General features: G+C 45.6%; 2 protein-coding genes across 3 annotated transcripts; one reads left to right on the plus strand and one right to left on the minus strand.

Annotated features, from left to right (window-relative positions):
* Positions 1-3,544: 3,544 nt before the first annotated feature.
* Positions 3,545-81,028, minus strand: ABCA12 (ATP binding cassette subfamily A member 12). The gene is made up of 54 exons (XM_062506659.1): positions 80,960-81,028; positions 77,116-77,209; positions 64,901-65,048; positions 62,566-62,654; positions 61,418-61,527; positions 60,485-60,670; positions 59,466-59,644; positions 56,472-56,584; positions 55,288-55,384; positions 51,020-55,159; positions 50,286-50,401; positions 49,538-49,644; positions 47,833-48,086; positions 47,610-47,722; positions 47,073-47,197; positions 46,083-46,256; positions 45,048-45,212; positions 43,816-44,017; positions 43,086-43,225; positions 42,395-42,514; positions 41,173-41,263; positions 39,652-39,831; positions 38,468-38,774; positions 36,354-36,468; positions 34,850-35,179; positions 33,923-33,992; positions 33,688-33,822; positions 32,856-33,011; positions 31,949-32,126; positions 30,288-30,506; positions 29,333-29,529; positions 28,573-28,733; positions 27,547-27,771; positions 26,619-26,757; positions 25,064-25,316; positions 23,821-23,907; positions 22,928-23,021; positions 21,301-21,428; positions 20,374-20,461; positions 19,808-19,913; positions 16,358-16,412; positions 15,471-15,648; positions 13,207-13,322; positions 12,297-12,456; positions 10,796-11,064; positions 9,970-10,180; positions 8,362-8,471; positions 7,661-7,805; positions 7,408-7,542; positions 6,524-6,627; positions 6,176-6,268; positions 5,623-5,728; positions 4,868-5,005; positions 3,545-3,664 (listed from the first exon to the last, which is right to left on the minus strand). The coding sequence occupies exons 1-54, from the start codon at positions 81,026-81,028 to the stop codon at positions 3,545-3,547; spliced, it is 11,940 nt and encodes a 3,979-aa protein (XP_062362643.1).
* Positions 81,029-105,108: 24,080 nt separating this feature from the next.
* On the plus strand, positions 105,109-124,723 carry ATIC (5-aminoimidazole-4-carboxamide ribonucleotide formyltransferase/IMP cyclohydrolase). Of its 2 annotated transcripts, XM_062506685.1 has the most exons (16): positions 105,109-105,197; positions 105,632-105,758; positions 106,951-107,027; positions 108,030-108,096; positions 110,403-110,491; positions 111,772-111,923; positions 112,056-112,212; positions 113,380-113,505; positions 113,600-113,707; positions 114,912-114,997; positions 116,092-116,181; positions 117,110-117,238; positions 118,142-118,234; positions 122,946-123,128; positions 123,959-124,114; positions 124,539-124,723. In XM_062506685.1, the coding sequence occupies exons 1-16, from the start codon at positions 105,176-105,178 to the stop codon at positions 124,656-124,658; spliced, it is 1,782 nt and encodes a 593-aa protein (XP_062362669.1). In that variant the 5' UTR covers positions 105,109-105,175; the 3' UTR covers positions 124,659-124,723. The 2 variants fall into 2 exon arrangements, with proteins under 2 accessions (XP_062362669.1, XP_062362670.1); XM_062506686.1 differs by lacking the exon at positions 118,142-118,234.
* Positions 124,724-128,290: the final 3,567 nt, after the last annotated feature.

The raw sequence follows: 128,290 nt of genomic DNA on the forward strand, positions 1-128,290 counted from the left end.
TGTGACCATGCTGGGAGGGCTGCCCTGACACTGCTGTCTCCATGAGGGCTATTGGGGTGTCTTGGCTTGCAAAGCAGGATATGACCAAAAGTATGTATTCTATCAGTATCTGTTAAACCAGGTCCAGCAGTATTCTTTATCTTTTCCACAACCCATCCTTCCTCCAGGAGATATCTCCTGTTAATGGGCCATTGAGTCCCACTGCATGGCTGAGAAAATTCCATCATCCCATTGGGAGATGCTCCACCCAGGGGGAGGAGCCAAGCATTTCCTACCTAGATAAAAACTGGGAATTGGAACATCAGAGCAGCCTTTTTGCACTGGATTCCAGAGGAAAACCAAACCTTTCCACATCATCACTGAACCTTCACAGGAAAACTGCACCCTTCTACAGGAGCACTGCTCCAACAGAACCACATCTGTCATTGCAGGAGGAGTGCAGCCACCATTTAATGGGACTGCTACCAACACTCTGACTGACTGACAGGGTCTCAGGTTGTATTCTGACTCTGTCAGCGTTTTGTCTTTGTTTTTTTTCTGTAATACTGTATTTCTATTTTAATTTTCCTAGTAAAGAACTGTTATTCCTATGCCCATATCTTTGCCTGAGAGCCCCTTAATTTAAAAATTCTAATAATTTGGAGGGAGGGGTTTTACATTGTCCATTTCAAGAGAGGTTTCTGCCTTTCTAGTGAGGGGCACCCTCCCCATAGGTGAGGATGGGGAGTGACCCCATCCTTCCCCTGCCCTGTAGACCCTGCTCAAAACCTTTCAGATGCTCATCAGTGGTTTCTCAGTCGGTGCTCTGTATTCCTGGCTACCCCTGGAATCTTCTCAGGGAGACAAAGAGGTGATGGGAAGAGCAGAGCTAGTGTTCAGAGGCAGGAGAATGCTGGCTTCCAAGGTTTTTGCCTCAGAATTGAGCCTGGAGTGTGTCCTACCTCCAAAACGGACAGGATGAATTTGAGGCTCTGCAGGGAATGGGGGTGTTTGTCATGTGGCACGAATGGTAATTCAGCCCCTGGTGATGTTATATACAGCCTCCATGCCAGATGCTTCCAGCCCCCAAATGGTTGTAATTGCTTCTCCACGGGCCTCAGTTAAATTCCCCCCAGTATATAAACTCTGGCTTCCTTGGACCAATACCCACAGACTTGATTGCAATAGCAGATGGTTTATTTTTACCTGCGAGTGAGAACGGGGAGCGTAGATCATGGCTGTGACACATTTCACATGGAGCAGATGTTTCTATTAATGCCAGAACTGGGTGGAAATTCAAAGGATGCTTTTTGCTTTTTTCCCCCCTCAAAACTATTTTACACAATTAAATTGCAACTTGCTGAAGTATTCCAATGAATCACTTCCTTTTTGTTTTTTTTTCCCCTGTTTGATTAGTAGGCTCTAAAGGGACAAAAGAATAGTTTTGTATCAGTCTCCCTCAATTACATGTAAAGTACATCTGGACAGAGTCTGAAGATCCATCTTTCACTGGCAGTTGCAAAGCCATCAACATAATAAAATAATACTCTGATTGGTATTACAAGGCTGCATTTAAATCATTGGCATTCATGCTCCAAGTCCTTTGCAGGGAGCACAAGCCCTCCATTAGAGAAAAGCTTAATTTTATACTGTGATCTGTTTAAGATGTGCAATGAGAATGAGAAAAAAGAGCTTTTGCAGAGCTGGAGATATAATAATAGAAACTACAATGGATGTCTGGGCAGCATTTTCAGTCACTTATAAACTGCAGGTGTCAAATGCATTCTGGAAAGAAGCTGCATCCCGGTTTTAATTACAGTCAGCAGGTTGAGACATCATTCAAAGCTTGATAATACTTTGAATCCATAATAAAACTCCTTCTGCTAGCAGTAAGAAGTTTACACCAAGACCAAGGAGAGGATGTGACCTCCTTGCAGCAGCTAAACCTTGAACTTCAGTATCCCACTGAATATCAAGGGTGTTTGGGATTTTACAAAGTACCTACTCCTTACACGATTATCACAGCAAACCCTGGCACCACGAAGGAGCTGAACTAGTCAAACTTATGGTCAGGGTAACAAAGATGTGTCTTTGCAGCTTTCATCAAAGGTTCCTTTGACTCAAATTAGTTTGGGGTAAGGGAATAAAGGAAAAAAAAACAGAAAACACCTGGCTGGAATTGTATGGGTGAACCCAGGTAAGTAGTATGGGCCACTCCAGGTCTCACAAGGTAAGGCTTTATCTGCAATCTGTTTTACCAGCAACAGCAAGTTTATTGAGCTCAGAGTTCAAGTTCATTTTGTGCTTGAAGGTACATCAATGCCCTGACCCAAACCTGAGTCTTTGGGGCCTTATGCTGATACATATAATAAAGAATCATATTAAACTATTCTATTAATCATTCTGGGGAAAGAGAGCAGGATGTGTGTGGTGGTGCGCTGAACTCAGCTGCTGGGGGCTGCTCTCAGAAGTGGGCAGAGCACTCCCTTAAAGCCAGCAGGCAGAGTCTTTGAAGCAGGAGCTAATGATACCTTATTATGTGGGAAAACACAGCTCCGGAGTCATGGGGGCAGCCAGCACGTGGGGTTGAGGAGGAAGGTCACTGGAGAGGACACAGAGAGGCAAAGCTGCTAGAGATGGAGGTGTTATGAGCAAGGGGGATGCTCCTGCTTCTACTGTGCTCAGGAAAATACAATCTTATGAAGCAAAGAGCTTCTTCCTGTCAGAGCATTCAGCCAACAGACCTGCCCTATACCACCCTCAGCTATACCAGAGCAGCCCTGAACTCCAGCCAGGAGAAAGGGGCTCATGGGGGAATCATCTCCCACTGGGTACCAAAGCCAGGAACTGCCTGGGACCAAAGGGCTCACTTGAGGAGTTACACAGAGCTGGAATAAGCTACAGGAACAAACCAAAACCACTGGAAGCACTAACTTATAAAATAGTTATATTTGTGCTGACATAACCAGATAAGCTCTATGTCATTACCAAAGATGGCCCCCACCAGTGGCCTTTGTGACTGTCAGTACATAACATTTGCATCCTCACAACCCCTCTGTGAGGAGGGGCAAGGCCATGAGCCCCATTTCCCCAGGGCAGAGCCTGTCAAAACCTAGCCACTTTCCCTCAGTCACCCGGGAGGTCTGCTGCTGAGCAGGCAGTGGAGTGTGGGCTTTCCTCTGTGCCCTTGGGGCTGCTCTGTGGTCACACACCCTGCACTGCCCACAGCTCCTCTGCTCCATCATGGCCACATCTGCTGTAAGCAAATGGCCACGAGCAGCAGGTGACGTTGTCTAAATCCTCACAGCCACTACAGTGATCATAAAACAAGAATTGGGGGGGTGGGAAAGAACCTGTGGAAAGACCAATCTGATTTGTAACCAAGTGCCAGTCTCAAACACCTACCATGTTCCTAGTGACATTAATTAAGTGCATATCAAAAAAACAAAGTACTTTAAGAAAATGTGACTGCTTATCTCCATCACCCTAAAATCACTGAAAGCAGGGTTGGAGGGGCTGTCAGGTCTTTTCCCCAGCTTCTATGATCCTGTGTGGGTGGATCCCTTCAATAGATGGAGCTTATGGTGCTAGCTTGGCTACTTGTGTCAGAGCTGTCCAGCGTCACATCAGGACCTGCGTCCGTGCCATCAGGATCTGCTTGATCTTTAGCAAAGTTGATGAAAACCTGGAAGTTTAAAGGCAAACACTCAGTATGTGACAGCGTAAATAATTTATGATATGAATGAATATAAAAAAGGCATGGCTGTTCATCTGAGTGTGAGTGCTTAGGGATGGATTCACGCTGAATTTGAGAATTGCAAATCGCTGGGCTTCCATGGGCTCATGTAAATAAATGGATATGCACTCCTGTACTGCAGAATCAACAGCCAGGATCCAAAGGCAGAGATTCCTGCACAGAATCTAATTGTCCTGCAGCTCAGGTTCCCGAAGCACCAGCGAGGCAATGCCCATGCAGTGGCTCATTTCGATCACACTGTAATACAGCCCCATTATTACTTCATAAACCCATCTGTCTCTGTGTAATTGACATCTGTGCATGCACAACTGCAGAGTATAGAGAGAGGTGTATAAAATCACACAGAAGAGCCTTCCTTTCAACAGCAGCTAATGAATACAGAAAGGACTCTTACCAGAACACTCCCTGCAATCACATTTGCATATTCACAAATCCAAGCTGTCCTCCCACAGTATTTGAGCTGGGGCTTCCTGTGCTTTGTCTGCCTGTTTCTCTCACAGCCACTGCCCCTTACTGGAACAGCACTGAGGAACTCCCCCCCCCAGACTGCTGTGTCACAATCCATAGCACTGCAGGGCTGCAGCTCTGTTCCTCTCTCTGGGACAAACCAATATAGTCCAAGTGCTGATGCTCAACAGGGTGATTTCTTGTGGATAGGCCTTGTGACAATCCCTTCAGTTCATGTGCTCCACGAGGATTTTGCTGACATTGGGAATGTTCTTCCAAGGGAAAATGGAATGAACCCCAAAGCTAAGTTCGGAGTAATGCTAAATGAACTCCCAACCTGAAGAGTGAAATGAAGCATATTTTCAGTACTGGTGGAAAGCCTAGCCCTGAACTTGGGGGTGATTCATAGCCCTGTCCTTCACCCACACCCACAGGGCTCCTGAAATCAGCAGTGACAGAGGTAAGAACAGATCCTTTAGCTCCAGGCAGCTTTCTGTGTGTTTCCCTAGCACCAGCAGAGGTACCTGGAGGCAGCAGTGCTGATAAAGTACCCCCAGGAGGAATATAGATGGAAATCCCTTTCAAACTGTAGTCTATTGTGTGCAGCAGTCCATTATGTGTTACCATCAGTCTGCTCCCCTGTTAGCAGTTTTAAATGGATGGCCTCACATTTTAATTCCTTACCTCCTCCAACGTTGTCTGACTCACAGAGAAGTGCCTGATGTTGAAGGCTGCTTTGCTGCCTTCCAGGAGATCAAATATATTTGCTACCCCTCCTGCAGAGACCGGGACGTGGTACTCCACCATCCTGAAATGCTGATCCTGTGGGGACAGGAGTGGTGGGGGAGAGCCAAGAGCCAACAGATCCAACAGCTGGACCATGGGAGGATGAGGGGGCAACGGCTGTGGTGTCTTTTGAATGTTATTGTCTGGCAGTGACCAGTGTTTCCCCACTGGGAGTTCTTTTGGGGAAGCATAACTAAACTGCAAGGGTGGCCACAGCATTTTCCAGCTCCAGGTATGCAGTTTTGATTCATGCAGAGATTGGGTTACAGACAATTCTAATTGATTTGTGACCCCGTTACTCTGGTTTTACAATTACTCAGTTACCAAAAGTACTGGAACCATCTCTTTACCTACTGAACCTAAAAGGGGTTTCCATCCATTCCAGGCTTCAGTGGGAAGGGTATTCCCAGGGCTGAGGATCACCTAACAGGTTCCTTACAGAGTCACTGCAGCTGTTTGGCTGATGTTACTTCAACCACCAGGAACTGGAGTGCTCCAGCCCCGGGACAATGTAGCTGAGAGCACTAACAAGTGTGACTCAGAGCTCAGATCTATGTGCACAGTATGTCACAAGATGTCCAGCTTGCAAGGATCTTCTTGGTCAATTTGAAGGGATTTTGAAAGCCTCTCCTGAAAGCATTTGCCCTGCTTACCTTCAGGCAAGTATTTGGGAAGTGCGACTTCATGAACTCTGTCAGTGTCTCAGTACAAACTGTGCTGCTGTTTAAGTGCATCTTCACAGTGAATCCTCTTCCAAATCTAGGGGAAAAAGAAAATCACAATTACCACTGTAGAAAAGAGAAAAAGAGATGAAGAAATTCCTTTGAGAGTGCTGAACAGTGTCTTTGGGGAAATCTAATCCAGGCACAGTGCAGCTTGAATGGGGTCAGCGCTGTTAACCTGGAGTGAAACTTAGTAAGAAGCCAAGCTATTGTTATAACTAATAAAACCAAAGCTCAACCCTAAGATGCATTTCTCATTTGTAACAGTGAACAGATTACTTTGGGGGACACATTCTGGGAAGACAGGCTGTGAGGGAGTAGAAAGTGCATTAGTTAACAGAGAATTTCAGTGGTGTATAAGGGACACGAGCCAGGAAAAGTCATTGTTTTGATAATACAGGTCTCATGTTCTGAGTACTCAGAGCTGTAGGTCAGTAACTCCAGAGGCTGTTCAGTAAAAGTGAAATAGTTTCATTTTACTGACCTGCTCTTGATGTGCTGCAAAGAGCCAATGCACTGGAAACTCCCATTCACCATGATGGCCAGCCTGGTACAGAGGGCTTCACACTCCTCCATGCTGCAAAACCAACCAAGAAACTCTAGTAAGCCATTGAGAAGGTATAAAAATATGGTTAAGTAACTGGAGAACATCACTGATCTTCCTTAAAGCGTTGTGGGTCTCTGTGGACACCACATTCAGCCACAACAAACCCCCAAACCTGTCACAGCTCAGTGCCCTGAAATTGTGCAAGAACCAGTGGGGAATGTGAGGGATGGGTCTTTCCACACTTCTGCTGACCCCAAAAAGGGAGACAGAGCAGCCCAGCCCTACCTGTGGGACGTGAGTATCACTGAGCATTTGTTCTGCACTTCCTCACTGATGATTTTCCAAAGATGGCGTTTGGCGTTCGGGTCCATTCCAGAGCTCGGCTCATCCTATTGGGAAAGAAAAGGAATGAATGGAAATTTGCACTCAAAAGTAAACAAGCCTGGGGTCAGGCAGCAGTTAGTACTGAGGGAATTCCTCCCTCTTCCTAATTGTATTGGGATATTTTATCTCACAAAGTAGCAGAAGCACTAGCAGGTAGTCAGAAGTAAAGGCAGCAGTGCTGGTTTTGACAGAAGTCGGGACAAGGGATACTTATGCCCACTAGGTATCCAACTTAATATTGGGAAGCCTGCTCACAGAGCTCTGCACACATACAGTACACAGCAAGTGGGAAAACTGCACAAAAAGGTAAGTTTTAGCAATGGGATAACTTCATGGAAGAACTAGAAATTCAGAGTGAAAGGCAAGACAGGAAGCCAAACCTAGAAAAGCAGTTATGTTCCAATCCCAAGGGAAGTGGCCCCTTTGCTCTTCTACAGTTTTGGAGCTTTGGATGCTGCTTTTCTTGCAAGGCTGTGCAAGTAAGCTGATAGAAATGAAAACCAAGATAGAGCTGGGAACTAGGAGAGTATAATTGGCAAATATATGGTCGGTTTTTGACCTCTAGAAGATGCTGCCAGAGAAACTGAAAGACTTGCCACTCTCTTATGCCCTCAAAGAAAATATGAGTGTTTGCTGGAACCTGAACTTTCCTGTGATGGTTTCTGTTGTCAGGCCAAGCACAGGCATGTGGGGAGTGTCCCTTAAGTTGTGCCTGGAGAGGTTTTGTGAGACTGTCCAAGGTCTACTGCCAGCCCAAGGACCACAACAAGACCCCCATTTCTTACCAGCAGCAGAATGGATGGATTGCCAATGAGAGCCAGAGCAGTTGACAATTTCCTGTTGGTGCCATAGCTGCACATAGAGGTGATTCTGTCCTTGTAGGCCATCAGGTTCAGCCGATGGAGGAGCTGGAGTACAACCTAGGGAGCAAGAGTTCTGCTTCCACAACATGTCCATCCCATGGATTACCACACTGAAAGACTAATTTAAAGGCTCCAAAGGACAAAAATGCTGCAAGTCAAGCCCCTTGTTACTCACTCCCTTGATGTCCCCCTCCGGGATGCCGTGCAGCCGAGCATAGTAATACATGTGTTCTTCTACAGTCAGCAGGTCATCCAAGGCATCCTCCTGAGGACAGTAGCCAAAGAGTGACCAGTGGGCCTCACTGATGTCATTCAAGGACCTGGGTAAGGAGGTTGGCACATCACTGTAAACACACTGAATTGCCAGCGCACGCTGGAATCAAACAGGAGGGAGAAAAGCCCTTTCTCTACTCCCTGCCCCCTTCTCCAACCCTCGAAGGAAAATGCAGTGGATCTGCAGAGCTCCAGCTTTCAGGCCCCAGTTCTGCAGAGGCTGCATGTCCAGTATGTAGCTCTCCAGTTACTGCCAGCACCTCAGGGGGCACAGCTGCCACCAAGCCTACACCTGTTAAAGAAAGCTTTGAGGTGAACCCTACTGGTGTCCAGGTCTGGCTTAGAAGTGGCATCACACCGCTGAGGATCTGAGCCTGATCCCATTTACAATGGACTGAAGTGGAACAAACACCACTGAACCTCAAAATGCAACTCCCTAGGAAGCAACCATGCCACCTTGAAAGGATGAATTCCCTGCCTTATTTATTTTTGCTCTGGTTTGAGTGTTTTATTTCAGACTTTTATATTTCTTTTCCTTTGCCACCCAGCCTTAAAAACTGCTCTCAGGTTGATTTGCTTCCCCAGAGATCATATCCTCCATACCCAGAATGATCCTGGACCCGCAGCCTTCCACTGGATGCTCCGATATCCCCTGTCAGCATCTTAAAGATTGTTGTCTTTCCAGCTCCATTCACACCAAGCAAGCCAAAGCACTGGGAAAAAAAAGTCAAAATGTAAACATGCTATATTTGTAATGCAGAAATACTGCTCTGAGATGGATGCTCAGTGCACCTTGGCCCTTCTTTCTCTGGCCCCTTGAGCAAGATGAATTGCCAGAGGAACTCAGATCATCCCAGTGTTGTAACGGAGGTTGTTTATGGTGCAATATACTCCAGCTTATATTAGGACCATTTGTTTAATATGGCAAAGAATCAAGGATGTGTCTCCAGTAGAGTAATTCCTTTTACTGCGAGGTGCATTTCTGCAGGAGCTCAGGCCAAATCCCCATTGGCTCATCTGTGCAAAGCCTCCCTTTGACAGGGACAGAGCTGCTCATGGGAATGGGGTGAGTGAGGTTTGGGCTGGTACTGGTTAAAACCTTGATCAACACAAGGGTTTTGTCACACAGAATCACCATAGCACTACCTTAATAGGATGAAGAACTGTCTCCCTGTAGCGTAGTTCCAGTATCTCATGGTAAAATCCACATTTATTGCTAAGGTTGGAGATACGCAGCTGTGTGTTGCATCAGCCATCACCATTGTGCTGATAATTACTGTTATTCTGCCATCATTAGTACTGACCAGCTGATGTGAAAGTCCTCCTGTGCTGGGGATGCACAGCAATCCATGGCTCTTCCCTACCTTGGTTCATACAGGAACAGGATCTGTGCAAAGTCTGCAATGCCTCTGCTGACAGGTGGGGAATGGTGCCCTAAATCCCACCAGTATCAGGGTGAATTTTGCTACAAGTCAGAGACCTCAATGCCAGAACTGGCCTAGAAAAAACCCTCAGCCATAAAGACTAGCACAGTGTACATGTGAGGATGCTGCCCTTTCATCTCAGTAGGACCCAGGCAATTAAAATAAATCAGGTGCCAAGGAATAACTCCAAGCTTCCCCACAAGTCATGTGCACAGCCTGAGGTAGAATCTGGTCTCCAGTTTCCTCTGGATCTCAGAGGTGCTCTGTGTACTCCTGTCTTTTCACTTCTCAGGGAGGCAACTGCACTGACATGACCAAAGGATGTTTTTTCTTTGGAGTTTATTTTATGTCCTAATTCATGAAAATGTGTGTTCAGCTGAAGTGATTTCTCTTCCCTGGATGGGAAAACACAAGCAGATAAGCCTGACTCACCATCTCCCATGCAGTTCAGGTGAGTAATTTCAGCTGGGCACGTTCTGCTGTCTTCATTTACCACCTGGTGATCCCCAGTGACCCCCCCTCCCCTGCCCAAGACTGCACTGTACAAACAGAGCATGCAGACATTTTGCTCTGAATAGAGCTCCATCAATTGCCATCCACTTTCCCTCTTTCTCAGGTCTTCAAATTCTTACTTGATGTCCCAAATCTACCAGGAACCTTTTGTCACTGCTGTAACCCTAAGAATCAATAAATGAGGCAAAGAAAGGAGGAGGCCAGAGCAGAACAAACCATTACAGAAGATGCCAGTGACACAGGAAGGTGCCCACAGCCTTCTCCCCTCGCTCACCTCCCCAGCAGGGATCCCAAGGCTGATGTTTTTCACTGCTGTGATGCGTTTGTGAGGGAGGTGGTAGATCTTGGTGAGGTTCTGGAGCTGCACCACATCGAAGTCAGCTTTGCCAGACTCCACCCGGCTCCTCTCTGCCTGGACATCTCCATCCTCTACGGCCATAGGTGGCAGAAGGGAGGCTTTACCATGGACTCTGTCAAACAGGAACCTGGGGGAGGGCACAGAGGGACATCCTCCAGCAACAGCCAACAGCTGGGAGCCTCCCTGGGAGAGGAGATCCCAGGGCATGCACACAATACTCAGATGTACAGTTTCTATTCCCTCCTGGTATTTGCTCCACCTGTTTTTTGCCCCTGTTTTTCAGCAAATATTCTGCAAATATTCTGGGCTGGAGCAGGTCCTCCCTTGTGGGCACACTCCTAATGCAGGTGACAGGCATGTTCTCACTCTCTGTGTGCACCCAGGGCAGAGGAGATGGGGAGAGCCAAACTGAGGAGGTTGTGAGTGGAATGACTGCCCTGACCTACAGCTGAGCATCCACCTACCAAATCCCGAGCCCAGGGCTGCTGTGCCAGCCAGCACCAACTTCCAGGGGACTCTGTAAACTACACCTCTGTTGGTTAATACTCTAATTACCAGCACTACTGCCAGAGAAAACTCACTCCACATTCACAAATTGCCCTGGAAATTTATGGGGTTCATAACTGACAGTGATGGTGTGGGAGGCTAGAATGAAACCACGGAGCTCTGGCCGGGGCAGTTCCCAGTGCAAGGCTCCAGGTGTTACTTGCTCCAGGTGTTACTTGCTCCAGGTGTTACTTACTCCAGGATGTTGTTCCAGACTCTCTGAATCATCCTGTCATGAACTGTGAGACGAATGGCAAAGAACACAGTGCCCTGGATGAACATGGCCAGCAGCTTGGACGTGGTCTTGTCCAGCTCAAAGGTTTTGTCAGGGTAGTCCACTCCGTAGGCTTTTAAGAAACCCAGCAGTGCCTGATCCTGAGACAGTTCAATCAATCCATAGCCAAAGCAGAATTGTGGGAACAGAAGGAACACATGCCTTAAATTTTCAGCAAGATCATGCAGGCCCTGGAAAAAAAACAAAGAGCAGCACAGTCAGTCACTGCTTTTATTCATGGAATAAATTCATAGGTTTTACTGTGGGACTGAAGTGTAACAATTACACTGGGATTTGCCTGTGTCTCAGAGCAGAGATAAATTGAGAGCAAGGAGCTCTGCAGACAGCTGGTTTCACAGGCACAAGGTCATAAAAGTCAACAGGCAGCTCTGAGGTTGTGATCACCCATAGTAAACAGCAGCCAGTTCCCAGGATGGTCCCTGCTGCTGCTCCAGCACCCAGAACCCACCCATGAGCCAGAGCTGAGTCCTTCCACTGTGGCCCCCGATCTGTCCAGCACAGCCTGCTCCCCTGGAGCACTGGCCTGTTTTCCTTGGACAAACATCTCCATAAAACAAAAGATTTGGCTTTTATAGACATAGAAAAGCTTTTCCAGCTAATTCACAGCAGAACAGCCCAGTGCAGTCTCACAGTAAAGAACTCTGGTACATATCTAGCAGAAGAAAGGATTAGTGCACAAAGCAAACTGGAGAGGCACTGAATGAGCATGGAAGGGTACTGACTCCCTGCCACTGGTCACAGAGGGATGAAAGGTAATAATAATTACTTATCCCTAAAATCCAAGGGGCTGCTGAACAAACTCGGTCCAGACAGAGAAAAAATCCAACCCAACTATTGTAGTTGCATTCCACAAAAAAAAGAAATCTATGTGGAAGGTGTGAATTTTTACCCCAGCCATTCCCAGGGAGATCTCTATTTAAGAGAGGGCTTTACTTAGGGAATCATCACTGTCTCTGGGTTGTTTTTAATCCTTGCAGGGAGAAGATGACTGCATGACAGAAGATGACTGAAATGACAGCTGGTGCTTGGTTAACTGCAGCACATGTCAGACTCAGAGCAGTGACATTCAGCTGTCACTCCCAGCAATGGTTTGAAGTGTCCATCAAAAACTTTTTATCAAGCATCTCCACCTATCTCCTGTCCTTCATCTTCTGTCACCAGGGTGGCTATAAAGAGAGTCCTCAGTCTTCTCCCTCTCTTTTCATGCTCTCCCCTCTGTCACCATCATTTCCTTCCTTGCTGGGGGTACAGATTTACAGACAAGCAAGATCCATACATGACTCATGTCCTGTCTGTAGAGAACCCCGTGAAATCCTGTGTCTGTGTCCAGGATCAAAGCCACCAAGCCCACAAGAAGCCTCCTGCTGTGTCACCACATGGTCAGCACTAGTGGGGCTCCTACCTGGTCCGTGGCCTTTTCCTGGGAGAGCAGGAACACAACTGAGTGAGTGATAATGGTGTTGATGCCGAAGAACAAGTTGACACAGACATAAACAATGAAGGCCATCCCTGTTTCCTTGAAAAACCCAGCCAGCAGGTACATCCAGGAAAACGATGCATATCTATAAATACCAACAGTGCAGAGAAAACCATGGTAACTCAAAGGCTACTTTGAAAACCAGCCACTGAAGACATCAGACAACATAGAATCATTGGATGGGTTGAGTTGGAAGAGAGCTTAAAGCCCATCCAGTTCCACCCCCTGCCATGGGCAGGGGCACCTGCCACTAGATCAGGCTGCTCCACGCCCTGTCCAACCTGGATTTGAACACTTCCAGAGCTGGAAAATAACAGTTCTGTTTTGGCATGTAACTACATTTCCACATTACAGAGCTTAAAGAAAGGAAAAATGCCTCTGTGTCTGTTAGAATTTGGAGGAAAGATTTATGATACATACTTTGAACGTGGAACCCCACCTGAAAACAAAGAGACTGGGCCTGGAGGATTCAAAGCCAGGGAAAGCTTGCCTAAGTTTTCCAGAATTGTGCTACTGCTGTTTATTTTGCTCTCTCATATTAAAATGCTCTTGAATTTTGCAAGAGGTCAGCAAGCATTTGCTTACAGCTTGGGCTGTTGCTGGGACCATAAATATTTTTGTATCCTCACCTAGGGTTTGCTTTGAATAAAGCAGGCATGACAGCAGTGTTTCACCTCCCTGCTCCTGCAAGGAGCAACTTAGTCACTGTTTGTGAAGGGCATGTTGAAGAGAAAAGCCCACATATTCCTCCCCTGGATCTCAGACTGCAGCAGCCTGCAAGATACAGTTCCTTACCCTGTGCAGTGGTATTTAAATAACTAAACTCCACACTTACCCAAACAGTAACAGCAGAAGAAATACTGCCACTAAGTTACTGTTGTTGCAGAAAGCTGGGATCTGGAAGGCTGAAATAACTCCTACTGAGAGTCCAATAGGGACCATAAAAAGTACCTGCAAAATGATATTAAAAAGATGTTACTAGGACAACAGTTCTGAAACACCATCCTACAACAATACAGAAGAAACACTGCCAGAACTGAACCTGGTCCCACAAATGCAGCTTGGTTTTTCTAAGGGAAACCAAACACAGGTGGGCTCTCAGTCCTCCCCAGATGAATTCCCACGAAGCCTCTTTGAAGAGGCAAAGCCTCAGCACTGAGGATTGTGGGCAGATAGTACCTTAAAAAAAAGGTTGTGAATGAAAAATACCCCTTAGGGTTTTCTGTTAGCCTTGCAGTCAGACCACTTCATTGTGCCCTGTAAATCTAGTCTTTATAGTGTTGAGTCAAGCCAAAGGCCAACCAAACATCTGCCTGGAGAGCTTCCTCTCTTCCCCAGCTTTGGGATTTAGCAGAATTTACTGGCAGGGATTCACTGAGAAATATCAAGTTGCCGAGAGCGCTGGATTAGTTTCAGCCCACTGAATCCTGACTCTGCAAGGACTCCGGGGATTTTTCCACAGGCTGATTTACAAATATGCAGTGCTGGAGCGAGGGCCTGGATCAGGCAGGCAGGCACAGCCTTGCTCCACCCTCCCCGCTGTGCTGCAGCTCGGGGCTGCCCTGCCCGGCCAGGCTGGGGACACGCTGCCCTGGGACCCCTTCCAGCCCTCCTGCAGGACAGGGGATCCTTGTGCTGCTGCCCTGGGACCCCTTCCAGCCCTCCTGCAGGACAGGGGATCCTTGTGCTGCTGCCCTGGGACCCCTTCCAGCCCTCCTGCAGGACAGGGGATCCTTGTGCTGCTGCCCTGGGACCCCTTCCAGCCCTCCTGCAGGACAGGGGATCCTTGTGCTGCTGCCCTGGGACCCCTTCCAGCCCTCCTGCAGGACAGGGGATCCTTGTGCTGCTGCCCTGGGACCCCTTCCAGCCCTCCTGCAGGACAGGGGATCCTTGTGCTGCTGCCCTGGGACCCCTTCCAGCCCTCCTGCAGGACAGGGGATCCTTGTGCTGCTGCCCTGGGACCCCTTCCAGCCCTCCTGCAGGACAGGGGATCCTTGTGCTGATGCCCTGGGACCCCTTCCAGCCCTCCTGCAGGACAGGGGATCCTTGTGCTGCTGCCTGCACTCATCAGCCCCTCCAGGCAGGCACTTCTGGCTCATATTTCCATAGGATTTCAGCCCTTAGCCCTCCCTTCACCAAACAGGGCTGGTCACCCAAACGTATTTGAAGATTTCCTGTTTCAGGAACTGATGGAATCACTGGGATTTTAGGTACCTGCAGATCTGCATCAACAGAAATTTGTGGGATAGGTGGAGCTGGTCACCACTGCATTCCAGCTGGCAATGCCCATGCTCAGGAGCTGAGCTTGGCTGCACTGCCCATTCCCTGTGTGAGGGTCTGATACCCTGCACCACAGGAAATGCAGAAGACACAAAGCACTTCAGCCTACAGACATTACATTTTTCCTCTTGGCCCAGCAATGCTTTCCAACAGTGTCATTAAACCTCTGCACCAGAAGGAAACTTAACTTCAGGAGGAAACTTCAGGAGGAACAAGGGCACACCTATGCCAGGGAATGCAGCATGGTGCTGGGAGCTCAACAAGGTACATCTATGCAGCACTGTGAAAAAGAACTGCTCAGGTCCTGCAAGGCTGCATTTCCTTGGCTTAAAAACTTTCTAACATAGACTCTTAGAGACAGCATTCAAGCCAGAGATGGGTTTTTGCCCAGCAGGGCTGTGTCAGCTGTGGGATGCCTGCTGCTGCCCCAGCCAGGGTTCCCACACTGGCTGTAGCCTCGAGCCCCAAAGCCTCACCCCAGATTTGTGGAGCCTGGGTGACAGCAGATCCAGGCCTGCAAGCTGTCAGAGGAGCAGCTGGCTGCTGGGATGGAAATGAAGCTGCAGCCTGTTCTGTGCTGCTCCTGTATAAATGTGCTGGGTGTTTTACACACACTCCAGAGAGCAAGAATGCCTTTACTTAGCAGAATCCAGTGCTGCAGTTCACATTTAATCGTCCCCAATGCCTTGGAGAACAATTACTACACAACACTCTTGGTAGAAATAAGAAGTCTAGGCAACCAATTTTAAATAAAGAACTTTTTTTCCCCTGTGCTGTGTGATGCTCCTCCTGGTGCATTTAGGAATGTGAATTATTTACCAGATCATAAACGAAGTTGGTCACCCAGTAGGTTGTCATCCCAATGCCTGAAATGTGCTGCAGCTGCTTGGCTTTGGTTTGGTGCTCCTTGACCATGTAGAGCACAAAGCTTGCTGTGGTGATGGAGTAGCCCACCAAAACAGACATGGACACTATGATGTCCAATAAGCTGTTGAGCCTGAGAGAAAAGGGGAGAAAAATGAATTTGGTGAGTGAAAGTGGCAGATTTCCCTCACAGTGAGGCTTGGTCAAAGCTCAGAAGCAATAAGGTCCTGATTCTGAGACAGCATCTTTTATAATCCTGGAATGGTTTGGGGCTGAAGGGACCTCAAAGCCCATCTGATTTCACCCCCTGCCATGGGCAGGATCACCTTCCACTATCCCAGGTTGCTCCAAGCCCCATCCAACCTGGCCTGGGACACTTCCAAGGATGGCCTCAGCACCCTCACAGAGGAGAATTTCTTCCTGTCTTTGCTCCCTTTGCTGATGGCAATGATGCCCAGCAAAAGGGACTCACAGCACTGAGCTGTGGTGCTGGACCACAACATGGAGTGGAAAGGCCAACAGGAAAATGATGTCATTATTAGTAGCAGTATTATTACTGTTATTATTATTATGCCCAAGCAGACAAATGTGTGAGGCTGTAACTGTGACCTCCAGAACTCCATGAGATCCTGCAAAAAAGCCCTCACAGGGTTTGGTGATCCCAAAGCTCTGGTGGCAAGTAGGACACTATTCATGCATAGAGGGAATGAACACAAGTGAGAACAGTTTCATCACTTAGTGAAAGATATCCAGTAATTTAGGCTGGTTTATGGTTTCCAATAAGCTGGTTTGCTCCTTTTAAAGCTGAAAAATTCAGGCATCAGCCAAATTAATCTTCTTACATTACTTGTTCTTGACTCTGTCCTCCAGGATATGGGTGAGCTGATAAGAAAATACCTACAGGAAAAAAAAAAAAGTAATTGAAAATGTGTCCAAATTAAGGCTTCCTTCACCAGCTCCTGATATTGACAATAATACAGAAAACTGAGAGAGAAGAAAAGCAGATCAAAAGCGTATTTGATCACACATCTCTGTGTGATCTTGGGCAGACATTTTGAGCATTCTCATTTTTCCTAGGACTTCACTTGGCTGCACAGCAGATCTGAAATCCAAACCCTGGGCCTTGTTCCTACACCTGTCTGGCTGCCAGCACCATTTCCTTCCCACACCTCAAATCAGGCATGTGTCTGTGGGCTGGATTCCAGCTTAGATTCCTCACCACTGACACCTTCAAAACTCATGAATACGTTCTATTTCAAAGCTGCTCTCTGGTGATCCCACCTCATTCCATTTGTTCTTTTATCACCAGGAACAAGTCTTTCCCTGCTGCCCTTCTCCATAACTGCTACCTGCCTGTGACAGATGTCCCTGTCCATATGGGGTCTGTGGAGGTAAGAGCAGAAACTCATGTAAGCTACAGACACTTCAGCCCCCAGTATAGCAGTGAGTTAATTCTGAACTATTCTGTCTTAAAAAGCTAGAAAACAAACAAACAAACAAACAAAAATATTTTGCTCAAAGTTACTAGCAAAAATGTAATTACCACGCTGGTAAGTCTCCTGTGATGTCTTCCCAAAAAATCCATTAACAATGGGTTTGTATCAGGCCCAAACTGCAACTGAGAAATTCTCTGCTGATGTGCGGATATCTTCAGATGTGGTTTAAGTACTCCTTCTCCAAGAAGAACTAGCTAGCCCAAAATATCCTAGTATTGTTCACCACAGGGTTTTTTCATGACTGGAGGCAATCTGTGCCCACAAAAGCAAAAGGAAGAACACAGAGGGGCTCTGGTGGGCCAGCAGTGCAGGTCTCTGCCTTGGCCCCACCAGCATGACAGCCCAGTCTAAGACTCCAGAACCTGACAAAGGGCTCCCATGTTTATGTGCCTAAAAGTGAGGTTCTCAATTGATATTTTGATATCTAAGTAAATGCTTCAGGGGGTGCTGGGGAACCTCCAGCTGCTCTTAAATCCTGAGATTTTCTAGAGCATGCCACCTGTGGAATTTAAACTCCTCACAGCCAGACCTTAGGAATGATGTGATGAGCTATTCCGGGTAATTTTCTTTAAGAATGGGCACTCTGACGGGGGGACCAGAAGGGAGGAACCTGAGGGTTTAGCTGACCAAATGCCATACTGACCAAATGAATTTGAAAGAGAGGATTTAATCAGAAATTAATTTTGGAGAGAAAAAAAACTCCAACCAAACCTCAGTCTTGTCATCAGTGAGAGAAATGGGATTAAAATCTTGGACTGCTGATAAAACCATACAAACAGCCAGGAAATATTTCCCCTCTCCAAAAGGGAGAGAGAGAAGGAAAGGTACTGCCTGTCTAATCTGTTACTACTTCACTATAAAGCCATTTTTCTTTACTGGAGCTTAGGCTAGAAGTCAAAATTTCCATTTCAATGCTTCCTCCTTTTTTGCTAGCTGGGATTGAGAGAAGAAAAAGCACAATATACATAAGTCAAAAGCTATTATGACTTGCTTAGTGACAGGGCAAAAAGCTTTTTATGTAATTTTTTTTTTAAATACACCCAGTCTAACTCAAACCTCTAAAGCAGGACTGGCACCTCTTTCTGACTGCTGAAGTGACAACACACTTTTATCTGGCCATTTCAGTGGTTCTTAAACCATCATTTCTTTGTCACAACAACAACTGGGTTGAGCTGCCAGGAGTGTACCCCACAGAACGTGCCTTCAGTTGTATTGCAGACTGGATTTACTCTACCTCAGGGGAACCAGCCTCATCCATTCAGTTTATTTCTGCCCTTCTCTGGCTTGGATGATTAGTGGGAAGAGAATTGTCTGTCTGGTCATTTACTGCTAAGCATTTCTTTCCAAAAACATGTAAGCAGTGGGACAGATGGAACAAAACCTGCTGCTATTCTTTCCCCCTGAAAAATGCTATTTTGATGGTATAAAACTTTCCCTGAGACAACTTTCTGGCTGTTCACAAGAACTTCTTGCCTTTGCTCTTGCTACAGCATGTGTTGGGAATACAGAGACAGGCCAAGGAGCTTCACTGCTTAATAATTCAGCTGCTCTGGGATGTTCCTGCCTGGCTGGGGTCTCCTCTCTCAGCAGCTGGGCTGCTGCTCTGTGATGTGTGAGCTAAGGGCACACTGCAAACCCCAGAGGGGAGAGACAGGGCCTGTTTGAAGGGATGGCCAGGTCAAGGCTCTGGTGTCACTGTCTGTGAGCTGAGCTGGCTGGGAGGGGAGTCTTGGTGCAGTGGTGTGAGCTGGGAAGCAACACATGCTGGGGCCCACTTGTGATCAGCATCTGCTCCTGCTGGAATTCAGGGTGTCACTCTCAAAGCTGCAGGCCAGATGCCTGCTTCCATCATGGCTCAATTCAGACATGTCCTGTGAGCCAAGAGACACTGTCACCTGTCCCTGCGTCACCAGGGACAGCAGCCCTCTGAGGTGAGCAGGGCTAGGCCTGGCCAGGACATGGCTGGAAGGGCACTGCTTGTCCAAGAAAGTCAATCAGGAGGATGTTGCACACAATTGCTGCTCTTGGCAGAGGAGAGCCCAAAAATCTTTGTGTAAGAGTTCTCAATATAAACCTCTCTCTTGTCTCTGCACCCTGGCCCTTTCTGGAGGCAGACACACCTACAGACAGGTTTGTGCTCACACTGCACTTTGAAAGGAGCTAAGCTGCAAAGGGAAAGGCAGGTGCCCTGGTTTACCAGCAGGAATTTGGGTCACTGCAGTGTGTTATGGAGGAGAAGCTATGAGGACCCCAAATAGCCCCTCAGCACTCCTTGGATCTGTGTATGTCAGGTGTCAGAGGAAAACACAGCTAAAAATTACATATCTCATTTAATCTCACTCTCCCCACTCTCACTCAAACCCAGAGACACAGATGCCCACACACCTGGGCTGCTCTCAGCAGAAGGGTGACATATTAAAATTTCCTAATCTAACCCACCCCTGGAGACGACCTAGAGCTTTTCTCTGCATAACTAATGGGCACCTATCAAGAGACAGCCCTTCCAGTGCCACATGAGAGACAATAAATCAAACAGCAACTGCTGGCATTTCTCAGATGAAACATTTTACATAGGAGCTGGGGTCCTCCCTGTCCAGCTCCCCTGAGCATCTGACTAAGACAAATGAACTTTGTGATTTATTCATGCTTTTCAATTCTGTTTTGAAAGGAATTGCAGAACAGTGAATAAAGAAATGGCCTCATTGAAGTCAAGGTAAGTGTTGTCATTGGTTTCATCAGAAGCAGGATATCCCTCAAAAGGGGAGAAGCTATCTGCTTATGTAAAGGGACACTTACCATATCTGGAAGTCTCATTTTTTGGCAAGTTGGCTCGAAGAATGAAGTTGTTCAAGCTGTTAAGATAGGCTGGGAGGCTGTGATAACCCTCAGGATTGTACCACACCTGCACACAATTGAAAATTTGAAATAATTTCGGAGTTATTACCGACAACATGTTGGTTTGTCCTGCTTCACTTGTGCAAACTACCTCAGATTTCAGCCCTGGTGCTTTACAACATTTTCACTGAGCTGAACCAGAGAAATGGGCATATCAGAATGCACCAGCCAGCCCTTGTTATGGTACATACATCCCTTCATGAGATAAAGGTGCTACTAATTGATCTTTTCACCTCTGTATAATAAAACTATGACAGCAGAAAAATTGCCTCCTGCTAGCAAGAGAAGTGAGACCAATAAAGAAGAATGGGGAGAGAAAAGAAAATGAACTGCAAGTCATCTTTGTCGTGCCAAGCTGCAGATTTCAGGGGGTTTTGCTTTCTTTTTTGGAGCACCCATGAACTTGACATCTGTATTCCTGAGTCCCACACTTCCCATGCCAGGATGAGCAGGTGGAGGTTGGTTACCTTAGTCAGTGTTCTGTTGGGAGGCACTGGCCTGATGTCAAACTTCAGATCTGCTGTCAAAGGCAGCCCGAAGCTCCAGCCACCATACCTGAGTGAAAACCAGAGGGAAGTGCATTGCTGCCCTCATCCCAAAAGCTCTGATTTCCTTGGATGGGCCATGCCAAGGTATCACTGTCTCTCCAGGCATTCCCAGCCTGATTTCAGAGATCTTGTCCCAGTGTGGGGCCAAGCCACCTCTCCTGTGGGAGCCTTTCTTTGGGGGGAAAAGCCCCCAGAAGCTTGGCAATGTTGTCACAAAACTGCTGAAAACCTCCATTTGAGGAAGACCCTGGAGCTCTGTGGACTCCTGAGCTGCGTGCCTGCCACTCTGGGGTGAGATGCTGCTTCTGACCCAGGAGATGAGCAGCTCAGGGGCAGATGCACACATTTCCTGCCAGCCCTAGTGGCAGGTGACCTCTGCCCCAAGCCCTGCTGTGCAGCTGCCTGGCAAAGCCCAGACCCACCAACAGCTCCCAGAGCCCAAGGAAATGCTCAGACTGATCTCACTGGAATGGATGTGCTCCTTCAAGTGAGACTCTTCAGAGAATTAAACCTGAGGAAAATCTCCCCATGGTTTACCTCAGGACAGGCTGTGTGTCAGATTTTCCTCTTTCTAAAGATTTCTGAGTCAGACAAAGGCTTGTCTGCAGATCCAGCCCTAACGTGCCAAGTGATTGACACATTATCCCCAGGCTACGATCTGCTATGTTCAAGCAGAGGCTTGCAAGAGCCTTTATCTTTTATCCATGATTGCAGGACACTTTAGCTCTTTTCACCAGATTCTAAAGCCCTCCTGCACTGCCACCTCTTCAGGCATGTGAGGGGTGTGGGGTGTCCTGCCTTGCTCCCAGCGTTGTTCAGCAGAGAGGAGGGGAGTTTGTGCTGTACCTTTTCTGCAGGAAGTCCTTGGTGGTTGCCAGGATGTAGGTCTCCACATTGTGCCCCGTCAGGTTGTAAAGTGTCCTTGTGGAGAAAGTCCTTCTGTGAGGGGGAGTGTAGTTTGTCTGTGGACATGTCTGAGGGGAGACAAATGAAGAAAGACTTCAGTGTTTGTGTTTTAACTAAAATCTACCACATTAGGACAAGATTGAGAGCCTGTCATGCCAGTAGTCTGGTCCTGAGTCTCATTCCTGCAGAGGCTGCTCCTTCCAAAGCCAGGGTGCAGGGACACACAGCACACATCCCTGCATGCTGTCCCCAGCACATGCAGGGACATGCTTAAAAAAACCCTCTCCTTAAATCCACCCTTCAGTTCTACTGGCGTCAGTGGGACCTTGAAATGTGCTTCATGCTATGTAGGAAGATTTTGGCTGAATTAAGGCTGATCCTACTTAGCAGAGTGACTGCACAGACAACTGCAGAGGGCAAAACAAGTCACAGAGCACAAAACTCTGTGGTGGCCTCAAACTCTCATCTTCCATTTCATAGCAGCTACGCTCTACATTTCTGCTTTACTGTCACTCACTGGAAATGTTTTCCTGGGCTTCAGAGAAACCTTGAATTTGTCCTGAATATATAATTTAGCATGCTGAGGGCCAAAGTCACATCAGTGTTTCATGAGGTTGAAGTGTCCTCCCAGACAGCATGTTGGCTGTTTCCTTCAGCTCATCCATAACAAAAGCCCTGGACTCCCCCATTGTGCATCTGTTCATCTGAATACACAAAATAGCTTCCTCCATGCTGAGGAACACCTGCCTGTGCCTGCTGGAGGTGGGAATCAGCTTTGAACATTATCCCAACTTGCTGGAGAAATTATGCCAATACTTTTAATGATGTGAAGTTAAGTGTATGTCCAGAGTACTGCACAAAATAGCTGCGTTTTAAATAATGACTAGAAACGTTCAGCTAAGTACATCCTTTCTGTTAAAAGGCATCACATTGTGCCATGAGTTTATTTGCTGTGGAAAAAAGATGACAGGTGAACAGCGTTGGAGGGAGGAGAGCTCAACCCCAAGCTGAACAGTAAAACTGTCACACACTTGGGACAGAATCTGCCTTTTCTCCATGTGTGTGCAAATCTCAGCAGCATCCATATCTGACTCTGTAGGTACCACTGCAATGCTAAAAATTAATATTATTAATCTTTAATATTTAGAACAAGGAGCAGATCTAGACTTTGCACAAAGTTAAATTCTGAAGAGCAAGCAGCAAAAGTAGCTGTGATTTCATACAGTGCTTTTATAAGATGAAATCTTCCTCCTGAAGACATGCTCACCTCTATCAAAAGGGACAATCATACAACACTCAAAACACCATTAAACCTTTTCCCACCATGGTGAGCAAGGCAGGGATATTAGGGTGTGAATTTTCTGAGGATGCTGTTTCCTTTCCTGTCCCCAAATTGGTGCAGACAGTGGTTGCCCAGTGTACAGATTCAACAAGGCCAAAGAGAGACAAGAGGACCCGGAACACTGAGTCCCCCTTAGCATCATGCCAGCCCATAAAACCACTCCCAACAAACAAGGCTCCCAATTATCCCCCCAAGCCCGCTCCCTTCTGGGTTTTTCCAAGTTACCTGGATGCCATCTGTGCAGTTACAGGCAGAGTACTTAGTTTTCTGGTTTCCACTGGTAATCCACTGGCCAAGCATGTCCTCTGTTAAACACTGCCTGAAAAGGAACACATTTTCCTCTGAGGCTCTCTGTGCTCAGGTGTGCAAATGAAGCTAATTGCTGTCATGTTTAATGACAGCAAGGCTGGCAGTTGAGCAGCTCCAGCAGAAAAGAAAAGCTTCTTGTCAGCTCTGGGTGGTTCAGGGAATCCCCAGCCTCCTGCTGCCTCCCATGCCCCTTGGCAGAGAGCCCTTCCTGATGCTTCCTGTGCCTGGATTCGCTCAGCTATCAGATGGAATCCAGGCACCACTTCATTCCTACAGTAGACAGTGCAAGGAATTGGCACTCAGAGGCCAAAAGCATCTGAAACCAGCCCAGAAGTAAGGGCTATTGTCGTGGCAATCCCTGGGCACTGCTGTGATGGGCTGTATTGCCTGGGCAGTCACTGCAAACACCAAGGGTAAATATTTGCCTGCATGAGCATTCAAGTCTGCCCAGGATTTTACCACCCTGAGAACTTATCTGTAAAGCCCAAAACAAACCAGCCCTTATGGCACAGCTTCTAGATAGAGGTAACAAACACTGTGCTGAGAGCTTGCTGTGTGGGCTCACATTATAATTGGAATTACTGGGATGGCAGGGACCACTTCCCAGTGTGGAGAATTGCTCGTTTTCATCCTGGCATCCTGCCACCACCAAAGCTGCTTCCTTATCACTCCTAATAACACAGGAATGCAATGCATGAGAATTCTGCCGATGATCAAAGATGGTTATTAAGGTCTAATGGCTAATAGTGTCACGCCAATTCTCTTGCAGGTTTGGAGTTCAAGTGGAAAAAACCCCAAGAGCTACTTACGAATTGCTTTCATTCATGCACGTGTTATCCGTCCCAGGGAAAGCCAGCATCGAAGAAACTAAAGCAGCTGTGGTTTCATTAAAATTCCTAAGATTCAACAAAGAAAAAAAAGAAAACAGGAAAAGGTTCAAAGAACTTCCACTATCACTGTGCAGAGGAAAACTGTGTTTGAATGAAACAGGATTTAAAATGTTGAATAATTGAGTATTTGTGGAAGCAGCACTGAAGGACATGCAGCACGTGAGGACAGTCACACAGGTTTACAAGGAGCCCTCATAACCTCAGCTATGCCAGGGTTTTGCTGCCTCTAGATCCAAGCAAGATGCTTTTGGACAATCAAGATTCTCTTCAAGGGGGAAAAAGAATCTACTTGCAATTTGCTTCCAGCCCTGTCTCGATCAGGTCTCTCATCCATGACATCCATTTGGTTTTGACCATTCAAGAAGATTGTCCTTGGTTCTGCCCCAGCTCTCTAGCAATCATCCAAAAGGAGAAGCAGGGAACATTAGGAACAGAGGATTTGGACATGCAGCTCTGGCTCATTCCCCCCATCTAGCACGGCTGAAGTGGAAAGGTATGAGGAATCCTGGAAAGAACACCTAGAACAGATAGCTTTAGAGCTACATTTTATATTTCTGACTCAGAGCTGAAAATTACTGGAGGAAGAAAGGAGTTCACAACATGAAAACAGAATAATACCAATTATAGTTGTTTTGGTAACAGGATTTTTAAGGAGAATGAAATAACTCACTGGTGACATCCTAATGACCCTGGAAAAGCACATGCTCTTCCAGTTGCCTGTGTGCCTTGGACCAGCAGGGCCTGGCCAGGAAAGCACATCCTGGCTAACAGAGAGGAGGGCAGTGCTCACAAGATGGACAGAACTTGATCCCAGAATTGTAATGTTGGAGGCAGCTGACATGGGTACCTCATTCCACACTGGGGGAGGAGCATATATGTATACATTAAGAGAATGCCTGTGGCTGTTACAGGGATGAAGGAAACACCAAGAACATTCCTCAGAGATTTCACAGTTAAATCCACATGAGAGGTTGCTTTTCAGAATCTTTCTGGTCTGAGCCAAGCCATCTCCTCAGAGATGCCTTGGGAACAGGGTTTCTCTGTGTTGCCTGCACACCATAACCACATGTCCTATGTGCAGGACACTGGTTGTGCTCAGAAATAACCTTGAAGGGCTCGTTCTGAACCAAGGGCAGTTGGGGTCCTGAGGAGCAGCACTCACCCAAAGAAGTCTGCCTGGTCAGCCGTGCCATACAGGGAGGGGGACAGCAGCAGCTCGGGGTACTCGGTCTCCTTGGTCCTCAGTGTTCCCAGGCCCATGGCAGCCATCACAAAGAGCACGGGGAGGATGACCTGGGCGATGAAGCCGCGGACGTCGCGCCGGGTGTGGTGGAACCTCTTGATGAACAGGGCTGAGGTTCTCTTGAGCAGCAGGGGCAAACCTCGCAGGCTCTTGGACCTGATCAGGAGCTGGTCTGGGCACAAAGGAAGGCACTTGGTCATGGCTCAGCATTTGTACAATTAGAGCACTCTGGGAGGGTATTTCACTTCCTGCACACATTTACAGATGGCAAATCCAAACTACTAAGGTGGAATAACCACAGGATCAGGTGTGGGACAGCACTCCAGTCACAAGCTCAGGTAACACAAGCATTCTGTTAAATTTCAGATGTGCACAAATGACTTTCAATGTGAGACCCTGCAGGAGGAACACATGCTTCCAGATGAAATAGGCTATCTACATCCTACCTACCCAGCTGCAGCTTACAGAGGAAACATGTTTTTCTTTTAGATTTGCGAGCTGAAATTTTTCGTAATTTAAAAAACAGGTCCTCAGAAAAATAAATAACAAAATTAATCCTGAAATAAGGAAACAATCACAAGCCACTGGGCCTCTTGTATGGACAGGTTTTGTGTAATACTAAAAGTAGAGCCAAATCCTACGCCAGTTAGTTTTCTTTATGAAACATTAAATTATATAATACACCATGAAGCAAATCCTTTTCTGCCTTTTTTTCAGGGTGAAACAAAACACTTTTCTACATGAGTGACTGTTTACAGTAACATTTACAGTGTGGGTCAGCTTTGAAAAGTACAAAAATACCTCTGTGTTGTCCCTTGGATGCCTCCCTGACTATAAATGGTATAAGTACAAAACAATGTTTCTAACCCAAGAAGGCATTGCTGTCAGGTATGTCTCATTTTTGGTTTGGGTCACTTTTAGGAGGTCTCAAGCCCCCAGGGATAGTGGTGTAGCTTGGTTCTCTTCTAAATTTACCCCACTGTCTGGTCCCTTGGGCTCCTTTATCAAACTGCAATGTCTGGGGCACAGCAAAAAGCAGCAAGGAGGACCCCAGCTCAGAGCTGTGCTGCTTTTCCAACAGACTAAAGGATATCCACAAAGTTTCTTTCCAATTCTGCTAGTTATGGGGAAATAATCCTCTACATCTATTACAGCAATTACTTTCAGAGGTACACATTTACTCTTTCAGCCACATGCTGTATTTGATTAGATTAAAACCTGGATCAATTTAAAGGAAGGCAGATGCAAACAAAACCCCTTTTGAAAATTTATCCTGTCTCTCCGATTATTCCAAAGCAGGGGACCTAAAGGACTGATGAGTACTGTATTTCTAGTGATTTATAGGATTTGTGATTCCTGGATGGGTGAAATGTGGTTTTCAACAAAGAGAGAAGACAAGGAGCTCAAATCAGTCCATCTGTCAGAGTTTACATCTGCAATAAATCTGGAATAAACTCTGTAGGTGATTGAGTACCATCTCTTTCTGTGAAGGTGTCTGTGCTCAGAGACATTTCATCAGCACCAGTGTGACCACTGACTCCAGGCAGCTGATGGGGCAGCACAGCATCTTCTTGCTGGTCCTTCACTAGATCCTTTGTCAGATTGAGGAACACCTATGGAGTAAGAAAATATGAAGGAAAATTTGTCCAAATTACTCTGTTTACCAAAACAATTACCAGAATCCACTCTCCTGCTTTGTAGCTGTAGGTGGTGCAGCAGTTATGTACTATAATCCTCTTTCTATTCCCTTTGTGTCCCGTGAAAGAAATTAACTATTTTTTTTCCATATAAAATTCTTGTCCAACTCCTTGTCACCTCCTGCCTCTGTTCTGTTGCAGTAGTGGAAACTCAAACCTTTTTCCCTTGGATATTCACCATCTACCTCCTGACAATCCCACTGCCTCCCTGCTGGGAGTGTGGAGTCATGGCACCCGAGCTGCATGTGGGACATGATGTACAACTTATTCTTGCTGCCTTAGGAAAACACCTTAAAAGAAAGAAATTCTGAGGAAGGTAACAATCTCCCTCCCTCCCTTCTCTAAGACAAGGGTCATCACTGCTCATCATTTACTTTTTATTTCTGATGCAATTAAATGTGTTTATTTGACTAGAGATTTCCCATGGGTAAAAAGGTGCCTGTGTTAGTTTGTCCTCAGTCCAACTCCAATGCCTCATTTTCTGGGTAAAACATCAAAAGGCTGTCAGCAAAGTGAGACAGTGCATTAGTATATGTATACATTTACAGATGCATCTACACACTCATGTGTACCTAAGTGTAACCCCTTCCTCCCTGCCTGAAACCCCCACGTAATTCCTAAAATGCCCAGAGAGCAGAGCCACACAGTGCTGTGAAATCAATCTTCATGGCATTTCAGTAAACCCAGCAGCTCCTGAGCTCATACCTCTTCCACAGTTGTGTTGGAAATCCCATAACAACCCAGATGGAGATCGTTCAGGCTGGTGTCCAGGGCTCTGAGAAGGGCCTGGTAGGCCCCTGAAACAGTGGACTTGAAGGGAGGAAGCACATACACGAGCTCTCCACCAATATCCTCCTTGAGATAAGCCTCTGGGAGATAGGACTGGATCAAGGATGTCACTACTGTGGTGTCGCATTCCTCTATCATGTTCTGAAAAAGGAGGAAAACACTCTGTGGTCACTGAAAAGGTTGCAAGGTCATTCCTCTATCATGTTCTGAAAAAGGAGGAAAACACTCTGTGGTCACTGAAAAGGTTGCAAGGTCAACCTTCCTCCTGAAATCCTGCCCCAGAGCATAACTAGTAAGCAACCTCAGTCCAGCTATCCAACATGTTAGGGTAAATATCAAAAGCAGATGAAAGTGGTTTTCTGGATCTTCCCCCATCTTGGTCCATCCAAAACCTCACCAAGCTGGGCTGAATCAACTAATTTGCACTGCTACAGGTTTGCAGTACATCAGAGAAAAAGTCTGGCCACCAGGGAGCTTCGTGTGGTTGCCAGCACAAACTCACTCTTTTTTTCCATGAAAAACAGGGCTTTTTGGGTCTTTTTTCATTTTCTCTGTCTGCAATGCCAGCATTCTGGAAGAGAGGCCAGTCTCTCATGGTATCTGCGTGCTGGGGCTACCCTACAGCACTGTAATAAATGCTAGCAAGAGCAGAGTTCTCCACTCCTTGCAAGCAGAACACTTTGCCCCAGGCCAGACACTATGGATGGGCTCTTTCCATCTGCTTTATTCCTCTGACCTCCAGAGTTCACATTCTGCACCCAGCCTTGCTTTTAACCTTCAAGGAGACCCAGTTCTTTTTTCAACAAAGCAGAGCACTGACATTCCTGTTTTCACAAGGCTGTAGAGATCACTCAGCTCCTGCCAATAAATCCCTCAACCAGCCATGATGCCTCCCTTGGAGACAGAGCTCCCAGGAGCTCTAGGACAAGCTCAGACACGAACCTTCTTTTTGGTGAGTGTCAGGTGGTAGCCATCCCCAAAGGTTTCCTTGAGGTAGAAGGGTGAGCCACAACATTTGAGCCCTCCATGCTCTAGGAAAGCGATGCGGTCGCTCAGAACTTCTGCTTCGTCCAGGTGATGTGTGGAGAGAATGATGGTTCTGCCTGGAAAACACAGCCACCACAGAATGAACACCTGGCTTTATGGCAAAACTGGATTTTAAAAAGATTTGGGTTCTTTTCTTTCCTTTCTCAAAAACTTCTCTATTCCCCTACACAATGATATCATCAATATAATTGCAGGGGTTCCAGAGCTTCCCCCTGTTCTAGATCAGTCCACGGCAAAGAAGTCCACATTGTTAAACCAATACAATGAATGTTTATAACAATTTTCTTTTATCACATTCTGGTCAGATCTGTCCTTATCACAAGAGTGAGACAGGTGAAAGCCTTGCTGAAGGAGGGGACACAGAGTATCAGGTGAAAATCAATTGCATTTTTTGGTAATTATTAGTGAAATTGGATGAAGGACAACAAGAGAGATGAATTTTACAGTATTGTAAGCTGTGTTCTATATTTTTAAATGACACTGTGAATTTACAGAAACCAACCAGGATGCACCCTCCAGAATTGCAAAATTCCAGTCTCCCAAAATTTTTTTTCTCTGGCTTCCAAAACCCACAATTCAAAGCCACTGGGACCATCTTTGTAAAGTGACACACATCACCTTTGGCTCTGGGCATCACCTCCTCTCATCACAGTACCTTTCTTATTCTTGGAGATGATTTCCCAAATACTCCTCCGGGAGCAGGGATCCACCCCCGTGGTTGGTTCATCCAGAATCACCACCCTGGATCCCCCCAGGAGAGCAATAGCTATGGATAACTTCCTCTTCATCCCTCCAGACAGGGTGCCAGCCAGCTTGTGACGATGGCTGTACAGCCCAGTTTCCTTCAAAGTCCTGCAAAACAGAGGGAAAACAACTCCCAAAAGTTGTCCTTCAAGCAGCTTTTCCAAGTTTGAAAAAAATCAGTTTTAAAAATCCCCATTAATATCTGTATTCCTGTGGTCCTTGGTTAAGCTGAATTACATCATGAGCCCTTGGGATGAGTCCCATGGAGAAGAATTTTCATGGAATCTGAAAATACCTGAAAAAAACCGTAACTGCAAATGAAAGCCTGCTCAAGTATGGACTGCTCTGCTGAGTGGCCACAGTGTAGAGCCACCCTGCAGCTCAGTCATCAGGATTTTAATTTAAAACATTTTTGGAGGATGTTTTCAAAGTTTTCATCTGACAAGTCAAGGTTAAAGGCTCAACCCCATCAACGGAGACACCAAGATCCAAACTCCCTGGGATGTTCTGGCTGCTTCATTTCTCTGCAGAACCAATAAAGCCAACATCATCTTTCTGACTGGTTGATTAAATCTCTTTCTGGGGAAAACTGTAAAGCAGCAAGGAGTAGACCCTTAGGCCTTATAAATTCATCTCCAAATAATTGCCACAGCAACCTGTAAACCCCCTGGAGGAGAGATATTGTTTTCTTACAGCCTAGGTATCAATATATTTCTCTAGTCAGACCAAGGCACCATTTGAACTGTAAGCTGGAGCTGCAACAAAACCTCCCATCCATGATTTTGAGCTTTGCAGGGGCACTGGTGTCACCACACAACAATTTTGACAGCCCTCTCTCCCCTCCTCCCACCCTGCTACTTTTCTACCTCTTCACTTCTTGGTAGAGCTCGTGTTTGCTGCAGTGAGGCACTTTGATGTAGCCATAGAGCAGCAGGTGCTCCTTGGTGGTGAGGTAGTTGAAGAGCACATTGTGCTGCATGCACACCCCCATGTTCTTCCTGATCACCTCCTGGTCAGTCCTGATGTCTTTGCCATACACAATGATCGTGCCTGATGACGTAGGGAACAACCCGGTCAAAATAGATCTGAAGGAAAAATAAATAGAAAGGGGAACTTAGAAAAAGGAGGAAGCCATGGGTGATTTTCTCTCTCCAGCCAAGCACCACTGCCCCCTGTGTGTCCTGCTGTCCAGACATGTCTGGCAGAGCAGAGGCCAATTAAATATCCATGGACATCCTTGCTCCCCTCTGTGGGATTGCAAGGACAAGCTCCAAGCTCACCCTGCCTACTCCTCACCTCTACTTTTACCTGCTTCAGCCTCCCTCTCCCTAGGTCAGACCACTGCATATCCCACACACTCAGGAATGCCCTTGAATGAATTCCAGTTTAATTACTGGGAATTCATATAATGCAGTTACTCTTTATTCTCTGAGGCTTGCCTGAAGCCTCATATTGTAACCACAGCTAAGACTGAAAACCACCTCTTCATCTGAGTAATCACAGCAGAGTGTGGATACCTGATTTCACTGCCATTATTCATGAGAAATGGGAGAGGACTTCTGGATGAGACACCTCACAGTGGGCAGCACTTTCATCTAGTTCAAGCAAATAATCACCCGCCAAGCAAGAGCTGAGTCAAACTCCCTCTGCTCAGAATAACTACTTGCACATTACAGCTCATTTTTGGTGCTGTCCTGCAGGGACTAAAGGGAGAGGATGCATCTCAGACCGCCCTTCACCTCTGCAGAGTTTTTCTCTCTCCTGGGACATTTAACCATCATTAAAAAGCAGTAACTTGTGACTTTACTCAGGAATTGAAGCATGTGCTAAGTTTCAGGAAGGTTTCTACTTTTCTGCATATCACCTTTGCTACACTTTGCAAATAGAATATGAGGTGAATTGATAATAAGCTGAGGTGAAGCGCACATCTGTCTTACTGGTTTTGGCTCTTCTGAGGCTTCTATTTATCAGCTTAATGTTGCTTTCAGAGATATGCACATATATATCAGTGGAGAAATCAAGTTCTACAGGTCTGTTTTAGTGCTGTTATCTAACAAGTAAAATAATAATTTATAAACAGCAAGGCTGAAAGGCCAATGCATTAATCCCCTGTCATTCCAGCCCAGCCAACACGTGACTCTGTACAGCTGAAGTGTATCTTTATTAAGTTTTCTTGCTAGTATCACTTCAGCTTTAGTGTGGGCACGAGCTCCCCACAGCTTCCAGAATGACCTAACCCCAGGCAATGGAACAAAACACCTGAAGAGCTGCTGAGCTGTGTATCCCAGGCATCTCACCAGATTAAAAAGCAGGTTCCTAAGCAGAAAAGGACCTTTTAGAACCTAAAGAATTCTAAGGGATGAAGGAACTCCTGAGGTCATCCATGAACAAGATGAAACTACCTGAGGGATTTGGCCTAGTGAAGCACCTTTCTCATTCTCCCACTGCTGCACAGCCCCACCTGCCCTCTTGCTCACCCAACCACACCCCACAGGATAAAAAAAGAGCTGCTTTAAAGGATACACACATGGTTGTAGTTTTCCCAGCTCCATTGTGTCCCAGCAGGGAAGTGATATTTCCTTCATAAAAGTTGAGGCTGAGGTTGTCCACTGCAGCTTTGGATCCATAAACCTTTGTTATGCCATGGAGGGAGACTCCCAAGGGGAGGTCAGTGGGCTCTGGTTCCACGTGAGGGTGGGGGGCACCTTTGACAACAAAGAGAAGGGTCAGGGACAGTTACTGCAGTGCAGCAGGTGTTCTGCTACTTTTCTCAGAGAAAAAGCCAAAATACAGCAGGTGCCCTTCAGCCAGGAATATTGAGAACGTGTCACCAGATCTGCATCATTTTGAGCTCTCTGGGATTTTTCCTTTTTACTTCTGAAGCTTCTAATAACTCCTGACAACAGGCATTAATCACTTCTGAAAAGGTCTCATATTTAGGTGTTTCAGAGCACCTAATTTTATTTATACTAAGCAAGCACAGAAAATTAGACTGCATAAAGCAAAACTACAGAGTTTTTTCCAGTTAGGTGGAACCAGCAAGCTTTTATGTGTGATCTCAACATTTTGCAGGCTAAATATTTAAAGAGATAAGCAAAGAAGCACCTGTGCCCTTTGCCAAGTAGAAACCTGTATTTGCTTGCCCAAACAAGAGTATATTTCTACACAGAGAGACAGGCATGAAAGGTAATTGCCCAACTATAATACACATGAATATGCTTGTGAAAATCAGTACTGACTCCCCACAGCAAATAGGAAGAACAAATATAATTTAAGGGCCAAATCTCCATTCATGTGAGTACCAGCTTTCAATTTTTCCTGTGCTTCAAAATAACTCTTGATGTTGTTTTCTGAGTATGGTGCCCCTTTACAAATTCGGCTTTGTTTATCCAAAATATGAGTTATTATTGCTACCCCATCTAGTATCCACATACATATCTTATTGGGGAGGGTGACTTCTTTCCTCAACATCAGCTTGGAGAAGAGCAGGCCTCTTTGTTTCTCATTCCAGAAGGGCAGGTAGCTGTTGTATTCAATCCAGTAAGATGGAAGCAGGGGGAAGTACCAGGGAGCAGCCATGCCATATCTACCTGCAGGAACAGGAATCTCATTCAGGTATCTGCTCCTCAGGAAGTGCCACTGTTGGGGTGCACTCAAAATAGCAAAAATTAACTTCACGGAGATTTCTTGATATGCTCATGCACTGCCAGGACTTGGTAGAGACTTTTTGTGATTGGCACAATAGGAAGCACTCACTAATTTGTTATTCTGAGTAACTCCATAGCTGGAGGCAGGAGAACTTTACATTTTCCACCGGGTAGATTTCTGTATGCCAGTGGACTGCTTCATTAGGTGGGGAAGAAAAGCAAAACACAAATGTACTGGCTCTTGCCAAAGGCAGGAATTACTTTTTGAAACCAAATGATGTAAGTAACACAGCTCGAAATCACTCAGCTGACAAATGCAGTCTAACATGCTCCCCTCTCACCCACCAGACTGCAATCACACCCTTCTGTGTCCTTGGCTTCAGCTTCTTCAGGAGACCCACCTACACCTATGATAGGCTGAGAAACCCTAATTCTTCCTGGCTCTGCCCTTTCTCAGTGCCATTAGTAGGCTCAGACATCCACAAAGTCATGCTCCCTCTGGGACATGGTCTGGTCTGGGACAGGGTGTGTGCACTGTCTCACTGCCTCAGCCAGCTCTGTGTTCATTGCTCTCCAAAAGAAATGCTACAGCACCACCCTCAATGCTTTGCATCCTTACCTGGGAAAACATTCCTTATGTACCACCCCAGGATGAAGTAAATGAAGGAGTCTATCAGAATGAGCCAGCACATCCAGCCAAAGGAAGTGTTGTCTCCAATCATTGGGGACTTGTACATGTTGTCCCACTGCAGTCCTGTAGAGAGGAATTGAGAAATAGAATCAGAACCCACCTCAGCCAGTGAATATCACCCCCAAGAGAGCTCAAAGCCTGGCTGTGTCTGCCATAAACTCACCTATGCCCTGTGCCTCATAGCGAGCAATGTACTGACTTGCATAACTGAAGGCAGTTGGAGACAACAGACTCTGGGGAATAAACAACATTGGAAACAAACATTTGAATCAGTCTCAAAGAGAAGTGAGGTCAGTCAACTGACCAGGTACCTCACTGGGTTATTCCAATAGCCAGAAAAATGAGTGTTGGGTTTGTTTTGTTTTTTTTTCTCAGCAGTCGCAAGGACAACTGGACCAGGCCTGTGATGGGAAGTGTGACCTGGTGACAGGCTGAAATGTCTCCTTAGAGCTTGACTTTCTTTTGCTTCCACACCCAGGACACAACTTCTTCCCTCATACAGGGTTTTATTTTAGGCTTTTGAAATACAGCAGTGCTGGAGAATTACCTCATGGAGCAATGTGGTTAATTCTTTTACTACTTGCATTAATAGATGTAATTTCCTGAATTTGGTGACTCAAAGAAAACGACTGTGGCTTCTGGAATCTAACACCTACCTACTCTGTCCCTTGGTAAGAAACAAGGCTTTACATCTATTCCCATGTGTAGGAATTGAGACACAGGAAGCCAAAGGATGAGGCAGCAATGAGCAGAGCCCTGCTACCAGCCCTGCTACCCAAACTCTTTACTGAGACAGCCTGGTTTTTCAGAGCAGGTAAAAGCAGACTGTTTTCCTTTGCAGTTCCAAAGAGGAGAGTACATAGCTCAAACTACTGTGATTCAGCTGGCAGGTGGGAACTCACAAAAAATTCCACACATAGTGCTTCAGTTACAAGACACAGCTAATTCCAGGTGTCCCTCAAATGGGTCATGGCCAACCCTCCTGCCGTGCCTGTCAACACACACTGATGGAATCAGCTCCCATGTGTTTGGGACATGAGGTACAATAAGAGCTGGAGTGTACTGAGAAGTATGGAGCAGCAGAACTCACCAGGAGGCTCTTGACAGAGAAGCTCAAGTGGTTCTCAATGACGAGCAGCACGATGAAGGGGAAGAAGGTGAGGATGTACACGAGGCTGCCCACCAAGGCCGCGATGTTGGTGTTGTTGAAGAAAACACTGATGAAGTAGCTCATGGCTATGATGGACAGGCTGTAGTCCATCAGGTACAGGAACAGGAGAGCTGTGTCCGTTTTGGGAAGGATCTCACCCACTTTCAGAACAACAATGAGGAAGGTGACAGTAATCAGCAGGAAGATGGCACACTCGATGAACCAGGCGATGAAATGGCTGCTGGCATTGACACCCATCATCTTCATGTACTGCAGAGAGGAAGGTAAAAATAATAATCACAAGTGGCATTTGAGAGAAATGAAGAGATCTTTCTGCTGATATTGAATGATTTCACATGCTCCAAAGCAGCTTCTGGCCTTAGATCTATAAGTTTTCTAAAGCCTTTTGGTTATTTTTTAAAATAATGATAATTGATCCAGTGGCTTAAGCTTAAAAACTCTCAAAAGTCTTTGAAACCAGACCTTTCTCACACAACCCCAAGACAACAAATAACAGCTAAATCACTATGGTTAGAAGGAAGAAATATTAATTTTTATTAGCTGATGACTAATTCCACATACTTGCACAAAACTTTAAATTTGTATTGGTAAATCCAGAAGAAACTACAGGTGCTGGTGTCTTCTTGTGGATTATTACACAGCTAAAATGATTAGTGATGCCCTGGTCCTTGGAGACAGTGAAAATGGTTGCCTAAATTAGAGTAGGGGGCTGTCAGGGAGCACAGACTGGGGTTCATTCATTTTCCATCTCATCACAGGTCACGGTGTCCTTTCTTGGAAGGGTTTTTGGTGAATCAGTATTTGTTTCCATGGTGTTGGATAAAAAACAAATCTGCTCAAAGCTTTTGTTGCTTGCTGAAGCTTAGTTTGACAAAAGTCCTTTGCTGTTCATCTCTGTTGGCAGTGATCATACAGAAAACCTGAGTTAATTTAATAAATTCCCAATGTCTCAATGTCATTTCTTTTCCAGCAGGCAACCTGAATGAAGAACTTCATTTCAGAGGAGCTGATGTAATATGTAGCACCTTCTGAAATATTAAGTATAATAACTTCAAGGATAGGAAATAAGTCACTTTTCATGTCTTTGTCCCCAGTAGATATGACTCAAAGTCAATTTTTAGAGAGCTTTAAATCTTCAGAAACCCTGTAATTTTGCGAGGTGCCCATGTTTCCTGTGTTCAGCACTGCAAAGCAATATTCCCTCCACTTGAAGGGCAAACACCCTGCACTTCCATGGCTTTGAGCTTGGTTATAATGTCAGAATTCACACCCTACAGATCACCTAACATACCTAACAATAGGTATCTGGAATATTTTCCTTAATGCTTGTTTTGCTCCATTTAATATTGAACATTAGACACACTAACCACAAATAAGGAAAATCTGTTTATAATTCTGCATGCCCCAGAAAGTTTTCCCGTACCTCATAAAGCCTCAGATCTTTCTCCTGAACGAGTGTTTTAACAAAATCAGCTATAAACAGCACCCAGGCAGCCATCAGAGCAAATGGAAGAGAGTAGGTCACGCTGGTTAAGAACCTGTAAAAGGCAAAAGCAGGCTTTAGCTGAATCCTAAATGTTCTGGGGATTAAGGCTTTATACAAGAATATATTTTTCAGAACAATACTCTGGCACAGGAAAAGACATGCTTCTATTTCAAAATGTGGAGTAAAATTAATAATTACAAAAAGAGACTCCTTTGCCATTGCATTGGATTTTCTATTCATCAAACTCCTGACTGCTCAGAATCTTTTTATTTCTAAGTTGCAGAGGGATTTCCTTGCTCAGCAGCACCACTGGCAGGAGCAGGAACTGCCATGGGCAGTGGCATCTCCTGGCTCTCTGATGGGCTGCATTCCATTTGGAAACATCCCAGCAACCAGCCATAATTCCCAGCTCTGTTCACAGATACAATGGCCAAATTTCACGATCAGGCCATATTTCCTGGTGTTGGAGTCTAGATATGGGTGCTTTCCTACAGATTGTCTGTTCTACCACCCCAAAGGACAGGCACTGTAGATTCAGGTTACATTTCTTGACTCCTCACTTTAATTAAAACCTTCTTCCAGTGCCAAATATGTAAACAAAAAAAAAAGAAAAAAAAAAACAGTGGCCAACAATTAATTTCTCCTTTTGCCATGGAAAGCAAGTTTTTATAGCAGGAGATTCCCTTCATTGCATATGCAGGGCTTACACTTTCCTCCTTGATTTCTAAACCTGGCTTAAAACCCATAATCAGTGTTATTCCTGGAATAACGTATAATAACAGTGACAAACTAATATTACATTTGTTTTAATTTTTTTTTATCTGTAAGGCTGAAAATTTCCTATAAACCAATGTTTTAGGAAATGCTTCCATGCAAATGAAGAGTTACTTACAAAGAACCAGGAAAGGCTCCTAAAAATTCAGCAGAGCCCAACATCTTTTGTGTACTGGTTTATATATATATATATATTATTTCCCCCTCTTCTCAACAGGATGATAACTGTGCAATAACAATTGATAAGCAGGCATTTTGTGATGACTTGTGCTGGATGCAAATCCAAAGCCTTGAGGTATTTTAATAATTGAGCAAACACGTCCCTCTGAACCCAGGCTAGGGGAGGGAAACCCAAAGGCAAGTGGTTTTCCCAGCAGCCCAAGAACAAAAAGGAGCAGACAGGAGTGGAGTCAGTGCTTCCAGCAGCCAGTTAATCACTGCACAAAACTCTCTCTCAGCAATAAGCCAGGAATTTGCTGCAGAACTGGGTTTGGATGCTTCCTGCCTGTGTCCTGGTGGGTGCCTCACATGCTGCTGCCCTGAGGAGAGGTTATAGGTCTCCAGCTCTCTTCACTGACAGCTGACACAGCAGATTAACAGGTCTGCTGTGGCACCTAAATGATACCTTATAGCTCCTAAAAAGTCTTTTGGCTCATGAAGTTGGCATGGATGTTACTCAACAGGAAAAGCTACTAGATCCAGCCCATCCTTTTGCTCCAAGGGAGACCCTCAGTCAGGGCACAGTGGCCCTCACACCTATCAATACTTCCTGCTGAACATCCTCCAGGCCTCCCTGATGGACATTGAAATCCCTTCCCTGTGTGTTTTCCACAGTAAAGCTCATAAACCTAGGCACCCCTTTTTTTTCCCCCAACAAATCAATTTTCTAAGTTCTGCTATGTTGTCTGAATGTGAACACCTGCAGAACAAGCCAAGACTTGTATATAACCCAAGTTCTGCCAGCTCTCAATCCCACTGTAAACTACACTGTCCCCTGTAATAAAACAGGGACAGGGAATTTTACCTGCTGTAAAACCTACAGTTACCACCACAATCCAGGTACAAAGAGATCAGAGAAAGCAAAATATTAGGAAAAACTAAACAGACCATCTTAGAGTCAAAAATTCCCTTTTTTGTTAAACCCCTTGAGAAAAAAAAACCCAACTGAACAGAATTAAATTATTTTTATCCTATGTGAGCATGTTATTAAGGAAACCAGCACAGGTGGTCAACTCCACCAGACAAGATGAGTTGACACAAAAGCCACCCAAACTTACATATCCTTGTTGTAGCAGGGGTAAGGCATGGCCTGGACCTGAACAGCAATTTCCTCTGGTTTCTTGCCAGTGTGCAGTTCAATAATGGCCCTTTCAATGCTGTCCTGGATGTAAATGAAGGCCCGGCTGTAAATCTGGCTCTGGGAGGTAGAATTGTGTGGGCCCACGGTCCAGATGCGCTCCCGGATCCTGTTGGTGGTTTGAGTGATCCTGCTGCTCATCCTGATGGTGTAGTTGAGCACAGGAGGGAGGGACAGGCCCCCATGGACTGAGTGTGCAGGGCTTGAAGGCAGCTTGAAAATGATACCTGGGAAAAGAAATGGAAAAGGGTTTTCTTTGGAGCTGACAGCACAAGAGCAGCACAAACAGATACATAGAAACTCCTCATTTGTACAAGGCTTCCACACAGTTTTTCTATCCAGAACATTTTTCCTGATTATTCCATACAAAAAACATATCATAGAATGGAGGACAAAGAGAGAAGAAAACTACTACTACAAGAAAGGACAAATATTACCAGGGTTTGAAGTTCCAAGAGAAGCAGAAGTTTCTATCTATCCCTCAATTATGAAGTATAAAACCAAAGAGATCACAGGACTTTTGAGAAAATCCCAACTGAGGGCCTTCTTTAAATACTAAGATATATTAATGATACAAATGTAAGTTCCTATTTCCTGCTCCCTCTGCCCCTCTCTGCAGTCTGATCCCACAAATGTGAAAGGTGTGACTGAAAAGAGCCACTACACCATTATGGTGCTTGGCTAGAATATCTCAAGTGATTTATGACCTTCTAATAAATTGAATTGTCTCATATTTGGACTTGAGGATCTTAAAGGTCTTTTCCAACCTGAATGATTCTCTGATTATCTTTCTTGATGAAAGCACCTTTTCCCATGGAAGCCTGAAAAAAGTGGCTGCACAAAAGTCACCTTGGGGCAATGGGATTTTATTCAAACTGAGAATTAACCAAGAGAAATCACCAGCTGACCACAGTAAGGGGACAGGAGGTATGAAAAGGATGTCTCAATGAGCAAGTCCCACAGACATTTGCTCCAAATCAACTGCAGTGTGGTGGGAGGTGTGACCATAACAGTTGCTGCTGAAAAGCCAAACATTTTATGCTGCATTCCCACACTCTATCAGGTGAAATTTAATTGACAGGGGGATCTGGGACTGTCACATACTTGCAAAGAGCTCATTCTTCAGGAAGAGCTCCTTAGCCACCGCTTCCATCTCATCCAAGTCCTGCACTGCCCGGATGCGGTTGAAGGAGACGCAGGAGGACACGTTCACAGCCAGGGCAGCCAAAGTGTTCAGCTGATCCACGATGTCAGCATTGTTCTGCAATTCCAGCCGGATATCATCTAGGAAAAAACCCACAAACACACCCTCCAGCATCACTACACCCAGCAAAAAACCCACTCCATCACTCCACTCCTTCACACTGATGATGACACCAGAAAAGAGGAAAGAAAACAACCCCAAACCAATCATACTAAATATGAAGTGTGAAATACATTTCTGCACTCAGCAATGCAATGAAGGCATGCTGTTGACCCAGTTTTTATGTTAATCATTTGTAATATGCTTGTGAGTTTGCCTTTGGGAGGATGCCAGCAATGGGATGTGACAGCCATCCCAAATCAGAAGTCCCCACTAAGCTGCTGAGGCTTTAGACCTGCTCATGGTGCTCACCATTCCTTCCACACCCTCTGCTTTAGGATGTAATCAACTCGCCTGTTGAGCTGCTGTGTCTCAGGGGAGGATGTGCTTTATCCAAGCACATCAAGGCAGAGCTGTGTGTGCTGTGCTGATGTGTGGACTGAACCTGATGCTGCAGTTAATAAAGATGCTGCTGTTTGCTGGCAGGTTTCAAAGGTGGCTGCATAATGCAAGGTAACTAATATGAAACAGCTGCTGCAGGCACCGTGGCTTTATGGGGAGTTAAGGCAGTTGTTGCTCATGAATAACGCAGGGGTCATCACCAACTGGATGTAAATGACTGCAACAGACCATAATTACGCTTGGCTGCTGCTGGGCTTCGCTGGCACAGTCCAAATTTATGGTGACATGCCTAGCCACTCACTGCAAAAGCAGGTAGGGACAGCAAGGCCAAGCAGGAAGGGACTGTGATCCCCATGCTGTGCACTCACAGGGGATGTACCCACCACCACTGTTACTGGTGATTCTCACAGTGCACAGCAGCAAATGTCACCTTGAAGGGCCTTGCAAGCCCACCACAGAACCAGCAAACTGCAGCAGAGCATCTCCTGCATTGATGCCTCTGGCTCCATCAGCCTGGGTACATTTACCTGATCCCTGGCTTTTCTGCTCTGGAGAACTTTTCATCTGAACCTCGCTGCGATGCAAAGGAGCTCTCCACATTTTCCAGCATTCCCAGGTCGCTCATTTGAAGTCATAATTACGGCTAAACAGTGTCCTCCAGCGGCCACACACCGCGGCAAAGCCTCCCATCCCTCCATCCCTTAACACCCAGGAGAAACATCTCTTCGCACCAGCACTTGGCTCTCTAAGAGTCTTTTCCCTGGAAGATTTCTGGATCACACCTGGGATTGCCTTGCCCTGGAGCCCCCAACATGGGCCAGAGAAGAGCAGACTAGGGGATGGCTGCACCTGGCTGACCCTGGAGCTGCCAGACCTGAAGTACAAGTAAGGAAGAGGGCAGCACATCTGGACACACTCACCCAGTTCATTTATCTGACTCAGGAGCTCAGCTGCATCCAAATCCACCATCAGCTTGATAAACACCTGCACAAAGGGATTCTGCAGGGCATTCTATCAACAAGCAGAGAAAGACAAAGCATCAGTTTGACCAGAAGCCTCTTGAGCTCACTCATTGTGTATTTTCCAAAATACAACAGAGCAGCTGCCTTCACTGAGCATTTGTACAGCCCCCTCCCTACTCCCTTCACTCTGTATCAGCATGGGGAAATGCCAGCAGTGAGAATGTCACAGAGAGCTCTCTGAGTCCAAGTCAGTGCTTCTTTGAGTCAAGAAAGGATGCCTACTGAGTCTCCACCAGGCTCTAGAGTCCCATCAGAAAAATCATGGATAATTCTAGTTATTCTAGGAATAAATTTCCCTTGTGTCTGTTTTAAGTCTCGTGAACACAGCCAGCGCACAACACGTAGCCAACCAAAATTGGAGATGAGCACAGGTTTTTGTTTGGCGGAATATTTCATTAGTCCACCAATTATTGAAATAGCAGAGAATATTTAATTTCACTTTTGCATATTTCACTCTGGATTTTCTCTTGGTGCCATGGGAACTAGAATGAATTCCAGCCCCTAAAATTAACTGCTAATGGTTTTGGGTTCCAGGGTTCTCATTTTTGTGGAAAAAAAGGAGACAATTTTTACTACAGAGAATGGGAAACAAGTGTGTGTAACATTACAGTCTACTGCTTTCTGTATCCAAGCAAAGCTAGGCTTCTTAGGAGGGGGAAAAAGGAATTTTACTTACATTCACTGAGGTACAAAACATCTTCTAGCTCTAATGTGTGTACCCAGAACTACATACTTATTAAGGATATTGTTTCATTTTCTGAAAATGTCATTTCTTGCCTGTCTTGGCTGGCTGGATCACTCCATCAAGCAGAAAGTTAATTTACAAACTGAAGAGTGTTCCCTGCTCATCTTAGTCCTCCAGCAGGTCCCAGCACGGCCAGGGTCAGGGAGCATTTTACAAACAGTTCATTTGAGAAAAAGAATTTGCAGGGAAAGGTGAGTCAGGAGCATCTCTATTAAGGGAACAGGCAGGCACAGAAACTGTCAAGTCCAGGACACCCTGAGAGGGGTCTCCCCAGCTGACCTAAGATGTCCCTGGAACCCCAGTTTACTTCAGTGAGCAAATCTATCCTCCCAGATCCCTCCTGGTAAGAGACAGAGGGGAGGTAGGAAGTCATACCTTGATCATTGGAACTGTCTGGTTTAACTTAGTCAGTGAATTCATGATGAGAGGAGACTGGTCCAGCCACTCCTGGGACTTCAGGGCTAACTCAGCCATATGCTCCAGGGTTGCATTTGACTACAAAGAAGCCCACAACATATAAGGATTAATTTATTCATTACCTTACAGATTTTAACCAATAAATAAATCAATAAAACAGCTGAGACCAAATTTGTTTTCCTTAGGATTTTTTCGTAGCATCCTCTCATTGTTTGGCAAAATGCCCCTTAACACACTGAATTTATGAAAGTAAATACTGTATTTAGAGCAACTATAAAATATTATATTTAGAGTGTGTCTTGAATATCTGCTTTTCTTCTACCACCGTGAACAAGCACTGGTTACAGCATTTGTCCTGGGAGACACATCTCTGCTCCTGGCTGAAAATATGGGGGCGAAACTTCATAAACTGAAGGCCTTAAACTATTGTCCTATAAATATTAGACCAACAGCAGCTTCTGGAAAGAAGATTCAATCAAAGACAAAAGATGACTCGTATGGCCAGCAAGGCAAGTAGGAAAAGTTAATTTGATTAATACACCAAACAGTGAGAAAGCAGCCCTCTGCTTCCCAGGGAAACAAGCCTGTGCTAGATAAATTCTAACCCTTTGGAGTGGGTGTATCCTGATGTCCTGGAACAGAGCCATACCTTTCCCATGATTGCTCGAGTTTCTGGGGTATCTGGTGTGAAAAGGATCTTCCCAAGCACCATTGGTTTTAAGAAAGACCAAATCAAAGCTCCGGTCGGGGTCTTGACCAGGTCCAGGTAAAAGGATAAGCAAAATGGGGCTGCAAGGGGAGAAAAGCAAACAAATTGCACAGAGAACAAACAGACCAGACACAAAAAAGCTAGCAGTGTGGTTTTTTTCTCCCCTCTGCCCAGTTTGTTGCTGTGGCCAGTGAATGACTTAAGGGCCCTCCTCACTGAGTGATTTAATGCATCTTGACAAAAGCAATCCACCCCCAAGATCTCCTGTTGCTGAACTCAAGACAACGAGAGTCTCGCTGTTCGAGCCAACATTATCTGCTTGAAGGTTAAATGGAGTTTTGTGAACTCAGAGGCACTAATAATGTCAGTACAGTCAGAAAAACTACACATCAAGAAAAACCAGTGACCTGTCAAGCCCTAGGACCAGATCATCAACAAATGGGAGACAGTGCAGTGTCAAGCACTGCTCTTCTGCACAGGCAGTTTTCCTTTTGAACATTCATGGAAATAAACCACCAATAATTAGGGCAGTGCAGATCTTCAGCTACCATAAATAATGAGCACTTACAGCCCTCAGAGACATATGGAGAATAGCTCAGCACTAGATCTGTCTGGAAATAGCAGAGTTCAGCTTTGAAACGTTTGTGCCCTAGGGAAAAGCCAGACTTACTGGAATCTTGAGGAATCCCATATTTCCTCATCAGCTTTTGGACATAGACATCCTCTGCATGAGAACTGTTGCTTACAGGGTCTCCAAAGTCTGGAAGCAAAGACTCAAAAAACAGGGGTGTGATCTCCTGGTTGCAGAGGACTTTTGACATGGATTTAAAAGTGCCATGTGTTATCCTGGAGTTGTTTGGTTTAAATAACGCCTGCAGAAAAGACAAAACACAAATAAAACCTGCATGCTGAAAGCACCCCACTTGGAGAGAAATAATAGAACGAGAAGGAAAGGACAGAACATTTTTATACTGCTTTCTTATGAGGAGCCTGCCTTTATAAAAATAGGAACTTCCATGGAAATCATGCATTTTTTGATTATGACAGAGGTGGCACATTTATTTCCAGGTACAACAGCCAATGTGGCAAGTGCCTACAATGTGTGCAGAGAAATTCCCTATAATGTGTGCCTGGTGACATTCACACACCTGGGTTACAGCACAGATTTGTCACATGGATGTGCACATCACTGTCCCCATCTAGTCGATGGCTGCACATGGCTCTGCAATGTGCAGGCAGAATGATGACCAGGAACAATTTGTGTCCCTTGTGTTCTCCTGGACTGTGGATCAGAGATGGATTGGACACTGTGCTGGATGAAGGCAGTGCACCCTGGAGTTACTGCAGCTGTCAGAGCAGTAATGGGTTTGTACTGAATGCTTTGGGCAGTCTCGAGGCCTTGGGTGTGATCTAATGCACACTAAAGCTAAGGCAGTATTTGCTGCTGACTTAGGTGGGTTTGCCTTTAGTGGGCAGTTCTCTAAATGTTTTCACCAGCCGATCCTTCTAGTATTTTGCTGAAGTCTTCTCTTCTTCAAGACATCCTTGCTCCAAGTGTTTCTTCCACAGCATGTGCTCCCCACTTGTGCGCACATAATGGTCCCACTGCTCCAAATTAAAACTCTCCCAGGAACAGAATCACAGAATGGTTTGGGTTGGAAGGGACCATAAAGTTCATCTCATTCCAACCTCCTTTCATGGGCAGGGACACCTGCCAGAAGCCCCATCCAGCCTAGCCTTGAGCATTTCCAGAGATAAGCTTGATAGAGCTTTTTCTCAGAACATTGTTGCCTTGAAACAGCATCTGTGGTTTAATGTACCCTTGGATTCTAGGGTAAGAAATTACTGTGGAAACCATTTCAGTGGTATTTTGCCTCAAAAGCACATGCAGACTACACATACCTTAGTCAGTGGCATTTTCCTGGACTGTCGGAGCTTTTTCAGGGAATGAATAGCTTGTAGCAATGGATCAATGCCAGATTCAACCTGGTGCCTGAAATATTTCATTTTTGTCAGAAGGCCTAACATCTTGTCCATGGGTTTCTGAAGTTCCTTGGGGAAAAACATCTGCAAAAGGCAAGAAGGAAATCAATTATGATCAGCACAAATCTGCGTGCACAGGCAAGCACACACCCATATTGTGTCAACTCAAACATGAGCACTGTGGCATTTTCAACATTGTTAGGAGGCCTTACAGAGTGGGTGTCCCATGGGAAATGAATTCCTAAATCCCCAAGCACTTTTGCAACCATTCCCCTGAACATTACATAATCTAACTGTGTTTTCAAACACCCACAGTTAGGAAATATGTGTCACCTACTGGCTGGGATATGATCAAATCTCTCATTTCACACAGCACAGGTGTCAAATGCTACGAGTGACTTTTGACCTGAGCCCAAATTCATTGGCATTGTCATTCAACCATTTTTTTTCCTCAGGATTACTCCTGTGTTTTTAAATACATGCTCATTATTCACTTGTCTGTGAATGTTTTCTTAGATGCTGTTTCTGTATTTGGGGGGAAATTTGACTTAATAACTTTTTAGTTACAAATAGATAGGGAAAATATATCTTACTTTTTCCAGGGCTTTCCTATTCAAGGAATCACAAAGTTTAGCTCAGTACCTTATTTTTGGGTCAGCTGGGAGTGTTCAAGAGGTTGTGACAGCACATAAAGGATACTAGCAGATAGGGAGGCATTTAGAGTAGGTCCAGTGCCTTTAAATGAGGTTTGCTGCTTTACACCAGCTGGGATTCTCATTTATATCCACTCTGTCACAGCATGGATATGCAATAAAAATTGCTGCATGAGCAAAGCCTGATCTTTGGCTTTTGCAAATCAGCATAGCTTCTGGCCACTGCAATAATATTTTATAACCTTTCAGCCACCACGTGCAGCAAAGAGTATAGAAAGCAGTCTAAAAATCCAGCACTAACCTTGTATAAGAAATTGTAAATGTCCAAGTGTCTCAACAGGGTGACCCCAAGGAGGTAGGTCCTGCGAGTCCTCTCTGGCAGAGGGAGGCTGCACAACTCCTGCACCACCACTTGCAGCTGTGGGTCAGTGGGATGGGCACTGCAGGATTCCAGCTGCAGCACCTGAGAGATGAGCTGGGTGTGCACAGAGGGAAAAGAGAATTGTTAGGGGTGCACTGCACACTCCACCATGTGTGGATTAATCATGCTTGGCTGTTGTTCTTTCCACAGTGCCATATTTCAACCACCCAAGAAGCAGAAAATGCCTGCCCATTACTCCCACTCCCCAGGACAAATCCTAAGGACTGTGTTTTACTACCCAGCTTGCACAGTAGTAAAAGCTTTTGTGGCTTCAATTTCTCATTGAATGATGCATGTGAAGTTTGGAAAAGAGCATGCCCTTTGGGGCCCAGTCCAGAAAAGGTGTCTGGGAAGGGGAAAAGCATCTGGAGCTCTGCTTGGAGGAGCAGAAGGCTGAGGAAGGGAAGCTCATCTCTCATGCTAGGAGGGTATTTTTGGACCCTGAGCACTCTCACATGTTGTGGTTACAAATGTACTTTTCCACTTGGACTGGGATAACTCCTCAGTGACCAGGACCTGACTAAAATCCCTGCTCAGCCCCCCTAGTGTGTCCCAGAGAGCTGTGCCCTGCTCCAGATCAGAGCCATCCCTCTGCAGGCAGTGCCTGGCTGTTGCCCAGCTCCTAGTGACAGCCAAAGGGACCCCATGGCTCCCAGTCTCCAGTGGCTGGGCTGACAACAGTGATGCTCCTCCTGCATTCCTGGTGGCTATTCCAATCCATAACATGCTCTGCTGTCTATCCCTGCAGGGACATCTGTGCTGTCACACACCCAGTGACCTGCTTAGCTGCATTCACTAACAAATTACAGCTTCAATGGTCTGAGCAATAGAAAGCAACAAGATCTCCCAAAAGGATAACAGCAAGCTTACCTGACTGCTGTTTTCTGGGAAAGATGCTTCCAGAAGAGCATCAATGCTGGCTGTGGACATTCCTGTTGTATTTCTGAGGTCCTCTTTGAGCTGGTCCACATTTTTAAACACATCTCTTAACTTTTCTGGAACAAAAAGTCAAAGAACAATTGATGTAACAGCATTCTCCAGACACACAGCAAATCTCAAGCACACAGAGAAGACTTTATGTGAAGTATGGAAGTGTGGTACCTCACTGCTAAGTAAAAAAATCCAAAAAAACTTGGAACATACAGTCATTACTTCCTACGTTTTAGTCTGGTTTGTGGTCCGAAGTTATCACTTAGTGCTTTCTTTGTAAAAAAAACCAAACCACACTTTGTTTGAACAGGCTCTAGAAGTACACCAGATAAAGGATGCCAAGGTCATGGTGTATGGTTATTTCATTAATACCACTTCTTCCTGGCAGCTAAGCAATTCTTGGGATTTCCAGCAGAAAGTGTGGTGCCGGTGGTGATGTTTACCAACATTGTAATGTTGGTAAATACAGAAAAGTACCTTGCTTGTTTGAGTCTGTCAGACCCTCAGTGATGTTCAACATGGAATTCAAAGTAGACATATACTGAGGAATCTCTTGAAAGAAAGCAATTTCTGGTACATTTTCTTGAAGCCTGAATTGGAAAAACAAAGCAACAAACAAAACTGAGAATATAAAGAGAAGGCAAGGAGTCATTTCATAAACAGAATACTAAAACAGTCTCGCTCAGAGGGAGAGCCTCACCACTTCAGCTGTGCCTGCAGGTCTGTGGCATCCCCAATGAGTACATTCTGGAGCTCCTGGGAGATCCTCCTGTGGCTCAGTACATTGGTCACCAGTTGGCTGCTCAGCTCAGCAGCACGGAGGAGCTGCTCCTGAGACTGGCCTTGCTCACACAGCTCCCCAAAGGGAACCTCAGGGAGGTGGCAGAGTTGCTGGATTGACTTAAAGCTCTCATAGTCACACAGAAGTGCAGTCAGATCCTGGAGGTGAGAGATCTTCAAAGGACATATTGAAAAAAGGAAGACAAACGCACAAACACTTAGATGACAGAATTATAAAAGGCAAGCTTTAAAGAGTCTAGCTGTCCCCTTCTGTCTCTCCTTAGGACTAAGATTTTAAAATAAATATCTATATTTAGTTCATTCAAAAGGTCTCCAATAGAACAGCTTGTGACAATCATTGTGTGAACTTCTGGCAGACCTGGCTGTATTTAATAAACCTTGAAAACCTTAATATGTCATTTCCCCTGCCCAACACACTTAGACAGCAATACTCCATTGGACTTGCCTGTTTGCTAATTAATCTTCTCAGAGACCAAATAAATCTATCTTGCACAACAGGTTTAGCCTTTCAGACACCACCTGGTCATCTACTGCAGCACAGGAAAGAGACTTGGCCAGAAGTCAGAGTTTCCTCATCTGCCAACCCATGTAAAATTATAGTCCTTTGCTATTATGGGCTTCCCTCTTGTCTGACATCATTATTTACATTATCAGGCTCTTATGGGAAGAATTATTTTCAGGTTTATGTCTTTAAGTACCTGTCACACTGAGGCTCATCATATTATTGTTACAGATATATTACACAGCAACAACATTGCATACTGCTGTATTTTTTTAAAAGGACTTTTAAATGCTATTTCTCATATGGAGCAATAGACTGAAAGTGCATGCATGCTATTAGTGCAGTCATGAATGCATGGGCTAAGAAGCATTTTATTCAAATGAGGCATTGCCAAACCCAAAGCTGATGAGGGAACTCCAGGAATAAATACTGGTGCTTAATCTCAGAAGCCATTCTGGTGTTGTGAGACATATGGGGCCAGAGGAGCACGTGGGGACTTGACTCTGGCCACACTGGTGTTGCTACAGCTCCTTAGGCACAGCACTAACCCAGTTAGTCATGCTTCTAACTGCCAATTAGGAGGGCACAATTCCATGGATTTTCAGCAGAGCAGAAGTATCTAATCCCTATCTGTGCCTTTGAGAACTCCTCCCTACCTCCTCCTCAAGTGAAGCTGAGGCATCCCAGAATGATCTCAGCTCTACAAGGTGCTTCAGTAAGTCTCAATATACTGAACTTTAAAACTACTGCTGCACTGAGAAATATGCTGCCCTTGGCTATCTCTGCAGTGCTCATCCTTCTGGGATGGCTGGTGGAAAACAGAGCCATCCTGTCCAGCACATGGGAGGACAGGAACACCTCTACCTTCTCTGAAAAATGGCTGTACACTCAGTAGGGACAGATAAAAGAACAAGTTCTTCAACCCAGTTTACAGGTGACCTTCAAATACAGACAGCAGGCAGAACACAGAGTTTTAGTCCTAGTTTTTATCAGCTGTTCTCTTAAGAAAACTTTTTTCTACATGCTGTTTTCCAAAACCACCATTGCACATTCATGTATCACTGCGGGATGTCCTTCAAGTCAGCATTTTAAGCAGACTCACTTTTAGCTTCAGGAGCTCTGGTATGGATGAATGTTTCTCAGAGGTATTACTTTGCATAAAAGAGTCCTTTTTCAGATGAGTTTGCTTCAAAAGCAGTGTGATGTTTTCTGTGAAGGGGAAAAAAAACCAATAGTTACTCCAGACAAAAATGCCAGAAACTTCACAGATGGGAATATCAGCACTTTTATTCTGAGGCCAACTGAGCATTGCTACTTTCCACCAAACTCTCATGGCTGAGGACCTCTAAAATCACAGAGCAAGGCCTAAATTGTAATCTGGGTTATAAAGGATTGAGTTCAAGTAGCTGCTCTGTTCCTAGTGAAATCCATCCCATCCTGGTAACAGGTGCACAGGTAAAACCTCTCAGGTGTTACAATAAGCACAAATGATGAGCATCTATGTCAAATACCATGTTAACTCTCAGAAATAACTGCTTTCATATTGCAGTTACATAAAGCTGTGAAGGGAAAGAGGTTTCTATTGGTAAGATTGCTTTGTGCAAGTGTCAGCAACCTGTCATCACAGTGAGAAGAGGAAATGTGCCTTCTGGAGACACCGGGATGGAAACTCATAATCACAACATGACATAACTCAAACAAAACCCCAGCCTGCCTTCCCCAGATCTCACAGCTCCAGTTAATCACCAGCAGATAAAACCATGGAGCACCATTCCTTCCCACCATTAGACAAAACACAGGCAGGACACATTCCAGCTGAGGCCCCTCAGTGTTAATGAAATCATGATCACCTGTCAATTCCCCTTCTTCAGCTTCCATGGCGTTTATTAAACACATCAGGTAAGGGTTATAGCTGTTATTTGCTGTCACCTGCAAGATGATGTTTTCAAATTCTAAAAACAGAAATCTGAAAAATAAGATAGGAATTTAAATCAGCTTCTCTTTCAAAAACAAGGTATATATTAGTGAGCAACCTGTCAGCTGTGGATGCTGTTCCTTGGCAGAGTAAACAAGAGTTCCAGATGAAAGCCATCTCTCCTAAGTGAGTACCCTCCCAGTTTCATCCCATCAGTTCTTTTTGCTGTTATTTCCCAAAGCTGTCATTCACTCTCAAAATAAGAAAACACACTTGAAAAGTTCACATCTGTGTGATGGATGCATTATATAGATGGAAAGGCACACCTAAGGGAGACTGAGGATCAAAAACTAGAGAGTCATCCCACAAAGTAAGGTTTTCCAAAGAGCCTAAGATGGGTGGTCAGACTCCTTCAGGACTCTGATCCACTGTGCCTTGATATGTGCCAACACACAATTTTTTTTGTAAGTCTGACTTTTAGCCATACATTCAGCTCAAGGAGGTTTCCTCTTCTTCAATTTAGCCCACATTATACCTTGTGTCCTAAATTACAGTGATTGCAGGCTTAGGCTGTTCCACTGGAAGAAAATGTTATACTTCTCATGCTGGAATGAGAATGATGGTCACAACCCACCCATGGAGTTACAACATCCAAAACCCCAAACCCACCGTGTGATCAAGCTGGTTGGGGACAGAGTGTGGTCACTCAGGGTCCAAGGCAGGGTCTTGTTGTAAAGGGTTTCTGCCACAACAGTGAAGTGATGAGCAACAATATCAATCACACTGTCAAAACTGGTTTTGTTGGAGAGAAAAGCTGAGCTGGAACTTATATTGAATTCATTCAGCAGGCCAGAGATGTTCAGCCCCTTGAGAATGTAGAAGCTGGCTTCTGTGATTTCTAGGGCTGACAGATCGCTGGCAGAGTCACTTGCCACTGCTTCCAACAGCCTTGCAAGGGAAGCTCCTTCTGTTGGATTCCTTTTGGTGCTGAGAAAGCTGTCAAAAACATCCCAGCCACTTGTGTAATAATTGCCTTCAGTAAGGTTGAAGGTGCCCTGGAGCCTCTGCAGCAGGTTCTGGAGCTCATCCTGTGCCACACTGAAGAGCATGGCCAGGTTATTCCAAACTGCTGAGCTGTCAGAGGAATTCAGGGAGCTCAGCACTGTTTCATTCAGCAGGGCAGGAAGGAGCAGGTTCAAAAGCTGGGATGGGGACACATCACCCACATCCTGGGCTGGGATGGAGCACGAGGCATCACCCTGCACCAGCCCCTCCGTGGCTGCACTCAGAGCTCTCGCCTTCTCCTGGAGCCATGAGCTTCCCAGCTCAGAGGCAGGGTTTAACTTGGAAAGGAAACTCAGAGAAAAACGCAGAGCTCGGGTGAGGCACGACAGCTCCTTGAAGAATTGCTCCCTGCTGTTGTTGTAGGCAGCAGCAAACTCTGAGGACACTTCCAGGTTGGTTATGGCCAGCTGGAATGCCCTGGTAAAGGTGTCATTGCTCCCTGTCCCACCTTCCATGCCCAAGGAATCCAAGAGGGGCTTGCAGGGGCTCCTGGCTGAGGCCTCCCTTAGAGTGGCATTTTCAAACAGCACCTCAAGGGCTACATCGAGCAGATCTTCCAAGGAGCAATTCTGGACTGTCCTATAGCCATTGCTACTGTTCTCAAGGAAAGGGCCCAAGGCTAAATGAAGGAACTCCCAAATTTTTGCCTGAAGTGAGGTATTGTGCTGTGAGGGAGACTGGCTGAACTCCTGCAGCAGCAAATGTGAGAAATTATAAACTATGTCCATTTTTTCCTCAAATGTTTTGTTTAAGTTGGTGTCATGAAGAACTTTCACTCCTGCTCTCCACATTTCCATCAGTCTCTGGGTATAGTTACTGTAAGAATCAAGTAACAAGTTGATAGGTTCAAGCTCACTGACATTATATGTTTTCTGCAAGTCTTTCAAAGTTAATATACCCCTCTGCATGGCCTGCAAGTACATGGAGATGTTGGTTCCCCTGGAGTATTCTTCATCATACAGCTCAAAGATGGAGGACACAAAGTTTAGCAGCTGCTTCAGTTCCTGACTGAAAGGAAGACTGGAGTCATTTTTCATCGTATTTAGCCTATTTTGCAGCACATCTAGAAGTGACTGGGCAGTGAGACTGTCTGTACTGTTCCAGTTCAATGACTGGAGACCTTCAGCAATGTGCCAGAAAGCACCAAGTTCATTTTCCTGCCTTCCAGGAGGGAGCTTCTGCATTAGCTTAGACAAAGAAGAGATCAGCAGATAATGATCACTGGTATTCACCTTTGCCATGACACCAAGAACCTGCTCAAGGGACAAAAGGTGTTCTTCAAAATTTTCAGAATTTCCAGGGGTTGACAAGAAGTCAGAAAGTAATGATGACACTTTTTCATTTGCGCTGAGATAATTTTCGATGCCTTCAAGTGATATTGCATTGAGTGCAATCATTTTGACAACCTCCCATGCATTCTCTGTATTAAAATGAGTCCTGTTTAAAATTATCTCATTCCAAATCACTGCAGCCATAGTCAGAACATCTTGATTTTCTTTTCCGTAGGGATTAGAGTAGAACAATCCTTCACCACCCCCTTCATACAGGGGAAGTATTTCTTGAAATATTCTTTCCAAGTCCAGTGTACTGTCTGTGGCAGAAGTCAAACTGAAAAAGAGTTTTAATGAACTATACAAATCACCCAGATCTGAGGATTTAATTGCTTCAGTAGAATTATCAAAGATCTGATGCACCAATGTTTTTCCAGGAGCCACCCCAAAGTCCACGAGGATTAGAGCTTTCTTCATCATTTGCAGGAGTTCCACATATTCACCCACTTCTGTTAGGCTCCATTTGGAGGTCAGCAGGCTGCCAGTGGCATGCCACAGCCTGGAGAAGTGTCCCCACTCAGGCTGGCTGGAAGCAGCTCTGCCCACCTGGAGCAGCTCATAGAGACTGCTGTTCCTCATGAAAGCAGGTGGTGACAGATGGGAAAACACAGGCAGCCCAACCCAGCCTGCTGAGCTGTCAGAGGAATTCAGGGAGCTCAGCACTGTTTCATTCAGCAGGGCAGGAAGGAGCAGGTTCAAAAGCTGGGATGGGGACACATCACCCACATCCTGGGCTGGGATGGAGCACGAGGCATCACCCTGCACCAGCCCCTCCGTGGCTGCACTCAGAGCTCTCGCCTTCTCCTGGAGCCATGAGCTTCCCAGCTCAGAGGCAGGGTTTAACTTGGAAAGGAAACTCAGAGAAAAACGCAGAGCTCGGGTGAGGCACGACAGCTCCTTGAAGAATTGCTCCCTGCTGTTGTTGTAGGCAGCAGCAAACTCTGAGGACACTTCCAGGTTGGTTATGGCCAGCTGGAATGCCCTGGTAAAGGTGTCATTGCTCCCTGTCCCACCTTCCATGCCCAAGGAATCCAAGAGGGGCTTGCAGGGGCTCCTGGCTGAGGCCTCCCTTAGAGTGGCATTTTCAAACAGCACCTCAAGGGCTACATCGAGCAGATCTTCCAAGGAGCAATTCTGGACTGTCCTATAGCCATTGCTACTGTTCTCAAGGAAAGGGCCCAAGGCTAAATGAAGGAACTCCCAAATTTTTGCCTGAAGTGAGGTATTGTGCTGTGAGGGAGACTGGCTGAACTCCTGCAGCAGCAAATGTGAGAAATTATATATGAGGTTAATTATGTCTTCACTGGAACCTTCATTGGCACTTGTATAATGAAAGATTTTCATTCCTGTCCTCACAAGTTCAGACAAGCTCTCAAAAGTTTTATTGTTAAAACTAAAGAAAAGATCTATAGATTTTAATGTGCTGACATTATAATTCAGCTGTAAATCTTTTAATATGTACAATGTCTTTTGGATGGCTTGAGTGACTTGTGAGATATTGGCTACTCCAGAACTTTCCCCAAACTCTTTAAACACGGCTGTTATAAATTCTGACAGCTGATCCAATTCTTCACTGAAGACACCACTTGATTTATTATTCAGCTTTTGCAAATGGCTGTTTAACACCTCCAAAAACTGCCCATAGGTGACAATGGCTGTGTTATTCCACTTCATGGATCTCAGCTTCTCCCCAAGGCGCCAGTAGACGTTCAATTCATCCCACCAGGCTTCACCCATGGATTTCTCTACAGCCCTCATCAGCTCAAACACAGGCAGCAGGAGGTACTGATAACCTACATTTGTGCCTGTCTTTCTAAAAAACATCTTCTGGAGATCTAGGAGCTGCTCTGGGAAGTTTCTGTAGGACTCAGGCTCAAGCAGATCATCAGAAAACACAGATGAGATTTCTTGCATTCCACTCAAACGGTCTCTGAGACCTTCCAGAAGTGATGGCATGCTTGTGGAGAGCAACGTTTTGAGAGCATCCTTAGTTTGCAATGTACTAAAATCAGAATTATTTAGGAGAGTTGGATTCCAAAGCATTGTAGCTAATTTTAAAGCCCTCTGAATTTCTTGCCACTGGGTCATTGTATTGAAAATGGAAGTCCCAATAAAGTTGCTCTGTAATTGCAGTGATGTGAAGTTATAGATTTCATCAATTATTTCCTTATTATATGGTTCCTTTAATTTATTATCATGATGTGGATTCATTCCCAGTTCCAGAAATGCATACAATTTCTGTAATGTTTCATTCTTCAAATTTCTGAATAGATTTAAGCTTTTTAATTCACTTCTATTCATTTTTTCCTCAAAGCCTTTTAAACGATGTAGATGCATTTGTATGGCTTCTAAATCATCTGAATTAATGGACCTTTTGGAGTGCTTTCCACCAGTTTCTGGTGACTTTATTTTTCTGGAGGGGAACAAAAAAGTGTTTTAGTGAATATGAAATCAATGCAAGTGGAAATGTAAAGTGATTTAGAGCAAAGATCATAGATTTAAATTATACTGTTAGTAATATCCCTTTAGCTAATGTCTCACCTCAGAACTTCCTCCAATTCAGCTACTAAAGTGTGATTGTCTTTCCAGTGAACAAAGGAATTACAAATAAATCTGGTCACCCAACTTCTTTCTTTATCTACAACAAAAATGTGAAGAGCGTATTAGTAAAGATCATGTAATTCTGGAACCTAAGAAGTGCTATAATGGCAAATCAATCCATGATAACATGCACACATGAAGTTAGGCTCCTACCACAAGCCACAATACACTGGTTACAAATCTTAGTGTTCTTTTGGGGTGTAACTCTTCCTGGCCTTTTGAGGGAAGTGAGGATGCTGCTTGACATCCTAGAAATGACTTTCTGTGCTGAAATCATTCAAGAACAATTCAATGCTCCTGTGATCTGGATGCTAACAGAGGTCTCCTCCTGCTTTAGGAGCACTTTGCTGTCAGTAACACACAGTAAGGTGGCCAAGTATTTATTATGATATCTGTCCCTTCATTTAGGGTTGCTTTTTTACTGCCCACACATAAGCTCTGTCTGCAGCACTATTTATGTCTCCCACTGCCATTTACATTCATCTTCACATCCCCACATGTCCAGTCCTCTCACCAGCCACTTTCCATGTTTTCCCTACTTGCACACCTCCTCTTTCTTCTTACCCACCTCAAATTCCACAGTCTCCACAAAACAAGTAGAGGAAGGAACAGCAATCCCCATCTGTCCCTTGTAGCATTTAGTTGCTTTCCCTTTCCTTGCCTGTTCGCAGATCCCCAGCTAGAGGGGGGTATCCAGGACTATCTCTGCTGGAAGGGACAGGGATTTAAAGGAATGGCTCATGTGGATGTAAACAGCTCATTGTGCAGCCCAGCCCCAGCCCCTGCCTTGATACCCTGAGCTGCATTTGACAGAGTCCACGACCAGAGGCAGATTTTGACATCACCCCCCAAAAAAGCAAATCAAGGTAAAACATTATTGCTCCCCATTTCCACTGAGGCTACAAACTCATGTTAATTCATTGTCTACTGACAAACCCAAGCCTTTTTACTTTTCCGTTTGAAATGAGGCACTTTATTCACATTTGTAAAAAGCTGAAGGAAGAATCCATTATGCTGAGCCCTGAACAGTGTGCAATCTGTGTGGTTACTTATTAGCCTACAGTTTACTTCTCCTTAGCACCACAGGTTTTCAGCAGAGATATGACTCAATGGAGGAGTCTTACCTTGCTCCAAGCAGTTCAGGGAATGTGGAGAATCTGTAACCCCACTCTGAACAGTTTCAAATCTATTATCACTCACAGGAGATGCAGAGACATCCTGAGCTGCTAGCACAACACTAAAGGAGGGGGAAAAAAGGAAAATAAATTGTGGTTACAGGTTTATGAGAAGAGATAAACCAAATGTTCTAATAGGAAACAGCTGGAGTACAGCCTATCATTCTTAAAATGTCTGACAGACAAGACATCACCCCTATTTTTAATTATTTGTTTGATCATGCACAAGATAAAAACACCAGGGGGCTTTGATATGAAAGCCATGGTGGTGTATTAGCACAAACACATGTGGCACTCATTAGATGCACTTTTTCAGAGTTATGTAAAATCTACAGGCCACTAAAATCCAGCCAGCAGGTCTCAGAAAACACCCAGGTGACACACCAGCTGCAGGGGAATTTCCTCCTAAAAAACCCAAGAACCAAGGAGACAAGGCTCCAGGGAGAGCAGGGATCCCAGGGGAAAAACATCTGTGGAAGGAAGAAGCAATCACAAATAACTGTTGCCATTTTCAATTCTCCTTCTTCCCTTTTTCATGCTGCAATAGCCAGGCTGACAGGGAAGCCAGGAATGTTTTTCAGTCTTTGGAAGGAACAAGCTGATAATCAGGCATATTGTATCACAGAGGAACTCATTTAAAGGACTGACTGCCTGCTCAGGTGTGCAGGTTACTGAAATCTTCACTGTGATTATTAGTTCCTTTTTTTTTTCCTCCTGTATAAAGAGCAGCCTTCACTGTAGGTGTGGGGTCACTGCACCATCTCTCTCTCACCTGCCCGAAGTTGTGCAGGTGATACACAAAAAAGCTGGCTGGGCTGATGTCAGTGGCATGAATAAATATATACTGATCTGTGGGAACAGGCTGCTAGTGAGAACAGAGCACCGGGGATCTCGTCTCTCCTAATTTAACATAATGTCTCCATGCAGGCTTCGTGGGCTTGGTGCTCATCACTTTCATTCTGCAGATGTGCTTGTGAGAGTCTTAGAGGGGAAGAAACTCAGTTATAAATGACATATTTAGCTGAGCAATGGCAGAGCCAAGGAGGAGGCAGGCACAGGCTTGCCAAAAACGGATGCGTATCACACAGATCAGAAGGCAGCAAACATGGAAACAAGTGTTGTTGCTGTCCTTTTATTTCAGTCTTGCAGGGCTTCTGCAGACTTTGGCTGTGGAGAAGAAGCTCAGCTTACATGCTTAGCTGAAAAACTATCTTACAGCAATAAACATTTGTGAAATCAGTCTGCAAAACAGGTTTCTGTGAGTAATAAGATTTGCTGCTAAATTTTCTATAGGATTCATGACTTGGAAGTTGCTGTTTCACATCGGTGGTCTTTACCACTTGGTAAATACAAATGCCACAATGGGCAAAAGTTCTTTTCTTCTATACCTTCATATTTCTACAACAACAACAACAATTCCCTGTACAGCACTCCTTTAGGAGTTCAGTCCTGAGTAAGAGACGTGGCCAGGCTCACTAAGATGTGCTTTTGTAAGCATCATTAAAAGTACTATTTGTGCAATCTCTTTGCAATAACTCTTTGCTCATACATTTACAGTGCCAGATGCCAGGCATAAAAGCACTGCACAGTTCTGGTGATGAAATTCTACATCCCTCTTTGTTGTGTCTATGATAACTTTGCCCAGCTCTGCAGCTGTACAGCAAAGCAGAGCAGCACAGTAAGTATTAATTCTCCCTGGGCACTCCAACAGGGCTGGTTCTCAGGCTGGCTTCTGCAAGACAGTAAATGCAAACAAATGTAATAATCCTGTGACTGAAACAGCAGCATGAACAAAATGCTTCTGAATAAAATTACAATTCTTGCCACACTGCTACTGACTCCTCTAAGGATAAGGCCATTACAGCTTACACATGGGTCTCACAATGCAGCATGGAAAATTACCTTGATATTAAATGTACAGGTTTTTAAGTGCCTTGGAAACACACCAGTGATCAAAAATGAGTCCGTCTCATTGGATGCTATCAAAGTAGAAAAGCTTCTACAACTTATTTTGACACCTTAACTCAACTACTCATGTATGCAAAATAAAAATAAAAAAACAGTCTGAAGACATTCAGTTTCTTGGTGTTCTCTATGCAACAATTGGACTATCCAGAATATTTTATAGCAGGGTCAGTCACACATCCAGAAGATGACTTAGAATAGAGTCCCTTACTCTTGAGTAACTCAAGTCTTCTGGAGATCAGGGAGAGCTTAACCAAATTACAGCCCAGGAAAGGGATTACAAGGCTAAGCCCATTTAAGAAATTTGTATTATCCTAGGTGCAAACTGCATCAAACATTTCAGTGCAGTCAAATAACGCAGTTAAGCCAGCTCTGTTTTTCACATAACCACTGAGCAAGTACATAACTGGCACTTTCTTCAAGTCAGATGTGTTAAAGCCTGGTAGAAAATCAGGCTCCCTCCTCTTCCCTGCTATCTTGGGACCAGTCTTGAAAGTTTAAACCAGCAGTAGATTAGTTAATCAATTTTAAAAAACAACATTATGGCTCCCCTACAAGTGCTTGAGGTGTTCCAAAGCAACCTGAATTTGGCTCTGTGCTTTTCTGGAAAAAGGCAGCTGGCTGCTTTCTTTATCCAGCTAAGAGGGTTTTTTTTCCACCAAAGGCAGTGGCTGTGACTCACCAGCTTTTCTATCTGCACAAGGGCATGACAGTGCCTCTGAGCAGGCTGGGTGAAAATTCAAGAGTCCATATCAAGTTCCTCTTAAAAGAACAACACAAGAGTCACTGAAAAACAACACTCTGCTCACAGTCCACAGACACCTTTAGAGATGCACTAGCATGGAGCTGCATCTTTCCCCAAACAAATCAGGCTGTTAAGGTAACACCCTTCTTTCAAGAGGAGAGGTGACATCCTTAGAGGTCAGTACACAAAACCACTAGCTTCCAGTGCTTCTCCTGCCATTTTGTCTGTTTTACCTGCTTGGATTCTGAAGGAAGACAATTATGTCTCGCAGCTGCATGTTGTCCTGAAGCACATCTGGGGCCAGTAAGAGCAGGTGCCACAGGGAGGTGTCATTCTGCACTTGGGAGATGAGCATCAGAAATGAGACAAGTTCCTTAACGAAGGTCTCCTGGTACTGTGGGTTGTGCTGCACCTTTACAAATAAAAATGTAAGAAATTATTTAAGAACCAGAAGAAATTATTTAATAACCAGAAGCCTTGCTGCTTGGGGGTCCTTTGATGTTTTTCAGCTGGCACTGCACTTGCATGCAAGTCTGCAAACAATACATTCAAAGGGCAGGCAATAACTGAAAGTGTGACTGTGTTTTACCTTCACACCCCAGGTTGTACAATAAATTCTCTGTTCAGACAAGCCCTACAATTCACAATGTCCTAAAGAGTCCAAAGACTAGCAATACAAGAAAATTAATATCAATCCTAACGTTGGCAAAGAGAAAAAAAAAAAAAAAGCAAAAAAAAAAAAAAAAGCTTTATCTTTAAAGGATTAATTTGCTTTAATTATATTGCTTTCCCAAAGACAAGTACTGCTTCAATCATGAATTGTTGGATCAGATGCAGGAGTCACTGCATGAAGTTATACTGCTGAGGTAATACACAATTAAATTTATTGCCTTCCCAAGGTTTAAACATTCTTATTTACAACACATCCTCATGCTGTTCCATTGACCTGCCACTGCAGAAGGGCAAACAAAGAGGAGAAGCAAGGCCCAGGCATGGTGAGAACCCTTTGTGGCCACGAGCTGATGGCTGGATGATACTTGGCTTTCCAAGCCATGTACTCAGCTCGGAGGTCTTTGAGCTAACCCCATGCCCAAGAATTACCTCAGCCTCACTGTGTCCTACTTGCACTTAGGTACAGAGATGAGCAACTCCTGCCCACGAAGGGCCGTGCTGGAGCTCCCAAACCCTGCCTGACTGTGTGAACTGCCACAGCTCCCAGCTGCAGTCCCCAGGGAAGCTCCCAGACACTCACCTGGGACAGCTGGGTCCTGAACTCCCGGGCAAACGACTCCAGAAGTGATGAGTTGGTGAAGCAGAAGGTGTGGTGGATGTTGGCTGCCATGCTCCCTCCCGTGGCACCGGGATGTGCCAGGTACCGTGACAGGACCTGGCACAGCAGGGCCCTGAGGTTCCCTGCAGTGGAGTGCTGGGGCTGGTTCTGAAAGAACAACAAAACACCCAGGCTAGGTGTAAAGCAACACCGCATTTGGGATGGTTCCAAATGCAGCCATGAGACTCTTTTTAAGGGACAGCAGTAACATCTGAAAAGCATTGTGGTTACAGCACTTGCACGTAGATAGAATTCTAACAGCTGAACAGTGTCACTAAAGCCCCTCAAATTCCTCATCTATTACAAAGAGAAATGTGTGTCTAAGTGTTTGTAGGCCTTGACACCAAAACACAAAAGCAGTCTCCATTACATTGTAACAAATTTGTATTATAAAGGAATAGGTTCTACAAATATTAAATACCTATACAATAAACATACAGCACCTCTAATGCCACGGCAGGACTATCATGGGCAAATAAATACTTGAATGTCAAAGCCTGTGACATTGTATCTTTAATTTCATAAGAAAGAAAATATACTGCAAACATCTTAACACACACAAGTTCTGAACAAAGTATCTGAACAAAGTATCAAGGGTATTTATTGTGTGTGACTACATTTTGTATTTCATGGTATTATGCCTCAAGGTTTGCCTGGTTTCTGCCTACAGGATAAAAACTCACCACAAAGCTTAAAAATCCACGCACAATGTTTCCAAAATAAAGGAAATGTAACACACAACAGGGGAGATCCTAAAGCAATAAAAGCTGTGTTTTGGTACTTTGAGCTTTTAATTCTTTTAATCTGAGGATACACAAATGTTCACAGTCAGCTATTATGCAAATACAGACTTACCTTCCCAAAATGGAGGATCTTGTTGAACATGTGGGTTCTGGAAGTCAAGTTGGATGGCGATGAAATATTCTGAAGGTTTTTCTCTCCATGAGATACCAAATCCCCAAATGCTGCAATAACAGTTTGAAACACTGTGTTTCACTTATGTCTTTTAAAACCTCATTTCTACATAAAACTGGGACACAGGACAGTTACCTACAGCTTTGAGTGCATTATCAATCTGTTTCCAAATATACAGCCAATGGCATCCTGTAAGTACTTTAGGGTTTTTTCTGATATAATTAAATTCTGGATTACACTGTAACTTGTTATATGGGGGGCATAACCTATCATTTTAATTTTTTTTTTTAAAATAAAATGTAGAACTGAGTTCCTCTCTGACCATCAACATGAGTCAATAGTTCCCATAACTGTTCATTGATTTACTTTTCCCCTCCCCACACCTCTGCACTTGGTCCCTTTTGCATTCTGCCTTTTTCTGTCTGTGCACCACAGAGGGTGCTGGCAGGAATGCTAATTGGAACAGTGAATGGCTGGAGCAGAACAGGCAAATGCAAATCTGTAATCATTCATTTCATCCTGAGCTCCCAGAAGAAAGGACTATCCATCATGATGGCTTGCGGACTGTACCAGTCATTACCATCAATAAATAATAATTGTAACGATTTTATGGAAACTTTCAGACTGAAAGTTCCTTCAGGAAAGAGAATCACATCAGAGGAGAACATCACCAACAATAAATATCCACTTTGGCAGAGAAGACAACTTATTTGCTGGATAACTGGGGATAAAAACACATTTGAAAAAAATCACAAGCTGTTTATGGAGAATTTGTGGGTAGTAAAAGGGCAATATTCCATAAATAGCCAGGTCTCTAATTAATGTCCAATCAATCTGTGATCTTGCATTGCTCCTGTGAAGCGCAACCATTTAATCCTGGTTTCCTGGCCAAATTCCAAAGTCTTTTCTACAGACAGCTACTTGTACTTGTTCCCAAGTATTTACACTAATTTCATGGCCACGGTCACGTGCCTCTATGAAACATGTAAATCATTTCAGCAGTGCTCTAAGAATTGCAGTTCTGTCCAGAGATCTTCAAAAGATCAGCCTTCAAGGAGCAGAACTTCCCAGAGCAGTGAGTGACCTACCCAGTGAAACATTCCTGCTTTCAGGAACCTCTGCACTCCATGGTGATGGATGCCTGTCCTTGACTACACTGGATGAGCTCCTGTGCTTGCTGGGGGAAAGAAGAAAAGAAGAAAAAAAGAAAAAAAGATGAGATACCTGTAACAACTGCCAGAATTTCTTATAATTAACTTACTGCCTTAATTCAGAATGTGTCTATGGCTGGATTTCATAGCAGGTGTGTTGAAATCTGAGTTATGCAAAAGCCTGGTTCCTTCTGGAGGTATGGCACATGTCTTGGGGAAGCAAAAGTATTTTTTTCCATGGCTATAAACTGCATGGCCTTACCAAGAAATCCTTCCAGATAACAGGACCTTACTCATCCTTCCTAAACATTCCACTACAGGAGAAAAGGATGGAAGAAGTCGTTGTTGAGCTTGGTTTTGGACTTGTTTCCCTTTTATTAAGGGAAATTTCTGCCAACCATATCATGCACACTTTGGTAAATGCCTCTGAGGAACAGAATCAAAGGTGAGAACCTTGCCCATTTTCTCTGCTGACCTCTAGTTATACACAGTTTTAGGGCAAGTTACAAAACAGTTTAACAAGAGCTTCAGTGAGTTGCACAGTAGGAGAGGAGAAAAACAGCCTGGATTAGCAGAATATTACAAAACAATATATCCAGGTAGTGAAAGGCCACAGTTCAAACACTTTGTAACAAACTCACTAGTGGGGATCCTGCACCTGAGGCAGAGCCATACCTATTCATCTGGAGCCTTCCCCTTCCCAAGGAATCTCTTCCTGAGGTTTTAGTCTCTTCTGCATCCTGCTAGTTTTGCTGTGGCTACTTAATCGTTGGTGTTTTTCCTCGTAGAACACACCAAGGCTGACACTGACCACACAAGGATAGGTATGGCCACATATCTACAATGATACTTCCCACAGACAACCTCGAGCGTCAAGAGTGGTCAAGATGTTTGTTAATGACTCATGTTCTTGATATAAAATTTGGCCAAATCCTTTGATTTTCATTTGGCAGGAAAAAACACTTGTTTTCTAAACAGCTTTTCAGAAACCAAAAGCAGAAAGCAAGGAGGATTTGTAGCTATTGAAACCCATGGAAGACCTCCAGCTTTGGCACAAGAAGCTCCCATTTCTTCATTTCAATACCCCAAATGAACCATTGTTTAACATCCCCAGGGAAAAACAATGACACTGAGGAACAGATCTGTGAATCCAGGCATCCAGTCTCCATGGGGCTTTTTCTTCCCTCCTCTCTTCTGCTTCATGACCTTGAATTTGATTAGGATTCACCTTGTGCCACATCTTAGTCATCCTTCCTGCCCATGGAGAGATTCTGACCACTGACTTGGCCTGGGAAATTACTCCCTCTGCACTAAGGAGGATCCTTAAGGAGCCACCAACCCCATGACTGCCTGATGTGCTCTTTGGTGGGGCCCATTTTAGCGCTTCAGACTCTCAAGCTCTGGCCAAGGGGGATTTTGAGGCTCTGACTATGAAGCAGCCTCTCACATGAAAACAAAGATGAGCAACCAGAGCCATTGTGAGATGCCCAGATTTTTAGCTCTCCACGAACCAGCCTGGCCTCAGAGTGACATGTTCCCCATGGATCTGTCAGATCTGGGCAGCCAAGATGTAGAAGCCACCCTGGCTGGCATGGCTCAAAGCAAAAGCTACTTGACTTGAGCTGGAACATCAAGAAATTGAAATGGTCCCAATGAACATTTCCATTTCAGCAACTGACATTCCAACAAAATGTGCCCAGCCAGCTCCACACTGCAAATCTCTGTGCTTTTGTGGGCAAAAACTGTTCCTGCATTTTCATGTGTTTCCCAACACATTTGGCCTGCAGAAAGGACACCCATTCTGGCTGGCACCTGGAGGACCCGCTCAAAGAGCAGTTGCTCCAGAACTAACATCCAAACTTCCAGCCAAAGCATCCTGAACTGATCCCTCTCAGTGGAAGATCAGCATTCTGGGCTGCTCTGGGGGGAAGTCTCATTACTGACCTGACACAGAGTCGTGCAAAAAAATGTTCCTTTGCTTTGATCTGGGTGAGCTGAAGAGTTTTTCTCAGTGAACAAAACTCCCTCAGTAGAAGATTCAAGCCTGAATCAGTGAACACACTCCTTCTCTAATGTGATTATTTCTAAAGTGTTCACTTGCAGCTGATATTCTCTTTTCTAAGTGTGAGACATCTGTTAGAACAGGTAGCTGAGGTACATGTGCTGTGGACAAACTTGTACATATACATAGACATGCATGGGTGCTCCCTCCCCCTCAAAACAGGCTTTGTTTTACAGCTCCTAACACCTGGAAATATTCAGATTCCCTTACAGTCTGAGGGATGAGATGTCATTAAGTCTTGGCAGCAGATCTTCTGGTGTGTATGGTGTGCCCTTACACCTGGCATCGGAATCACACAGCACCGTTTGCAGGAACGGGAAGAAGCCTGCACTGGGAAGGTTCCGGGGTGCAAGATAACCTGGAGGAAGAAAGAGAGAGAAAATGCCACTATGATGATGAGGACATGCACTTTCTGGCCATATGTTTCTGTCATTTTAGACTATTTTCCCTCCCTAAACGACAGGACAGATTCTCAGCTTCACTGAGACTCCTTTCACTGGCTCCACCCTGGCAGCATCATCTGCCAAAGCTCACTGCAAGTACCTCCTCAACACTGACAAAGCCATCACGGGCTATTTAATCACACAATGGTTTGGCTTGGAAGGAATCTTGAAGGTTGTCTAGTTCCAACGTGCCTGCCATGGGCAGGGACACCTCCCACTAAACCCAGTTGCTCAGGGTCCCAGTTAATAGGAAGAAGAGCCAAGCTATTTGTTCATAGGATACTTGTCAGTGCTGAAGCAACTGCAGATTTCCCCCTTCATTCCAAATTCCAAGAACAGGCAAGAAATGACAAAAATCCCCTCAGATTAAGATATCCTAATTCTATTTTTAAAAAATAAATAAAGAAAAAGCAGGCACATGGCCAGAGTAACCTGGAGAACCCATGAGAACATACTGTCCAAGACTTGCTGGACTGGTTTCTATGCAATGCCACAATCTTTACTTCCAAGCCAGGCTGTTAAAGCAGGGTTTTGTCTCAGCTTTTACTACAGGAAGGGTAATAGATCCAGGAACAACAAACATCCTCTGCCTTTTGTGCAGAGCTGCCCTGAGAAGGCAGAGGAGAAATGCATCACCACCATCCCCTGTGCATCCTCCCAGCCCAGAGCAGCTCCAGCACTAACTGCCTGGTAACCTGGGATGCTGGCAGCCAGTGCTGAGGGATGAGATCTGTGTCCCTGTCTCCTGTTGCTCCAGACATGGAGTGGACCTGAGCAATGAGACACTCGAGTATTTTATGTGCCACTTGCCCCGTGCTGCTCGCTGCCAGCCCGCAGAGTTCACGGCTGCCCTTCCTCTCGGAGACAAACGCTCTCATAAATCTCCAAACTCTTCTGTTGGATCACGGCAACATATTATTTAAAATAATCATTTGGAAAATTACCTGGCAAAGGACATTGCTATTATTTCTGCCATGGAAAGGAGCCAGATTTGCTGAGGGCCTGCGGGTAGGCTTGTGGTAATTGATTACCTTGCTCTTCAGTCTTCAAAGCTGACCTGAGACTCTCACCCAGGCACAGCTTTATTGCACACCCTTCCAACAAGGACATGGTACCACATTTCTCCAATATTTATTCATTATAGCAGTGGTCAGCCCCTAGAAGCACCCAGAGGGCTTGGCAGGGGTAGGTGGAATCCATGTCTGTTGGTCTCCTTGATGGAGGCTGGATTTTCCTGAGCTTTCCTTAGCACAGTTGGTCACTGCACTTTTGGGTCAGAACACAAGAGCTCATGCTTTAGCATGGGAGTTCCCATTGCTTAGGGCAAAACAGCAACCAGCACAGAGGCCTCTGAGACCCGCAGAGGTACAGGCACCCACTTTGATGGCATGATTCTCCTGTACACCTCAGTGGAGAGCTAGGAGTACAAGAGAAAATTAAAGGACATGGATACCTTCCAGAGTAGAAGGCTCCATGCTATGGGAAGCTTCCCCCAACACTCCTTGCATCCCTGAAGCCACATCAGGAGTTACACCCCTCCCTCCTTCCCTCAGGAGGTGCACAGCTGGCTGAACCAGCTCCCAGTATCCACAGAGCACCAAGAGCAGCAAAAGAGCTCTCTAATCCCTACTGGCAGAACTTCTGGTGTTGGGGCCACAGTACCAAGTATCCACCACTCTAAAGGTGGTGTAGGGTAATTAATCTGCTGCCCATGAGGGAAACTTTAGAACAGGGAACTTTGAAGCATCCCTGCCGTGCCTGTGGTGTTTGCCCTTTGGGATCATCAATTACAACCCTGCACAGCGTTCTGCACACACAGGCATTTTCATCTTCCTTCTGATCTCCCACACCCTCATTCCCATGCAGGGCACTGACTAGCACACTAATCCTAAAAGGCACACCACAGACCTCAGTGGACCAATGTCCCTACCAATATGAAGCTTCAAAGATGTGGGAATCCATGAGGCCTGGGATGGAGGGCATAGCCACAATGATGTGTAGGAGCTCCACCCTTCACTGCCCTCCATATCTACCAAAAACCACACAGCCAGGAGACAAGCTCATTTTTCTTAGTAGATCAGGAGCAGCTAAAGCTGTGTAACTCCTCAGGGAAAGGTTGAATGGGGAACACAAGGATGGGACTGGGGAGCACTGGTCTTCTCCAGAGACATGGGAGATGTTTACAGAGGTGACTAAGCAAGAGATCCTGATGAATCTCCAGAAGAGAGGAACACACTTCCTTGAGGTAGAAGCAGCAATGACCAATTCTAGAATTGGACTCAAAGGTGGCACACTTTGAACTAAATGGGCAATTAAACAATCAGCTACTCTATCACAAGTGAAGCATTCAGCATCAGAACACAGCGATGGTATCAATTCTTTCTTCTCTTTTGAAACAGCAACCCCAAATACACAGAGCCAGGAATCTGTGACCTGAAGTTTGGAAGTGCTGCCACTCATGGTGGTGGCACAATGCCTGTGAGGACATCGTTGGCCCGTGAGGATGAGGCACTCAGTGAGGCTCTGCCAACTCCTAGCAGATGCTGGCAGCTGGATGCAGCCATGGGGCCTGACCCATCCCTGAGTCACTGCAGGTGTTACCCTACAATGCTCTTGGTACAGGAGCAGTGGCAATGCCAGGGAGGACTCTTCTGGAAGAGGCCTGGCCTCTGACAGCAGTTAAAGAATTAAGGAAGTTTTCTGAGAAAATCCAGGACACATAAAAAATCCAAAAAGGTCTGGGTCAGATTCCCATGTGGTATAAGTTAGACCCACACTGGTTCTCAGCCCTGCACCCTGCAAAGGAAGGAATTAACTGATGCTAAGGTGAGTCATGAGATTAATGCTTTCCCTGCTCCATCCCCCTGCTCGTGGTGAGGCAACGTGACCCCACAGAGCCACATGGGCTGTCCTGCCCACACAGATGAATTCCCTGCTGCTCCTGTGACCACTGCATGGATGGCCAGGAGGCTTCAGGAGCCAGCTGCTTCAGGAGACTTCCCTGTCCCTGCCTTGGCTGAAGTTTATCCATGAGGAGTTTCCTGAGGAGTTACACAGCCTTAGTTGCTCCTTATCTACTAAGAGACATGAGCTTGTCTCCTGGCTGTGTGGTTTTTGGTAGATATGGAGGGCAGTGAAGTTTATTCAGCACACCAGTGACATCAGTGCACAATGTAAGCACCAGGTAGGAAATGGGACAGGAGAGTTGTACCTGCTCTGCAAATTTTAAAGGACAGTCTCTCCACGGTGATAGTTTCCCAATCTGAAGTGTTAACACCCCCATTTAGAGACTTTTTCAGTATTTCTACTGTTGGGAATCCCTTAGTCTTCCACAGGCAGCTCCTTCTCCCACTCAAACGTACACCAATGCCATATCCAAGCCCCAACTTTATGATCCCATATCACACACTAGAGCAGATCCACAACACATGACAATTTCTTTCTTTTTTCAATCTCCCCACCGTCTTCAGCTTTAAACCTCTTCATTTGCTAGAACTACAATTTCCCTTGAAGGGTCCCACTGCCAGTGCCTGAGTCAAGGGGGAGAGATCACTGCACCCATTGCTGCCACATGGCTGAGCTGAGAGATCACCCTCTCATATTTCTGGCTAAATTGACACCTCTGCAACCAAAATCCAAGCCCAGGTCTGTGTCCTGTTAGCAAAGACTGACTTTGGGTCTGACAGCAGTAGAACCCCAAGTACAGAGGCCTTCACTGTGTCTTCTGACAGAGAGTTTTGATTTCCTCTCCCCACTGAGAAAATGGCTCCAAAACTGAAGGAAAGAGGCATTCCAAAGGGCAGAGGAGGCCAAGGGCTCTGTGCTGCATGGGCTGGTTCTCCCTGTTCAGTAGCATCTAACCAGGCCAGCCACATCTCCAAGAGGTGGAAAGAAATAAGGCATGCAGGGCAGTAACAGTAAACATAAGATACCAATTAATGCATGCATGCCACTGGAAATTCTGACTTTTCCCCATTTGCTCTCATTCAGAATAAAAAAAAAAAAAAGAAAAATAATTTTCTCCTATTTTTCTGAATGTTGTAAAGTCCATCTTCAACACAAGCAAAACATTTTGTTTTCTTTGGTAAAGGTTCTTTGTATAATAACAATGAGAAATGCCATACAAGAGGGATGAAAATTACTATTTCACTACGGTCTGTAAGATTAATTGAAACTGACCCAAATGTTTAAACCTAAATGGACCATGTTTCACATTGCCACCTTGATTTTGCTGCTTCCACTGCACTGAGGTTTATGGCATTTGCATTAGAGCTGAGTCCAGCCATTTGCTGATGCAACCAGGAATTCAGCAGATCAGAGGCACAGCACCATGAACACAGCAGCCCCCAGCTGAGTTTTTTCTGGTTTTTTTTCCTAAGATTTTTCTGGTTTCTACCCACCCCTAGTTTAGTGTCATATCACCACCACTCCTTGGGCATGAAAAAATTCTCCTGCCTTCAGAATTCATATACTCTGACACTTCCTATGCTCTAAGGCCTTCCAAATTCCTCCCATAGTTCTTTTAAAAATCCATACAAACATCAACTTTGCCACTGGTGAATTGGAGGCACTAATGAGCAAATGGCTTCATTAGGAAGTATTGTGTTTAATAGAAAAATGCATCCAATCATTGCCAAATCATACAAGGCCACATCATAACTAGGACTTTTCAGCTAGGGAAAAGGTGGCCAAAAAGTGGTTTGATAAAGAAATAAAGAAAGTTAGGAATCAGTGATTAAGAGGGTGAAAAGATGATCAGCCCTCACATCACAGGGACAGCAAATCACAGTGAGATCATAACCAGCAAATAGGGCTGAAAATACCTTTCTGCAACAAATATCAAAATGTTGTAGAACTTACTGCCATGGGATAAAGCAGACATTGATTTCAAAAGAATTAGACAAATTCACAAAAATAGATTTGCCAGTGGCTACTAAATACGATCACTGGGATTGAACCCCTTCAGCTTCTGGCTGAAGAAACCTTAAATCTTTCAGGATTTTGGTAGTGGAGGGAAGACTCTGTGCTCTCTCGAAATCATCCCTGAGCAGTGGGAGTCTAACCTAGAGCAGCAAATGATCCCAAATGGTTTATCAGCTGCGATCCATATTTATCTCAAGAGTCACAAAAACTTACAGTGAGAATATTTTCTGCTCTGGTGACCTCATCCCACCTTTCTATGCCAAATGTTTGGCTGTGTTTGTGTACACACAACCTTCTGGCTTCCCTTCCAGTCTTTCTCACTGACACACAGCATCACTTTACACTTTATTACTCTGCTTTTTTCAACAGCCAAAAAGACAAAAGTGCCTGTTTCATGACATGACAAAGATCCTGCTTCCCTTCAACCATGTGCAACTGCCCATTTCCAGCTTTGGAAAAGCCAACTATTTATCAGTAACATTTATTAATCTATTTATCCATCTATTTATCAGTAGCAACTTAAGGTGCCTATTTTTTTTTTCTACAAAACTTTATGCCAATGCTAGGACTTGGAATCTCTCTTCAAAAATGAAATCAAATCATCAAATCTATAGGATGAGATTAATTTTTAAGCAGGGTACCTTTTACACATGAACATCCAGCTGGCTTATGCCTTACCTATTAAAAGAGAAAATTTAATTGCCCTGGCACTTCTACTGCTGTGACATTTCAGTGCAATTTTTTTTCTAATATCTAATCTGATCCTCCTCTGGGATAATTTAAAGTCGTTTCCTCTCATCTTTTCACTTGAGACATGGCAGAACAGACTGAGCCCCACCTCACTACAGCCTCCTTTTGCATCTCCTGATTTTTGAAATGACAGCTCAGCAGGATCCCACATAAACCCACTCAAGCCCCCCAGACACCCAGTGCAGCCAGGTGAGATTCAAAACCTTGCATTTTTTTATCTTTACAGCAACAGGATCCTTGTTTTCTCATGATGTCCTCAGCTGCCTGCCTAGGACACTGCAATCAAAGCAGCAGACAACTCACAGCCAGACTCCTCCCTCCTTCTGTGGCCTCCATGGAAGAAACATTTCATTTCATTGCCCAATTCTTCCCTCAAGCACTTCAGGCTCTGCAATAAGACCAGCCCAGAGCAGACAGCATCTACTTCCATGCTTATTAAGACTGGGCAAGCTGGTTTTGCTCGCCCACAGACCTTCCACTTCCACCTCCTTATTTAATAAGTTAAAAATCAGCACTTGGATCTGATCACATCAGGTTCATGGACCTATCAGGGAGAACAGAAAGAGCAGAGAGCATAAAATCACAAAGGAGCCAAAGAGCAGCAGGTGTAAAGGGAGGAGAAAGAGCCTCCAAACCAAAGACAGGAACAAAGGAGAGGAGGTGGAACCTGGAATCCTTTGAAAGGTATTGCAACTCAGGACAAGGTGGGGAAATGACAGAGCTGAAGAGGTTGACAGTGCTAGGAAGGGATGCTCCACTGCCTGAGGCACAAACACACCAGGAGAAAGCAGTAACTGCATATAAGCCCTTTTCCTAGAGGGCTTTTTTAAAGCAATATTTAATGCAGACAAGGTTCACCTGGTCTTGTAACACAGCCAGGTTGATCTTGTCTGTATGAGCAGCAGGGGACTACCCAAACAGGAGCTAAGATGAGAGTCAGGACACTTCCCAGCAAGAAACTGAAACCTAAAAGCTTAAATCCATATCTAGACTCTTGCAAAAACACCTGCACAAAAATTGTGTTTACCCAACCAACATCTTTCAATGCTGAGTATCTCCAGAGCCCAGGTTTAGATTCTTTAAACAAAAGTGACCTCCTTTCCAGAAACACAAGCATCAATAACTGCTAATTTCAGTCTAAGCCAAGCTGCTCAGCACCTTTGGAAAAATACTTCTGCTCTTTAAGATCCCAGCACCTGGACTGAGATGTTTCAGGAAGTCAATTAGAATTAAGTGACAGCCCCAAGGCCCTCCTTCAATGGGGAAGGAAAAAGCACAGTGGTAAGTCAGGAGTTCCCAGCTCCAACTCTGAACATCCTTCAGTAACACCCCAGAAAGTGGAAGAGTCTGTGGAAAGAAAGGGAAGCATTGCAAACATCACAGTGCTCCTTTAAGCAACTATCTCCAAGACAAGAGGAAGACAAGGAACTGTGTGGCTGGACACCGCTTCTACATGCAAGGAGATAAGTGTATATGTCTATACCAGCAAATGGGGGGTTAATTTATATACCACACCCCCTTCAGCTCTGGTTTAAGGAAACAGAGGGTTATATGGCAGACTGCTCCCTAGCACAACAGAATGAAACTAAACATTCATACCAAAGCCAGAGACTTGATGAGGCATTTTCCTAATCACTGCAGACGGGCATTGACAAAAATCCAATGTGTAGAAAAGGGGGGAAAACTGACAGAAAAGAGGGGGAGGAAAATGAGGTAGTGTAAAGGAACACAAGGAGTGGGGCTGCTCCACTACAGGCAAGTGGTGAAGGAGAGTCTGAAGCCTGATGTGTGCTTGTCTGTGTGCAGAATAGGCTGAACCCTGGGGGTGGATGATGACTTGCATAAATACCCATGACTTATCCAAATGAATGGAGTGGCCTGTGCAGCTGAGCCGTCCTCCCAACTCCCTATAATTAGCATGGGAACCTAATAATTTTTCCACATTACTGGGAAAAGAGATGAGTACATGTGCCTCAAACTAAGAGGCAAATTCCTATAAAGTACAGCATATTTTCAGAGTTTTCTCACCTCCAGGTGAGATACCTTCTAAGGAATCAGAGATCTCTGCTCTCTGATCTCTCAGGGACTCGTCCTGCTTTATCAAGCCAGGTCTGGACCTGTTCAAATCCTACCTACCCATCCCAGTAAGACTGAATGGGATGTTGCTCAGAGAGAGCGACTATCCTGAGCCTCCCTTCTCCCAGGAGCACTGGAGCCAAGAATGAGAGCAGAGTATTTGTTCCTACACAGTGCTGTGCCACTAAGCTAGACCCAAAGAGCTGTGCTGGTACTGACCAATTCTGATGATATTCCTCCAGGATACTGGCTGCAAAGAGCAGCCTCGTGGAGGGCTCTGCTGCTGAGTCTCTCTCTGACAAAAATCTCTGGGTGAATGCAATGCACCCTTACAGGCATCTCCACAACGCTGGGGAAATCTGGGTGGAAATTCTTGGCAGAGGTGAAGGGTGGAAAGTGTTTCACTGGGAAAAGTTCTGCCAACGAATTCCCTGGCAGAATTTGGCGTATTTAAGACCAGACCCAAGAGCACAGCTACTTTCCATAGAGAAGAACTGTCTGTGAATGAGGCACGTTTCACAGCCCAGCTGTCCCTGGGAGAGCCTTAGGAGCAGACCCGGGGTCTGACAGGAGTGAGGTTTGTCCCACATCCTCCCCAGAGCCCAGCCGGGCAGGGTTCTGAGCGAGTGGAGGGGTAACCACACCCCAGAGAGCTCGGACAGGGAATACTGATGAGGTGGAACTGCCAGCAGGGGAGAGGAGGCCAGCAGGAAAGGAAGAAATCGGGCGGGGAAGGTGTGACAGGGTGTGACAGGGCTCATTAAAGCAAGGAGCCTAATTGGGCTCCTCTGCAGACTGAGTGGGCTGAGCCCTGAGGGACAGATTCTATCTCGTACACAATTCCCATACCTCGCTAAAACCTGTAGGATGGAAAGGAACTTCTGTCCCTGCTCTAGAGAACAGGTGATACAGGCACAAAAGTCTGCATGATAACATCAAACCCAGTGGCTTTCACCTACAGGCTTCCAGTCCAGAGTCTCCTATTCCACATATACACATCCCAAAGCCTCCTAGCAAAGGCTGAAATAACAGGGTCAAAAGTCACAGCTGCAATGTGAATAGTAAGTTGGATGGGGATCTTGTTTGTAAGACTCGGGGATCATCACAGAAACCGGGTATGCAGACAGTGAAATCTCTTCTTCATTTCTCCTGACAACAATCTCTGCTCACCTGGAAACACATCATCAAACAGAATCCCTGAATAAAGAAGAGAGATTGGTTTTGGTTTTTTTGTTTTTTTTTTTTTTGTTTTTACCTCCTAGATACAAGATGCTTTAGTTGTGAAGAAAATTATTTATCAGATTTCAACTCCTTGTTTTCCTCAGTTCTTAGTTCTCCTATGAGCACCCCTTGAGTGGTGACATTTATTTGGCATGTCATTTCCCTCTGAAGCTCAGCCTGGCACATGCTCCCCTTGCATTAAGTGCTACACAATATAATTCAGCACAAGCAGCTTTCTCCTGCAAGAAACCCCCTTGCCATTTGTTCACCCATGACTGATATTTGCCAGGTAATTTCTCTACATAATCCCCCATCCACAATGTGTGTATTAGCTGCCCTTCAGAAGAAATTACTGTCTCGAATTTAAGCTGTTTTAATTGAAAAAAAAATTAGATTTAATGATATTTCTGTGGCCCTGAATACACGAGATAAGCTTACAGAGTGGGATTTTCTGTGGGGTTATCTCTAAGGCTCCAAACTTCAGCATCTGAGTAGCTTATTCCAGCCCTGTGCCATTGATTCTGTGCTTCCTGACTTTTGTCTACCTGCAGTAATCTCTTGACAGCAGAACTGGAAACAGCTTCTTGTCACTACTTAATGATTCTGTCTTAAGGTAGGCACTGGAACCCAGCATAAGGTGAATTTTATGAATAAAATCCCCCCCTGTAATGGTTTTCTTAGACGTGTCCACCCCCGCCTGCTTTTCCATCAAAAAGGAAGGTTCCCAAAGTGATTTATCTTTTGCTTTTCAAGCAAAAAGTTTGATACATTTTTCCCAGTTGTCAAAAGAAAAAATAAAAAAGAAGAGTAATTGTCAACCAACTGTTCTTATTTAACTATAATAGCAGCAGAAATTGGCTGTTTGATGCTCTGGTTAGCATCCTTCTCTATTCCCTCAGGATTCTTAGATGGTCTCTGAACATCTGGATCACAAGAATACACCAAAACCCATTATTTTCCAGCAAAAAAACCCCTCTCTTGCAATAGAGAGTTCCTCTCATCCACTTCTAAGAGAGAGACGCCTACTCACATACTTACTGAGACTTGTACTAAAATAAAATTAATCTACAGAAGGAAAGGGAACTCATCCAAAGATACTGCCCAACCTTCCTCTTTCCTGCAAAGTACAACTGATGGTGCTACTTGTAGTTCATAAGATTATTCCTGTTAATTCATTAAGGCAGAGATGTGATGACCCAGAACAAAAACGTTCCAAATAAACATAGATTCAAACTAATAACTGTGTCAAATAAAACAATAAGTATATTTCCCCATCCAGATGGCTCTCTTGACATCCAGCTTATCTGATTTACTGGGGACAGGGAGCACAACTGATGGGGCAGCGTGGGAGGTCTGCCATTTCCACACTTGGCAAAATCCAGGGTTTTCACAAAGTACAACGTGTCCTGTCTTGCCTGCTCCAACTGGTTCAAGGGAATTCAGAACTTGGAATATGTAACATGCCTAAAGAGGTCTTTTGCTGACAGCACATGGCATGGGCTGGGGGTTAAAAAATGATCCCAAAACATCATGAATGTCCTTTTCCATTAAAGAATTTCTATAATACTTTCAGGAAGAGCTTGCTCTGGCTCTCCATCCCTGACTACAGAAGGATGTACACAATGCTTCACTGGGATTAGGCTGTAAACTGTCTGCAGCAAGGACTATCCTAACTGTACATCTGATACTTGTCACAGTGTGGTCCTTTCTCACCCCTCACAGAGGAACAAGTTTCTAACCAGAGCATCACAGCTGTCACTCACCAGGGTGAACATTCCCAGTGTTCAGAGGCAGATCTCTGCCAACCACATTTCACACATGGGATAGCTACAAACACTGGGAGCCAACTGCTTGTCTCCTCTGCTGCCAGGCACTCTCCTCTCCTCTCCTCTCCTCTCCTCTCCTCTCCTCTCCTCTCCTCTCCTCTCCTCTCCTCTCCTCTCCTCTCCTCTCCTCTCCTCTCCTCTCCTCTCCTCTCCTCTCCCATCAATCTCCCTGCCCCAAATACAAACCCCCAACCTTGTTCATGCCAGCCCCATGTGGGTAATCCATGGCAGTGTTTCTGCTATCAACCAGGTCTTGAAAATCTTTAAGGTCCTTTCTAAGCCAAACCATTCTATGGCCCTATCATTTGATTCAACTCAAAACCAACAGTGTGAAAGATAAAAAAGCTCCCAACTGGATGAACTCCTTGCTCTGCTTTACTCTATACCTTCATGAACAAATGTGCCCAGGGCTGGGACATGCTTCTGATGGTGGCAAGGACTCAGTGATCAGCAAAAGTGCTTTAGAGCAGACCCAAGTGCATCCCTGCTCTGAGATGGACACTTCCTGAGTCAAGGAGCAAGGTTTGCCAGTGAGAACCAGCTTGTGCAAACTTTCACCCATTTGAATCCCAGCAACTACTGACCCACCCTAGGAGCTGCTATTTCTATTACAAGGGGCTCACATCACCAGCAGGTCAGAAGAGCCAAGCAACTTACCACTCTTCAACTGAGCCTTAGCAGTGAGATGCTTTAACGTGCACATTATTTTAATGTGCACGTTTTGCCTGTGGCATGCACGAGGTAAAACCTTTCACGTTGACCAATCTCATGTTTGCCACCTCACCTCCATAATCACACTTGCAGCCTCTGCCCTCACTCATTTTACTAAGTAAGCTCTCCCCCAGCTGGCATCTTCCCCCTCAATTTATCCTGGAAATTTATATTGCTGTCTACACAGCCGTATCCAAATAAACCTTGATGAGACAGTTCTTTTAAGGTTGTTTTTCTAATTATAAAGCTAATTTGGAAGAAAAACAAACAAACAAACAAAAAGGCAAAAAAAAGAGTAAAAACAGCCTCAAAGGAGCACACCCATTTTATTTACAGCATGCTGCATCCCAGGAAATCTCCACTGGAAACTACATGGAGCCAAATTTGCAAAAGTAACAAAACACATCAAATGAACACATCAGTCACTGAAATGAGAACTAAACCTCACAGACATAAAAACAAACCTGTTACTTACAGTTTTGCTGTGGTTCTGGAGGGAATTTGAGACGGATAATGGCCAAGATTATGAAAACAACCACAGGCCAGGAAATTAAAACAAACGACCATACCTATAAAACAGCAATGAAAATATATCGGTTATGTTTGCTGCATTGATGTTACCCAGAGCCTGGCTGGAATGTACAAGCAATGCCCTAAGTGAGTTATAAGGTGCATTGTAAATCACACCCATCTTGGCATGCACACAATTAAAATCCAAGCATTATCTATTCAGGAGGAAAAACCACCGAAGATTTTAAGAGCAAATAACAAGGCTGAAAGCAGCACAAGGCTTCAGTTTGGCTGATAATTATGGGGGACAGTGTTTACCCAGCTTTGAGGCACTGCTATGTCACAGTAAAGGCATGCTGGGAAGCACCAACCAAAAGATAAAGCAGCTGCAGTGTGAAAGCTTGGTTTCACTTTCAATGAAATTATAGGTAAATAGGACTTTGATTGAATTATACTCCAAAATTAAATGTCTGACAAGCCTAGAGCATTTTCCCCCCAAAATTTTAGCTGTTTTTCATAGCCAGTGGATCCTCATGGTAGAGCTAGAAGGAAAGATTTCCACAGTGGTCATTCACAAGATGTGAAGCTTATGGTAAAGGAAGGGGTTTATGGAGTTGAGCAACCAGCCTACAGAATGCACATCTGAACACCCACCATCAAGGAAAAAACCCTTTTAAGAGTTTCTGACCCTAGCAGCCCAAATCCCTGGCACCTTTCCATCTCCAGACTCCAGCAGTCCACAGAGATGAGCTGAGATGATTCCCAGAATGGTTTTGGTTAAAAGGACCCTAAAGCCAATACAGCTCCATGCCCTGCTATGGACAGGGACACCTTCCACTATCCCAAGGTGCCCCAAGTCCCATCCAACCTGACCTTGGACACTGCCAGGGATCCAGGGGCAGCAACAGCTGCTCTGGGCACCCTGTGCCAGGGCCTCCCCATCCTCACAGGAAAGAATTTCTTCCATATATCTAACTTAAGGTGGAAGAGAAATCATGTAATATTGCCCTAATGTGTTGAAAAACACATGTTCATGTATAGAATTCTTGTCTCTGACATGAGGGTTGCCCCTTTCAATGGACAAGAATTAAGAAAACACTAGAATTAATCATCTAGTATAGTAAACCTACTTAGGGAGGATGCCCAAAATCTTCAAATACAAACCTTGGAGTTTTGTGAGCTAGGAAATTGAAATTATTCAAATAATCCCCTGTTTTTGCACTAACTGGTAAAATGGCTCCCATGCTTATAGATTAAGATTTTTCCATCCATCAGTAGTTAACATGAAACTACTCTGTGCTACAAAATTGCTGTTCTATCTTCATGCCCATTTTTGGATCTACAAAGATGTCTTTCTTCAAAATAATCCTGTTTTTCATTGTTGTGTTGCTATTTTTTTCAGATCAGCATATATTACCCAAAGCTCTTTTACCAAAGTAATTCCAAGCCCATAGCCATGTTTTCATTTCCTGTAACACTCACTGAAACATAAAGCCAAACAGACAGACAAATCCTGGAGAGCAATTCAGCTTAAAGATGGCTGTTCTACAGCAACTTTGTCCCTATCATCCCTGATGAGGTGACTCAAGCTTGAAAGTAGGAGCAAATTCATGCCCCCAAAATAGGCAAGTGACAGACATCAAACCACAAGGCACCTCCCCACACACCCCTTCAGAGGGTGCTCCTATAATTTCAGCATTCAGTCACATTTTAGCTTAGACAGACAGTACCCTTCCTGCTTTTTATGTATACACTGACAACTTGTAACAAGATCCATCACTGACACGGACATATTTTAGTAATTTTTTATATCAGATGCTTTCCCTATAATCAGTCCCCAAACAAGCAGTTTAACTGTGATTAATTCTCATGCAAATGGTATTATTAATGTGTCCTCCTTGCTTAGCACGACACAGGCTAAAGTAAAATTATGGGGTAAGAGCACAGAAACTGATATTAGTCAGAAGCTGCCTAAAGGGAGGGCTGGAGACATCTGTCACATTCCTGGGACAATAAACGAATACTGATTGTTCCCACTCAGGAAAATCATTGTCCCTCCCCATTCTAAGCTACAATGGTGCTCATACTCCCCACTTTCCAGACATGTCTTCTCTCAGTATCTCTGTCCTGTGACTTAATTGGATTTAATAGTAGCTGGGCGCATTAGTTGCAACATCACAGCATTGCCACTGTCCCAGGCATTTCTAGTGAACAAAAACAAGACAACCACCCTGGCCAAACTGCTTGCAGGTGGAACATGTTGACTCGAATGGAACCACAACCAACCTCAATCTGGCTCTTGGGACAGTAAGAACTGTGATGTAGGTTGCATAATCCCTTAGTTGCTGGATTATTTCACTGCTAAAAACTGATTTAATCTCTCAGAGATTACTTAGGATCTCTGGGTGAGCACATATTTTCTCTCCCCCTCCTGCCTCTTTTTAAATAATGAAATGCAACATGCAAGAGGCACCAATGTCTCCAGTTCCCTTTGGCACTCAGGCATGACTTTGCTCCCAAAAAGATCTGAGTTTACCTCCTCACACCCTCCTCAGTCTGAGAAAGCTCCCTAATTTGGAGCAAGAGAGGGAAATTAAGGAGGGTTGCAAGGCATGCCTGCCATAAAATAGTCAGCGGTGGCCAGACTTTTATTTTAATTGACATTTTAGTTCTACAGAGTTGATATTTCAACTCCACAGGAAACCAGAATTACAGCACGCCAGACTGTGGTCAGAAGCACAGGGAGGGCTTAGGTGGCATTTACTCTGGGTACACAAGAGCTAAAAGGGACCCAAACATTCTGCTTTTAACAAGGCTGTTACAATTTTTCTTGAGAAATTAGAGGTAATTTATTGGGATTCTTCTGCATCTCAGGCAAAGTGTATTTTACAGTAGTGAAGAATGCTTTAAGTTGCACAGCATGTCCACAGGAGTCTGAGGCACTCAGCACCTCTCTGAATCAGGCTCTACAACCAAGAGATAGGGCAGGGTAAGCTGGAACAGGCCTTGCAGAAGCACACAGTCATCCAAGGCCTTTCACTTCACCCTCACATCATGCCCTCTATGGACATTTCTCTTTGGTCAGCACTTCCTGTGCCTGCCAAGGTTTCCATTCCACCAAGGCAAGTTTAAACCCCACCACGTTTGGGTTACTGCAGCTCCCTGAACTGCCCAGGCTTCTGCTGAAAGTACCACACACAGCTGTACCAAAACTGGACTGGGACAAAACTACTGTGCCCAGCTGTGCAATGCCTCCCAAAGGAACATTTGCTGCCTGATGCTGCTGCAGCTCAGATCACTCTCTGGATATTGCTGGCAATGGTTTATCTTTTGGACTGAAAGATCATTGGGGTGTTTGATTTGCAGCACACTGGACTGCACTGGCAATCTGTCCTACCTGCATCTCTCAGAGCTACTTTTTTCATTATCCATCCTTTACAAATGGCTCAGTGTAAGGGCAGCCCCATCACCCCCAAATCTCAGGGGTTCCTCAGAGGTTGTACACCAGCCACAGGGTCTGCTCACATGGCAGCAGGTACAGAACTGCAGTCTGCCCACAAGTCTCGCATGGTTTATTTGCACAGACATCGTACTGAGGGAACAAGAGAGGAATCATCCATGGTCTGGACTCCTGAGCCCTCGTGCATGAGCTTCCCACAAAACTCACTTTCACTTCTGTGCCATTTCTACTTCTACCACCACCTTCCCATTCTAACAGCACAACCCTCCTTTCTGCAGTGCCCCCCTTGCTCCTCAGCTCCTGGTGAATCCAGGTTCCCCCTCTTGCACTCCTCTGTTCCCACACTCACCAGCTGCCTCTTGACACTCAGCCAGTTCTTCCAGAGCAGGATCCTGAGGTGCTGGGAGAGCGCAGCCATCCTTGGCTCACCCGACCAAAAGTGAGGAGGCTGCGTGTTCCACCTCCCTGTGCTTAGGAGGCAAAAGTGGAGGCTCTAACCCCAAAGGGCACCCAGTGTCCAAAATGCAGGCCTCTGCCTCTTCCCCACAGCATAGCTCTGAAGCAGCTACTCCATCCACTTGTGGCTGCTGTACTCCCAGGAACTGTGGCTCTTGTCCTCACAGCAATAGCTCCTAGCAAATTCAACAGGTTCTTCCTCTCCGGGCGGGCAGATGCAGCAGCCTGCCTCCACTTGTGTTAATTACAATATCCAGCCTCTCCTGGATGCTCCCTGCCCAAGCCCTAACCGATAAAATGGATAGCATTCCAAAAAGATGCTTCTGCTTAAACAAAAGGTGATGCATGCCTCCTCCTCCCCATGATGAAACTCCCTGTCTGCCCACACACCGCTTCTGCTGGAGAGGTGTCATCAGCAGCAGAGTTAGGCCACTTGCCAGGCCAGTCTGACTTCCCTGAGTTCACAGGGAATGGCTGGGAAGAAAGCATCCACAGCCACAGCATGCACCTTCCTGCCACTGCTGATTTGCAATTAGGGGGGTTTGAATACTTCTGAATGTCTCAATTAGATGTACTCCTCCAAGTAAATTAAATGGAAGAGGTGAAAAGGACTTCTAAGTCAAAATCTCAGGGACTGATCTAAATGCTTGGCTTCCTACATCTTCCCTTTCCTCCAGGAAATCAGTCCTGGGGTTCTCACTGATTGATTTACATTAAATGCACCAAAACCCCTGAGAATGAACGAGATTTCACAAGATTTCAGAACAGGAGTGTGGCTTGGATACTCATTATTCAACTAATCATTGAACTTCCCAAGCCAGTGGTACCTATAAACAACAGCCAGAGATGAAAGAGAAAAGGTAGGTACAGAGGGAAGAAATTACAGCACAGGGAACTGCTCATTGCACAAAAGGACCAGCATAAATCTGAAATATTGATTTGTCTGATGGGCTCTGGTCAGCTGGAAGAGTTCTGATCTCCCTTGGGTGTCTGGTAACACCAAGACCATCCTTGAAGCACTTGGCAAGCAATGGAAGACATCGCTGTTCTCAGCACATTCATTCCACAAAAGACATCCAAAAACATTCCTGTACATGGCATTTCTTTCAGCCACAAACTAACTTCAGGCCTCAAAAATGAAAACCGTGAAGGAGTCCTTGCCAAACTCCACCCAGGGACTGGAGTGGAGGTGGCAGCAAAGGAGTTTTGATCCAAGGGTTGCTGAAAGCACCGAGAGGAAAAGAGGAGAGGAAGAGAGAGATGTGGTCCTTGGTGAAGGGAAACAGCTTCTGTGGATTGGTGAGGAAGCACTGCAAAGGTGGGAATGGCAACAGATCCAGAGCAGTCCCTGCCCCACATACCTTCAGTCTAAGTAAATTGGACATTCCAATGGTGGGAGTGAAGCTGGAGCTAAAATTCACCTAAAAGGCTTCCCTGGTATAGTTTGAATAGCAATGGAAAGAAACCTAAATGTCTAACCTTCTAGCTCTACATTCCCCCCGCTTTTTTTTTCTCTGCTAAATATCCTTAGGAGGGAGAGGATCACATTTGGGTCTGGAAGTTCAGAACAAGCACTGCTCCTTGGGACACTGTTCCAGTTCAGCTCCACATAGGAGGCACAGCTGGATTCACTGCATTCGGTCCAAACATGATTTGCAATCTTCATTCACTTCCTCTCTGGGGCTGAAAAAAGAAATCCAAATAAAGATAATTCTGCTCTGAAGGGGTAAGAGAAAAGAAATTCATAATTTCACCATTCACTGCCTTGCCAAGGTCTTCTAAGGCAAGTGTCTGATTGCTTCTTTTTGGTATTCAGTCAAACAACAGTTTCAAAAGAGCACTACGATTTGGATAATAATTTTCCCAAGCAAATGCACATCCTTACTTCCTTTGTGAACTGAGTCAACAAACATTCCCCTTGGGAAGTACCCAAAGGATAATTTGTTCGAGATCATCACTGTAAAATCAAAATAACTCAATGTCAGTTGGCTCTCAGAGCACCTGCATTCAACTCCCCAAACACCATAGCATTCCCATTCCAGAAGACAAGATGAGGACTTTATTAAACCATTATACTTGTCTGCTTTTTAATTCCTTTACTTAATAATTCCTGCAGATGGCACAGGAGGCTGTGGACAAAGTGACCAGAGCAGGAACATGCCCCAATGTGCCAATGTGAAAATAGCCAGAGGTGGAAAAGAAGGAAAGCCCAAATTCTTCCCTCTCCTAATACATCCTCAGTTGGTTTATTCCTCTGGTTGAACAACTAGGGCTCTTCTGGGCTGAAGGGAAAACCCACTGAGGGGTGGTTCAGATCACTGAGAAGAAAAGCAGCATCTGTTTCTGTGCCCATGGAGCCGAGAAAGCTCTCAGGAGAGCTCGGAACTGTGATTTTATCCAGTGCAAATGATTAGAGCCATGATTCATCCCCTGTACTGCAGCAGTGGCTACAGCTCACATCACTCTGCAGGGGCTGCAGCTTCCAGGGCAGGAAGACTCACCCCACACAACAGAACTCACAAACAGACCTTTCCTTGGGATGCTCTGTCAAGTAGAGGAGTTTTTATTTCAGTAGCAATGACTGCATTTGTACTTCCCAAGAGTGCCCAGTTACCTCTATGAGAAATGAATACTGAGGCAGGTGATGCAAGTCAGAATAAAGGCCAGGAGTGAATGATCTGCAAGAGTGCTGGAAACATTCTTGCAGGAGGACATGTCCTTATGGGTCCTGACGTGTCAGGGCTGGCAGCTGTGAGTGCTGCAGGCAGCAGCAAGGCAGGGACCCAGGAGCAGAGAAAATTGCTGTGGAGGAGCTGCTGCACAGGGTCAGTCATGAGGTGCTGGGGGCTGTCTCCAGTCCTAACACTATAGGGGGATGAGAAGAAATGGCCACACTTACCATTCATATTTCACTGGTTTCTTGGCCAAAATGGCAGGTCCATACAGCAACACCGTAACACGCATTGTCAGCTCATGAACACTCCTGGCTCAGCTGTGAAATACAAGGGGAGTTGGATCAAACCTGACAGGGCAGAATATTTACCCCCTTGAAGTCAGTGCCAGCCTCTGTCCCTGGAAGTGCTGAAAAATAAGTGTGGATGTGGCATTTGGGGACGTGGCTCTGAGGTGAACATGGTTGTGGCTGCATAGACGTTTGGACTTCGAGGTCTTCTCCAACCTCAGCAATTCCATGATTCTAACATCACATGCCCTTGAAGCACCAAGGAAGGTAAAATTTAAAAGTCTATAACCAATTTAAAGCTCTGCCTCCTTCACAGGTAGAGCAGCAGTTGCCTGAGCACTAGCCAGCATTAGGCAACACAGTGCACAGCACTGGATGATGCTGCAGTGGTGTAAGACAAACTGAAACGCCACTTGAGAAATAGTAAAAAAAGGCTTTTGCTGAGCAGCCCACAGCATTTCCCAGGAGAGGCTGTGCATAGTCTCTGGGAATTGCACCTAATTCATTCCAGTGGCATGGCAGGAGGCTGGAAATGCAAATTCCCACATATTTCCTGGGTGCCTAAGTTCAGGCACAAGACATAGTTTTGAGATACTCGCTCAGCATTTTTAAAAAACATTCAGAACACTCAGAAGAACTAAAATGGGCAGCACTATTTTTAGTCACTATGAAACTGCAGGTGATATGGCACCACCACAGTAGCCACTCTGCCACCAAACACACTTCCACTATTTATTGGTGATTTTTTTCCCCCTATTAAAATGCATTTGCAAAGCAGCCCCTCCTGGAAGCGGTTTTCCCTCAAGTGGTCTGTTACTGTCATCAATACAAGGGTTATGTCACACAGGGCCTGCTCCAAAGAGGTCAAGGAGAACTGTGCAGCTGATTTTTGGCTCAAAATTCTTGAATATTAACTCCTTATTCCTGCAAAGCAGCCTTGTTTCCAGGAATAAGCCCTCAGACCAAGCACAGTTTTGGTGTACTCTGATATCAGAGCAGATAAGCACGAAAATAAATTTTATTTTAGCCCAAGTCCAAGCTTCCTGCAAATGAATTAGAGGCATGACAAGCTGAAACATTTGGGACAGGATTTGCAGAAGAGCTCATCATCGGGGTTTTTCCTCTTATGTCAACAATGCTTTGCTGGAGCAGACTTAGGGAAGGGCAGGGAAATGCAACTTTTGGTTTAAAGCCATGGTGCCTCTGTTCAGAAGTGCCTTGTTCCCAGCCAGTCTTTCACCCTCCTCCTTTGCTCCCAAGGTCACCTTCAGCAACATCTGTTCCTAGCAAACCTACAGCTGCATGAATCATTTCCCACCACACCCAGCACTGAGGGCTGGATTTGTGAGGCTCCCACATGCACACCTACCTTGCCACAGGATTGCTCGCAGGCTTCACACTCCCCCTTTCCCAGTCGTTACAAACTCCTGTGATCCCATCGACATGCAACACTGGATCAGGATTAAAAGTTAGTCAGCAACAACTTGTGGGCACAAAATGAGCAGTGAAAGGCAGCTGCTGCTCATAGGTCCTGGCAGGCACCAACATCCCCAATTTAGTGTCTCCCTGGTACAGCAGAAGGTCACCAGTAGAGCCACCCCCCACTCTATTCCTGCTCACCAAATAAGCCCAGCAATGTACAGTTCTTCAGAGTGAGAAACAAAGCCACCAGTTTGGGGTCTGTTGTGCTCACACATTCATGGGTGGGGCCTGCTTCATCAAAACCCTTTCTCAAAAATCTTATTTTTGGGGCCGGGGCCCAACTCCCAACCTACACAAGCCCACAAATCCCAAGGCTGGAGCAAGTGGGTGATATGGGAGTTTCATTAGGATGTCCTTTAACCCTTCCTTCAGATCACTAACAATGTTAAACCCAGATCTGATGCCAACAAGAGATGGCTACCAGTGTCCAAATCCTGACATTTCTCATTTATCATTCTTTGTGCTTTCAGCTGGTTTCCAATCTGCCAGCAGTGCTCCTGTCCCTTCACGTGAGCCTGGACAGCTGACAGATGGACTAATTAGGGATCACACTATTCTGATAACAAGCTCAAAGCAAGGTCACTGTGAAAAATAGATTTGACTTTGCAAAGAACAACTGGTGCTTCCAAGGCTGGGCACAACTTGTGCTTCCCAAACCAAAGTGTCAGCAAAGCTGCCCAGAAAAACTCCAACAAAACAGCTTCCAAGTTAAGAGGCCTAGGAACAGACTGTAGGGATAAGGAAACACAGAGTCAGGATGTGCTTGGGACAACAGCTGTTCTGTATGCAATGGAAATTATTTCCTGAAAGATTAAAATTGTATCAAATTAAAAATTAACTGTATTTGCAGATCAAAGAAAGTTAAATCCTCAGTCATGTGGATTTACTAAAGGCATTTTTCTATGTTCCATAATGCAGCAGTTTGACCCAATATGCATAATCATGCAAAAAACAGGGAAAACCATATTTTTTTTTTATTATATTATGGGATAATAAAACACCAACTTAAAGGTTTACTCAGATTTAGCAATGGAGTCTTGAGCAATATTTGCTCCCCCCACAGCTGGAGTGCATTCACACATGTTCCTTCCCACACGGACTTTCTAAAACAAGCATGGGACTCCCAGCCCAGGCATTTTCATCTTACTTCTCTACTACCTGGTTGCACATTTCAGAGAAGAATCTACATGTTGGAACCCTGGAAACTGAGTTTTGGGCTTTCTGTGCTAATAAGCACTGGCTCCCAAGAAAACACAGCTTTTGGCCTGAGGCCATGGAAAAGGCTTCCAAAACTGAGTAATAAAACTAAAATCATGTGTGTGTAGTTTGAATAGAAGTGTGTATTACCACATGATAGAAAACTTGGAATTTAAAGTTTAAAAATATAGTAATATATAGAAAGCAAAATAGAAGTTTTAGGGTGAAAGTTTTGTCCTTCTTCTTCATAGATCTAGGTAGTACTTCTGTAATTAAATAAAAAATTCCATATTGCAAGCCATTGGTAGTTAATTATAAAATAAAAATAAAAACAATTTAAGCATCCATTCTTAATTAAACAGCTTGGCCTTAAAAGGCCTTGTAGAAGAAAAAATGCATCACCATTTTTAGCTTATTAGCTAAAAATATTGTAAAACTAACTGCAACATAAATAAGAATTTATAAACATCTAAATCCAATCCAAAAAAATACTATCTCTGAAACTTTTAATCCCAACTCTAACAAAAAAAAAAAAGAAAACTAAAACACAGTATGCACAGATCATTTCTGTGGGATTTATCCACCACCAGGCCTGGAAGCTATGGGGAAGGGCAGAAGGCAACCCCCCCCCAGTGCAGTTTCTAGAAGTAAACAGCAATCTGACAGCGTAGTCTAAGGACACAGAGCCACCACACTCCTGCTTAATAGGTTTCTAAGGTGACTATCCATCACCAAGTCACCTGGGTGCTATTACTAAATCAGCTAATTAAAACCACACCCCTAGATCTAAACGAGCATAGGGAGTGCTGATGAGTAATGACAAGTTACTCAAGGCCTGTCAGCCTCCTGGAGCTGGGAACTTGCTTGCTGTAGTGAAAAATGTGTTGTAATAATCCCTCACGAGCACGACAGTGACAGAGGAGCACGGAAGAGGAGCACAGAAGGCCTTGTTTACCTACAGAATATTTCTGAGAGCTCCTTCATTCTTAGCAAAGGAAAGGGTAAAGATCTATTTTCCCTCTTCAGGTCATTGATAAAAGGCAGCTGTCCCAAAAGAGGGTTTGGTTCTCTGACTCCCACGGTGGAGATGGGCAATCTTCACTGAATGGGCAAGGGCTCTGCAATCAGCCTGGGAGAGAGTGCTCACCCCTCCTTTCCCTAATGACTGCAGCACCAGGCACCCTTCCCGGGAGGAATGAGCCTGGTCCTCCAGGAAGTGCAGTGCACAGGAAAAGGGCTCATTATAAGGTATGCCCTGAGTTCTGGCCTGCATTTCAAACCCTTATCAGAGCCCGATTCAGAGAGGTGCTGAGTGCCTCTGCCTCCTGTGGATATGCTGTGTGCCTTAGAGCATTCTTCACCGCTGTAAAATACACTTCTGAACTCCAGCTGAACCTTGGAGAGCTGGGGGCAGGCGTGGGACATGTGCTGGGAGAGGCAGCTCCTCAGGAGGGGCTGTAGGGTGTGCTGGAGCATGTGCTGCCACCACCCTGGGCCTCACCTGCACACCCTGAGGTTGCAGTTCCCCTCTCCCTGCCATCTACACGCCCTTACTGGGGCTTCCATGATGTGTCCTTACTTTGTGAGCTGTCCTGTGAGATGCACATCCCGGGATGCCCAAGCAGACAGACACCACTCTAGATTTACACCTCAGAGAGCTGACTCACCCTGCAATTTCATTTTTCAAACAGAAGTGACAGCAGCATGAAATTTTGAGTTAATATTGGGACTTTGCTGTCACATGGGAGTTATCTTGGGCATGGAACAGACAAAGAGGAGAAATTAAACTCCAGTACTGCTGGATGGATTTGCACAGCAAGTCCAGCAGCTTCTGGATAGCCACAGCTGGTCAATCACACCCAAACCAAGCCATGACTGGTGGGCACAGAGTGATGCACTGTGCAGGACCTCCTTAGCAGGTCAGACAGGTCCTGTTTGTGCTGGTCCCACTGTGTGTGCACTGTAAACCTGAAAGGCAAGTCCACAGCCACAGCTCCAGGACCTCTGAATGCCTGGCAGGCCTGGCAGACCCCTCTGACTATTAGCAAGGTTGTTTGGTCGCTGTATTCTGGACTCCTTGGTCTGAAGTCCAAGATACCACAAATATCTTGCTGGGTTTTGCAGCTTCTGGCCAGGACTCCCTTCGCTCATTTTCAGATGTCCAAAGGTCTTTAAGAAGTGGCATTGTTTGTTACTTCTTGGTTCCTTTTCCATGTCCCCCAAAAATTTATGTCCAGAAAAGCTTTTACATTGTAAAAACCCCTTATAAAATACCCCTCAAACCCATCCCAAAGGATGAGTGTCCTTTTGGATGCCATTACAACTACCACAATCAGAAATGTAAACAGCAGGGCCAGTGATAAGAGAGGACCACAGCACAGACACTGTGCCCATGTGTGAAGATGAATACCTTTGGGCAGGAAGTTACAAAGGAGCCCTTTGTCTACAAAGGGCCCCAAAGAGCTTTATTATTTATGGACAGTATGATTATTTAGAGTCCAAAGATCTGCCCATTTTCTCCAGCTTGTTTCAACAAAGATCAAAGGAAGATTCACCAGTGTCTTCCTCTGCACTGCCAGAAGGTAGTAGTAACAACAGCAATTGGGATTCTTTACAGTCAAAATGCTTATAAAAAACCTTTTCTAATTATTTAATAATGAGACACTTGATGATGCACTGGAAGCAACATTCATTGCCTCCAAGAAAACAGAAGTAGCATCAGATGTCTGCTTGAGGAAAATGTGCCATGGAAGAGGGTGCCCTCTGTAGACACAAATCCATGTAACCCCTGGGAAGGAGCTAACTGATGCCTGTCTTTCCAAACCTAATTCCAAGACAGACTGTGGTAGATATATACCTGTATCTCACTAGAAGTGGGTGAGCAAGGCTCAGTTTTACCATCCTGACAACTGAAAGACAACATTAAGGACTACTGTGGGCAAATGGGATTGTGTATTTATCTGGAACATAACTTCTTCCTAGAAGCTAAACCAGAGGATAAATGTGGAGGTAATATCCAGCATCAGGCAGATGACACAGCAAGGCATGAACCTCTTCACCAGTTCAGGCTGTTTGACTCCTGTGAAGAGACCTGAAGTTCACAAATAACGTAACATGCAATACAGAAATCAGCAAACAATTGTCTCCTTTTGGAAACATTCTTCCTCTCAGCCCATGAACAGCAAATTGGGAACTCTATGATACCTAGACATGGTCTTCATTTGACTAATCCAGCTATTGTAGAACCAACAATTTACCTCCTGCATTTACATGAAGCAAATTTGGCACAGGTTAATTTGGAACAAGGGTGGGCTAGCAATGGGACAAAATACTGGAAGCAATTCTGTGCTGCAGGACTATTTTCAGATTGCTTTGGGCACAAAGGCTGCCCAGGAGCTCACCACTTGTGACAGTGAGGTTATCTTAAATTCCATGGGAAAGTTGATGAAAACCATAATTTAAAACATGCTTATTATGGTTAAACAAGGTTATTGGTTAAACAGGGGAAGGGAGAGATATTTTGGGAAAAAAGCTCTCCTGCACATAAGAACGTGGAATAACTCAAATACACACACACTGTGGTGTGAGAGCACAGCGAGTTTCAGCATCATTTTGCCTTTACTGTTGAAGTGTGCCTATATTTGCTTTGATTCTAAAAGGCACACAGAGCTGTGGCTGCAATGTTTGGAGCTCACTATGAGCAGAGCTGGAATAGTGCGTCAGCTAACCATGGACACATTTACACATTTCCTCAGTTTTCCTTGGAGTATGAGCAGGGCAAACTCAAATCTGCCTGCAAAATCCCTGGAAGAAACCATCTTAAAATTTATAGCCCTTACATAACCCAAAGTTTAAATAACCCATTTCTAACAACCATTTATACATATGCTTAACTCCACAGACAACTGAAAAGTGGAACAGCTCCCCACAAACGGGAAGAAAAGCCTGTGGAAAAGATCCCTGCAGGACTGGGGAGCCAGAGGCCTCTCCTGGATGGCAGGAAGGCTCTTGGCATGCTGCACATGCAATGCAAAGCACCACCAAAGTCAAACCTTAATATAAACATTGGATAGAACCATTTCATTATTCAGATCTCAGGAAAGCTGGGGAGTCAAACAGCTCCTTTTTTACAGGAGAAAATGTGAAAACCCCACACTGCCTTTTTCCTGGACGGGATGCTGGGAAGTTCCAGACAAGACTCTGTATTATGCATTGGCTTCGAGACATTTTTTTTTCTCAGTTTCTAGAATCACAGGATCATAGAATGGCCTGGGTTGGAAGGGATCTTAAAGATCATCTCATTCTAAGTCCCTGCCAAGGGCAGGGACCACTTCCCCACTTCCCCTAGATCACGTTGTTCAGAGGATCCACAAGTGTCTTGCAGTTATTTGTTGTTTGTTTTTTTTTTTTTTTACAGGCAACAATCAACAGGTCTAAACCCAATTCCAAATGCAGCTTGGTTCAAGTTTCAAAAAGCTCTCATGTTGTGTGTGTCTGTGGGTGTGCACATTTTCCTTTAGTGTGGCTACAGCACTATTTTTGTAGGGCTACATTTAATTTTTTCTTTTTTAATCTCCAAGGCAGTTATCTCTGACAGTGAGTGTGTCACAGGACAACATTTCTTGCAGGGATTGCACAAATAAGCCTCCAGCCTCTTGCCTTAACAAGCTAGCGACCCAGTGATGTTCAGCATGGCACTCCTTGTGTTTTATTGCTGGCTGCAAAGATTTGTTTTGAGCCTCTTTCAGTGCCAAAGGTCTTTATTGCTAAACAGCCCTTGCTGTTGAGAAATACGTTAATTCAATGTACTCATACTGAATTGCCTGCTTGGAAGGTCGTGGAAATTCAACTTAAAACTGCAATCATCTCTTTCTTCCACTCTTTCTTGTTCTGTCTCCGAGTTTTCTCTTTGCTGTTTGTAAACCACTTCCTGAGCTGGCTCCTGTGCTGTAGCAGTTCTTAATGAAGCAGGCAGTCACCTCAATGCTGCTCAGGCACATGAAAGGGATGATCTGGAGGAGGAAGGGGCAGTGGCAATAAAAGCAGCATCCTGCTTGTGCTGCTTTGACAAGATGTGAACTAGTTCCATTCATCCTGACCATTTTATTAATAATCAAAATCCATCCACAGAAGAAAGTAGTGATAGCAACACGTTCCTTGGCTGTTTGGCAAGATGCCTGTGGGGAGGATGTGGAAGAATCTTAAGAAGATGAGAACCAAAGCCCATCCTGGACTATTTCATACCTGGAAGAGGTCAAGAAAGGCTTCTGGAGAGTCAGCCTTTGGAGAAGAAATAGAAATCAGGCTTTTGAACATTCTGCATCAAAGCTCTCTTGCCTGTGCCAATGTTGCCTCTGTACCTTTTGCTAGGAAACAAAAAGCTTCCATGACATCTACCAGAAGTTACATGAGTGGAGCTCTCTTACTATACTGGGAGAGAAGTTCCAAGTATGAAAATGTGCCTGTGAATTTTTAAACAAGTCTGGCACCTTTCACATTGCTTTTCAGCAAGCACTCTCCACTTCAGCAGGAGCTCTGACAGTTTACTGGGATCAAATCCTGCACTGTATTCTGCAAGTACATTTGCAGTTTTATATTCTCAGGTATTCCATTTTTCTCCCTGATGTTTCTGGTGCTGGGATCTGGGATATAAATGGGAGTACTTCTTTACTTGAAGCAAAAGATTAATTTTCAGCTCTCACAACTGAAAATAAAAGCTGAAAGCCATATACTCTAAAAAGACACAGTAATCAGAAAGGCCACCACAATTTTTGAGCGGTTTGGGGTAATGAAACTTTAATTGGGGCTGTCTCTCTGATTGTTTCACACAAGATATCTGATTCTAAGAGTTATGCTCCCACGGTCAGTGAAGAGAAGTACACAAAGTAGTTAAGATATCCAGTTAATTCTCCAAATCTGATCACCAAATAGTGCATAAACTGCTCTCAAACAAGCTACAGATTCAGCATTTGGCAGACTCTGAGAAACCTACTATTGTCTAATGGGCTGTTCATGGTGACCCCAAATAGACAAAGTTAATCTAATAAGGTGTTCATTATGTATCATTTACCAGCTTGTGCAAGTGTCAGCCCAGAACTCAGAACCACACCTGACCTTTTAATAGACACGTTTTTCTAACCACCACTTTCTAGCAGGCTGTGCTGTAAAGCAGCTTAGATTTTATCCTGGTGACTGAAATATCCCTCCTCCCCTCCAGTGCTGAGCATCCTGCTCCATTAATGCTCCACAACTCTTATCACACCTCCTCACTCCTGCTCCTGTGATGAGGGGCAGGAGGTGCATTGTGTTTGCTGGGCCCTCTCACAACATCTCTATTGCAGGTACAAGCCGTTAGAAATGGAACAAAAAAAGCACCAAGCACAGAAGCAGCAGAGAGATGAGAGGAGGTGGTGTCTCTGGCAGGTCAGGGGTGCTGGGGTGGCCCATCCACGTCAAAGCCCCGGGATCAAGGTGAAACACGTCCCAGGTCAGGGCCCTGACTCACAGGCACTGACGCAAACAAGCGCAGCTGGTAAAATGTCACTGCCTGTCCTGCCCCTGCAGCCCAGGTGACACCCAGCAGGGAACAGCAGCAGCCCCTGTGCCAGCACTGCTGCACACCCGTGGCACACAGACAGCAGCCAGCCTGAAATCAGGAGCTGGGAACACCGGGATTGTTCCCTGCTGCAACAAGTCACCCTTGGGGGATGCTTTGTCAGTAGCTGGGACTCCTCAGCCCAGTCTGGGGGGCTTCCATGGTGCAGTGAGTTCAAGATGCTTCAACACCATTAGAACCGATCTCAACAGCAAAAGGGGTTTGCAAACAGACAAGTGGCACACCAGTTTCCTATGAAAGAAATGATCATACTGCCTGCAACACTGACTCCCGAGCCAGGGCAGCAAAGCATGAAATCAGAACCTCAGTTTGCAAATACCCAGCAGCTCTGAAAATCTCGGGGCATGTTCACAGCTATTGCATGTGGTTAAAGAAGTTCCTCTTTTAGGGCTTTGAGGGTGTGCTCAGAATATTTTCCCCACTGTGGAGGAAGAGAGCTGTGTGCTCCGGTCTGGTGAGACCCCACTGCAGAGCTGTCTCCAGTGTTGGGCCCAGCACAGGAAGGATGTAGAGCTGTTTGAGCCAGTCCAGAGGAAGCACCAACATGATCAGAGGGATGGAGCAGCTCTACTGTGGGGAAAGGCTGGGAGAATTGGGATTGTTCAGCCTGGAGAAGGATTTGGGGTGACCTAATTGCAGCCTTCCAGTGCCTGAAGGAGCTGACAACAAAGATGGAGAGACTATTTACAAGGGCCTGGGGTGACTGGACAAGGGGGAACACCTTCCCACTGACAGAGAGTAGGTTTCTATCAGGTGTTAGGAAGAAATTCTTCCCTGTGAGGGTGCTGAGGCCCTGGCACAGGTTGCCCAGAGAAGTTGGGGCTGCCCCATCCCTGGAAGGGTTCAAGGCCAGGCTGGATGGGACTTGGAGCAACCTGGGATAGTGGCAGTGTCCCTGCCCATGGCAGGGGGTGCAACTGGATGATCCATAAGATCCCTTCCCAACTCAAACCATTCCATGATTCTATCTCAAACCCAGGGCTAAACTGGAGCCATTTATCTGAAGTGATGCTATGAGGTCCTCCCACTACCTGTTTTGAACTCCATGGTCTCCTGCATCACCTTTCCAGGGCTCTCCCTGGCCCTGTGTGTCTGCCTTTACCTTGGTTGCTCTGTGAGGCGACAGTCAACTCACTCCTAAGTGTGCTAACCAAGAGAGACACAGAATCACAACCAGCTCTATCTCTGGCATATTAAAGACCACCCCACATAGGCTGGGGGATTTTTACCACGGAAGATCTTTTCCTTTGGGGTACAGTTTCCTCTCACTTGAATCAATGATCATTTGTTACATTAATTCAGAGACAGAAATCAGATAGGCTGCATCCATGCTCTCTAATTGTCCAGCTGGAAAAATCAATGCTTTTATTGAATTAGGCAGTTGCCACAGCAAGTTTTCTTTGATCTCTACGGTTCCCATGAATCAATAGGAGTCTGTCATTGCCTCTAAGTGGAGCAAAGTCAGACCCCAAGTCATGTGGCTGGATGACAACATAAACCTTCCTGCAGAGTTCTATGCATTAGGTGGATTTGGGACTGCTTGGCAATTTGCAGAGGAAGCACCTCCCATGATTTCCTCCCCTGCCTCAGCCTCTGCTCCCAGCTCCTAACTTACTGTTAGTTCCCTGCTTACCAATTCCCATCTCTCAGACTTTGTATCCTCTGTTTTCCTGCTTCCTTATCAGGTTTTTCTGTGCTGTACGCAGGACCTCCTGCTGCTGTCCCCATATTGTCTTGGGTACAGGTGTCTGTGCCAGAAACATCTTTCCCTGAAAAACCCAAGTGCCTCTCCAGGACTCCCTTCCCTGTGCTGTCAGCAGTAAGTCATCTTTAATAACACTGCTGGTCCAAATATTTTGTTTGGTTTGGGTTGTGGAGGTTTGTTGTTTTGTTTTGTTTTTTTCAGAAAGGTAATTTTGTTGCTCTTTTCCAGCTTTCCCATAAAAATGGCCATTTTTTATCAGCACAGCTGGCTGAGAAGCATGACTCACACAAAAATTACCTCTTTTACTGCCTTCCTTCCCTTTGTCAGCCCTTCTGCTGTCAGCTACATGGGACAGGACCATTATTCTTCAGTGTTTAGCAAACACTTTACACATAATGGGCAATACTGTAAACAAATGAAAATCAGACCTGAAATCAAAAGCAGGCCGACTGACAGGACTTTTGTGAAGCCCTCCGAGCTTTGCAGGGCTTTAATCAGCTGTGCTGCACCCTTACAGGGTTCTCACAAGGGCTCTGCCTTCCTGCCATGCTTAGACAGGATCCCAGGGGCATGGCCACGGAAATCAGCTCTTTAACTCTGTTACCCGTGGCACACTCAGGGTGATTAAGAACGATCGGTGCCTTCCAGGCTGAGAAGAACCCTGTGACTTTGTGACTGGCATGAAATGATGGATAGCTCAGTACTTATTGCCTAATCAGAATTTCTTCTAGGGAAACTGGGGGAAGTGATAGAAATTAATGCTAAGGAATGGCAGGCTGCGAGAGATGTCAAAACTGATGGGGGAAACTTCCCAGGACGAGTTGGCCCTTTTTTAGTGAGGGCAGAAGCTCATAAAAATCCTGTGCAAATTTTGGTCATGCTGTAGAGAAGAGAAGAGAACACAGGGAAAGGCAAGGATTGTAAAGATGACTAAGTGCAAATCCGAGCATGAGTGAAAATCAGGGGAAAACAGGAAAGCAAGTTCAGAGGGCTGCAGTATTTCGGCTACCAAGTGTTAATACAAGAAATGAGCAGAAGAACTGCTGCACGACATGACACAGCTCAAACTGGGGCATCAAACCCCTATGAATAGTATTACATGGCATTATCTGTAGGAGAAACAGCAATGCATTCACAGCACCAACAGTGGGAAGCTTGTGAATATACATGTCTTGGAAGTGGGTATTGTTTGTGTGCTATTGCCTACCCCAAACACTCATAACTTTCAAGTCAGGCTCAGGAAACTGCGAAAGTGGCTTGAAAATTGATGGGTTTATAAAAACACTCCATACATTCTAAATGTTTCTCTTCTAGTTTTCAACCTTCATGGTTTATTTCTGTTGTGCAAGGGTAGAGTCTGCTCCAGGTGTCTGCAAGAGAGCCGGGGATCAGACTTCAAACACTGGACTTCCCACAGCCTTGCTGTTTATCCCTTCTAGGGAATACAAGGAACCCCATGGAATTCAGCATTCAGGGTCTTCCCAAGATGCTTAGAAGAGGATCTCATTAGCCCAAAATGTCTGTGAAGAAAAAGAGCTGCCCTCTTTGCAGATGGGATGATGCTGGTAACCCAGTAAACTTCTGAACAGTGGGACAGCAAAGGGAGGTTTTGGCTGGCAAATGCCAAACCTGAACAAAAATACAGCATGTGAAGAATTAACCATCCTTTCATCAAACCACAGCATTAGACCTGAATCTCTAGCATTAATTCAGGAGCAAAAACCCTTCCACATGGTTCAATCATGTTCTTAATTCCTACTCTCAGTGTGGTCCATGCCATGGCTTATGGCATCAGTGGAATCCAGTGCTGCCTAACACAGGGATTTCAGTCCCTTGTAGTGGTTAATCTATAAAATAACTTCCCAAATTCTATTTGAAGGATTTTTATCTGACCCACTGGATTAAGTTGCCTCTTGCCTGGAGAAATAGTTCTTCTCCCCATGTGTTTATTATGATGCTGATGTGTGCTCGTGAGATGAGTTAAAAAGAGTCTGTTCCCAGGTCTGACAAGGTGTGTATTTATGTGGAAAACAGTGTAAATAAAACCAACCAACCAAAAAGTCCTACTTTCCATCTCTCCAGAAATAGCTAAATGTTGCATATTGTCAGCAGAATTTTATGTTTTGGGAATTCTGTCCCCAGCATGTTTGCTTCTTTTCATTTAGGCAATAAAACACAGCAATACAAACTGAAGTGTGACCCTGTCCTTATTTGTCACCCAAGTCTTAACAGAGAATGAGATGAGGTCATAATTATGTGATTGATGATAGTATCATGAATTAAAAAGCAGGGCTGGAGAAGACATTAATTAGGCAAATTGAAGAGAGTCAATTGGAAGTCTGTAGCTGTGTTTTGCAGGAAGTCCCATTAAATTCCCTCTGGCTCTGCTGTCTTGGCCTGAGTCTCAGGCTCAGTTTTTACCACCAACCTCCTACGGGGCTGAAATTGTCACCCCCATGCATCTGCTAATTTAGCTCAGGAAAACAGCTCTACACAATTAAAGCTCCAGTGGCTCCAGAGCCACTGAGCACAGATGGGCACAGGGACAGAGTTTCCATGCCTGAAATGCATGGAGACAGGTGGAGGAAAAGGTGGAGGAAACCTGCACCAAGCAGAGCCAACACTGATCCTGCCCTCGTCCCAAGAGAGCCAGGAATGATCAGGACATGAGGCATGAGCAGTACCACTGCAGCTCCAGGTTAATTAGTACCTGCCTCAGCTCTGCCTAATGAGGGGTGGTGTTTGCCATCCCCATCTTGAAGGCACCCTGCCACTTCCAGGTGGATTTGTCACATGAACAAGGGCACTCTGCACCCAGGATTGATGGAACTCAGTCCTGCCCAGGGCTTTTCACCAAGAGATTTCAACCGTGAACAGGTTTTGTCCCCCGTGTTTCATGCAGAGAAACACCAACACCCCTCACTGAATTTGCACAGGCCTATGATAATCTTGCATTTCCCAATTTCCAAAGAGCTGTACTAAGCTAGCTCAAAATATTAACGGAACACAGTTAATGGAAGAGAAGCTACATGATTAAATCCTACTTTTCCGAAAAGTAGTATCTGGAAAATGACAGTGTTTATTCTAGAACCTGGAAATGTTCATTTTAAGGCCTCCTGAACAAGTTCAAATACTTGGTTTTTAATGAAAAGCTGAAAAACTTGGTTTTGATTGAGGTGAAAAATTAAAAGGCTTGATTTAATAATGTTTTCTGGGGTGTAAAAAAACCACCTTCTTTTTCTAGCCATAAGCATTAGGAAGATGATTTTGAGAAGCCAGAATTTGTCCTGTTGTGACTCAAGACTCTGAGCAAGGAAGGTCAAAACAGAAAGGATCCACAACTGATTATAAATGCAGGGCATACAAGACAACAGAATTTTCAGAACGCACAAGAAACTCCTGGAGAATCCAAAGCCATTGGGTTTTGAACACAGAGAAGAGACAATATTTATTTTCAGTTATTTGTCCCCACAAGTCTTCATTAAAATGCTACCCATGTTTCTAAGGCCAAAATACAGTTACCTAGTGCAGTCACTTGTGAGGGAAAAAAAAAAAAAGGAAAAGAGCAAGTGATTTATGAAAATATCTCTCTTCCGTTATTAAAACTAAACTGTGTAAAATCGGCAAAATCTGAAAATGGAGGTTTTGCTGCAACTAACCCCATCTGCCAGCTAGAGACTGCTCCAAGTCTTGCTGGCTGTGGCACTGCCTGCTGTGTGATGCTGGCCATGCCTCTTCACACAACTCTGTCTCTTTTCCCATCCTCCTATTTAGCCATGATTTCTATTCAGCTCACAGGGTCTTGCGGCAAGCCCTGTTTTCATCCTGGATCCCAGCTCTCCGGGGTCTGGATCTCAGTTAGCTCTAATGTAACAGATAAATAACCACCTATGGCTGTCCTTCCAGGAGAGCCTGCTTGTGCCACCTTTGGCAAGCCACTGTATTTTCAGGCATTTCAGGAAAATGGCAGCTCTGCCTGTGTTTGCTGTCAGTCTCCTGTGTGCCTGACAGTGCTCCCGTGGTCCCCCAGAGTGCTGGAACTGATCACAGGCTCGCAGCATTTCTTTCCCTGTAAGCCAGCTCCTGGATGTCAGACAGAAGGATGAGTCCCATGGAGTGATGGGGTTTGTGCCTAAACCCTTCACAGCCAACATGGGCTCATCTCCTTCTCAGGGAAATCATTGTTTCCTCCCTGTTTGGAGTCTCTCTCTTCTCCAGGTGTGTCAAGGGTTTTGTGAACCAGAGATGACTGGGGCTGGATTGCTATGCAAAATCACTCTGTTCCTCCTAAACCTGCAGCAGGCTCTCTCACCTGGCTTCACCGATTTCCAGATGCTGCTCAACTACCAGAGCCATGACTGTGTTTGCATTTTGTACTAAGAAAAGCTCCTCATTTAAGATTTTTGCTTTGCTTTTCACCTTTGCTTTGCTTTTTGCTGTATATCTCTAAGAGATGGTGCCTGGTGGACAGTAAAACTATGTCACCTATCGCTCCAGGCTCTCAGGACACAGGACAACACTCCGCCCATTTCATCATCTCCCAGATCCTGTTGGAGCAAATTCCAGCTATCTGGGGAACCACAATGAATTAACATGCAAATTGAAACCTAAGCCAAGATTCATGTCATTGTCATCTTTATGTATTAGACCGTATATCATGAAAGAAATTATGATCTAGCTGGCTAATTAAGTAAACATGAAGCAAATGAGGGTAGCAGACAGGGGTCTGAGAGCCTGGATGGAGGCAGGAAATTCTCCTGTGGAGATGGGCAAGTTTGTTAGGGGTAGTTTCAAAATGCACAAATGACAGCAGCAAACCAACAATGGGATTTCGAGGTGGGATCCTGTACATATCCAAGTACTGCACAGATATCATCTGCCTTACAGAGCAGCAAACAAAGGCACTGTGAGATGAGACAGGGATGGAGGACAAAGATTCTCCCTGCCCTCTGCCCAGGCCAGGGTCTTCCAACAGGTTTTTGCCAGCACCTGTCCCAGCCCAAACTTCAGAGCTCTAAGGCAGCTACAGCTGGCTTTGCTGCACACTCATCCAGGGAAGCTGTACTCAAAAGATGGGGAACTTAGCCAGAATCCCTGCTGAAAAACCAAGGTGCCGTTCCGTGCCGTTCCATACATAGGCATGCAGCTTTGATGGTTCCACCCTGATGCCAGCAGAAAACCAGCTCCATTGTAACTGTCCTAGCGCGCCCTAGTGGGAGCCGGTTCCCTGTGCATTTGGCAGCATCCCGGCAGGATTCCCGCAGGACAGCTCTCTCGGCAGCAGCCTCTCAACCAGGGACACAAACACTGGTGTTCAGAGAGCTAGGGGCAAAGGGAGACACCGATGAATCAGTGATTTCAATTTCCCACAGAGGTTGTGGCTGCCCCTGGATGCCTGGAAGTGTTCAATGCCAGGATGGGGCTTGGAGCAAGCTGGAATAGTGGAAGGTGTCCCTGCCCATGGCAGGGATGAGTTGAGGTCCCTTCCAAACCATTCTGGGATCCCACGGTGCTGTGAAAAGGTAAAGCAGCCTGTTATTTGTGGATAAAGTTGTTTCTTCCCACCTACACCAAAAATACCCAAACAAAATATTTCCTCCTTTCTTTTCTTTTCTGTGGGAATTCTTCCTTTCACACAAAGAGCCTGACAAGGCAATGAACCTCAAAGCGGATGGAATTTTTATTTTTACTGCAAACCCCATATTTGCAATTGCAAACACTTGTTCAGCCACAGCCTACATGTGGCGTTCAGGTCATAGAGTAGGCACTGAGATACCAACAAGAGAAACTATTCCTTACTTTTTTGGTAATATTTTTTCTTCTATGCTTGGATAGGAACCAGCCTCTGGGAGGAAAGGAATGGGAGCATTCAGAAAATAAATCATCCTTCGGTTTATGCACCTTTGGGTCTCATTCATAACCCAGAGCATTAGGAGAATAACTCAGGCTGAAATATGCAATATTTATTCTATTACAAGGAAATTGGTTCTTTTGCAGGAAAAGCATTAGACATTGGTATCACAGCTTTGGGAAAACTGACCACTGGTGTTGGTGAGCAAAGAGGGGATGTAACCTTCATACCCCAGGTCAAATTGAATGTGCAGAGCTCTTTGGTGTCTCTGAACTTCAGCTAAAGGCTCACTGTCACCTCAGCAGCTCCATGGGACCCTGAGCAGGGATTTACAGCGACAGCTGACAGCCAGCACACCACGGATGTGATTTAACTGGGACCTCCGAGGAACACAGTAAAACAAAAGCTGCTCCAAGCTGATAAGGGCTGAAAAAAAACCCACTCAAAATGCATCAGGGCTCTTGAGCCTCTCTGTTATTGTGGAACACTCCTGGCCAGCCTGTTCATCAGCTCAGTGCTGAAGCTACCCCAGAGTTAATTCATAGTGAGTGGCACAGGCAGAGTGATGCACCTCTTGAACAAGGTTCAAGAGAACAATACTTAGCAGCTTTTTTTCTCTTGGAATACAGCAAGAAGATTTTACCCTGAAGTTTTCATGAACCCTGAGAGCAAAAGGCAGACAAACCAGAAGCCTGCATATAGCAGTAACCCTTGAGAAGCAGCCTGGATTCAATTCCACTCTCACCTTTGCTGTTGTGCAGCATCTGAGACAGGGCACTTGAAGCCTCCAGGAGACCTTTGCAGTAAGCAATCCCATAATACTAAGTAATACTAATAGATAAGTGCTTGCAAGGCACTGGTCTTTGGGAGACTGGAGAAACTGAGGCCCAGTGCCTGGCAAACAGCATCCTCAAGGGAGACAGCAGACACCAGAACAATATACTTCCTTGCTTCCCACTTAAATAACTGCCAGGGAAGAAAACAGGAGTTTGAGTAGGACTGAGATGTATTTGTCTTACATCATGCTGAATACTACAGTCTCTGCTTGAGGGCATACACAGAGCAGAGCAGAGGCAAGGGGGACAGTTGAGGAAAGTTGAGGTTGTTGAGGAAAGGTGTCGGGAATGATGTAAATCAAAGCAGGGCCTGGTTAAGGAAGATAAGCTTGATATGATGGGGAATTTCAAAGCTGAGGACTGTGTTTATACAGGCAGAGATGCCCACAATGACGTTTCCCCAAAGCAGCCTTGTGATGATGAGACACCTTTCCTGGGGTAAGGCAGACCTACATCAAACCACTGGTGTAATGCTCACCACTTGTGACCCTTCATCTCTGAAGCCCCAAACGAGGCCAGCCACAGACATCCACTTTGAATGGAGTCTTATTTTTTGGCTGAGTCTTCCCTGTCCACTCTCTGCTAGCCCACAGGCAGCTGCAGGTAGCTGGAGAATCTTACCTCGTTTGCTTCCCTAACAAATTAATCAACAGCCAAACTGACCTGTTTTTCTACAATCTTCTTGGTCTGCTGGGTGAAAAAACCACAACAATAGAAAACAGACTCACAGCAGAGGCTCAGAATCAAGCTGAAAAGCATCACTTGTTCCCTACAGCCTAAAGAGAAGAGAATCTGGGGTATTGTCCTAACACCAGCAACACCATCCCTTTTGTATGCCTCTATTCACCTTCTTCCTCTTTTTACTTCTCCTTATTAACACAGCAGAGCACAGTGCTTATTAAACCTGATTTTTCTTTCTTGGATGTAGGCCCTAGTATGATTTAGAAATAACCTTAATGTGGTATTTGTAATTCTAGCATTTACCTCTTCCCGTTATTTCCAATATGATGTTACTGCATTCTTGGCTCAGGACAAGCTTCTGTAATGCTTTAAAATACCAGGAAAAAGCTCCAGTGAGACCTCATTCCTATTGAATAAATGATGGGACATGAGCAGAGCACAGGATATTTGAATATCCTTTAAACATCACCAAAACCAATTAAAATTAAGCTCTATAAAGCAAAACTAAACCTCTGGGGAGGCAGACTGTCTGATTTCCCTGCAAAGCCATCCCCAAACCAGGACATATCAATCACATTCAAATCCAGACACTCGTCTAGCACACAGCCAGAATGTCCCATCTCGGATGCAGAATCACTGAATGGTTTGGGCTGGAAAGGACTTAAAGATCATCCAGTTCCAATCTCCTGCCGTGGGCAGGGACACCTGCCAATATCCCAGGCTGCTCCAAGCCCTGTCCAACCTGGCCTTGGACACTTCCAGGGATCCAGGGGCAGTCACAGCTTCTCTGGGAACCCTGTGCCAGGACCTCACTTCCCTCACAGGGAAGAATTTTTTTTTTCCCCAATATCTGATCTAACTCTGCTCTCTTTCAGTCTGACCCCATCTCCTGCTGTCCAGTCACCCCAGGCCCCTGTAAAGAATCTCTCCATCTCCCCTGTCAGCTCCTTCAGGCACTGGAAGGCCACAATTAAGTCACCCCAAAGCCTTCTCTTCTCCAGGGTGAAGAATCCCAGCTCTCCCAGCCTTTCCTCACAACACAGAGGTGCTCCATCCCTCTGATCATGCTGGTGACCTCCTTTGAACTGGCTCCAACAGCTCCATGTCCTTCCTGTGTAGGGGCAGGGATTAAGCCCAAACCACCCCCTGCCACTCCTGCGCAAACAGAAACCTCACCTCAGGTGCCAAGGGACAACGAACTGCTGGACAGACATCAGAGCCAGTGCCATTATTGACCCTGACAACATCCCTCCCCTGTTTGTCTGAAGGCAGCAGCATCTCTGTCCTTGTGCACAGGCTGACAGGGCCACCAGGCACCCTGCTGGAATACAGTCGCTCTCCGTCATTGGATAAAAATGCAGTGCTCTGTCAAATTGTTCATTTGCTCATACATTAATCATCACCAAAGCCCACCTCAGCTGTACTCGTCACATAACTTTTTTTCTCTCCAAGGTGTGTATTTTCATAATGATAGTGCTCATGCACCACTTAACAGTATATTTTCATTTGGCCCCAGCCACCCTCCTGAGCAGTAATTTATTACTGCTTGTCACTGGCTGCTACTGAGAATAATACACACTCTGGGTTTATTCAGTATGTTTGGTATTTCTGGCTTGACTCCTCCTCACACAGACAATACTGCCCAAGCCCAGAGACTCACAAATCAAAACAGCCAAGTGTCTGGGCCTTCCAGCTGCACTTGTACTTCCCACCTTTTTGCCTGCAAGAGCTAAAAACTTCCATTTATTCCTTTTTTAATGCGAGTGGAGAGCCTAATGCAGTCTGAGTGCTCTGGGAGCTGCAGGTGTACAATGACCACCTGTGTGGGTGAAGAAAACGTGACAGAAGTAGGCAGGGATGCCTCGGGGGCCTGCCTGTGCTGGCATTATTGCTGATTCAGTATTACCAGGTGGGGCCGGGGCTTGTGCTGCAAATTAACTGCAGGGCATTTTACTTGCAAAGCATTGCTGTCCCAGAGCTGCAGCTGAACCCCGCTGGGGTGTAGAGGGGCACAGCATAGATTTTAACCAGTTATAGCCAGCCAACACGTCCAAGTTGTTACCTTGTCACATTATCAAGTGTTACCTGTGAACCACAGGCTGGCAGGAAAACAAGCAAAGCTCTTTTGCAAGGGTTATCAGGAAATGTGGAGGCCCACAGAGGAAAAGCTCTCCCTGAGAGTTCCCCTTAATTAAAACAGAAGTAAAGCATCATTTTACTGTTTACAAATGATTTTTTACCTCAGACTTGGGAAACTAGCGTTTTGCCTCTGCCCGTGTGGAAGCTCTGGAAGAGGACTTTCCATAGACAAAACTCCTGGAAAAAAATTAATGGTCTTTTACTGCACCACCTTCCACTGCCATGAGGTATTACCTCATCTGCACCTCATTTTTCACCTGGGTTTCGGACCACTGAAACCCTGTGTGTACATACACGTACCTCTGTGTGGGTGTGCTGCACCCACCTCAACTCCCAATACACACACGCGTGTGTGTGTGTGTGTGTGTGTGTGTGTGTGTATGCCTGGTGCGCCCATGCCGTGCCCACACGTGCGGCGGGAATACCCAGGCAATCCTCACCTTCCAGGGTACCGCACCCCGAGGCCACGAGCGTATCCCAAAATCCACGTGCCCGACCCGGGCACCGCCGCCCCACTCCATTCCCCGCCCCGCCCGGGCCGCCCCCTCCGGCTCCCGCCCCGCTGCTCCCAAATCCCGCCGGGCCGCCGCCGCTCGTCCTTTCCTTCCCTCCGCGCCCTCCTGCACCCACCGACGGCGCCATGGCCGCGCGGCAGCAGCTCGGTAACGCGGGGAGGGTGTCCCTGAGGGCTCTGTGTGTGTGTGTGTGTGAGTGTGTGAGGGGAGGGCTGCCCTGCCGCCAATGCCCCGCAATGGCCGCCGGTTCGCCTCAGCGGGGCGGCCCCGGAAGGCGCCTCAGCTCTGGTTCCCGCGCGGGGCTGAGGGCGGGCAGGCGCTGTTCGTGTGTCCCTCGCTCCCGGTGCAGGGCTCGCTTCCCAGGGAGCGGGAGGGCGCTGAGGCGATCGGGCCCTGAGGTGCCCGCCCTGAGGCGGCGGCTTCCCTTGAGAGCTGCGGGGTTCTGGTGCTCCGCTTCCCCTCCCCTGGCACCGCATGCACTCCTAAACTACGCAGTTTATCAAAGCTTCGCTCGCTTAATCCTGCCGTTTTCTCTGTTCCGCTGTTAAAACCCAAACACTCGTGCTCTTCCCGCCTGCCAGCTTTACTCAGCGTCTCTGACAAGACCAACCTGGTGGAATTCGCGAAGAGCCTGAACGCGCTTGGCCTGGGTTTAATTGCCTCCGGAGGAACAGCCAAGTCCCTGAGGGATGCTGGCTTGCCTGTCAGGTACACACACTCCCCTGTACATCACCACCAAAAAGGCTCCTTTGGGCCCTGAGGTTACTTAAATAGTTTTCTCTGTAATCAAAAATGAGTGAAAACTGGTCTGAAAGCAAGTCTTCCCTTACAAAAACAAAAAAAACCAAAAAAACAAAACAGACAAAAAAACCACAAAAAACCTCTGCCCCAAAGCAAACTTCAGAACTTTTTTGTCCAGGGGTCTGTTGGCTGAGGAGCATTACTCTGAGGGGAGGTGTTGGAGCTTTTAGTTTGGGTTCCTTGCCTGCCTTGAGCCAGCTTTATTTCTATGGGACAGTATGTTACCTGGATGTTCATAATCTGCCCCGAGTGCTGCTCCTCACAGCCAGGTGAAAGCTGATCTTTGCCTGGTCCTGGGACAGCACTGATGTGTCAGGAATATGCTGAAGCTCGCTGGAGTTCATTGCTCAGAAATAATTTTCCCAGCACAATCATTTAATACAGATGGAGCCTTTTAAGTGTTGTGCATCCACTGTTGGGAAAAGGTCATGTACAGTCATTGGCTGTTTTAGCCTGTGATTCTGGGGAAATTTGTTTTGGTTTCTTCCATGCTGTAATTTAAAAAAACAGCTCCGACCAAATAAAAATGGGTTTCAGTGCAGTGATGAAAAAAATGTCAGTTACTTGGCAGGGCAGGTGACTGTGACTCTGTTTTTGCTCCCCATGAACGCAGTGGTTGGCCCCTGGGACACATCAGCACGAATCTACATCACCCCCAGAGCTCACTGTTACCCAGCACTTGGTTGTGTCTTTCAAACTTATTTCCTTGGCTGTGCTCTCAGTGAAGCCTGAAGCAAAGGATGCTTACATTTCCCCTTCCCCCGTTATTGTTATTGCCACCCTAAACGGTCACAAGGAGTGGTGAAGCTAAGTTGGGAGGAAAAGCACCTTGTCATGGCCTCCCATTCTCTCTATAAACCATTTTGGCTTGGGGTTTGCTTATTTTGGTTATTCCAGCGTATTCAAGAAATGACTGTACCTGCTTAGTTGGGTGTGATCCTTGAACTCTATTTCTGTTCATGGGAAAAGCAATTGTTGCCCCTTTGGCATAGTGGGGTTTTGTAGTGAAATCTGTGCACTTTCTTTGGTTTGGATCATTCAACCTCTAGATAAAATCAGTATGGCACATCTGTTACTGTGCTGTTTTCTTCTTGGGCAGAGATGTTTCGGACCTGACAGGCTTCCCTGAGATGCTGGGTGGGCGTGTGAAAACCCTTCATCCTGCAGTCCATGCTGGTATGTTCCTGCTAATACATCTTTCAGTCTAAAAGAGGGCAGGGAGGGTGGGATGGAGGGGTTGGCAGATGCCTTTTTAAAGGGTTGTGGGGAAGAACCGAGTAATGCGAACAGGTTTGTTCCAGGAGCAGAAGGAGAGGTGAAGAGCCATGGGGTAGAGAAGTGCAGGGTGGCTGAATGACTTCCTTGTTGTTGTGCTGGCATCTCTGCAGTTAGCAGAGCTCTCTCCCCGGGGCTAGAAGTAACAGAGCTTCTCTGTACATGCCTTTGCAGATTCAGCTGCAGACGTGCTTGCCCGGGGAGCTCCAGGGAGTTTAACCTGTGGGTGGGTCTGGTGTGCAGCCCAAGGAACACAACAGTGTAGGCTTTAGGGGTGACTTCTGCATGTGCTGATGTTCTCTGACTCCTTTTCAGCAGGGAGGACCTCTGATAACTGGGCTGCTTGCACATTAATCCATCTACTCTTTCATCTCCTGTTGCTGTGCTTGAGGTACCTCAAGTGGAACCTGTTGCCCATCATATGTGAGGGCTGGAGACAATCTCCTGTGACCCTGAACACAGGACTGTGCCGGCCTGTCACACTCATGTTTCTCTGAGTTCCTAGACCCCACCAGCCACCTGCACTGCTTATTTTCTCTTCCTTCCCTTGTCTCATAGAGCAGGTGCCCTTTTTCTCTCCCATGAAGTCCCTGATGACAGTTTCAGTGTTTTAATGGTAGCAACCAAGTGCTGAGAAAGTACATTGTTGAGGTTGCTGGTCAGTGTTTGGAATACTCTAGGATTTGGCATTGGGGAAGAACACCTGTTAGTGTGGAATTTGAACAACCAAAGACTCTGTAAAGTGGAAGGAGCAGGGGCTGAGGGTGCTGTCTGAATGAAATGAAGAAGTGAAGATAGAAAGGCTCTAAGGATAAAAGCACAGTGTGAAGGGAGATGTTGAATTAAAAACCTGTTGGTGATTTAGTTCTTTTTTAATGAAGATGCACTGTTTTTTGCAACTAGGCATCTTGGCCCGCAATATTCCAGAGGATAATGCTGATATGAAGAAACAGGATTTCAGCCTTGTAAGGTAAATGTTGGGGATGTGATGCAATCCATCAATAATCAAAAAACAACAGTAGAGCCCAGTCAACACCAAGGAAGGGGAGCAGTAGGGATTGGAACCTCTGCACACCAGCAGATCTGCAGTCTTCTTTCTTTGCCCTGGCAGGATATACTATATATTTAAAAATAAAATTTTCTACAGGTGCCTCTTTACCACTTGTAGTGCAAGAAAACTAAAAACAAGAAAGTTGCATTGTGGTTTCCACAGGGAACTCAGAGGTCTGAATTTCTTCTCGTTCCCTGGGAATTTTGACACATTAAACACAGTCAGTGTGGAGCCATGTGCTGCAGAGTTGTGTTCAGTACTTTTGAAGCTGGCTCATCTTCCCTCAGGTTGGTTCCACGTGTCTGATCAGATGGCAATTCCCAATTTTGAAATGCTTGCTTAGTAAATATACCCTTTGAAATTTGCATAATGTTTACTGAGTTTCAACACATAAATAAAGAATAGACATGGAAAATGGGTCAGGAACACAGCGTTTATTCAGACAGAAAACACACACAGATAAGAGATAGAAAACTTAAACTTTGAGGGCTGTCTTGGGAGCAAGTGAGCTGCATCCAGAAGCTGAAGTAACAGAGTAGTAACAAAGTTTGTGCATTAATGTACCAAAGTTTGGGGTTTATTTTCAGTTTTTGTTAGAATGTGTTTACTTAGTTCAGTCACACAGGGCAGTTGGGGGCTGTATGTAACTAAGTGGTGTTAACAGCCAACTACTGCTTGTGAGTAACCAGTTGTACATCAGGGAGTAGCTCCTGGTTTAGAAACAAATGGCTGAACAGGACATAGGAAATTGTAGGTGTAGCCAGGGTGGGAGGCCCAATATGACTGGGCCAAAATGCATTTGGAGTTTTAAAATTGCTTTTAGAAACTGATGGATGGATTTCTGGGCTGAATTTGAAAACCTGAAATTTAAAACCGCAGGAATCCTCTTAGATGGCTCAGCAGTGGTGGCTCTTCAGAGCATGCTGCATATTAAAGCAGGCTCTGCTGAATTGCAGGGGGAATAATGTGCCCTTAACATCAGTGACTTACGGTGCACTTGCATCCAGACTGGTAATTTGGATTCAGGTTCTCTTGCAAAAAGCAGAAGTAGCTGATCCTCAGCAGGACTGCCTTTGCATAGTTGCATAAAATTTGCATATCCGAGCCAATGAAGGAAAGCCTGATACCGATTGTCTTGGTTTGCACAGATAAAAGCATTAGCAATGCTAAAGTCCACAGATTCCTGATGGTTTGCAACAGGTCAGGAGTGTGAATGGGTTGGGGGGAAGGGGGCATTAGAAACAGAAGAGACAATAAAAGACATTGTAGGAAATTTAGAGACATGGGAGGTTCTGAAAGCCATACTGGAAGTTTATCATCCCTTCTGCTGTAGTTCACACGGAGTGGGAACAAAGGAATATTATAAGTTGGACCCAAGAGTACTCCTCACAGCAGTTCTGTGCCATACTGAGCACGCCTTGGAGTTTGATACCTTCATGTACTCAGATCAAGGGACTGAATTAATTCTCTTGGATTAAAAACCCTGTTTGTGAAGGTCAGAACAAATCCCTCCTTTCCCTGCTGTTCCTGTGGCTCTGGTAGGATGGGACAGGCAAGTTATTACATCATGCTTGCTGGAATACAGACCTGCTTCTAGATAAGATGGAAAAACTTATTCCAGTAAGGTCCAGTCTTCACTTGAGAGGGAAAAGTCGATTTTCTGCCCTGCTTTCATGTGCTACAGAGGCCTTATGGCATTTGGGCTGCACACTCATGTTTCATGTATTGTTGGTATTTCAAAAGTCCAGAGGTGACATGTAAGTCATTTTCTGCTCTTGGAAAAGTTGTAGAAAATTAGATTGATTGTACTTTGTTGGACTGGTCTTTTCTTGGGTGCTCATTCTCTTTTGAGAATTGGTGGATGCCCATTTTCAGTATTGCTGAGAGCCCACTTTGAAGTTCTTTGAAATGGCTCAGGTTGTGGACCAAAATCACTAAACGTTTATATTCGGGTACATGTCTTTAAAGAAGCTCTTCCCTTAATCTGATTGCTGTAAACTGTGGTTCTGACAATGTTTGATACACAGAGTTCAGTTGAATGTCATAATGCACTGTACCATCACTTGCCCTTGGGCTGAACACCACTCTTGGCCATGGGATTTTGTTCTGGTCCCTGATCTGAGAGACAAGACCATAAAATCGCTGGTGGTATCTTGTGCTTGCCAAGCCCAGTTTGGAACTTTTATTTCTTGCTGAATAACCCAGTTTTCCCCCTCAATTCTCAGAGTTGTAGTGTGCAACCTGTACCCCTTTGTGAAGACCGTGTCTTCTCCTGGTGTGACTGTACAGGATGCAGTGGAAAAGATTGACATTGGTAAGTTGAAGGGAGAGCAGATCTGCTTTCCAGACAGACTCTGTGCTTCTGAGTGGTCTCATTTCTCTTTTTGTTTGGTGGTCTTTGCACACCTGTAAAGGAAGTCTGCTCAAGAGCTCGGGAGCTACAGTGAGCAGGCTGAAGGCATAGTTGGGTAAGCCTTGTTGCTTTAAAGCAATTCAAATGGCAGTTACAGGCTGGCAAGGCATGCTGCATGGGGGCCAAGTAATGCACTGCCCTAAGGAAGGAGTCTGAGGGCTGTGCTAGGAAAGGCCAGGTGGACCATGCTTCCTGCTGAAACATGGTGAGCGGACTAAACCTCTTTTGCAGCCTGGCAGTGTAATAGAAATTTAAAAAAACGTGAGCTTCGGAGAGCAGAGCTGAGCCACTGAAAGTGCTCTGAGGATGGGTGAGAACTTCGCTGCAGGAAGCCATTAGAAGGAAAGGGGTTGGTGTAGATATGTGGGAGAGTACTTGGGACCTGAGCTGGGAAGCATGGATGCCTGCATTAGCATGTTTTCTCTCACTGCTAGTTATTAACCCCCAAAGGCTTGCTGTGCCTTCACTGCAGCATCTCTGCTTGGCAGCCTGTGAACAGCACAGGCACTGTTCTGTGCCATGTGGCTGGGTTGGGATTGGATTTTCTTGCAGTAGTTTAGTCCAAATGATGCCCAGCAGAGCTCTGTATTAAATGTTTTATGGAGTAATACTTGCTCTGCATGAAGCAATGCCAGCCTCTACTTTTCCTTTGCAGCAGCCTAGTATCTTGTATGATTTAAAGAGTTGCAATAGCAGTGCAGTCAGACCGAAAGGAGAAGTGTGGCATTTTATCTCACACAGAGGACCTGGGCAAGATTCATTATTATTTGCAGAGACATTTGGGAACCTCTGTTGTGTGGCAGCGTGAAAGCAAATCTTTCTGCGGACCCAGTGTGCAGAGGATGGTGATTAAGCCACGTGTGGGGACAGCCATCTTCTTTGGGATGTGGCTGTGCTGTTGGAAGACATTCTTGCCCCAGTTGCTCCTCAAAACGCGCATCCTTTTCTCTTGCCCCTGCAGCTCTGCCTGGGTCTGCCAAACCCAGTCAGCGTGCAGATTGGGTCAAACTCACCAGCCTTGAGGATTTTGAAGAGCACTTTCACCCCTCTTTGTGCTGGAAGGAGGGGACACATTCATCTGGCACAAAGGACTGATGGTGCACGACCCTTCCTGGTCTCAGCCCTGCCTCTGTGCTGTATCCAGGAGGGAAGTGCTCCATGCCTGTGCCCCTCTCTTGCAGGGGGAGTGGCCTTGCTGCGGGCAGCTGCCAAGAACCACGCCCGTGTGACAGTGGTGTGTGACCCTGCAGACTATGCTGCAGTAGCAAAAGAGATGGCAGCATCAAGGGACAAAGACACTGCCATGGAAACCCGGCGGCTGCTGGCACTCAAGGTTGGTCACGTTTTCCTGCCGTGAGGGGCTGGGCCGGGCTAGTGTTTAAAGAGGTTCTTTGCCTCTTTAAGCCCCAAATGCTCTGTAAGTTGATGTTTCTAAGTTGACAGGTGTCCCCCATTGTGTCCCCAGGCCTTCACCCACACTGCTCAGTACGATGCAGCCATCTCTGACTACTTTAGGAAGGAGTACAGCAAGGGAGTGTCACAACTGCCCCTGAGGTATGGCATGAATCCTCACCAGAGTCCTGCACAGCTCTACACCACAAGATCCAAACTGCCCCTGACAGGTGAGGCCATGGCTGTGCTGTCCAAGAGGGAGCTCTGGGATAGCTGGGAATGGAGGTGGTTGGACAGGTCTTTAAAAAAAACTTAAAGACTCTCTTGTACCTTAGTCCAGGGGATGGCCAGCAGTGTCTTCACAGCTGCTTTTACTGAGTGGCACAAACTGCAATTGAAAGTTATGCTGTGTGAGGCAGGAAAGCTGAGCCCCACAAGACCAACTGCAGCTCCATGCTCTCTGTTGCTGTAGGATTATGTGTCCAAGATGCTTTGAACAGATTTATGTAGTATACTTTCTGCTTGACATTAGATCCAGATTTTGCAGAGGAAAACATCATCATCCCTTTAATATGCTTTTCTACTTGCAATTTTCTTTGTTTAGTATCTTCCCCTTTTTTTTTTGTGTCACTATTTACTCTGCCTAGAAACCAAGCTCTTTTTCTCTAGGTCTGAATTGGTTTTGTTCTTTTTTCATCTTTATTTCTTTGATGAATTTGAGCAGAGGGTTATTACTTCGTGTTTGTAGAATGCTGCTAGAAGGGATACTAGCCCCACTTGCAAATTTTGGACAGGTCTGGTGTGTCTCTACCCTTTTACAGGGTGTGCCACTTGCCACAATATTGTTGGAGTGAGGGAAACCCCTATTTTGGAGGGAATGTCTGGCTGCCCTTGTTCTTGAGACTGCTTCCAGTATGTGTGGGCACTGTCCTGCTGAATAAGCAGTGAAGCTTTGTGTTGCAGCATTTTCCCCATTTCAGCTCCGGGACCTCTTAGGAAGCTTTTCCATTCCTGCACTGGAGATTGATTTGCTTACAAGTCTGCCTCCCTGCATGGCAGCAGAACAATGCTATGCTCACTCCTCCTGGATGTGGATTATGGTTAAAATTATATTTTCTCCTCCAGCCTCCTGAAATGCTCACAGTGGTGCCATGTCAGTACAAGCAGTTCTTCTTTCACGCCCAGAACAAAAGGTTTTGAGACCAGACTTTTAAATGGCCTTTACTCTTAGTGTGGATTTCTGGGCACTCCACCAGTTGCTGAGGAGCCAGGGTCATTGAACAAGAGCAGTTAGTAGTGATTGGAGTGCTCTCTGTGAGAAATCCTTTGTGCTGGCTCTCCAGGCTCTGGGGAGAGGGGTTTGCCTGCTGTAACCTGTCCCTGTGCTGTGTTTGCAGTGGTGAATGGCTCTCCCGGGTTCATCAACCTCTGCGATGCCCTCAATGCCTGGCAGCTGGTGAAGGAGCTCAAGCAGGCGCTGGGCATTCCGGCCGCGGCCTCCTTCAAGCACGTCAGTCCCGCAGGTAGGGCGGGACGTGCTCCCCTGCCCCGGCTCTGCGGGCAGGTCCTGGGGCAGGCACCGGCCGCTGGAGTGCCCTGGCTCGTGTTTCCCACTAGGTGCTGCTGTTGGAGTTCCTCTCAGCGAGGAGGAGGCCCAAGTGTGCATGGTGCACGACTTGCACAAGACCCTGACGCCCTTGGCCTCTGCCTACGCCCGGAGCAGAGGTGAGGGCTCCAAATAACCACAGCAAACAAGCCTGTCCAAAGAGCTGAGCTCGGGGCTCAGCACCTGAGCAGCATCCTCAGCTCTTCCCCTCCTTTCCCCTTTGCACCACACTCCTCCTCCAGAGGGGTTTCTCCATGAGGAGCTTGCTGATTGCTTTCCAAGAGAGCAGCCCTTGTATACTGTTAGAAAGAGCTAAAACCACTTTAGATTCTGTTCCTTGGTGAATATAGAAGAACCTGTAAGATGATATATCTTTAAATTTAAATTTGTGTGTAAACACGCACATACATATATATGAGGCTTTGACTAAAGGATCTGGATAAACAACAGTGCTGGTAGCACACTCAGCATTGGGGTGCTCAGGAATATTTTAACTTGAGCAGGGATGTTTCTGTCTGGTATTTGATGGGGATTTTTTTAAAGCTTTTGTATTGCAGAGTTCACAAGAAAAAGCTAAAAAAGCAAATAAAACCAGCTTCCTCTGCTTTGCTGCAGTACTTTGCTATGTCTCTCATCTTCCATGACATTTCTAGAAAATCTCCAGAGATTACAAAAAACAAGGCAGACTTGATAAAGAGCACATTGGTTTTGGGTTCGTTCTTCACAGACCACCTTTGAATTTGCTCTCACAAAACCATTGCATGATTGCTGGAAAAATAAACCTGTAGAATGGCAGGGACAGAAGAATTGACCTTGCTTAATAGTGGAGCATTTGTGTTGGGAATTGATTTCACCTTAGCTATGCCTTTAAATACAAAATACTACTTTTAAAACAAAAGAAGAAAATTGCTGCATTTCTGGATGTGCTTTCTTGCAGGAAGAGCCAGGTGGGAGCATAGCCATTTAAAACCTCTCCTCTTTTTCCAACTGTCTTCCATCTAAAATCTTTCTGTGTGATCCTTGTCCTCTTGCCACCAAGGGTTACAGCTGAGCTGCTTGCAGTGCTGGAGGTAGTCATTACAGAGTTAGAGTTTTGACAGAGGCAGTGAAGAAGGAAGAATATCTGAACTATGGGAATATATAAAGGTCCATGTGTTTGAGGTACGACTTTTCATCCTTGTTGCTGTTATGGCCTCTTCTTTTATTATTTTTGCCATGAGATTAAATTTTGAGCTCTCACAGCAGTTGACTGGACTGTAGGAGTGAAGAGTTTTCTTTGTCTATGCTGTAGTTTGATAAATGAGTAAAATCAGGATTTTTCAGGTGCTGATCGGATGTCCTCTTTTGGTGACTTCATTGCCCTGTCTGATATCTGCGACGTGGCTACTGCCAAGATCATCTCCAGAGAGGTCAGTGACAGCAGCAAATCGTTCCAGAGTATCTAGGAGAATCATTTCAGATTCAGCCATTGGTTTGTAACAGCCTTTTTTTGGAAGTTAACCCATTTTACCAGGAAGACTTTTACTGACCAATTTGTGAAATCCTCTGATCTGGAGTGCAGAATTTACACCAGTCTTTTGATGTGTTTTTCTTTCCTACCAGTTAACACCTGGCTGGATGCTAGAGCTGTGAAATAGCAGAGCTGGAAATGCTGCTTTCCACAAGATGATTTCAAATCTCTGGAAAGGAGCCCTGGTTAGGCTGTCAAGTGAAGGATTGGAATGTTGATGGCCAGCCCTTTGCCCAAGGCAGGAATTTTGAAATAGGTTGCTACCTGCCACTTACATGTAGGCTCAGCCACTTCCCAGGCTGTGCTTTTTCCTTAGAATCACAGAATCTTTCAGGTTTGGAGCAATCTGATCTACTGGGAGCTGTGCTTGTCCACAACAGGATGACTGAGTGAGGTGGCTTTTTCCAAACCAAACACTTCTGTGATTGTATGATGCCAAACAAATGGGAGAGCATGTTCAGCTGGTTTGTGAGGGCAACATTTGGTACAGTGCTGCTGAAAATGGAAAAAACCTCACCCACACTGTAAGACACAAATGTGAAAGTTGTGTATTGTTTCATGGCACTGATGAATGTAAACTGTCAGTTTCCATGCTCTTAACAGCTCTTTTTCCAGGGTTTTTGCCTCCTCGGGAATGTCACTGTTGAAGTAAGGATGTGTTGGATTTTAAGCCACGTTTACTGTTAGGGCAGAGAAGTGGGGATGTCGTGGTCAAGCTCTTGCCCCCCCGGAGGACGATATTAGTTTCTAGTTCCGTTCTGTTTAGAGGAATGTGGGGTGCTTTTTACTGACTTCTGCCAAGAGCTCACAATGCTCTGCTGGCTTTTGTTGCCAGGACTGAGCCCATCCTGTAACAGTGCTTTTGCTGTTGTAGGATACAGACAGACCCTAAGAGAGGTGTGTCTTCAGTGCAGGAAATGGCTGGTGGAGCTTTCAGGCTTAGCCCCCATTTAATTTTTCTCCTGTGGAAGCTGAAATCTCTGTGTGTTGCAGGTGTCTGATGGTGTGGTGGCTCCTGGCTATGAGGAAGAAGCTCTCAAAATCCTTTCCAAAAAGAAGAATGGTGCTTACTGTGTCCTCCAGGTTTGTACCCCTTCTCCAGTCAGCAGGAAACACAGACATTTTGGGCCTAAGATGATGCACCTTCGCATGCTGCAGCCAGCATACTTGTCAAGGAGCAGTAATTCTATGTGGTCAAGTCAGTGTCAGGTTGCCTTCCTAGTTCCTGCAGTGATTGTTGGGACTCCAAAATCACCCAGTTTTGCTCAACATGACTCACGGATCACAGATTGCTGTCAGATCCTATTTCTGCTGCCTCTGAGAGACAAATGAGCAGTGAACATCACTACAGCATTACAAAAAGAAAAAATCCAAGGCTTAGCTGAAGTTGCAATTGTAGCGTAGCTGCCAGGGGAACTGGAGAAGATGGCTCAGGAGCTTCAGGCAAGAAAGAATGAAATTGCAGACAGTCTTGGCAGCTGATTGTCTCATGGAATTCAATTAACTTTGCAAGGATGAGGTCATATTGGTGAAGCCTGTATCTTCAGGGCTGAATGCAAAACAGTGCTAAGGAAAGTTGGTCTAAAATATTTCAGTGGTTTAGGATAAACACATAAAACGTGTGCATGCTCCTGTTTAGAGCTGGTCACCTTAATCTGGGCTGTTTCCTGTCTGAAACCTCAGCTAGGGCTCCCAAAATTCTGAATAAGGCCATGCATGGGTGGACCTGAGAGCAGTGTCAGTTCCAGTTAACCTGATCCCTGCACTGGTATAAATTAATTGTGCTTCCAGCTTGGATGGAGATGTGCCCCAAGAGTGCAGCTCTGGGAAGAATGACATTCACTATTCCCTTGAATGCCACAGAGGGCTGGGAGTTCCTCTGGAAGGCTGTGTGTGTGTGTCTGTGTGTCTGTGTGTGTGCGCGCACGCGTGTTTTTCCCATTTGTGTGAAAACTGTGGGACTGTAGGATTGGGTCTAGAAGTGTTTTATTGGCCTGTTTTTGGCTTTCAGATGGATCCCCACTATGAGCCCGATGACCTGGAGGTCCGAACCCTCTACGGCCTGAACCTGATGCAGAAGAGGAACAACGCGGTCATCGACCGGTCGCTGTTCAAGAACATTGTCACCAAGAATAAAAACGTGAGTGTGGGAATGAGTGAGCTTAAAGACACGTGGAATGAATGAACTGCTGTGCCTTCATCAAGGAATTTACCACTGGGCAATTTTAAGAGCTCCTAACACATTTTAATGCGGTTTAACTGGCTCTTACCAAACAATGGAGTGGGCTTCCTGGACCTAATATACTTGGGTAAATCAAGATGGCTTTCCTTTGGTTTGATTCCTTGGATAAATAAGAGGAGCTGGACCTTTCCCATTATCTCAGACTACCACAGTATTTATAAATATTCTTTGTAAACAAGCTACCTTGTGCAGTGTTTTCTGGTGAGACAGCCATGTGCTAAGGATCCATCACATCTGACTCATGGTTTACGCCACCCTTTTGTGTGCATGGTATTGTATAAACTCTGGCCTGGCTGCTATTGCTCAGCAATTGGAGCCTACATCACCAGAAAGGTTCCAGTGATTCCTTTGTGTCTGATCTTGTTCTCATTAAAAAAAACAAACATTGATGAACATGTGATTAGTCATAGGCTCAGAAGCAAGTTCAGATATTCAGGTAATAAAAATAATTTTCATAAATTAGGAATGGAATTTAAAAATAATACAGATTTTGGGAGCTGTTCTAATTATTGTGGTTTTGGTTTCTGCCTATGAGCACATCTGATGACAGTAATGCAGAGGAGTTTTCAGGCTTAAGGCTGGGGATGGAACCCACTGAGATCGAGTCTTACCCTGGAGAGCTGGGAGATCAGCTGCCAAGCCAGTCATTTATGGGTTTTAATCTATACAGAATTTACTGGTAGTCGAACCAAACAGGGTATTTTTAGCTCCCCTGTTTTCCCTGTGTGTGATTCAGTAGCTGTGATGCCTGGGGGTGTACATGGGTGTCAGGGTGGTGTTGACAGTGCTGCTCTGTTCCAGCTGCCCGAGGCCGCTGTGCGAGACCTGATCGTGGCCAGCATCGCTGTCAAGTACACCCAGTCCAACTCGGTCTGCTACGCCAAGGATGGGCAGGTAGGGAACTGCAGCAGGCCTTTCCCACCCCACTGCTCACAGGCAGGCCTGGAAAACCCTCCAGCACACAGGGAGCTGCTGAGCAGGACCAGAGGAGCTGCCCTGCACAGTGCTGTGCAGAACAGTTGTTTCTCAAGAGGCTGCTTCAAAACCTTGCTGTTGTTTTTTTGTGGTAATTGCAGGGCTGGGTGTTTTGTTGGTGGGGTTGGAAAAGCTCTTAACATGCTTCTGCACTGTGCCTTGAGAAATTTCTTTCTAGGTAATCTGTTCTTTCACGTCATTTTTTATCAGGGAGTGTTGTAGTTGGTGTAGAGGCTTAGGAAATTACAGTGGGTTTTCTCAGCTGGATTCTGACTGTCCAAATGCTTCTTTGTTTTCACTTTTTCCATAGAAAGGTGGGATATACTTGTGTTTTTTCACCCCTCTGGGGCAATAAAAATCTGTTTTTCCTGATTATATTTTTTTAATAAGCTGATGATAGATGTTGGAATTTATAGGGACATTATCAAATGTATAATTGAAATTACCAATCATATGATCACACTGTGGTTTTGGGCTAGAAAGGGCCTTAAAGCCCATCTCATTCCACCCCTTGCCATGGGCAGGGACACCTTCTACTATCCAAGGGTGCTCCAAGCCCTGTCCAACCTGGATTGGAACACTTCCAGGTATGGGGCAGCCACAGCTGCTCAGGGCAACCTGTGCCAGGGCCTCACCACCCTCACAGGGAAGAATTTCTTTCTAGTATCTAACCTAAACTTCCTCTCTTTCAGTTTGAATTTTGAATTTTAAAAAAGTCTGTTCTTTCCAAGTTGTCGCCAGGTGTTCAGCCTAAATAATTTATCTAAAAGTTGGTGTAAATGTATTGAAAGTTGTATTGTTGCCCAGCAGATGATTCTTGTAATGGTGTTGTTTAGCTGGCTCTTTGCTCTCCATGGAAGTTTTTCAGTAGGTCTAGATTACTTAAAAAAAAACTCAGAAGAAAAATACAGGGAATGTTTTTGAGCTTTGGTACATCATAAATCAGCAAAATGGATCAAAGAGTGAACCCTACAAGTAGAGACTGAGACTGAGCTGCAGTGCTTTCCTTGCCTTGGCACTGATGTGTGTTTGTCAGGTTGTTGCTACAGCCCGAAAATGCTGCAGTGCTGTCTCACAGGACTTCCTGGGGTGTGATGTGTGGTTCCTTAAAAAATGTCTCTGGACATCCAGCATCTTTTATTCTTCTTTATGTTTGTTTGTTTGGGGATTTTTTTTTTGTTGTTTATTTTTTTTTCCTTTTAAATGATTTTATGCTCTCAGCAGTGTTAGATCTCAAAGAACAAAGGTGTCACTGTCTTTGCTCCTATCCCCTCATCACAGCAGCAATTTCCAATTTCCCGGGTGTTTTTGCAAGTCCAGGCTGAGCATGGTGCTGCAGATGTTTCCAGAGTGTGTGGTAATGGATGTACCATATGGAAGGGAGAGGGCAGAAGGGAGCAGGGATTCCCAGCCTGAGCAGGCAGGGATTCAGCTGGCCAGGCTGCAGAGGTGGCCTGTACATTTTCATGTGGAAAGCACCTTCCACATTGCTGCACGTTGCTCTTCCAGGATCTGACCTGGTTTGGGTTACATGATCCAAGCCTGGGAAGTCCAGCTTGCTTTCAGTACCATTGCTTTTGGTTTTCCAGGGGTTGTTTCATCCTCACAGCATCCCCAAGAAATAGGGATGCCCAGGAAGACTGTGGTGTGTGAGACATGCAGAATGTTTAACAGCATGGCACCACCGGGTTCAGGAGTGGGTCAGCCCCTCCAGCAAGGTAGCTGTGTTAGTACATTCCAGGAAAGTGTGGAGTGGGAAGCATTTCTGGACCTGAGTGTCACTTAATTTGCAGGAAGCCAGCTGCCACTAATTGCAATAAACACTTCCACTTGTTCTGGCTGACTTTCAGCTTGTACCACTGCTGATTTACATTTGCTTTAATGACACCATGGTGTTTTAAATTAGCAATTTAAAATTATTCTTTCTTTATTCTCTGAATGGTTGCATAAAACAAACCTGTTAATTTACCTTATGCTTTCCCAGTGACTTCACTGTTTTGTCTTCCCAATGGTTGAGTCCTTTATTAGATTTTTATATTTACAAGTGTCTTTAGGGTTTTTGTTTTCATTCATTATCCAGGGTAAATCTGAGTAAACCCAGACCAGTCTGGATCATTTTTCAAGAATCCTTTGGGCATTATCCATCTCATCTGCTCTGTGCTGTTGCAGAGCATTCCAGCTATGGAGTGTGTTTGGACTCTCCTGTGAACCCAAGTGTTTTTAGTCAAGTAATTCTTAATTTTCTCCCAATCTTTTTTCTATTAAGTGATAGATTTTTTTTTTCCTACTCACCCTGTGCTGCTGTCTCCTTTCACTACTCACACTTAATAGGCTCTGCTTAAGCACTTTTGGATTCCCAGGAGATTAGGCTCTCAAAGAAAAATAATTGATTTTTATAGGAAAGGGAGGGAATGACTCCTTTGTGGAGGATTTTGAGATTCTGGCTGTGTTTTTGTGTGGGGGGAAGGGCACCATGTGGGGCAGGGAGTGATGAGGTGTAGGAAGAAGGATTTTATGAAGTGAAAAAGGCAGGGAATAGGTACAGGCCAGTGTGAAGGGAGATGCAGGTACAAGTCTAGAGGTTGTGTTATTGAGCAAAAGCTCAGTGTACTGATTTCTCTTCTTCAGACCAGAAATTCCAGGCTGGATTGAGGAAATCTTCCCCAGCAGTGTTCCATGAAAACCTGTGCTTTTAAAAAAGGCAAAACAGGGGCTTGAACCAGTGTTAGAGATAAATCTCTGTAGATGTGGGGATGCTTGTGAAGAATTTACAGGCTGCATCACTTTGATCAGCTGAAGTACAAAGTCCCTGCCATTTTGGAGTTGTTAAATACAGGCCAAGATTTAATTATTCATCTCTTGACAAAATCTAGGTCACAAAAAAAGTGAAATATTTTGAGTGGTTCACAGAGGAAAGGAAAAGGCTCTTTTAGAAAGGCTCTTGGATGCTGACAGGTAGCAGAGCACCTTATTCCATCACAGGAGTACCAGGCCAGAGCTCACAAGGATGTGATGAAGACTGAGACACCATTCTGGCTGGGAAAGGACACAGGACATCCCTATTATTAGAAAGGTGGGAATGTTTCATGGTATTTTGGCCCCAGCTAGGAGCAGTCAGTCTGGGGTACCCTCCAACATCTGCATCCCCAGCTAAAAATTCCTGCCTTAGCCTAGCCTTGCTAGTCCCACTCTGAAGGGTTGGGTGGCAGTTCCTGGTGTGCTGTGGGACACAGCCAGCAGTCTCCTTTGTGCAGGGAAGGAGGATAAACCTCTGTGGAAGTGATAACAACCAGTGTGCAGCTGCTGTTGAGCTCCTTTGGGGTCCAGAGTCCCCTGCAAGTTGAAGTGGGTGGGTTGAGAGCAGAGGTTGGACTTCAGCATTGTGTGTCAGGGGGAAGGTGGAACTAAACTGTAAGAAACCTTGCATCTTTTCAGTGTTTGTGCTCCCACCAATGTCCCTGGGGTTTATTACACACTGATGAGTTCAGTTATGGCTGAGCAGATTATATCTGATAGCAGCCCAAGCTGCCTGACCCTTTCATTTGCTCCTTGGGGGAATCCAGGATCCAGCAGAATGTTTCATGGTTCTGGTAAGAGGTGAAGTCATCGTGTTTTGATGAATGGGAAGACAAATGAGTCATTTCTTTGAGGGCAGCCTGCGACTTATGGCTTTACCATCTGTCCCAGTCTGAGCTGGGAACTCCGAGGCACTGGCCAGCACCTCCAGCCTCAGCACTGTGTCCCTGGAGAGCAGTCTGGGGAACAGCTCAGCTGTGGCTGAGCAGGAAATGATAGGAGAGACTTCTTTCCTGTCAGATCTCTGGACTGCGATGGCAGGAGCTCTCCGTAGGAAGTGGGACCCACAGGATGGACAGAAGTTACCACCCCAAGTCTGACATCCCTGGTGGCTGGGTCTGGCTGCAGAAGCTGGGCCAGTGCTGTATTTTCACTGCAGCTTCCTTGTGATAAAACCACTGTGTGGGTTTTGCTTATCTGTTAGAGAACAAGCACAAGTGCTATTAAATAGGGTTAGCAGCAGCTATTTCAAAAAGCCTGGATTCTGGCAGAGAGCAGCATAGATGTGTGATAGCTCCAGAGCCTTGATGATTCATGGGATGTAAGGGTGCCACTGACGAGCATTCCTGAGTGAGCATGGGTTTACTTCCTTATCAGCCTTGCCAGACAAACTGCACCTCTCAGCTGAGGTGGTGAGACCATGTGTGCCTGCCTCAGTGGGGGGATGGTGGTGTTTGTGTGACCTGGGCTCAGACATCAACACTCTGACTTGAAGTGCCCCTTCCCAGAAGAGGTTCCCATAGGATCCCATAACTGTATTACTCTCCTGAGGTTAAGGGTTTGACTCTGATGGCTGGGGCTGTGTCATTTAGAAGGGTGAAAGAACATCAGTGACTGTCAGCTCAGAAAAGCTGTACAAGTTAGCAGTGCAGACAGCTGGCCTGTAAACAATTCACGGGATCAGGAATGTAGGCATTTCCCAAGTTTCCCCCATTAATTACCTACGCTTTCTCCACTTGGGTGAGGAGCAGCTGAACTGGGGGAGGTGTTTCCTGGCAGCCTGTGTGGAATGCAGCGGTGGCTCTGATCCCGGGGCGTTACCCCTGTGCTGCAGGTGATCGGGATCGGCGCGGGGCAGCAGTCCCGGATCCACTGCACGCGCCTGGCTGGGGACAAGGCCAACAACTGGTGGCTGCGGCACCACCCCCGCGTGCTGGCCATGAAGTTCAAGGCGGGAGTGAAGAGAGCCGAGATCTCCAACGCCATCGATCAGTATGTCACCGACACCATCGGAGAGGTGAGGGCTGCCCCGGCTCCCCCTGCAGCACAGCTCCTGCCAAAGCAGGTCTGCTGTGTGCTGCAATGGGTGACTCCAAAGAGCCGGGGCATCCTGGACCCGGTATGGTGGTCCCCCAAAGTCATTTACTGGCCCCGTGGCAAAGTGTCCTGATTTGCCCCTCCCATACTGCACCAGGAGCTGGAACCTGCCCTGTGCCTCAGTGAGCAGCTTGGCTTCAGCTCCTGGCTCTTCCCAGCAGTGAGGACGGGTTAAAGCTCCAGTTGATGTTCCAGTTCTCCCTGCCCTGTCAGAGGCACCTTCTCACACAGAGCTGTTTGTTTGTGAGGCCCTTTGACTTCTCAGAATCCCTCTGACCTCCCCATTACAGGCTATAGTGACAACAAAATAGTATGTCCTTTTAAAGTATCAAAAGCCAAGAGCTAGATTAGGGACCTTGTGAATCACCTTGTGAGCAGTTGCTTGTTTAAAGGAGTAAGAACTGGATCAGTTGCTGTTTCAGAAGGTGAATCATAAACTGAGCTGCCATTGGTCATGGGTTAAGTCATCCACCAGATGCCTGCTGGCATTTATGGAGCAGCATAATGCAGGTAGAGCATCTTTGAACTCAGGAGGGAGAGAAGGAACCCCTGAGTTCCTGTGGTGAGGAGAGGGAAGGTGTTAAAAGGATGCAGGAAGAGCTGCTGCTGCTGGTGTGTTTTAAACCCTCTGGTATGAAGTTCCCAGCAGCAGAGTCATGGAACAGAAAGCCTGGGATCAGAGGGAGGCCATCACTCATCACCCTGGGAAGCTGTGTGCTCTGGGGCTGAGCTAGCTTCTTGTGCCTGCAGGATGAGGACCTGGTGAAGTGGCAGGCCATGTTTGAAGAGGTGCCCAAGCAGCTGACAGAAGCAGAGAAGAAGCAGTGGATTGCCAAGCTGTCTGCTGTGTCCCTCAGCTCCGATGCCTTCTTCCCTTTTAGGGATAACGTGGACAGAGCCAAGCGGGTGAGGTCACGGCAGGGCCAGGAGGTTGGGGTGAATCCAGGGGAATGGCTGTACAGCCTGAGCTTTTCATTTTGTGTGCACTGCTGAGCAGAATCCCTGCACTAGGATAGCACATCCTGGGAAGCAGGTTCCTGGTGGTTACTGCTCTCACGTGGACAGTAATTATCTAGTCATTGCTCAGTTTGTTGATTTGGGATGAATAAGAGGATTAAAGCTGATCAAACCACTTAGGAATATCAAGCTGAGGCCTGTTGCTTCCAGAGCAACCATTTTAGGGTCCCTAAAAGAGAGAACTTCTGCTCCCTTAAGGAGCAGCTTTGGGGATGGGAGCTTTTATTGAGTGGGATGTGGATGAAGGACTGGGACTGCCAGGTCTGAGGGGGATTTTGGGTTTCCATCCTCACACTGCTCCCTGTCTGTGCAGAGTGGAGTGCAGTTCATCGCTGCCCCGTCGGGCTCGGCTGCCGACGACGTCGTGATCGAGGCCTGCAATGAGCTGGGGATCACCCTCATCCACACCAACCTCCGTCTCTTCCACCACTGAGCCCTCTCTGGGCACTGCCTCACCAGCAGCCAGGGCCCCAGTGTCACTGGTGTAACTGGGAGGCTCCTTCAGCCTGTGCTTAGCAAGAGTTGCTGTCTCTGTGAAGAGACCTTTCCCCTGTTCAGGGAAAGGGAGAAGGAAGCAGTACAAGTTGGCCTCCAGTGTAGAAATTCAGTGTCTTTTGCAAATAAACATACAGTTGTTAGCTGTGTGCTGTCTGTGTGCTCCCTGTCACCCAAATCCTGTGTCCTCAGGAAAAAGGTTTATTATTGAGGTAGGTTTTATGGCCCAGACTCTACTAATTCATCAGCTGGCCTGTGGAATGGTGTGAAAGCCTGGTTTCTGCTCAGCTTCTCCTGGTACTGATAAAGATCTGCATTGTCCTGAACTGAGTTGGGTTGGTGGGGGATTTTTTTTGAGTCAGCAGGTGCTTCCAACTCCATTATCCTCTTCCGTTGGAGGAGAGGGGAGAGCTGGTCCTTTGCATGAGGCACTCGGGTTTGGTGCTCTGAATCCTGCCCCACATTCTGTGCTTTGGCAGTGCTGTGTAGTTTTCTCTAAGGCAGAAGAGCCATTGACAGGCCTGTCCCCATACTGGGAGCTGAGTTCACAGGCTGGAATGGGAGAAGTATCTGGAGCCACTTCCTTTCTCTGCTGTCTGCAGTTTGCATTAAATTTGGAAAAAAGCAAAGTGAAAATCACAGAAAGTGAAAGATGAGTCCAGACACATTTTTGCTGGCAATCACTGTGTCTGTTCCAAAAGGATTTTCTCTTTTTGGTTCCATTTTATAAAATCTGTTCAGTTTTCCCCAGGAGCAGCCCAGAGTTTTTCAATAACCACGTCTGTGGGCTCAGCTCTCGGTGCAGAGCAGGGAGTGCACACGTGTGCTCTTGGCTCAAGTGGGGCTGCCCAGGTGGGAGATGGAGCTGGGAGAGGGGAAATTTGGGATGTGCTGTTATGACTGTGGCCACGTCTTTTGTCTTACCTGATTGTCTGTTTGACCCAGACTGGTTCAAACGGAGCAGTGCAAAGGGACACTTCCTAGGGGAGTTATTTAAGATACTGTAATCAACACAGTGGTTTTCCTTTAGCACTGTCATTCCATCTGCCCCTGTTCCAGCCTGAAAGGGAGCAGACTCCTCTCTTTTCTCATCACTACAGTGGATTATTTTGTCTTTCCTGATCTCTACAGTGGATTATTTCCAAGTGACTGGATTAGACAGGACAGGGTAGAGAGCATTCTAGTTGTTTTGGTATGGATTAAGACAGCAATCCAAAATAAAAGTTGTCCATTTCTTCCTGGCTGGCCCCTTTGTTGTGCTAACCCAGACCCTGGCCTCTGACTGTTTTCTGTGCTCTTGCTTCCTGTGAATTGTCATTGCTTGCAGTTTTACTTTAAAAGTTGGGGTTTGGACTCTTCCACAGAGAAGAGTCCACGATGCTCCTTACACATCCTCTCTGTCCCACTGTTGCAGCTGTAGCTGGCACAGACACTGCTGTGAGGCTCACTGGGGAATCTCTCTATCCACTCTTTACCTGCATCTTCTACAGCTAAAACAGAGACTGGCAGTAAGAATCTGGCAGCTCCTTTTCTGTGTATTCCCCTGATCCTTTGTTTGCTGTCCTTGGGGCACTGCTTGTTTCACTGAAGGAAGTTAATAGGTACTGATCTTCCATGTGAGACCTGCACGAGATAGGAAATGTCTGCCTCAGCTGACACCCCTTTGGGACCTGTCTGCTGTCCTGCTTGCTCCATGACTTCTACACATCTCAGCACTTGCAGAGGGGTGGTTTTGCCTCCTGCTGTGCCTGTGGTAAGGTTACAGGATAGGCAGGAGTTGTCTGAGGGGGGGAATTGGATTGTTTAATGTCCCAAACAAGAGTTCTTGATCCTGCCTCCGGTTGTGTGGGTCAAAATCTCTGGTCTGGTTCCAGGTGTGAGGTGACCTCACAGAAGTGTCCCTGGACTGCAGTGATGATTTCAACGAGCCTGGCACCTTCCCCCTGAAGGAAGCTTCCTCCGAAGCTGTGAGAGTGGGTGTAGGAAAGGGCTGTCTCAAGATGTCCCTCTCCTGAGGCCTGCTGATCTGCTTCTACCTTGCATGGATTAAAAGTGGACTGTGAGCTCTGCTTGGTGTCTGTTTCCCAGAGGGAAGGGAAGGTAGGGAATGTCCCTTCAGCTGATGTGTTCTGAGAAGGAGCTGCTGCCATGCTGGGATTTGCAGTCACTGTGTGGCACGTTACCCCTAGCAGTACAACAGCTCCCAAAATGTGGAAGTGAACAGAGAGCAGGGAGGCATCATTCTGCACCTTGGCAGGCAGTAACAGAGGGGTGTTATTTTTTCTTCAGCCACCAAGGGACTTTTCCCTGGAGAGCCCTGACAGTGTTCCTGGGCTCTACCCAAAGCTGAGCAGGTAAGCCCTGTGCTGAGCCTCCTCTTCTGGAAAGAACTGCCAAGGGCTTAAACTCTGCAGGGCTTGGCATAGCTGCGAGCAGAGCAGTGTGTGCTTTAAGACACAGACAAACCTCTACAGGGAGCTGGGGAAAAGTGTGTTTAAATGATTTTATCTTGAAATCTTCCCTGTGGGCGGGGAAGGTGTTCGCTGCTGGTACAAGAGGGGACAGAAGAGTTGGGCTATGACACCACTTCAGTGTGTTAGTGAAGTGAATTATTTAGTGACAAAGTGACGGTGATAGGATTGGTGCAGAGTTGTTCTCTGGTCTAAAATATGCAGCCCTCACTTGGGAAAACCAATCTAGCTTAATGGGGAAATTACTCCTGGGTGTCTCTGTCTAGGCCAGGTTTAGTTCTCAGGTTTTTGGGGATGTATTTGCCTTTGGAACACTAGTAGGGTAGAACTAACTGCTGCTGCAATCCTACTTTTGTCAGAGGTTTTGAGTGCTCTATAGATAGCAATCGCTGACAGCATTGCCACAGGTCAAGGAGTCAAATCATGGTTTCATGTGATGCTTTATTGGGTGCAGAGAATGCCAGTGACTGGAGCAGTACAGTGCGTGTGCAGCTGAGGGGAGGGGGCTGAGCAATCCTGACAGGACCTGGCCTGTCCTGCCTTTGCAAGCACTGTACAGGTCCTGGCAGCACAAGCAAAGGAACTCGCTACTGGTTTGGTTCGCTCTAATCAAGACTGGCTTTGTTTGCAAAACGGGGCTGAGGAACATTTTTACCTCCCTCCCCTCCATGAGGTAGAAGCATATGAGACAAGAAAGGGGCCAGTGCCTGTAACACCCAGGCTTAGACCCAGCTGGTGACTGTCTCCTGCTGGCTTTTGAAGCATTGAACACATTCAGCTACACAGGTTTGGATGGTCTCACTAACTCTGGCACCTCTGCCACTGAAAGCTTATGTAACTCTGGGTGTGGAAGCACCTCTAGCTCAGTTCATGTGCAAAGCAGGGGCAGTTTGCCTTTCCCTCCCTTCCCCTGCTAGCCCAAAGCAAGCCTGTGCCTCCTGCCCATGCCATACCTACCCACTGTCTGTGCTCTAGGGGGGCAGCTGGAAGCCTTTAATTAAACAAACTGCTCTACCAATATTCTCTCCAGGTTTACTTCACTCTTCTTTGGGATGTTTGTTCCATCTCGTGTCAAGGCAATGTTACTCCAGCTCTGAAT

Source organism: Cinclus cinclus, chromosome 21 (genome assembly GCF_963662255.1).
Source record: "Cinclus cinclus chromosome 21, bCinCin1.1, whole genome shotgun sequence".
Lineage (NCBI taxonomy): Eukaryota > Metazoa > Chordata > Aves > Passeriformes > Cinclidae > Cinclus > Cinclus cinclus.

What these genes read in the sequence shown, in the direction of transcription:
- ABCA12 (XM_062506659.1), bottom strand. Translation starts at nt 81,028, where the DNA reads ATGGCTGCGCTCTCCCAGCACCTCAGGATCCTGCTCTGGAAGAACTGG. An exon ending in CCAACCAGCTTGATCACACG is followed by an intron (nt 50,402 to 51,019) that starts GTGGGTTTGGGG and finishes CTTATTTTTCAG; the next exon opens with ATTTCTGTTTTTAGAATTTG. An exon ending in CGGAGGGGGACATCAAGGGA is followed by an intron (nt 7,543 to 7,660) that starts GTGAGTAACAAG and finishes CTTGCTCCCTAG; the next exon opens with GTTGTACTCCAGCTCCTCCA.
- ATIC (XM_062506685.1), top strand. Translation starts at nt 105,176, where the DNA reads ATGGCCGCGCGGCAGCAGCTCG. An exon ending in GGCCGCGCGGCAGCAGCTCG is followed by an intron (nt 105,198 to 105,631) that starts GTAACGCGGGGA and finishes CCCGCCTGCCAG; the next exon opens with CTTTACTCAGCGTCTCTGAC. An exon ending in CAAGCACGTCAGTCCCGCAG is followed by an intron (nt 113,506 to 113,599) that starts GTAGGGCGGGAC and finishes GTTTCCCACTAG; the next exon opens with GTGCTGCTGTTGGAGTTCCT.